Source organism: Uranotaenia lowii, chromosome 1 (assembly GCF_029784155.1).
Source record: "Uranotaenia lowii strain MFRU-FL chromosome 1, ASM2978415v1, whole genome shotgun sequence".
NCBI classification, from domain to species: Eukaryota; Metazoa; Arthropoda; class Insecta; order Diptera; family Culicidae; genus Uranotaenia; species Uranotaenia lowii.
The window spans coordinates 206,135,811-206,279,561 of record NC_073691.1 but is presented as its reverse complement, the minus strand read 5'-3'; the positions used below and the strand labels follow the sequence as shown (position 1 = coordinate 206,279,561).

Below are 143,751 nucleotides of genomic sequence, written 5' to 3'. Positions count from 1 at the left end.
CTGCATCGTGATTTGTTGGCATTCTACAAACGTCATTAGCAAAAAAAAAAAAGAAAACAATTTACCGACCATTTTTCCCCAGGGCATCACACACGAAGAAGACGACGAGTACGAGACAAAGCGGATTTGGGCGTAAAGTTTGTTTCACATCCTAAAGTAAATATGACACCAATCCTAGTTGTGGTGGTCTGAAACAACCGGCTAAATACACCGGGGAATTCAGTCAGCCACGGTGGTAGGTGTAGTTATTTAAAAATGTTTAGCTTGAATGGCCGCATTGAAAGACAATTGTTTGAGTGCAGATAGTTATTAATGTATAAATTGGGTATGATGTAAGGATTTTTTTAGGGAAATTTGATAATGTGAATTTTTCTGTATGAGAACTGATACATATTTCAATAAATCAATCAGGTTAAGCAACTTTCTTGTTTCAATTATTGGTCTTGATTCATCGATTTAGTTGAAATTTGCTAGTGCAGGTAGTTATAAATTATTCCACCTATTGTATTTATTCATGTAATATTGAATTAATCTATTCTAGTGATTTTAAAAGAAGTCATTCTCGCCCTTTAGGCATTTTGTTTATTCGTTGGAAGGGCTCAGGAAAATAATATAGAAATTAACATTTACTAAATTGACATAATACCTACTCTTAACTTTAAAATTTAAATTATGACTTTTGTACATTTTGTCTACAACTAGTCATTTAGTAGATGTAATTCAAAAATCTCATAAAAAGGTGTTTTTTTGTTGGTTTGTATTACAACCAAATGTTTTGTCGAGTAACTATGATCCTTCTACATTCATTTCCACAAACCTTGCGCGGAACCCTTCCATTTGGCGTTTTGTGCGGAATTTTTGAAAATTTACTAGTATTTTACAATAGATACTTTTATTTGAAATGCCTCATTATTTTACTAATTTTTAGTTTCTATTTCATTGTTACTAGTGCTGTTAACTTTTACTAGTAACTATAATGATCCAACATCTGTTTTAACAAATCATACGTTAACCATTTCATTTGACGTTTTTTGCGAAATTTTCGAAGATTGACCAGTTCATAGTACTAGTAAAAGACAAAAAAGTTTGATATCTAGAGTTTATTTTGATTTTCAATTATGCTTTAGAAGTTCAAGAACCAACTACTACTTAATATAAAGCCGCCGCCGTGGCCTAGAGGATAGCCATGAAGGCTTCTAAGCCAAATGTTAGGAAATAGAATCTCGGTCACGGCATACAGAGTACACTTTCTGTGAACTGGTGGTTTAAGCATTTGTAAAATGCTAGCCATCATATTCTTGAAAGATGTACGCCTTAGAGTTAAGTAAAATTAAATATTTTCAAAGAAACTTGAAATTTCCTATGTGTATGTGTTCGTTTTTATGAAGCAAAAAATAAAATAAATTGCAATTTTCTGTGTAACACTCCAGAATTCCATGGTCGAGAAACGTTTTTAGTCCTTACCCAAAAATATGTTAGTTCCCAGTGAACATTTAGTCGGTATATTTCAGTTGTTTCTGAGATATACACACTTTTGTACAAACTGAAAAAGTTGTATAGAATATTCTATATCAGCCTGTACGTACCAAAGTGGAGGCAATATACGGACCAAATTTTGCTCACCTTGAAAATATAAAACTTTGTTTTGCGTTTTCAACAATTTGACAGCAACTTTACTTTGCATAAAATCTTAGGATTGTACAACTTTCACCTTTACATTGCCTGTCTTACAATTTGATTACAATTTCCTTTAGCAGGTAGCCTGAGATTTGTACAACTTTCTTCGCCATTTAATACAATTTATTGTTACTGTATCCTAAAGCAATTATATTTTTCCCTTATTACGATTTTACTATGAATCCCCGTGAACATTAATACTATAGAATATAATGTTTGCTGCAAAAAAAATTGAACCATACACAACTTTATGTGTCTCTTTTCGCTCAGTCTCGAACTCACAACGTTCCGATCCCTCTCCTTCGATACTTCCTCGGCGCCATTTCATGTTGATGCAAACAAGCAAATTTGTTCATGTACAGTTGAGAGTGTCGTTTAAAAATCAGTTGATCGTATAAAATACCACTGACTGCATAATTTCGGACTCCAAATCTATTTATAGATGCCGTTTCTTGATTTGCAACTTTAACCTATCTCATAGACGATTCTTTTACAATCAATAATTGTATTCAGCGCTGTGCGATCTTAGCTAGCTATTTACTGTACTGTTAAACAATTCGACAATCTGCATATTGTTTAAATTTCATTATACGATGTTCTTACAATAACTGTAAGACCTTTCATGGAAATAATATATCATCATAGATCGCAAGCATGAAAGATTGCTTGATTGTACAGTGGAATATAATATTGAGTTTTACACAATTCTACTGCAATTCAAAACAACTTTAGTGATCTTTCTATACGATTAACAAAATATTATCGTTTATAATGAACTGTACAAACCATAAACGATAAAATATAATTTGGTTTAGCTACAACATGATGTTTCTACAATTCCAATCTTAACTGGATGCTTTTACAATCTACAATAAACACTATTTTACGATTTCTGGGTTTCTGGATTCGTTCATCACAGAACCGGATTTTTTTAAGCGTCGCCTGTGTTTTTGCAAACGCCGACTGTATGTGCCACTTTTTTCATTTTTATAATTTTAAAAAAATTAAAACTGCCTTTATTTTTGCATCAAAATTCGTCAAGGATTTCCAATTTTTGCAATTGTTGACATAAGATGATTACGATATTGCTAAGCATAGGAATTGTATTATTAACAATTATTTACAGATTAATTAAATCTCAATAAGCGACTTTGAATGACATGTATGAATAGATTGTTTAAATTCCATTATACGATTTTCTCACAATTACTGTACGACCTTTCATGGAAATAATGGGTGGTATGAAAAAAACTTAGTAATTGCTTTTGCTAAACTGAATCGAGCAGTCGAGCAGTCGCTTAAAGCAATTGCTTCGGTTGTTATGAATGAAGTTTTTCTTGACAGCTGTTTTCTCAGTCAGGAGCTTTTACTTTTAGAACAAGCTAGTTTGGTATGAATAAAGCTCAAATCTGAAGCAATTGCTCGACAAATCTCATAGCAATTGCTTTATTTTCCAAGCATGCTCGGTAGCAGACTTTTCCAATAAAAAAATCTTTAATAACGTCATGAACTTATCAAATTAGCAATATTTCACTTCAAAACAATTCAAAAAGGTATTTTGAAAATGGATAAAGAAAAGTCGAAGTGATAACCCAACTTTTTTCATATTCCTGTCGTTGTATAAAATCATTCGTCTAAGATGACAATAAACAAATCAATTAGTAAATATTTCAAATTAAAAAAATCCGGCTATAGTGGAAGAAGTCCCAATTGGCTCAAAGTAAGAAATAAATTGTAATAATCTAAAACATAATACAGATCTCCCATTTTTATATAATTTTTTATAATCCTAAGATATAAAAAAAAATCTAAATTAAAATGCGCGCTTATTGCCAATTTTTCTTATACATCGGATTATCCCGATCCGAATACATGTGGGAGAGCTTATGATAAATATTAAAGTTAGGCCATTTTTTGTTTGACAATATTCGAATATTTATTCATTTTTCTTTAAACATCAACATACGAACACGCATTAACAAAAAATTCCGGTCGTTCTTACACACACCACCCGCTTCGTCGACTTCAAGGCTACTTTAGCCGTACTTTTCAATTTTCTGATCGTTTTCTTTCATTTTACTTTAGAAAACTTCAGATTCTGCTGGTTGGATAGCTCTATTTTTCGAAGCAAAAGCTATGTTCTAAGACTTTAGTACACATCCGCTAAGCAAATGTTTATTCATACCAAACTAAGCAAATGCTTTGGACTTTTGCTTCGATTGATTTCGAGCTAAGTAAAAGCTACCGAAGCAATTGCTAAACCTTATTCATACCACTAAATATGTCATCATAGATCGCAAGCATGAAAGATTGCTTAATTGTACAGTGGGATTAAATATTGATCTTTACACAATTCTACTGGGATTTAAATAAACTTTATTGATCTTTCTATACGATTAACAAAATGTTATCGTATATAATGAATATAATCGTATATCGTATATAATCGTATATAATAAACGATAAAATATAACTTGGTTTAGCTACAACATGATGTTTATACAACTCCAATTTAAACTGGATGCTTATACAATCTACAATGAACACTGTTTTACGATTTCTGGTTATCTGGGTTAAGTTGATACTATCCCATGGTGAAGAACAAAAAAACCAAACCGCTTTATATTAAGTTTAGCAACAATTTGCCCGTACGCATGCGCCCGGGAAAATTCTGGTTATTTTTATCTGAAAAATGCAGTTATCAATTCAAATAATTCGTAGAATCATTCTTATTCACTTTTACACAGTATTTTTTTTAATGATCTTGTTTTTGTTGAAAAATTCAAGTGGTGCTATTCTTATTTCGCACCCTTTTTTCATATTTTGATCTTCAACGTCAATTGCTACATCCAAAAAAAGTAAACTTATGCTTGATTTGTCCGTTAAGCAATTCAGAACAAACTGTGGAAGAAAATTTTCGTAATTTTCAATCATTCATATTTTAACAAGCAAAACACATGGTGGTGCTATTCTTATTTCGCTCACTGTATCTGAAGTGTAATTTGGTTTAACGCCAATTGATATCTGCCCAGTTCTGATTAACAGTGTAAAGAGAAAACGTCAAATAAATCAATCTTGTTCTTGTTCTGCTCACGTTCGGAAGATTTTTTTTTATTTATTTCTGCGCTTAACCTGAAATGGTTATAGGCCCAGAAAAACGCGTGTTTTTTTTAACTTCGGATTCGTAAAAGTTGTCGATAGTTTCGCTACGGACCTGAAAAAGTTTTCCCGATAGTACGCGAGGGAAGAGGAAGCAAAAACCCTCAGAATCAGGCCGTTTGACGAATAGAGCTTCAATAATTGGAGCTTCCGCACGCAGCAGCTCGAAGTGTTGCAATGTGTGGAACGAGCGGTGGAAGTAGAAGATTTCTGGCACACACGAGAGAAGAGCGAACGAAGAAAGGCAGAAAGCGCGTGTGCAGCAGGACAATAAATGTTTAAGTAAATGCTGTGGCCTACAGCCACCTAGAATATGTGAAAGATAAAATAAGTCCGAAACAAATATGTAATGGTTTGCATAATGCGTTTCAACGTAAAAGCATTACAAATAGGTTTTTGCTAAAGTGACAATTGCTTTCGATGCGGTTTAATGAAAACGAGCGATTGCAAGATCACTTTTTGCGGTTTGATCAACTACTGCGCGAAATTAAGGGTGCTGGTGCTATAGGATGGAAGAAGAAGAAGACGTGATCTGTCATCTGATGTTGACGATGCCAGAGTCTTTTGATGCCATCACCAGTCACCACGGTCATGGAAGCAGTTTCGGAAAATACGATGGGTTTGTTTCGGCAAAAGGACCTCTATGTAGAGGCTTAGCGCGGTGGAAACCGGCTGAAAGTGGAGACGGAAGAGGAGGCTCTTACCGGAAAATCTAAGAATGTACGGACGCAGGATTCCGTTGTTAGTGTCCCACAAATTGGGTCCCAAACGGCTATCGAGTTCCGGGATAGCAGCAGCAACTTTGATCATCAACTTGACCAGCGATGGCGGAGCGAAACAAAAGGCCGAGAACGAAACGAAAATTTTCGGTGGCAAAACACGTCTGATGCTCGCGAGTTAGGTTTATAAGGCTCAATTGTTTCGGTTGTGCTGGGTTTGACCATGAAAGAGCTCAGTGTACTAAAGGGGGATCTAGTGATAGATATAGTGAAACTGCAAAGATCTGCATAAATATCGAAGATGTGCCTATTGTTTATTCTTGAACCGTCGCTGAACCTCCTTTCACTCTAACGATTGGAGAACACTGGTTGTTCTGGATCGTCCCACTTCAACTTTAGTGGACTGTAAAACACTTTCACTTCAGGACGATCAGAACTAAGCGCAACTTAGTGCTAACTTTACATAAGTATGAACACTTACATTAAAGGGGGTAATTAACTTTATTTCCCTTTACTTAAGAATCGGCCGACGGGGGTACAAAATAACTGGAGCCGATGTTCATTCAGTGGTAGTTAGTTCCCGGGAGAGAATCGAACACTCGGTAATGTGGTTAGGGTGGCTTGGCCTTATAGCAGTTCATTATATAATCCAAAACATAGGTAAAAGAATTATTTTCTAGTATGGACATGTGATTGTCGAGGACAAAAACGAAGTGGTTGCTTATGGAAGGCTGATGGGAAACTTTTACTGCATGGATCTTGTCTGTGAAAAAAGAGAAGTGAACGAAAAAGTGCTAATGACTAGAAAAGTGAGCCAGTAGATGCAACTGTGGCTTCACCGGTTCGGCCATCTGAAAACGACGATCTAGTGAAACTTGTGAAGTAGAAGATTATGAATGGCATGTCTGTGGATGACGTGAATAGTGATTCGGTGAAGCAAACGCGAAATCCTTTCGGATCGAGTTCCGAGTAGCGTTCGCGAAGACCTCTCAAGACCGTGCACAGCGATGTGTGTGGTCCCATCACTCCGACGTCATGGAATGAGAACAAATATTTTGTTACATTTATGGACGACTTCACGCACGTTACCGTGGTTTATGTGATGGAAATCGAAGAGTAACGTTAAGGATTGTTTCGCTGAATACGAGGCATTGGCCACTTCGCAATTTGGGGAGAAAATTTCGTGGCTTCGGTGCGATAACGACGCGGCGAGTGTACGAGAGGAGCCATGCAGAGATCCTGCAAGATGCGCGGGATTCGGATGGAGTATACGGTGCCCTACACCCCCTAATAAAATGGTGTTAGTGAAAGACTAAACCGTACGATAGTTGGACAAATGCGCGCGGTGATGGAAACCAATGGTTTGCCTAAGAATATGTGGTTTGAGGCTGTGCAGACCGCAATATACGTACTGAATCTGAATTTCTGAACGGAGTTCTGAACGAGGAGGTGTTTCTGAGGCAACCGTCTTGATTTGAGCGGACAGGATCGCTGGTATGCAGACTGAATAAGGCAATTTATAGTCTGAAGCAGGCCTCACGTAAATGGAATCAGCAGTTTTACGAATTCATGAGTCATCTTCTATTCGTGAGGAGTGAGCACGATTTTTGCCTCTACTCGTCGTCAGCAAACGAAATCTTTGTAGATGATATACTCATCATGGGCAACTCGAAAAAGCGATCGTGAAGTTGAAGTGGCAGATGTCCGAGGTATTCCTCGAGATCTTCTGGAGGTACAAAGTGTTCTCGGCCTGAATATCAAACGTGACCCGAAAGGCGGAAAAATGAGCATCGACCTGAAAACGTATATGCGTGTCCTCGAACGTTTCGGAATGAGTTACTGCAAACCGTTAGCCATTCCAGTGGAGTCGTCTTTGAAGCTCGTGAGGGGGAAAGACGCCAAGGACTTTACCACGAAGCCGTATAGAGAACTTGTTGGCTGTCTCATGTACCTGATGCTGACAACAAGGCCGAATATCTGTGCGGCAGTTAATTACTTCGCTGGATTCCAATGCTGCGCTACAGAGGAGCATTGGGTACATCTTAAGAGAGTGTTGCGTTGTCTGCGTGGGACGATGGATTAACAGCTCGTATGTCGCCGACATCAATGAATAGAAATTCTATTGGCCTATGCAGACGCTGATTGAGGTAACGACCCTAACGGTCGTCGCTCGGTGTCGAGATTCGTCATCAAACTTTACGGATCAACGGTGGCGCGGGCGACCAAAAAGCAGTCTTCTGTAGCTCTCTCAAAAACGGGTGCGGAGCTGGTTGCACTCTGCCTTGCCAGTTGCGAGCTGATGTGGAAGGCAAACCTGCTGAAATCGATCGGACAAACAGTTGAGGAACCGATCACGATACTCGAGGATTACCAACCGTGTATTTCTTTGACTACTGAACCCCGGAAACAGAAGTGGTTGAAACAGATCGAAATTCAGCATTTCTCTGTGAGGGAGCTCGTCGATTCAGGTAGGCTACATCTCCAATATGTTTCTACCGATCAACGTCAAGACCTAAGGATTGGCGTCACCGAAGTTCCGTATTACTCGTGGTCAACTAGGATTATTCAGTTGAAGAAGAATGTTTGAAGTGTAATTTGGTTTAAAGCCAATTGATATCTACCCAGTTCTGATTAACAGTGTAAAGAGAAACGACAAATAAATCCATTTTTCTCGCATTATCTTTTTCTTGAAACATAGATTTGGAATCGCAGTTTAGTCTAACAAAAAAAATCGTTCAATCGGAGAGATTCAAACCAGCGGAAAATGTTCAAAAATTGAAAAAAATAATAATAAAAATTTGGTATCGATCAAAATAGTTCTAGTTTTAGAACTTGTATTGAACTAAATACGACAAGGTATATACTAGGGAAAAAAAATCTCAAAAGATTCTCAAGAAATGTCGCAGTCACAATAAAGTTCTAAACACTTAGACTTTTAAATAATATCTAGGTGTTCTGAAATGAATTCCGAAGGTATCGTTCGGATGGTTCGATTCAATAAGTCACAAAAACATTAGGTGGTATGAAAAAACCCTAGCAATTGCTTTTGCTAAACTAAATCGAGCATTCGAGCAGTCGCAGAAAGCAATTGCTTCGGTTGATATGAATAAAGTTTTTTCTGACAGCTGTTTTCTCAGTCAGGAGCTTTTACTTTTAGAACAAGCTAGTTTGGTATGAATAAAGCCCAAATCTGAAGCAATCGCTCGAGAAATCTTTTAGCAATTACTTTTTTTTCTAAGCATGCTTGATAGCAGACTTTTCCAATAAACAAATTCTTCAACAACGTCATGAATTTATGAAATTAGCAATATTACACTTCAATGCAATTTAAAAAGGCATTTTCAACATAGATAAAGAACAGTCGAAGTGATAACCCAACTTTTTTCATATTCCTGTCGTTGTATGAAATGATTCGTCTAAGGTGAAACAAAACAAATCAATTAGTAAATATTTCAAATTAAAAAAATCTGGCTACAGTGGAAGAAGTCCCAATCGGCTTGAAGTTGGAAGAAAGTTGTAATAATTTAAAACATAATTCTGATCTCCCAAATTTATAAGATTTTTTTATAATTCAAAGATTAAAAAAAAACATCTAAGTTAAGATGCGCGCCTATTGCCTATTTTTTTAATATATCGGTTTATCCCGATCCGAAAACGTGTGGGAGAGCTTATGATAAATGTTAGAAAGCTAGGCCATTTTTTGTTTGACAATATTCAATTTTCTTTAAACATTAACATACGAGCATGTATTGACTTAAATTTTTCCGATCGTTCTTGCACCCACCACCCGCACCGTCAATTTCATGGCTATTTTAGCCGTACTTTTCATTTTTCTGATCGTCTTCTTTCATTTTACTTTAGAAAATTTCAGATTCTGCTGGTTGGATAGCTCTTTTTTTCGAAGCAAAAGCTATGTTCTAAGACTTTAGTACACATCTGCTAAGCAAATGTTTATTCATACCAAACTAAGCAAATGCTTTGGGCTTTTGCTTTGCTTGATTTCGAACAAAGTAAAAGCTACCGAAGCAATTGCTAAACCTTATTCATACCACTAATTGTAAACTCTGAAAATGTGAAAATTTGATTATGATACATGTGGCTGAATTGTATTGAAGGCTATTATCACTATGAAAGACAAAGTAATGAGGAACATTCCTAAGAATATATTTCTCTCCACACCACACACAACAATGAGCGAACCATAACCCTTACAATAGCAACTGTCTATAAGCCATCGAATCGTTTGTTGTAACCTCCCACATTCACTTTCATTTTGAAAACAGGTGTACCGCAAAGGAGAAAAAACCGACAACCTCCAAGGATAGAAAAATAATCTGAGAAGAAACCACGCTGGAACAACTTTCTAAATCGAAGGCAAATGGCGAAAAGCTGCTTCCAGTTGTGCCAGGCAAATTTCTTTATTTCCGCCCTGAGCTACGCAATACATTCTTCAAGAAATGTTCCTATTTCTATTCACTGGACCGACTAGGATGGGTCGATTCTGTTTGTTTCTCAAAAGGCAGCGTCATTATGGGTTGTGTTGAGCGAATTGCCTACACTCAGGGGATAATTCAGTCTGACTAAACTTATTTTAGAACTTGAAACCAAGTACCATCAAGACGCCATTCACCGCCCAGGCACCATTTACCGCCCAAAATCACCCTTTTGTGTGTATTTTGGAAAAACTGGGATGTTTTCTCCAAAAATAAGACCTGTGTTCTGTGTCGGCATCATTGTTCGACCATTTCACTGAAAAAACATCACTTAATTATGCTAACTATAGCCAGAAATAAAATATTTGGTTTTGCGTTTCCGGTCAAATTATTGAATTCGACGCCTGTTAGCGAACTAAGCATTACTGTGCTCCTAGGGCAAAAAGGTTTTTTGTTTACTAGATAGTACCTATTGGACCTAAAATCGACTTGAAACGATAGTTTTATTTTCGTAGAATAGATTTGCATCAAAAAATTTTCAATTTTTTCAATAGTTGTGGTTTTTTGAAGCGCTTAGTGATGGGCGGTAATTGGTGTATAAAAAAAAGTGTGGGTTCCTAATGACCGGTCACGCACAATTTCTTTGTTTTTACGGCATGTATTGTGTCAAATGTGTAAATTGTAAGAAGTATTTAGTTTGATTATGTTCGAAAATGATGTTTTATCGCTGAAAGTAACCGGTTACTTGAGGTTGTTTGCCGGGAATCATCATTTTGTCAGTCATCGCACTTTGTTAAAATTTGTACTAAATTTGCGGAAAAAATTTCCCAAAATGTATTCTCTAAAGAGCCAAAATATGGTTTTGACAGTTCGTTGTATGGAAAATACTAAAAAGAACAGTTTCCGTGTTGTTTAGATAGTTTTTCCTTAAGAAAACATTATCGATACCCGAAAAAGTCGAGTGGGCGGTAATAGGGCCAGTTGAACACCCCAAAGTTTAGTTAATTATTTTGAAAAGCGTACATTTTTCGCATTCCACTATTTTTTTTATTTAAAGTAGAGCAGTTTTGGGATGTATTGGAAAAGAAAGCGAATAAAAATCTGCCGTCGTTTTTTTATTACACATGTTTGAAGTTGAAAAACCGCTTAACTGGGCGGTGAATGGCGTCTTGATGGTACTTACTTTTTGCGTTTTTGGGTAAATTTATTAACGAAAAAATAAAATTGATTTAATTTGCAATGCGAAGGATGCTTTAAGTCGAATCGACACATCTTAGAGACAATCGGTACGCCAGTCTTATTGTGGTTCGAATCAGCTGATGAGAAGTCAACCAACCGATGCAATGTGGAAGTAAGCCCGAAAGACAATTGACTTGGAGTTTTCTGTTATATTTTTTAATTCAATAATATCATAACGGTCTAGGCGTCTAGGTTTTTTTCCATATGTGATAAATTATTTTCTTAAGTCTTTCGTATCGTCATTATTAGAGCAATTTCAGGAACTCCAAATATAGTACTTTAAGCTCATACAGTCTTCCTTTTTTTTGTGGTTCCACCCAACATCACAGATAAACATGTCAATTTTCTCAGGTTTTTGAATCAAAATGAAATTGCAACTGGTGTTTTCTGGAAAAAAAATTAATTGCTCTAACTAGAACATATAGAAAAATCGTCAAGAAATAACATTCCTTGGGAATTTTTCAAATTTTGGTTTCGAAAGTTAGAATGTATATAAAATAAGCTCGAAGAGTTTCAGGGAACCATCCGTCATCGATTATTATCCATCCAACTGTTGTGGTGATAATTTCCAATCCACCCATGGCGTGGAGTGAAACGTAACTTGGCTCGGGGCAGCTGGTCACGTTCTCAGGCCAAGCATCTGTCACCAAAATTGGTAAACCGAAATTCAAGATGCTCGTAGCCGGCGCCCTAGCTCCTTCTAACTGTTTGTGTACAAAACATGGATCAAACTCGTATCCTACGCAATTAATCGTCGAAAAGGGCCTTCTCGAGCCTTAAAAATGACAGATGATGCGTCTGAACGAATGGACAAATTTGATTAAAAAAAAACTAAACAAAATTCAATTTTTCAAAACACATTTAAAATATCAACAACGATCGCAACAAGATGACTATAATAGTCTTGTAAAGAAGCAATTTCAAACAGTGTGTCATATGTGCCATTCCGATATGTGATGGCTGAAAACACCACGTTTTGGCGCTAAATTTCCAAGGTTGTGGCGTAACGTATTGTGTCACTGTTGGCCAACAATTCGTTTTTAATAGATCGGCCAAGACCTAACCTGTGGGAACTCGTACGTCTTCGGTTGAAAATGCACCAGCAATAAGTTCCAGATTCCAGAGAAAACCGATGATGATGTTTTCCCAAGCTAAAATGATTCAACCCTTTCGTTTGGGTTAACATGCGTCAGAGGAAAAATTAGAATTTCATCAATACCGTTCGGGGGGAAATATTCCTCCTCCCTACCTTCGCTTTCTCGCATTGGTAAAATGACAGCAAATTCCGGTTCGTTCCTCCGGTATCGGGATCCAATCTTCGGGAGCACCTATTTGCGAAGGTGGCCTTACCAGAAAAAGGCTACATGATGTTGCCACCTCTATTGTGTGCCGAAACGTAGGAATACCTGCTTGAAACAACCTGACAGCTTCCGAAAGTAGGTGTGGGTGGATGGTTATCTTCATTCAGCCACAATATCGTCTTCGAAACAATTACCCCAAAGGGTGCAACAAAAATGCAGCTGCAGTTCTTACCGATTGAATTTTGCCAATTTCCTCGGAGAAGGTGCAAGCTGGTTAGTTGCTATCGGTTTTAGTGGTTTTTAGTTAGAATCGTTCGGGTGATGATTTATGAGCTGCTTTGGCATGTTGGCAGTAGGTTAACTTTGTGTTGGTAGTAATTAAGGTCAGTCAAACCGGGAAATCAACAAGTTATTAGTTTATTTGATAAGGGTGCAATCAATGTCAGTCAAAAATTTTAACATTTTGTGTTGTTATCTTTGAAATTCTTAACCGTTTTATAATCTGCCAAAAGAAACATAAGAATCTGCTTAACTTTATGTCCTAAAAGTCGCACAATAAGTTTGTTTGTTCTAGTAAAATTTAAAATATTACTCGATTACTTGACATTAACGCATTCATTTCTGGAATTAACATCTTGAATATTTGATACTAAAAACAGCACCTTAGGGTGTGCTAACGCTGGACATTTTCTTTTATTTATGAGAAGCAGATATTATGTTCCTGTATTTAATTTGAGTTTCTTGATAAAAAATTCCTCGATAAAAATTTTGCAATTCAAAACGTTGGATGAAGCACATGAGAAGTGTTATAGTTAATTTGATAAGTCCGAAAAGCCAATCATTGAAATATTATTCCCTGTCTAACAATAAATTGATCAAGAAGCTGACGACTGCAAACGATTTTTTTGTCGAATTGAACGTGCGCATATTTTTTTTGTAAGAATGTGACAAATTGCTTCACCGTCTCTTATGAACATCAAGCCAGCGCGCAGCGCAGCGCGTTCTACATAAAGGGCAAACACGACATTAATGCGACACCGAAAATGTCATGCCAATTTTCAAATAATGTTTAGAATCAAACCAAAACTTTAGGGCTTTTTCATACATATATTTTTTAAATCAAAAGAAAAGTTATTCGATGGAACCTTGAGTGTAAAATTGAATGCATTTTCGCTTGATGCCCTCCATCAAAGTCTTTACAATGTCATCCGGCACCAGTTTTTCAGTTTTTTTTCCATTTTCTTAGCATGTCCTTCTCATCTTTGCTGTCTTCTTGCTCTTCCGAAGTTCCCGCTTCATTATTGCCCAGTACTGCTCCATCGAGCGCAGCTCCGGACAGTTTGGCGGGTTCATGTCCTTTGGAACAAAATGGCCTCATACCAATCCAGGACAGTTTTAGAAAGTGGCATGATGTCAAATCTGGCCAAAATAGCGGAACTTCTTTGTGCTGCTGCAAGAACGACAAAAGACGCTTCTTGAGGCACTCAGATTTGTAGATCTCGCCATTTACTGTGCCCTTTGTCACAAAAGGCTCACTCCTCAGTCCGCAAGAGCAGATGGCCTGCCTTCAACCCCTGAATTTGCTTAAAATCGGCTTTTTTATACGTTTCGTCGTCCATCACATCGCAGCCATATTTTGTCAGCATCTTCTCGTAGAGATTCCGTGCCCGAGTTTTAGCCGTCGATTGTTGCTACTGATCGTGGTTTTGGAAGTTCTGTACCTTGTATGTATGTAGTCCAGCTCTCTTCTTTGCATTCTGGACGTAGCTCTGCGACATGCCGATCTTTTTAACTAAATCACGACTTGATACGTTGGGATTTGCTTTAATCACCCGCTTCACCTTTCCCTTCGTCTTTTTACTCTCCGGACCCGGTTTTCTTCTAAATAGCTCCTTTGCCGTGGCCCAACGTCAACCGCTCCTGGAACCGCTTAAACACTCTAGAGACGGTTGAATGGTGAATGTTCAACATTTTACCCAACTACCGGTGCGACAGGTGAGGAAATTACAGGTGCTTGGAAAGAATTTGTTCTCTCGACTCGTCTTGTTTCACCTCCATTTTCGTTGAATCAAAAAACACGACTTCGAGTTTGACAGCATGTAAACAATGCACATCAATGAGAAAGTGTGCAAAATTTGGTTGATTTTTACCCAATGGTTAAATGTGTCGCGATAATTTCGTGTTTACCCTTTATCCCCACGGCTTCCGTTGTAGAGAGCGTGTTCTACTCGGATACTCCGCGGTGTTGGAGGTATCCTACACACCGTTCGCGACGTACCTAGCAGCTCAGCATACGCAGAAGGTATAAAGTCCCATACGGCTGGGATACGAGTGAAGAGAAGCATCGATAAGTCCCTCCAGTTGAACAAAGCTCCGGGTCCGGATGGTGTGATACCGACTGCGCCATTGTAGCGTCTAGGCCTTGACTGCGGGACTATTTCCCTTCAAACGCTTTTTCACGTTAAAACGTCTTGTACGTACAACATCACTCGTAAAACTGCTTGCTTACTTATGTCCATGCGTTTAAGACGAATCGTCATTTGCTCGTTTAAGATCTCTCGCTCTCACTCAAAATGGCATGTTATTACCCCAGTTTTTTCCAATAATTTTCATTAAATTCACTTTCTTCGTCTACTCTTCTCTACAGATGGCATCCCTAATGTAGCAGTGAAGGCCGCGCTCGTGGAACATCCTGAAATATTCTGGTCGTCACTGCAACACTACGTGGATCATAGGGTTTTCCCAGACGTGTGGAAGCGGCAGCAATTGGAGCTCCTGCAGAAACCGGGCAAGCCTCCAGGTGACCCATCAGCATATCGCTCAATATGTCTCCTGGATACTGCTGGAAAGGTGCTAGAGAAGATGGCCTAGAGCAGGATCCAGCTCTACACCGGTAGTGCGAACCAGTGCTGCAAATAATCAGTGTCAGCTTTCAATTTAAAATTGAATTTACTGCAGTGTACGCTCAGTTCATTTCCATCTGCATTCATCTGATAATGAACAAAAAGCTCAATCCCGAAAACACTCTGCATACTCATTCACGAATCGGCAACATCGGTGCTCAGTATACATTCAGGCTCTTTGCAGGTTCATGAGATTATCCAATCTTCATTTTCAGTATCAAGCAAACATTGCCGAAAGTGAAAAAAGCTCAATTCGATTATCATTAAGTTTAGTTGAATGGTGACAAAGCTTGTTCGATGCGCTAGACTTTCGGAAATTGAATAATTACTGCTGAGATTCCTTTTTTAAGGATTTTGATTAGAAAAAAACGTGATAGTGTGTAGAGGTGGGAAGGTTGAGAAATAAGTGTTCGGGTTGGCGAGAAGAACGCTGGCGAGGGAGCGTGTGGGACGAATGTGGGGGACAAAATTACGACAAAAATGTAACAAAATTATGACACAAATATGACAAAAATTTGGCAATAAAATTACAAAACATGACAAATGTTGTAAAAGTATGACAACAAAAAAGAAACCTGACAAATATGACTTGAATTTTACAATATATTAAAAAAAAGCAACGCAACTCTGTCGAAAATATGACAAATGTGATAAAAATATGACAATTTTTTTACAAAAATGACAAAAAACTGACTAAAATGTAACAACTATAACAAAAATATGACGAAATATTGGCAAAAAAATTCAAAAATAAGACAAGCGTGGAAATAATACGACGAATATATAACAATAAAATGACAATATCATGACACAAAATTGTGATAAAAATAAAACAAATATAAGACATAAATATGACAAATATGACCAATTTATGATTCAAATATAAATAAAAAATTAAATTGAAGGGACTAAAATGTCGTCAAACTATGTAAAATTATGATAAAGTGATATAAATATGGCAAATGTCAAATCTTTCAGATTTTTGTCATTTTTTACCAAATTTGTCATTAGTTTGCCATGTTTTTTTTTTATTTTATTGTTATTTTTTTGTAATGATTTTGTCATATTTACCAGATTTATGTCATAATTTTGTCTTATTTTTAACACATTTGTTAATGTTTTGACTAGGGTTTGTCGTTTTATTGTTAAATCAATGTCATATTTCTGTCTTTATTTTAACATCTTTTTGTCATATTTGTCAGATGTTTGTCATAATTTTGTAATTTTTTTTGTCATTTTTTGTTATTGTATTGTCAAAACTTCGCTATATTTTTGTAATATTTTCCATATTTTTTATCATATTTTTATCACATTTGTCAAATTTTTATCTCATCTGTCAGATTTTTATCATGTTTTTGTTATTTTTTGTCATTTTATAGTTCATTTTTTTGTCATAATTTTGTCATATTTGTCAGATTTTGGTCATACTAAATGTTGTCATAATTTTGACATTTTTTCACCATATTTATTACATTTTGTCATTTTTCGACCACAATTGTCAAATTTTTGTCATATTTGTCAAATATTCGCCATGTCGTCATCAAGAAATTTATATTCATCTCTCTTTCCGTCCCCTCTGAATAATCGTATAGTCTTAGCGAATTTCCAATCGTGTTTTCTTTTCAAATCCCATTTCACAATTTTTGAAAATGACAAAAACAAAGGCCTACTGAAATTATCAGCAACTTTCGCTGACACTGATTGAATGCTAAAGCTACATTCACTGATCGAATGCAGTGAGTGACAGAAACGCCTAAGCGAAAGACGCTTTCGTAGCAGTCGAGTGAAACAAGTTAGTTCGGGTTTGCGAGTGAGCTTTCTACTGACTGAAAGACATACTCGCAAAGCTTGCCGTAAGCACGAAGATGACCGAGCCGATCAGAAGCTTTTATATTCGTTGACTTTTCTATTCCATTCATTTCAGTTCAAGCTTTTTACACTGATAAAAAATCACAGTCAATATCATTCGTGCTTTCAGAAAATTTGCAGCACTGGTGCGAACGGCCTATCCGATAAACAGTTCGGTTTTTGGAAAGGCCGCAGTACGGTGGATGCAACTCGACATGTCATCGAAGGGGCAGACGAAGCCAAACTGAAGAAGAGGAGATGCGACCGGTTTGGCGCAGTGGTCACCTCTGACGTGAAGAACGCCTTCAACAGCGTCAGTTGGGCAGCGATTGCATCGTCGCTCATTCATATGAGGATTCCGGCAAATATCTGTAGGATGGTGGAGTGCTACTTCCGTAACCGCCAACTACAGTATATGACCAGCGAGGGACTGGAAACAGTGAGTGACTCGGCGGGGGTTACACAAGGATCGATAGTTGCCCCGGTATTGTGGATTTTGTCTACGACCACCTGCTGTGATTGGGAGTGAGACTCGTGGGATTCGCCGACAACTTGGATCATCTGGCATCGGGCCCATCAACTGGAGAGGTCCAGCTACTCGCCACAGTAGCGAATGAGAAGGTGAAAAGTTGGATGCGCTCCAAGAGCTTGCGTCTGGCGCACCACAAGGCCGAGATGGTGCTGATCACCAACCTGAGCGGCAATGGCGACAGCAGCCCTCTCATGGGCCATGTCTAATAACTCGGCGATCCGCTGCAGCAGAAGGAGGGTCCTGGGGTGACGGGGGTCATGCTCATCTCGGTCTTGCTGGAGGAAGATATTATCTGCTACGAGCACAGGCACATGCCTGATGTGCGGAAACATACCAGAGAGGCCTCGATGTCCAACTGGCAGCACCAGTAGGGACAGCTCGGAACGCGGCCGGTGGACCTATCGCTTGATCCCTAACGTCGGAATTTAGATGGACCGGAGACATGGAGATTTCTGCATGACACAGTTCTTGAGTGGTCACGGGTGCTTCATGGCCTCGCCATTCTGCCAGCCTGCGGTGACACAATTGAGACACCAGAAAATGTAGTGTTCAACTATCCGAGGTTCGAAAGGGTACGCGCTAAGATGCTTGCCGCCTGCGGACCAGACACGATAGCCGACGAAATCGTGCGGAGGATGTGTGAGGATGCCAATACTTGGCGCGTGGTCAGCGATGGGTTTACCCTGATCATGACTGCCCTACAGAGGAGTTGGAACCAGCACCAGTGAGAGGAGTGTGCGTCCGATTCTGGCAGTAAAGCATATAAAGATAAGACTCTACCTTCAGCGTATGCCGAGTTGCCTGGTACGTCGCGCGTCTGTATGTAGGATACCTCCAACGTTACTATCGCGGAGTATACGAGTCGAACGCGCCCTCTGCGACGGAGGTTGTGGGAATAAGACAAGACTTTCTCCGCAATCAAACTCGTATGGGGAAAAGTATTCACGTCGCGGAGTACTCTCGGGTATAGTGGTCTCACGTCGCCGTCGGATGAGCCACTCGAGTCGGGTAGGATGACATTACCGTCGGGATTCATCTGAGTCGCAAGCGTTAAAGAACCTTACGTGTGCTGTGACAGGCGCGAGTCTAGAATAAGCTACTATCGATTCGGTGGGCAAAAAGCCTAGGGTTGCCAGCTCCAAAGTTGCAAGCCAAAGGAAGAAGGAAGGCCGGACCACGGTCGGAGTAGAATGCAGTTTCGGCGGGGGGCATTCGAGTAGTGTGCGTCTGATCCTATCAGTAAAGCATACAAAGATAAGACTCTATTTTCAGCGTATGCCGAGCTGTTAGATATGTACGTCACGAACGTTTTGTAGGATACCTCCACCTCCGCGGAGTATCTCCGTAAGCTGCGGGGATTAGACTTGACCTTCTTCGCAGTCGAACTCCTAGGGGGAAGAGTATTCACGCTGCGAAATACTCTCGGGTAGGGTGACTTCACGTCGTCGGCGGGTGAGTCACACGAGTCGGCGTAGACGTCTTCGCCGGTGATCATCCGAGTAGTTTTGTAAAGCTCCGGACGTGTTCTGTGACAGGCGCGTGTCCAGGATAAGCTGCTCTTGATTCGGCACACGAACGGGTAAAGAGGAGAGAGCCTCGAGTCAAACCAAGCGGAGCCAAGATCTTGAGTCGTTAGAGGAGAGGTCATCGGTCTCTTGTAGTGGTCTCAAACAGAGGCGGAGCGCGCGATACTCGTGCAAACCAAGGGAACCTCGAGTTACGAGAAAAGTTTATATTGGAACTTTGACTTGCAATTGAGTTAGCCGATGAGCGCTTAAGCGCGGACTTAGCCTCCCATCTCGGGTACAGCCTTCGATGAAAGTCCGGATGGGAATTACGACCAGAGGCTCCAGGTGGACTTTATGGCGTAGAGGTACTTAGTATCATAAGTCGTCTAATAGCACCTATGGACCCAGAGGAGCATACTGGGGGGATGCGGTGGCTCGCCGTGCCTTGGGATGCAATCCGTAAAATGGATTTACCACCTGGGTGATCAAATAATTTTAAAAAAAAATGTTGTGCCCAAGGATAAGAACCCCACCACACCTCCCCCCCTAACACACCAGAACTTCGCACAACCAAAAAATATTGGGCGATAGCATAGCAGAAGCATAAAAAGACTCAAAAAACTGTTAGCAGCGACAAGCAGTTCACAGCAAACTGGCTTTTTGCGGCGAAGAAAGTGGATAAAGGGACTGTACCAAATCTGATGGCAGGCCTCAAACGAAGGGCTCGCCAATTTGGACTAGTTCGACCGGAATCTTGGTTGAGCTTTTTTTCCGTCTTTTATACATATTGAACTTCAAAATAAAAGATACGTTGATTTTTTTTAATAAACAAATAGATACTCGATTTACACTCATTTTAGTCTGACCACTTTTTGATCCGAACACCCTGTAAACCCTTTTGGCTCTGCGGACATCATTTAGCAAACTTCAACTTTAGATAATCCTTTGAATTTGAAGATTTATGAGCGATCCCACGAATTTGCAAAAAAGGGGGTTACAGTTCTCAAAACTCCTGAAAAACTTGTAAATTTGGACGGAAATCTATGAATTTAAAAGAAGCATGTTTAGACTCTCAAGTATCCTGAAGACATTTGTTTCAGTTGTAGGGTCGCTCAGTTTCAACTTCCAAATTCGCAAATTTATCTGAAAACTTTTTTCAACATTTTTTTTTTTTTTAAACTGCGACCCAGAGATGGGTCTTGACTCAAACATTCAGTCAGCGAAACTTTTTTTTTACTAAAAAAAAAAAGAAAAAAAAACTTTTTTCAACATTATCTACATTCATGCTCTGCTGCCGGTCTTTTGCTAAATTGATTATAACAAAATGGTAAAGATTCTACTGTAATTTGTACAAAAGTGACAAGCTTCACCAGAAAACTACACAGAGACAGATTTTCGTTGCTACATAATCATCGGTTAAAATGAAAACCTCGAATAATCCGCCTAAACGAAAACAAATGTCTTGAAGGGCTAACAACATACAACAACAAGGGCATCAACTTGAAGCTTTCCAGCGAACATGAAATCGCATTACAAATGATAGCTCAAACCAATGTTACCTACTGTGAATCGCAATTCCTACCAAACAAGAAAATGATCGTAAACACGGTTACATGAAGTCGGTTTAAGGTGAAAACCACAGCTCCTAACAAGTCGACCACAATTCATGAGCGAATTGACGCCATAATCCTCAAACCCAAATGGTCGCACAGTACTGACGGAAGAAACCATCGGAGAGAGATTCAGGTGCTCGCGTACAAATTCAACAACCCATTTTCACCCAAAAAGCTAGCGAAATCCAGCTGTTGGATTTCAAAACTTTCATCTCAAAATCCGAACAATATCAGGGCAGATGAGGCTAATTATTTCTTATTGAAAGCAAAGAAAAAAGTGAAATATAAATATGTACATGAAAAAAATATTTTTTTTTTGGCATATCAGCGGCGCTTCAATACAAGATTATTATTCTAAAAAAATGTTTGCTAATTTATTTTAATGAAAAAAAATGGTTTTAGCCGAATATATGTTCTGGGTTTAAATTTTACTTAAATTGTGGGTAAATCCTGGCTTCTTTCCATGACATCCGACAACCGAGCTAAACCGTGCTTTTCCAAATGTTTTCTTTGAATATCCGGGCAAATCTGGATAAAATCAAAACATGTGGAATGCTTAGATTAAAACATTCTCGTGCGTGAGGCGATTTTCTAACGATAAGCCATCCTGCGATTGTACAAACTCGTTGAATCACAGAAAGACGCTGTTCTTCTAAAGGAGATAGGGTCTTCTAACGAGGCGTTACAGCTACGCGTGACCTTAGCTAATGAGACAGAGCTTTTTCATAACAAAAATCCAGGGAACTTAGAGAGATAATGTTGTCAAAAGCACTTAGAGACGTCGAGATCCTGACCCAATTTGTCATGGTGATTGGTGAGGATAAATTTACCTCGAAAGTTGAAGGAGCGGATCCAAATCTTGAAACAGACCCGGCGGGAGTGGCTGAGGAGTTCCTTCAACTGGAGAAGTACGTTAAATCGTTGAATAGACAGATATTGAAGATATGTCACACTTACAGTCTATGGAAAAGATGCAATGATAAGGAGGCTGACTATGCAGGATAAGTATTTTAAGCTAAGCCATACAGTAATCACCGGAGGATTTGCATGCTTGCCTGATATCGAGACGAGAAACAAGCAGAGCGTCGAAAGACGAATACGAAGGGGAAACTCCATAATACCTGTTGAACGAGAGCTAGCGAAAGCTAAGAGGATCCTGCGTTCTCTGCGACCTGCAGTGCAACCAGATTACTAAAATCAAACAGTGTATTTGAATGAATTGTCCAATGAGAGAAGTAGCAAATATTGTCACTGTCAACGGTTTGCATGTATTGAGTGCAAAAACAAGCGTTCTCTTACAACATTTCAGTATGTACGAATAAGGTGTCGAATATCGTGCAATTCGTATAGTTCTTATCGCATTACTCAGAAATTAAAAAAATTGTATGGATATTGCCTCCACTTTGGTAGGTAAATACTGTTTTTGTAAGTTTCATTCTATAAAGTATATTGAACGTACAACAAAGTGATTGAGAATTATACATACAAAAATGTTAGCTGGTTGTCGGAAACTTGACTGAACCCTTAACAAATTTGAAAATGATACTGTAGGTGAATAGAACGGTTTCTGTTGAATTGAAAATACGTCAGAAATCCTTTTTAAATTACTCATGCTGGAAATATTTTAAAGGAAAAACAAAACAGACCAAGCTACTCAAAAGATTATTTTTAACTATATCACGTATAGTAAGAATCAACGAAAGCCTTTTCTCCATATTCGATAAAACAACGTGTCCCCTCCATTCAAAACTTCGCCTCCAAAACCACGTGACCGAAAATGTTGCAGCCAACGCGCTAAGTTAACGTTCTAAGTTAAGCAAAAGTAGTAGAGCAAACTCCTGCATGGTTCATATCCCAGCTACACCGTCCGGTGCCAGTTGGCGAAAGAAAAACCTGACTCGAGCTTCGGCTCCACCAAACAGGCAGCAGCAAGCAGCTAACTACCCAAGAAAGATACACACTTTCGTCATACATCAGTGTGTTGTATCTTCTCATTCACCCACCAGCCTGTTGCCACCATTCGAGAGGCCAGATAGAGTTAGCAAGCTTCGTGATAGAGTGCAGAAGCAACAGGAGCAGCGCGCAATCGGGACAGATATGAAAAGCTGAGGTTCATATAAAAGGTTCAACAGTGTCTACTGATACAACCATTTGTTGCTCCAGCGTGCTCCCGGCAGGATCTGGAGTTTAGTTAGTTTCGAAACACGAAAATAATCACAACTTGGCCACAACTGCCCAGAAAGCTAACCCGACCGACCCAGTGAAGTCAGAGTGCGAGTGAGTGAGTGCGTTTGTGTGTCTGTGTTTTGTCGGCGTTGTTGCAATCAAGCAGCGGCACAAAGGATTAACATTCTAGAGCTGCCCGCTTTTTGGTGGCTCCAGAGAGTTTGCACTTCCCTCGGGGTCCAAAATAGAAGAAGCAACCGCCACACCATTCGGTGGTTCCTCGAGCACGATTTATTAAGTTATCATCTCTGGTAAGAACTCGGCTGCCCACGTTGCTGGCTTTAGCAGTTGGTGATAAAGTAGTAAATCAGTGTCCATTATTGGCTTAAGAAGTGGCTTTGATGTACCAGTAGTGGCTAGCGTTCAAGTATTCTGTCGTGCAGTGAAAAACCATCTAGAAAGAAGAGGACAGAACTCAAGGAATACCCTCAGCCCATCAATCGCAACAGCAGCCATTTCAATTATGTATGTAAGTAGAATCGATGATTTTTACTGCTGCTCACAGTTTAAAGTTCCTTGATTAGTTTTGCCCACACCATCCGGGAGAGCATATCATAACTCATAAATCCAATGTCCAGTTAAGCCACCTATTGAAACCAAGGACGAGACGGTCGAAATCCCCCCGTTAGCCATTACTCGTAAGAGGTGTGAATTATTAAACCGACGTTTGCTATCGGAACGTCCGACCGTCGGTTGGGAAACCAAATTAAACTGAGATGTTAAAATTGGCAATCATGCCTGCGGGGAAAGGTGGCGCAAATAGTAGCAATTTAGGAGCATCGTTTGTAAGCTTGTTGTGAAGTTGTTTGGCAAGGTAACAATTTGTTTCAAATAATGTTTGAATTTAAGATGTCAACCGAATTGGGAGTTTAATTTGACTTTTCCCTAAAAAATAAGTTCAAGGTTTATGCTATCGATATTTAGAAACTCGACCACAATCAAACAAAATTCATACTTATTCAAGAAATCTGAAATATGGAATTTATTGTAAATTATGTATGCAACATGCTTCATTAACAAGGGAAACTTAGAGTTTAGCTTAAAAATTCAAAATTCTGAGTTGATTAAATCAAGTTCTGAAAAGAGTGTTTTTTATTTTAATTTGATTCAATTCAATGGAATGGACCCATACATACTTGTCATATTAAAATAACTTGCACGGGTTTTTCCTCCTTTTCACAGCAAATTTCAACTGTCCTATTGAATCTGAAACAAATTTTGAAATGTGAATTCATGTTAGAATCAACCCTAAGAAACTTGAATTTTTACCTTGAAAATTCACAGAAATTGAGATCTATGATTACAAAGAACTTTTTTTCTACATAAATCAAGTAAGTTCATAACTTCAGGGACATGAGAACAAAATTTTCTGTATTAATCTAGTTTTTACACACTTTGACTATTTTCTCTTTCAATGTGAAACATTGATACTGACTCAAAGTTACAGTTTTATATAATTATTGTTGAAATTGCTCCTCAAATAACTGAGATATGTATTTCTACTCATACGAAAAGTAAATATTGTTGAAATCAATACTAATGTTATGAAATCGTTTGGTACATCTTTTTACCTAAAAATTATCACATTTTCGTAGGTGGTGGAAAGAATTGTAGAAACATGAGGTATCAAAGAACGAAAGAACATAAGCCGAAAATATCGTGAATTTTTCGAAAAAGATACAACGGCTCACCGGCAGGACTTGAACCTGCAAACTCCGCTTCAGTACAACGGCGCGGACCTTGAATTTGCGGGTTCAAGTCCTGCCGGTAAGCCATTGTATCTTTTTCGAAAAATTCACGAAATATACGGCTTATGTTTTTTCGCTCTTTGATACTTCATGTTTCTCTAATTCTTTCCATCACCTACGAAAATGTGATAGATATTGTTCATTGTCGTTTTCCCAACTCAACCATAAAACGGAATTTATTTTTAACCTCTTCTACCTGACTTTGACATATTTGTTCCAAAATCAATCCAAAATGGTTGCAACTCTTAGAACGTAGGTCGGCAACCAGCGGCTCGCGAGCCGCATGCGTCTTTTTAATTTAAAGCTGCAGCTCTTTAGTTCACTGCGCTAGTATTATATAAATTTTTGAACGAAATATTGGAAAAAATGTGCTAAAGCGATGATTGAGTCATGTGAACTGGCACACAGATTTTCATAGGTCCATAGGAAAATTTATAAATCTCATCAGCTGCAGGAACAAGCGGCATGACCAAATAGCAAAGTAGCATTTTTCAAAGCCTAATTTTACTTTTTTTTTTTGCTTTTTATGCTTTTGAAGCATCAGCACAGAGATCAATTAATCATCCGTTTCAGTTAAAAATATTGGAAAAACCACCTCAATCTAGTTATTCATATTTGAATAGAAATCGATAATTTTAATGTTATCAGAATATTGATACCTCATAAGCATTCCAGATTGCCCGGTTTACCCAGGGCTTGCCCAGATTTCAAAGAAAAAAATTGGGACAAAAATATCATTTTTCGTGTGTTTGTTTTTCAGCTTTTCTTTTGCCTTTTTATGGAAAATATGTAGTTTGGCTGGATTTGCCCGGCATTAATACTTGTGAAATATCTAGAATGCCTACTCAATAAATGAGGCTGGAACAAATATCAACGGAACAAATATCAGCTGGAACAAATAGCAATGAGAGTAAATGAAAATTTCAATTCAGAAAATCTGTTTGAAAATATAATCCCAGGCTAGATTCTTGTTATCAATTGCAAAATTTAACTTTTCACCCCGAAGCCTTTTTTTATAACTAATTTGTATGTATTGAAATAAAAGCGTAAACCATTGAGTCTTTTAACACATTTTAAATTTCAAGTGTGATGCGTGCAGCCATTATTTAATAAAAGCACACAAATTTTGAACGAAGTTTCAGTAACCGATATAATTTTATCTTCATTTTCAACTAAGAATTAATCACCTTTAATTTTTTGTTTATTCATTTTTGTTATGAAACTTCAAAAGTATCCTTGAACTGATTTTGAGAGTTCAAATGTACTGTTTTTTATTTAGTTACGAATTTTCCATAAAAGCTATAAAATCACATTATTACAGATAGAGATGTACCGAATATTCGGTCGGCCGAATATTCGGCGCCGAATACCGCCGAAAACCGTTTAGCCGAATATTCGGCTCACCGAATAGTTGAGCTAAGTATTCGGCCGAATAGGCTGAATATCTACTACAGACTTGTAAAATTTTTCAAATGACTTTGGATAAATTTAAAATATTCAAAAGAAAAGCTACACAATCATTAAAAATTTATGGTTTCAGCAAAACATCTAAGGTGTATCCGCGTATCTTTCACTGTAGATCGTACCGGAGATGGCTCACAAGTTTCGCTTTAGTTTTTAATTATAAAATATTCCAGATTTTCTGGATACATTCAAGCTTGCCCATAAATCCATTAAATATTTCAGATAAGTCAAATCTGGCCGGGATGTCCAGATATTGTTTTAAACTTCCCGAATTTTGTCAGATTATTTGCTAAAAATCAAATAAAAAACTCAAATTTCTCTTTAAAATCTTTAAGATTTTGTGTTCAACAAAAATTTTTCAAAAATGTCAAAATTAACATAAATTTTGCCTTTTTTAAAATTTTTTTTTCAAAAATCGTCCTGAATGCCTAACCGTGTGGATAAGTGTGGTTGAAAATATGGTATGCTTAAGGTTAAAAATCATCTTTCTTTTCAACAATTCTTTTGAAGAAATCTTGCTCAAATTCGACCTTCATCTAATTCAAATCAAAGAAACAAATTCAAATAGCTTGGCACCTGTTTTGACATGTTTGGTCCCAGATTTCACAGGAACGCAATCTCTTTGGGGATAAACGCCCTACAAACAACTAGTCATCTGATGTCAGTTATTGGTGACATTTTAAAAATCAGAAAGACCCCTACTTAAAAAATATCTCGTAATTTATCATCCGATAATATCATCTGGATGAAAATAATCGACTAACAAACATGAGGGGCATTAATATGGAAGAAATTAAAAGCATTGAAATAATAGCTGAAGTTTTTTTTTCATTAAAAACTCAATAGAATATTCGACCGAATATTCGGCCGAATATTCGTTTGGCCGAATAGTTGAAAAAGTCAGTATTTGGTATTCGGCCGTTCGCCGAATACCACTATTCGGTACATCTCTAATTACAGATTTATACTGGTAACCTAAACCTTAACCTAAAGCAATTTTTTTTACCAATAATCTAAGCTTTAGCAAGAATTGATGAACAATATACAATAATTGTATTATTTCATTCAAGTGGACGGACAATACTGAGCATAATTTTTGAACAATCTAATTTTCGACCTTATAAATTTTGGTTGAATGTTACCTCATACTTCTGGATTTTGGAAAGGATTATCTAAATCTGGGGAATGACTTAAAAATGCTTGATAATAAAAAAAATATATTTTCCTTTACCTTGCTATTTTGAAAACTTTTCGATATCGATATCGATAAACAATCAAAACATGTTAGAAGAGTTGACGATCCAGAAGAAAATCCATGCTTAATGGTAAACAGAAATTAAAAAAAATATTATGAAAGGTTTTTTGGAAGCCTTAAATACGACTTAAAATCTGCTTAGAAATTTTAATGAATAAAAAATGTTTTTTTTTTAGTTTTTTCTTGATTTTGTTAAGAAAGTCCCGGGTTATGACCAAATTTGCCCGAACATTGCCCGAATTTCAATCAAAAATTTCGAAATCAAATTTTGTCAGATTTTTGGATAATATAGCCTCGATTTTTCCTGCCAGGATACGTGCTGGAAATGTTCTACCAACCTTATCTTATATACTTGGACTCTTTTGCCAATAATTTTTAAGACACATTGACGGAATGTTACAGGAGTAAGATGGATCACAAATTTTCCAACATAAAGAATGCTATTTTTTAATCGATAAGGGAAGATTATATTTATAAAAACATATTTGTTGCAAACATTATTCAACTGATCTCAATTTTTTATTGTTGTTGAGTGCATTCCTAAGCTCCAATTTAAAGACCATTTTGTTAAAATCGATCAATATTTGAGTGAGGAATAAAGCAATTATTTAAAACATGATGTTTTTTGAATTGGATTGAAGGATGTTGAACCATACCACTAATCAAGATTTTTTAATTTGCAAACGTTTCCTTGAAATTATGTTATGTATTGTTGAATCTTTTGGTTCGTTTCATGAATCTTTAATGACTTAAATTTCCGTGTATCAATGACTTCAATTTCCGACGGCAGTATTAAATTTACGAGACACGTAGAATAAGTATTTTTCAGGTCTTAATACCTGACGCTTTAATTTATCGAGGAACTATTTCAATTTTTCTCACTGTGCATTGCGTTCAACACACGCGAGTGCGTTGAATGAGAATGAAAAAAATTGACGCAACTCTTTCGTTCTCTATTCACAGGCACATTTGATTGCTAAAAATTATCACGAGAAATTTGCGACTGAAACTCAGAACGGAAAATTTTGGACGGTGTGAATTTCCGCGGTGTGCTCGAGAGCGTGAGGGGTTCGAGAATTGCGTTTGATTTTCTCCAGCCGCTCGCGTGTGTTGAACACAAAGCATCTACAACCCGCCGCTCGCCATTCACCGAAATTTTGCGCAAAGTTTGCGGCAGTTCTCCGAACTTGCACGCTGCTCTCTTTTCCACACCGAGCGGTGCGTGGCGTGTGTTTCGTGTTTGCGGGCCGGTTGAGAAATCCGTGCGAATAATTTGATCAGTAGAATTGGTGTACAGTAGTTTTTCGATTTTATCACTGTTCGATTTTCCAATAATTGCTAAGCTCACGCTCTATTTTATCACGATTATTGTTTCGATTTTATAACGTGGTTTTTGGAAATCATTCAGAAACCATTTGCCGTTTTTCTATTTTAGTTTCAAGTTTCGCCAAATTCACAGTTTTACCATTATCACGGTGAAGTAAGCGTGATAAAATCGAAAAACTACTGTAACGGATTGTAGCACGCAATGGTCTTGGCTAAAGGATTATTGAAATCAATAAAAACTAGAGGTTTAAAGTTTTCTACTAACAACGGTTACCAGCACTAGTATGAAATATACCATGACTAGTAATTTTTATAAAATTTTGCGCAAAACGCCAAATAAAATGAATGTTCGGCCATTTTTACCATCTCAAAAAGTTACCAACTTCTAAAAGTAGGTTACTAGTAAATTTTTAAAAATTCGCGAAAAACAGCAAATATAAGTTCTCTATGCAAGAATTGTTAAAATTAATGTTGGAAGTTTAAAGAAATAGTTACTTGCAACAGTAACTATGAAATAGTTATCATGAACTAGCAAATTTCCAAAAAAAATGAAAAAATACGACAAGAGAAAAAACTTTACGCAAGAAATATTAAAACGAATGTTGGATTGGATTGGATTGGATTGTTTTCTAGGAACTAAATAATAATCATTGAAAGCACTAATAACTATGACATAGTTACCATAAATTTGTGAATTTTCAAAAATTCCACAAAAATGCCAAATTAAAGTGCTTTACACAAGAATTGTTAAAATAAATGTTCGAGTATGCTACTAACCTACTAGTAAATGTTAACAACTATTGCTAGTAGGTTATTATGGAATAGTTATTATGAACTAGTAAATTTTCAAATGTTTCATGAAAAACGCCAAATAAAAGAGTATTATGTAAGGAATGTTAAATTGAATGTTGGAAATTTAAAGTTATAGATACCTGCAAAACGGTATGAGCCGTTTCAAATAAAGATATTATAATAAAAAGATACTTTTATGAAATTAATTTGCGGCTTTATCGGTGAGGGTTAAAGAGTTGAAATGAAAGACGGATAGAATATCAGAAGAAAATTCTAAGGTGGTGAAAAGAGCGAAGAGCATTTGAAATAGAAGCTTGACCACATACTAAATTCTTTGTCCCACACCAATTAACTGTATTGAAGAAGTAGTACCCAATAGAGAAGGCACTACGTTTTTCGATACAGTTAATTATGGATGGTTCGACCGCCATGTGAATGCACATGTGTCGAACGGACAAAAAATTTAGCATGTGGTTGCTCTGTTAAGTCTTCTATTGTGCGTTATCGTTCGATCGATGGCTAGGTAGATTTCTTATTTTCGTTTTGTGCGCAAGTTCCAACCTAGCCATCGATCGAACGATAACGCACAATAGAAGACTTAACAGAGCAACCACATGCTAAATTTTTTGTCCGTTCGACACATGTGCATTCACATGGCGGTCGAACCATCCATAATTAACTGTATCGAAAAACGTAGTGCCTTCTCTATTGGGTACTACTTCTTCAATACAGTTAATTGGTGTGGGACAAAGAATTTAGTATGTGGTCAAGCTTCTATTTCAAATGCTCTTCGCTCTTTTCACCACCTTAGAATTTTCTTCTGATATTCTATCCGTCTTTCATTTCAACTCTTTAACCCTCACCGATAAAGCCGCAAATTAATTTAATAAAACAAATTCACGGTGATTTCTCTTCATAATAATAAAAAGATACCTGCAATTATAACTATGATGTATTCACCATTATCTAGTAAATTTTCTAAAATTTCGCGAAAATTGACCAATGAGCTTTACGTTATAATGAATGTAAACTGATTAAAGTAATAGTTATCTGCACAAGATGTTGGCTTTTTCGCAATTTTTTGGAAAATTTACTAATTTTTTGTGGCTGGTAAACGGTGGATAATGTGCAACACGAGACCCCATAGTGGTCATATCACCTCTTATTCACAACTCCTATCTCTACCTCCCCGCGGTGCCGGCTGGGGTGCGAGTAACCTAAGCGGAGATCGGGTACCCAACCCCGGTGGATGCTTTGGTCGCATGCAGACTGAGAAGGTGGCCGCACGCGTCTGTTCCCCAGGTCAGGGGCGGCGTGCAACAACAACCGAGCGTCTGTTCTCCAGGTCAGGGGCGGCTCAAACAGCGTCTGTCTTGCAGCAAGCGGCTGAATTTATGAAATGCGGCTCCCGCCAGCTAAGTCCAAGATGGCAGCCCCATCGCGGGATAGGGACTTTAGGCTAACAACCTACTGCTCCTGATATCTTGTATTGTTACAGAAACTGAGAGAAGAAATAACCGATTTGGAACTTTGGCAACGACTTTTAGCATGAAAACACGGACTAGAATTGGAACTTGGAATGTTTTGACCCTTGCCCAGCCAGGAAAGCTGGCTCAACTTGCTAGAGAAGCTAGCCGCCTCAAGCTAGAGATATTGGGACTGAGCGAAGTCCGTTGGCCTAACACTGGAGAACACAAGACACAGTTCGGGCAAGTACTGCTTTACTCTGGCATACATGGAGAACATGCTACTCGGGAACGAGGAGTTGGTTTCCTGTTAAGCCCGCAGGCCCATGCGGCCCTCATAAGATGGGAACCGATAAACGAAAGAATAATCGTAGCCAGATTCAGAACACGGGTTAGAGACCTTACAATGGTCCAGTGTTATGCGCCAACTGACGTTGCCGATTTGCAGGAGAAAGAGCAGTTTTACAGTCAATTGAACAGCGTGGTTGAGAGAATTCCGAAGGGTGACATTCAAATCCACTTAGGCGACTTCAACGCAAAGATTGGCTCCGATAATCAGGACCTTGAGCGCATCATGGGGCGCCATGGCCTAGGACAGATGAGCGAAAACGGAGAGCTGTTTGTAGAATTTTGTGGCAACAACAACATGGTGATCGGTGGATCGCTCTTCCCCCATCGACCAGCACATAAGGTCACTTGGGTATCCCGAGATGGCCGAACAGAAAATCAAATTGACCACATCTGCATCAGTCGAAAATGGAGAAGGAGCCTTCTTGATGTCCGCAACAAACGAAGCGCAGACATTGCATCTGACCATCACCTCGTCCTTGGCGAAATACGACTGAGAGTTGCGCGTGTCCAACGGCGCGAGGAGAAAGTCGGGTGTCGATACGACGTCCGCCGGTTGGAGAATCCAGAGGTGAAAAGGGCATACGTTGAACAGCTAGAATCCCGAGCCTCGGAGCTGCCGACAGACGGAACAGTCGAAGAACAGTGGTGTGGGATCAAGAATGCCTTTATCACGACGAGCCATGGTACTCTCGGTAAAGTTTGTGGAAGACGAAGTGAATGGATGTCGGATGAAACCTGGAGGATGATCGATGATCGGAGAAAGGCGAAAGTCGGAATTGAGCAGGCATGTACCGGGTCAGCCAAAGCAGCCGCCCGCTTACGATATGCGGAGCTGGAAAAGGCAGTTAAACGAGCTTGTAGACGAGACAAGAGAGCCTGGACAAACTCCCTAGCCGAAGAGGGAGAAAGAGCAGCCGCCATTGGAGATATCCGATTATTATATGATATTTCTCGCCGACTTAGTGGTGCAAGGACTAATGCAAGAATGCCACTGAAAAACCGAGCAGGTCAGCTGCTGACAGATCGAACAGATCAGCTCAAGCGTTGGACTGAGCATTTTGATCAACTTTTTCGAGTTACAAATAGCAATGGCCAACAGAACCCGCAGCTCGAGGCGCCCACAGTAAGTCGCATTAATGGCGTCAACTCGGAAGCGCCCTCGCTGGCTGAAATAGAAGCGGCAATCAAGGACATGAAATCCAACAAAGCGCCTGGAATCGATTGCATTCCTGCTGAAATGCTCAAAGCCGACCCTGCCCTGTCAGCACAAATGTTGCACCGTCTATTCGCTGACATTTGGGATACTGCAACATTCCCGGCCGACTGGATGCAGGGTATCCTCGTAAAGGTCCCAAAGAAAGGAGACCTAACAGAGTGCGGTAACTGGCGTGGCATAACTTTGATCTGTACAACCCTCAAAGTACTCTGCAAAGTGATCCTGAACAGGATCCAGGAGAAAATCGACGCTACACTCCGACGGCAACAAGCTGGATTCCGATCCGGACGATCATGTGTGGACCACATCACAACGCTACGAATAATACTGGAACAAATCAACGAATTCCAGGACTCTCTTCTGCTGGTGTTCGTTGATTTCGAAAAAGCATTTGACCGACTGAACCACGAAAACATCTGGGCTGCTCTTAGACGACGAGGGGTCCCAGAGAAACTAGTCCATCTCATCGAAGCACAGTACGAGGCATTTTCGTGCAAGGTCTTGCACGACGGTGTCTTGTCCGAACCAATCCCGGTAACTGCTGGAGTGAGACAAGGATGTATTTTGTCACCGCTGCTTTTTCTCATCGTAATGGATGAGATCTTGACTGGATCGATTGACTGTAGACCAAACCGAGGATTGCCGTGGAATCCTTCAACCATGGAGCAACTGAACGACCTTGACCTGGCAGACGATATTGTTTTGCTCGCCCAAAAACAACAAGACATGCAGAGCAAACTCGATGACCTCACCGAAAGCTCCAAGGCAGCAGGTCTCAAAATTAATGTCGGAAAGACCAAGTCGATGGAAATCAATACAGAAAATCGTTCCAATTTCGTGGTAGCTGGACAACAGGTTGAGACAGTGGAGTGCTTCCAGTATCTTGGTAGCCAGATTACGCCTGATGGTGGTACCAAGAAGGACATCGAAACCCGGATCAGAAAAGCCCGATTTGCGTTTGCGAGTCTCCGAAACATCTGGCGGTCACGCCAGATCTCTCTACGAACTAAGATCCGAATCTTCAACTCAAACGTCAAATCCGTATTGCTGTACGGGTGTGAAACTTGGTGCACATATGCGGTGACGACGCGAAAACTGCAAGTTTTTGTGAATCGCTGCCTGCGGAACATCATCCGCGCTTGGTGGCCTGGCAACTGGATCTCAAACGTTGAACTTCATCGCCGGTGTCATCAAAAGGCGCTAGAAATCGAGATTCGAGAACGTAAGTGGAGATGGATTGGGCACACGCTGCGAAGAGATGAAAACGAGATTTGCAGAGAGGCGCTTGACTGGAATCCAGATGGGCATCGAAGAAGAGGCAGGCCCAAAAGCTCGTGGCGGCGAAGTCTAGCCGCTGAAATCCGCACAGTTGACGAGAACCTTGGCTGGCAGCAAGTGAAGACGCTGGCTCCGGATCGCCAGCAGTGGAGATCTTTTATCTCAGCCCTATGCGCCGGTCAATCGGCGCTGGACCCTTAGGTAGGTAGGTACTAATTTTTTCTAGTTACTAGTACTGGTGACTTTTTAGTAAAATTTTAGAAAATTTTCTAGTTCATGGTAAATTTATCATAATAACTAGTGCTGCTTACTATTACTTGTAGCTAGAAATCTCAAATACTTATTTTAACATTTCTTGCACAGTGCCTTTTATTGATATTATTCGGGAAATTTTGAAAAATTTACAATTTCATCGTAACTGTTCCATAGTTACTAATGCTGACAACTATCCAAGTAACCAAAAATAACATAGCCACTTAATCTTGTACGATTAAAGTTCATATTTAGCTGAAAAAAAAGTAATCGAGAGAAACATAAACCGTTTTCAATAAGTGCTTGATTTGGACATCTGAACGAACATAAAAAGTCTAAACAAGTAGCGTTCCAAGTACCTAACAAAATCCGGGCATGAATTTGTCCTATCGTGCTTTGTTACGAACTTTTTAGTTCCTTGCAAAACTTCTTACGGATTTTTTAATTCCGTGCAGATCTTTTTACGAACTTTTTAGCTCCATACGGAACTTCAATAGAACTTCAATGCGAATTGAGTCGATCAAAAATTTTCAAATGGTTTGTTTACATTCTCTTGGAAGCTTTTTTGAAGGCGTTCTTAAATGAAACCAGTAAGGTACCGTAAATTGGGGGAACATTGATCACTTTTTTAATTCATTTTCGAATATTTTGGAAGGGAATGCTTTTTTGTAACACTAATTTTTTTTTTAAATACTTACTGAGGTAAGGCGTATAAAGCATGATCATTGATAGCAGAATATTCAAACGACATTAGTGGCTATAACTAAATGTTTGTTACAAAAACCAGATTTCATGTTTCGGAATAAGTTTGATCACTATGGTTTTAACGTATCTCAACATCTTCAAAATTATTGTTTTGATGCCAATCAGCACGGAAGGCTTAAAACATCAATAACAGCGATTTTTTGTTTGGACTCAATTTTCAACGTTTTCTTTCAAAAACAAATGTACTCAAAAGATGGACAATTTTGCTGCATACATTTAGGGGCAAAAATTATAAAAATTTCTCAATATTTTTTGGCCTCAAACAAATAAAGTTTCACCATCATGCAACTTCCTAGATCCACCCACTGTTCCTTTTTTTTTTTATTGAAACTTAACCATTTGATAGTATTTTTAGATATTTCTTCTATACAGGCTTTCTCATGTCCGTTTTTTAAATATCCTAAAATTATCATATAATGATAATTTTAGGATATTTAAAAAACGGACATGAGAAAGCCCCCATAAAAATAACTCTAAAACTATACCCATACAAAGGAAAAAAGTTGAAGTTTCACATAAAATAACCCATTTGCTTCTAAATGCTATCATTTTGTCAGGAGAGGTGTTTGTTTGTAAGTTTTCGAAAAAAACAGATATTTGAAAACTTTAAAACTACAGTTTTAGTAATATAAAAAATCACCAATTTCAAACCAAATTTAGCCGACTTGAAACTCAATTTATAGGCTTTCAAACGTAGAAAACGGTTTTCAGATATTTTAACTTCATACTTAGTTAATGATGATTCACTGCAAACATTTCATGTTGATCAAAGTTACCCCAGTTTACGGTTTATCAAAAAGTTGTCAGATCGCTGGATTTTTTTTAAAACCATTTTCACAGCTACGATGAATGGTTTTACAAAAATCTAAAATTTTTAAATTTCCGTTAGTGGCACAAAAAAGTATAAGAAGAAAAATAAAAAAGTTGTGTTTGCTTCTTTTCTAACTCGTCCAGAAATTTCTCTTTCCATTTTTAATGGTAAAAACAGTCCGGCAAATCTTCATTGACGGAATGTTTGGAAACAAATCTTGATTACCATTCACTTGGAAGTGCTCCCTTTTTTAAACTAAAATTGGAAACAAAAAGTAAGAAAAATGCATCACAAAAAACGTAAAACTTAAAATAACTCACCTTTGTTTGAAATTCCTCTGGATTCGTTTTGGAAATATTTGATGCATCATGTGGTGAATACAAATGTTAACATTTATTTAATTTAGCCTACATTTCAACGTCAAAGTAAATTTATTTTATATTGATGTTCTAAACATCAACATTCTAAGAGCAAATTCACTGGTGTTGAGAAAAAGTGATAGAAATTTTGTCCCTTTTAGCACATTTTGAAAATTTTGTCATGCAAAAACATATTCAAGATCTGTGGCCTTCAAGTTTTTCAACAACACGTGTTGTAGTTTCGCATGCTGTGATGCAAAAATAGCAATATTTCTATCACATACGGCTGAAATAGAAACAGTGCTGTAAAAAAACACAACGCCCAAAGATCTTGAAAAAGGTTTTGAATGGCAAAATTTTCAAAATGTGACAAAATTTCTACCACTTTTTTCACACCAGTGAACTTTGTCTAAGTATTGCTCATGGTACAGAGGTAGCTTTTTCAGTTCTCACCTCGAAGGTTCAGGTTTTCAAGCATGCAAATATTTCAAAAAATAATAAATTTATTCTCATAGTCAAACAACACCAAAATAAAAGAAAAATTGGGTGTAACATTTTGTAAGGTCTCATGTCAAGGCTGAACAGCCTTCAACTCAGCTTCAACTATGGACTTTGAAAGTATCGATAAGAACTTAAATTTTTATTCGTTAAACAAAGCTTAATAAGCTTTTAAGAGCCTCTTTTATAGAACTTTTGGTTACTTGAGAATGGGACACCCCATACAGTTCATTTTAACTGGTATGGTTTGCAATTCGAAAAAGAGTATTTATATAACTCTAGGTAAGAAAATTCTAAATTTCATGAAAATTTTGGATTAAGGCCTTAAAATCCCGTTTGGAACCTTCAAGTGAATTTGACAGTTGTTTTACTGAGCAGTTTTTCAGACCTCCTGTAATTCCAGATTTTGAAAATACAAGAAATCGTCTCGACCACAGGAGAAAATATTAAGTGTATAAGATAGTAGAATATTTACCCACTGTTGCCTTTTGTCACTAAATTAACTTTAAAGTTAAAATGGATTTTTTTCAAACTGCTTGGTCATTTTCAAATATATTTTCGCATTTTCTGTACACTCATACTTGAATTCATATTGCCATTTAAATGGTTTTACTCAGAGGAAGAATTTCTAAGTAAGCTAAAAATTACCTGTACTAATAAAAACAATTTTGTGTTCATACCTCTGATCTTCATTGTCAGATAACAAATTCGAAAATGCCAGGTAAATTTTGCTTGTTTCGCATCGTAAAAAATTATGTTCAAACGCATTTTGTTTTCCCTCATCTCATCGTCTGACGGTCGTATGGTTTCTAACCAAATCCACGCATCGTTACACCAGGTGAAGGCAAAATAATCGTTAGCACTAAAATTGAAAAAGTTCCGAACTTGTTTTCTTCATTGGTAACTTCATCGCTATTCTAAAGATTTTATTTTATTGTACATATCGAGCTAGCTTATACAAACTCATTAAATTCGTATATCAACTTAGATGAATTAGATGTGCCGTCAAGATTTGTTTACCACAACACTAATTCAATTATTATTATTTCAATATAATGTAATAAAGTTATTATTCAACGATATCAAATAATGATGAAATAATTTCTAATACCGTGAGATAGTTTTTTGAAGTGTTTGATTCTCATAGTAAATTTAAAAAATCGCGCAATAAATGTTCAAATATTTACATTTTTCAATACCGTAGAAAACTTTTCTCAGTATGACGGATTGACTTAATAATATCACCTAAAAACTTTATATTGTATTTTTTATCCTATACAAATACTGTTGGTGCAAAATATTTGTCGGACAGTTACCATTTTTTTTAAATAAAAAAATTTATAATTCAGTCACCAGTCTGGACTAAAACGCATCAAATTTCAAATCAAAGATTCACATTTTTAATCTCTTTTTCATATGCTGGAATATGATTGTTTTGCATCAGGCGTTTGTTAGTTTCAAAATTTCATGCATCCAAACATTAATTTTTATGATTTCAGCTAGTAAAATTTTTGGTTGTATTTTTTACCCCTAAATGTATGCAGCAGCTTTATGATTTTTTCTTTAAAAACATTATTAATAGAAAAAAATGTAAAATTTAATTCGAACAAAACCAAAAATTACTGTAACTGGTGCTTTATGTGTTGCTACAATACAAATTGATCAAAAAATTAATTTTCAAATGTCTTTATTTGATTTTATCCTTAAAAACAACGGTTGTTGCAACTGCCCAAGTTTTTTAGTAGGGTGATGTTTTTGTAAATTTAATAATAACTGTGTAAGCGGTATAATTACAGAAGTTTTTCGATTTTATCGCGGTCAAAAAAAATTCACCATGAATGTGGAGAAACCGTGAATTTGGCGAAACTCAAAATAAAAGTGGAAAAAAGTATTTTTGTTGTCTTTAATCAATAATTTATAATGTTTTCAAAAGTGGAAACGTTTCGTATCAATAAATTTTGATCATAAGATTTGATTATCAAAGATTACTAAACACAAAGGATCAATTTCAGTTCATATTATTCTTCTCTACAGCAATTTTAAGATTTTTTCTTAAAATAAAACCATGTAGAATATCAATTTGATAGTCTACATCTAATTAAAATGAATTATTTAGATTTTCTGGAAATTCAACAGTCGTAATCTCCTTTGTCGATTTTGAAAAAGAGTTCAAAGAAAATGCATCAAAAATTTTCTTCTGCAAATTTCAAATTTCAAATTTCAATATTTGAATCTTCACACCTTTAATTAACTGAAATATTTTGAAATTTGCTCAACTAAGACTTTTAAAGTGTGTTTCTCGAAATTTGCTTCATGGACAGATAGTCCTTTGTTTTTCATAAGAAGGAAAACAGAAATCTTAGTCCTTTTTACATATTTTAAGGCAAAACTAGCAGAACTTCATTTTGATTTTCCAAAATTATCCATTCAGACAATACTAAAGGCTGTCCAACCAGGATTGCGCATTGCCTTTCAAATAAACAAACAAAACAAAAAAAAATCAATGACACTTAACTCTTTTCAGAAACGCTCAAATCTCTTTTCAAATTCACTTACATCTTAATATGATTCGCATAACCAAAAAAGTTTACTCTTTTAGGGCAGCTAACCCAGCACAATTAACAACACTAGCATTAGCGTGACGTTAAAATACATATGTCGATTATTTCAAATGTTTTTAAAATCCAATTAACGATTTTAAACACTATACAGCTAATGTAAGCACTTTAATGGCATTTTCATATTACTGAATACCTATATACCATAACATAAACCATAAAAAATATCATGAACAAAGACGCTCTACGCTTTTGAAAGAAAATTAAGGTTCTGGAAATGGTTTCTGAATGATTTCCAAAAAAGCGTAATAAAATCAAAACATTAACCGTGATAAAATCGAGCGTGAATTTGGCGAGTATTGATAAAATCAAATGGTGATAAAATCGAAAACTACTGTATCTGTGAACATTAATTTTTAAAAAGGAATTGAAGTTGAAAAGTGTTGAATGATTCTTCGGTTGACAGTACTTATTCACAAGAAATTAATTACATTATCATGAAAAGCTTATAAAAAGGTACTTCTTCTTGATAAAAAAAAAAACAAACTTTTGTCTAGTCTCCATTAATCAATAACACTTCTTCAGATTCAATATCATATGTTCCAAAAATATCTTTAAAAAACTTAATGGTTTTCAGTCGTCATCAGCAGCGGTGGCTCCAGATATATTTAGTAGTTTTCGGTGGTTTGTGGTTTTCGCACAGACGGTTAATGTAGCGCTCCTCAATTCGCGTAAGCGCTTAACCTTTCGAAACAAATTAGGTGCCTGATGGGTGCCACTAAATGTGAAGTGTGTGTATGTCTTCCCCGAAGACATACACCTAGTTGTCACCAGTAATTGAAACATAATCTCTGACGAATTCAAAATTCAACCGGGGCGCGCGGTGATGACTTAACCGAAAAATATGAACCTTGTTCCGCGTCATCACGTTACCACACACACACTTAAGAATTCAGGGTTGTTAAAGGATATCATATTCTTACCTTTTTCTTTTTAATTTTTTTTTTTTCAAAAATAGGGTTGGTCTTGATTCAGCTTTGAAAAAAAATGAATTAGGAAAAATCAAATATTCCTCAAAACATTATGGAAAAAATCACATGACGTCAAAAAAATCGCATCCCTGGCCAACGTAACCAACTAACATCGGGAGGAATTACTTACGGGATGATTGAAGCTGTGTTTTTTTTTTTTCAGCTCAAAAGTTTTTTGGCAGTGCGTTTCCTTCTATCGCCTTAGAATGAATAAATAATGCACATGGGGAGACAAGATGCTTTTTGCGGCATTTATCAGCGAAAAGTAACAGTACATGATTCTATTCCCCTTTTTCTTGGCTCGCGTCTGGGGTTTCCCGACCCTGCTTCAGGGACTTCCACTGATCTTCATTGCCCTCATCATTCGTGACGTTTTCGGTATCAATAGGTAGGGAGCTTCCGGTTCGTATTGAGATGCTTAATTCAGAACCAGGACAATTTCTTTCAAAAAGGACTTCAGACAATTGTTCCCGTTTTGTCCGACTGACACGTATTGCAAGATGAAATACAAAAGATAACGACCCACTGGAGGATCCTTCGGAAACTGACCAGGTTGAATGTATGAATTCATAATTTTGAATCAGGACTCCCGTAAAGAAGCAATGAATGGAGTATCCAAACAAGATAAAATCTGATTTATTATGGCAATACTTAAAGTTTGTGGCTGCATACAAACTGTTCTTCTTTAAAAAAAAGATTGCTTTTAACACAGTTGAGAATTTTTCCTCCTCCAAAAATTATCAACTATTTAGGAAATACCGTGAAGAAAGTTCAAAATTACTTTCAATTTCAATATCGAGGTTATTCGATAATTGAGATTATAAATTAACAAAACAAACTTATTGGGAAATATCTTTTTTTAAACTCCAAAGCTGTTCGGGTCAATATGGCACATTTCAAACCTCTTTATCAACTTTGCAATAGACTGAAGAACTGGAAATTTTGACAGACAAATTATGTTCTATGAAAATGATGATTAAATTAACGACAAAAAATTAAAGGTTGAGTTTTGAAAATCTGTTCATTGGAAAATGAAATACAACTAAGAAAAGTAAACATTGGATTTCGTTTTTTAAAAGTGAGATGTTTTTTCTAACGGAAGATCTGAGATAGCGGTCAAAACTTTGATTGGATCCCAACATATCTTTACATTGTCGAATAAATGGATTCTGGACGATTTCAAACATCAATGAAACACTTAAATACAGAATAGCTGTCAGAAGTTACGACTATTTGAAAAATAAAATTGATTTTCCAGAATTTTAACATTCTGAACCAGTTTCTGATAACCTGGTTATACATATCTACTTTATTTTGAAATGTTGAGTAATAAAAATTAATAACCTACACAATGAATATTATATGATCAAAATCGGTTAACATTTACAGCCAGGAGAACTCCATCAAACTACAACTCATATTTCCCCGAAACGGATATTTTGCGAACGGCTTTGGAATGTTAACCTTCATCCCTTCCAGAAATTTTTACCCGTTACAGTCCCTGGAGTGTCAGTTTGATACTCCAGACTAAAACCAATATATCTCTTCTGCTTCTTAACCGATTTTTACAAAATTTATAGTTTTGGAAACTTCATAACGTTACAACTAGACCATTGAATATTAATTGTTATTAAATTTGCTTAACGATGACTAAATATAAATTTATTGCGAAAATCTTGCGTGAATATACCCAAAATCCAGTTCAAAGTTGAATTTAAGTGCAAGAAAATCTGGAAAATTAAAAATTGACTAAAAGTACCAAAAACAGCTACCTTTGAAAATTCCTCAAAAATTCTGTGCTTCGTATTTTGACAATCTAAAAATGCAAAAATGTCCAAAGTTACGTCAACTTTATAATCCTCTTTTCAAAATATATCTAGTGAGACTTAAACAATTTTGACAGTTCATTGATTTAACAGTGCGGTTTGACACTATTTTTTTTTACATTTTATTGTGGTCATAAACTAAAAAAATTCAAAAAAATATATTCTTATGTGCATCATATAGCCTCCAACTTCAGCTTTTTTGGACACAAAGTGAAATTTTTGTTGAGCATTTTATAGCTGATCTATAGTCTTATTTCGGAAGCATATTTTTAGGATTTTTTTGTATAAGACTTTGAATAACGGAAAACTGAAGAGTTGTAGCTGAACATTTTTCATAAAACATATTTAAGTAACGTTACGAGGTTTCTAAAATTAAAAACTTTTTAAAAATCGGTTGAGAAACAGGAGATACATAGCGGTTTTAAGCTAGGAGTGTCAAATTGACATTCAAGGTCTTATTAGGGAATTTTTTTCCTGGGCTTTCAGGGACCGTTCATAAAAAAGTAATGATGCAAAATTAAAGATTTAAAGAATTCATTGAAGGTCCTTGAAGATTTTTTTTATTTGTATGTACCCTCATAAAGTTACAAGTCGCCAAACTTCCAATAGTGTCACATTGACACTGAAGAGCGGATTAGGGTTGAAATGCCCAGGAATGGTTGTCGAATGGTTTAGTTCATAAGGCTACGATAAGAGATTCATGTTTTAAAATTGGCATGGACCGAGACAGATGGCGGACTGCTATTTTATAATGTTCGCGGTAACTTAAGAAAAACTTAAACAAATAATTGAATTTAAGTGAAAAAAATTTGTAGCTATCTAGACCTAAGCAAACAATTGTAAACATACAAAACGAGTTTGCCGTTTCAAATAAAAAAATTACAACAAACAAAATTGAAGCTTTTAATTTTTGTTCACCGCCGAATTGGAGGGAAAAGTGGATAGGCAATCATCAGAGAAACTCACAAACCATTTTAACCGTAGAATAACGAAAGTGCGTTCATTGAAAACTCGCCGCGACCATGGTTTGGAAGATAGCGTTCAAGTCTTCTAAGCCAGAGGTCATGACATCGAATCCAGGTCACTGCATACATAGTACTCCTTCTGTGGTCTGGTGGTTTTAGCGTTTACAAGATGCTAGCCATTATATCCTCGAAACATGAACGCTTTGGTTAAGTTATTAGACCTCTTCAAAGAAACATGAAGTCTCACGAGTGTGTTCATTTTTCCTCAATATTTTTTTAAACGTAAATCGCGCTCTTATATTCGGAGAAATGTTGACGGTGGTGCCTAACTCCAGGGACATAAAAAGGCAGAGAAATAAAAGTAACCTTTAAATTGATTCAATCAACACGGGGAACGTCCTTCTCCTGGGATCAACTTGATAATAATTTTCTTCAGTTTAAAATAATTTTCAACTATATTACCGTTTCTTATGGTATAGAAATTGATAGTACGCGCACAATCGCTGAAGGAAATTAAAGGTCATCTTATGACAATTCATGTATCAATTTGAAAAAAAAATCTCAGTTTTGTAAGAAATATCTCTGTGTTGGTATCTCCCATCGGCCGGCTCACACTGTTTTGAGTCCTGTTATTGATCAGGATTTCCCACCTTAACTTCATCAAACCTGTGTTTTGGGTGGCTGCATACTCCTCCTTTAATTTCTGCTATTTTTCGTCCCAATACTTCTCTTTAAAAAAAAAATGAGTGCAGTTTGGTGGATTCAGCTGTTTTTAAGTTAACGTGACTTGATTATTTTTGTGCCTCTAAAATACGTTTTTCGTTTGAATGTCCGCTGGCTAAATCTGACAAAAACGAAGAAAAATGATTATGAGATTAAACTTCAAATATCATCGGTTAGTTAAGATCGTAGGTTGCGAAATATAGATGGAAGAGTACTTTTTCAAGCTGTTGTTTTGAAAAATGTTGTTTTTTCGACAGGAGTAAAGTCTCTGCAAATCATTCTATTTTTTACAAAACAACTAGCAAATATATAGGGGGAAGTCGTCTATGGCCGGACATCGCCTATGGCCGGACAACATAGATTTTTCGAAAACACAATATCCTAATAATGTTTCAACATCATGAAAATAAAGTAAATAGTAGCCTGTTATGGTGTTAGAAATATGGTAATCCAATCTGAACAGGTAAACCAATGATAGGCATCTAAATCTTTTGCCTAGTAGTACGGAGAGGATCGCCTAAACTTTGCATTTGTATTGTGGTCAGTTTTTTCGGCTTGTAAAATTGAACTGCATATGAACGACATCGTTGATTGGCTATCTTTCGACTACAATAGATAGATATACGATAACAAAAAGGAAGTGCATACGAAATATTAGAAAAATAAAAAAAATGCGATTTTTCGATGACCGGACACCAAATTTTTGTCTATGACCGGACAAGAAAATATTCATAACTATAAATGATTTCAACTTGAAACTTTTTTCATCTCTATTGCACCCTCAAATGGTTAGCAGAAGATTAGAATTCAATAACGAAACTATTTCGGTCTTCTGAGAAATTTTAAATTTTGCTGTCCGGTCATACACAACTTTTTCTTAGTTTTTTCGAAAAAAAAAAGTTTCCTTCTGGTTTGTCAAAAAAACTTTTATGACTGGCTTCATAAAACGTTCAGTATTGGAAAACACATACTCACAAGACCTGTGCCAGTGATTTCAGTCATTTTGCTGCCTTTTTGTGACAACTTAGGTAAAGTAATTCGTAGTGTCCGGCCATAGACAACACTTTTGGAAATGAGTGAAAACTAACATGAAATGATTTCTCTTACTACATGAATGTGTTGTAGATTTTTTTTTCTAATATAGTTAAATGATCATAATATTGATACTCTTCAAATCAGTAGAGGAACCAATAGAACCAAAAATCTATTTTTGAAATTATTGCTTAAAAACCTTAAGTGTCCGGTAGTAGACAACTTCCCCCTACTTCAATCTTTAATTTTTACACTTATTGATATTTCATATTGATATTACTCACTGAGAAATATCAATAAGTATAAAAATTATAACGACAACCGGAGATTAAATTATTTTCATACTTTAATCTGCGAGGCACCTTACCACGATCAGAAATGTTATAGGATTCAACCACTGGAATTTGTTTGAAATAGTTCATATTTATTTTCGTCCATCAGAAATCACCTCTCTCGGTACGAGGCAATAGAGCTTACAAAACTAAGTTGTTTGAGGTTAGCTTTAAAAAGTCATAGCTGGGCAACACTTTTAACTTATCGAAAAATAAAATGCAAGACATTTCAGTAACCTACACTTACTTTTTCGATTAAGGTACATCGGGGTAAGTGTGGACGGTTTTTCATATAGTTCAACTTTGAAAAATCATTAAAAAAAATCAGCAAAGGAGCAATTTTGATAAAATTACATTCAATGTGATGCAGAACATGTTGTTTACAAACGCTGAAGAGATGAGCTTGATACAAGCAAAGTGTGAAAAGTTATCACGTAAATTGTTATGGACTGCTGGTGTCTTCACTTACCCCGCTTTATGGAGTAAGTGTGGACGGAAGATTTTCCCTTTGATTTCTCAGGAAATTTTCAAGAAATTTGTGTTTTCTTGGTTGAATACGTTACTTTATTGCTCGAATCGTCCAAAATTTGGAAAAAAAAATTCATGATACTATTAGTAAGGCATTTTTGGCATTAAGGCATTGATAGGAATGAGAATTCATAAATGGAGGAGAAAATTTGAATAAGAAAACTTTTTGCTAATAAATTTCTGAGAACTTAGCAAACCCACTCCTTTTAAACCCATCACTTTAAAATTTTGTTCAGCAATGAAACACTTACCATGGCTCGCTTTTTATGAGATCACAGCCATCACAGATGAATAATTTAAAATTTAATTTATATTATCTATTATCCTTCAATTTCTCCTTTTCTCTATTTCCATTATGCACATCGAGTACAAACTCTACCGATGATGAAAATAAAACATAAAAACCCCTTCCCATATCGACATTCCAAATTTAAAAAAAATAACTTTCAGTACAACGCGTACACAAGCGATTGCAATTGAGCAAGTCCGATAACCACCTCTCTTCACTGCATGGAAGGTGGGTTAACACACTGTAATTATCATCCTTTATGACAATTTATGCTATTCTGCAGATCAGAGTTATTAATTATCAAGTCTCCTTGTGATTGAAATTTGTATGAGTTGCATTCTATTCACTCTGTTTATTTCAATTTTCATACACACCAAAATCACTGCCAAATTATAAATACAAGTTGATTTGATAAACGACTTGAAAATTTGCAAGCTGCATAAACTACTTTTTCGGAACCCTTTCATACTAATTTTCTCACTCCCACCCCGCATCATTCACTGCATGCACACCAACGTAATAGAATTGCTATGAATGAGTGAGCCATAATAGACGTACCATAGGAATGATAAAGAAGGGTTTACTTATCTAGATAAATTTTCAAACGTAGAACAAATCCAAGCAACCATGGGACGGATTTGAAGCACACACACTAAGCACATTTTTACCCTCCCCCACTTCGCGTCTCCCGATTTTCGACCACCGCGAATAGCAAGAAGTACGCCCTGAAACCAAAATCCACACGAAAATAAATCAAGTTTTTTAAACATTATGGATCGGAACTGTGAAACTTTCATCACTACTCAATGAAAATGTTCATTAAATACTCTTTTACACTATGCACCCGAATATTTTAAGCGGATTAACGATGAAAACGAAAGATTTAAAGCGACGTACAAAAACGCATCTACTACACTCTACCGCTCTCGCCTCTCCCAGGTGGTTAAAAGGTCTGTTATAAATAATAATAATAATTGTTATAATTTTTCGAAATTCCGAAATAATCTGTAGCATCTACATACACGACGAAGCCTGAAGAACAGCGAACCCCGTGATTTTAATGCGAATATTGTCAAAACATTGCACAGAGAAAAAATCGAAGCAGCAGGTTGGAAGACCTAAAGAATTATTTATCTTATGTGAAGTTTTCTCAAAATTTTAAAACTGACATCGAGTTGGACCGGAGACATCTGAGCAAAGCGTTATTCAACAGAAATAAATTCTTGAAACTGAATTGGATCAAAACAGTTTTTCAGCTGAAATGTTGTTGGGAATAATTTCAATGTAATGTGAATGTTTCATGCAGATTGATTAAATGCTACAAGAATTACATTCATTACAAATAAACCGACTTTCATGGCAATGATATATCAAACAATTAACTTTTTGAAAAGATAAATTCTTATTCAAAACTGCATGTCTTGAGCATGAATCAGTCGAAAAATCTAAAACTTTGAGATGTTGAGTGCATTCTATTACTTAAATTTTATTTAGAATTCAATCAACATTCAAGCGAGAAATAAATCAATTATTTGAAATAGAAAATGACATCTTCTCCATATGGGAATTTTCCTATTGTTGACCCTTTTTCCTCCATTTTACGGTACATATTTATTATTTAACTGTTAAAGGGTAATAAACTTTTTACATAGATATAGTTCTGCAATCTTAGACACGAGCGTACATTGTCTCTTGTTTAATTTGAAATTGGATGGAGCAGTAGCAGTTAGTATTCAAATTGGTCTGTTTATGGGGAGAATATTTCTTTTTGCTTTTATGAATGGATTGTCTCTCTTCTTCAAAACAAATTTAAAAAAAAACTGAACCATAATCATCGGAAACAGGATGTAAGTGAAAGCAAAGTGACTAATTGAACACCGGAAATGAGTGTCCCTTCCAAAAAAGACAACCAAACTTCTTGAGCAAGATATCAAAAGTATGCTAATTCGGCAAAAGAAAGTGGTGAGCCATATTCATCCAGATTCAAATAAAACTCAGTTGATTGTATAAATAAATCGTCCCTAATAATTGACTTAAACTTTTTTCTCCCTCTCATTATTTATTTGCAGAGTTCCAGAGATTCTCCCAAAATGCCACACCTGTCCGCCATCTGTTTGAGTTTGGTCGTCGTTTCGGTTTTGGTGCAAGATGCTAATGCAAAACGTAAGTTGAGCTGATAAATGGTCTAACATACTTCCCCAGGAAGAGGGGATGGAGAAGTTTATCCAAATAAAGGCCAAATGGTTGGGAGGGGTTTTAGATTCAATGGACCACCATTCTGAAGCACAGCCAACAATAAGAGGGTAATTGTAATTAGTTTCTAAATTGATTTCAATCGCCATATTGTTAATATTCAAAATTTCCTCAAGGCGCTAATTTTGCTTTGTTGAGTCAATCATTGGGTCAATCTGATTTATTGGTTAAAATTTAATGATTTTTGATTTCCTCTTCCACGGTTCACATCAACCTTCTATCTGAGAGAATAAATACCTGTCATCTCAAAAGACAACTGCATCAACTTAACTGATAAATCTTCAGAAAAAATAACATTAAGAGAAGTGCTCAATTGCTAAATATAGCCTTTTTGGCGCTCATTGAATCTGATTACCGTCAATATGTCTTACAGTACCTTCAAGTATTTTTTTTATTGTCTACCAGCAAGACCAGGTGGTTCGAAGACAAATTGTGGGATGGTTTGTATCTAGCCACAGGTCCTCCTAATAAGTGAGTTTTCTCTCTTCTTCCACCACAAGACAAGTGTGGGAAAGGAAAGCAATTGGGCGTGTCGTGAACTGCTAGAATATTTATCATCAGTTTGAAGCATCAAAATCGGTGATAAAATTTTAGTATTTTAAATTTTGATTTAGGATTCTGAGAAGACATGTGAAAAGGTGATGTTATTTCTCGCTCCCAACTAACAATCCTGCAAAAACGCGTACATAAATGCGTACATACTCAGACTGAAAAGTCTATGTGTTTAGAGTAAGATAGTCAGAATTTTTTCAGCACAGGCTATTTTATCTAGAAACCTGACAAAATCCTGGCATTTGATTTAAATATGTCAACGAAAAATCCAGCGATTCGGGAAAATTAGGCCAAAAGTGCAGGTACTCAACAAAAATCAAGAAAAACAAATTTTTTCTTCAAAACTCGTCAGAAGATTTTCAATCGAATTTTAAACTCCAATAAACGTTTTTTGATTAATTTCTTAATACATGTTATACAAAATTTATACACAATTTGTTTTGTGCAAGGTTTGATTTTGCAAATAAAGTGAATAAATTTGGGTAAAATCCGGGCAACCGGGCCGAACCAAACTTTTCTCAAATTATATATGAAATATCCGAGCAAACCCGGTTAAAACTGTGCAATCTGGGGACTGAAAACCTCTTGAATAAATATTTAGGAATCTATATTTTGAATTCAGATTCGGAATTCAACTTTGAAGTTTAAATTAATAATCTTAAACCATGGAATAAGGGAAACAATAGGTTGATACATATGTATGTATATCAAAAATTCTATACAAGGTTTCTAGGTTCAAAGGTTCAAACCTTTAAGAAAATCTGTTTGAGTTTCAATTGTGTTTAACAAAAAATCGACACGGTGGCGTGTTTCCCATTTTTGCAGAAACCAAAGAAGCACAGCGTAAAATAATGACATCAACAACCTGAAAAACTACTGTTTTCGAGCATCAAAGATCCATGTTTCCTTATTTTCTGATGTAAGCTATATCATTGCGGGTTGCAGCCCGTTGATGATTCATTGGTACCGAACCAACACGAGAAAAATCTCGATTGTTGTGAAGCGTGCTTGCTGTCTGGCAAGAAAGCTGAAATTTCATTTTGCACTAAATTTATGGAGATAATTTTAAAAGTGGTTAGTTGAAACACTTTCGACAGGTTTGACGTTTGACGAGTTTTTGATAATTTTTTTTTTCTTCAATTTTTCAAATTTCTTTTCCCGGAAATAAGAAAAATCGCTACTTATGCTTAAATACATACACATCAAAGCATGTTGGCATATTAGAATCACCTAATTCGTTAGTGCCTATTTAAGATGAGTTTAGATTTGAACTGGTTAACTCAAACTTCATTGAAATGTAAATAACAAAGAAGAATCTGTTAAAAAACTATTCATCAATAAATTTACTTAATTGATGAATTTTCATTCATGTTCATCGAAAAATTCCTTTGCGCCAACTGTGGACAATATCAAAATCATCGGCAAAGAAATGACACTGTTTGAAACAAATGAGCAGTTGTCTGAAAATGTTTGAGATCTGGTGAATAACCTGAAGTATATGTAGGAAAAAAATAAACCAACTTCTTGTTAGGTGAACCCTAGTGCAACCGACCAACGGAAACTTATCTAGAGAAAAAAAAATGAAAAATCGTAGCAGGCTTCAATAATCGTTCAATTTAACGTTAGCCATCTTTGAATAAAGAACCTCTTTTTTCGTTCAGTTCTGCCTATTTTATTAGGTTATAGGCCCAGTGCGGAAGTGAAAAAAAAATTGTAAAAGTTCGTATTTTTCCGGAACCGTGCAAAAATTTACTAGTGCATTGGATATTTAGCAGAGGATCAAATGGCCTACCTAAAGGACAAGGCAACGGCGAAAGACGCTTGGGAGGCTCTAAAAACCCCTTTCGAACGTGTCGGCATCGCAGGGAAGCTGTTCCTCAAAAAACAGTTCCAGGAGCTGTGCTTAAAGGAAGGCGAAAATGTTTAATAGCACCTGTTGCAGTTTTAAAAAGTGCTTCGCGAGATGAAGGCTGTTGGAGTGAAAATCGACGATGAGGATATTGTTTGTCAGCTGCTACCCAAGTCATAAGATGCCTTGATAATGGCATTGGAGACCATGCAAGCGGAACGACTAACCATGCAGTACGTCAAGAAGCGGCTGATGGACGAGTCGACAAAGCGTGCGAATCAAACTGGCCATCCGGAGGGACACTTTAGTGAGTCGGCTTTCGTTGAAAAGAAGACCGGATTCAAGTGTTTCGAGTGTGGCAGATTCGGGCACAAACGTGCTGAATGTCCAGAGCTCCGGTCAAAGGCGAAAATTCAAAGCAGCGTTCACTCCACTTGTGGGGGAGAAATTGCGTTTATCTGAACCAGGGTTTGCGGTGCATTTTCTATGCCTACTGTAATGGCCACAAAACGCCTCGAATGGATCTTGTGTTCCGGTGCGACGGATCATATGGTTCGTGGTAAGCGTCTATTTGAATAGCTGCATCCACTGGAAAAGAAGGTGACGATTTCGGTGGTCAAATCCGGTCATGTGATCGTGGCGGAGTATGCTGGGACAATCCGGGTCGATATGGTGGTCGATGGAAAGAAACAACCGTCAGCGGTGAGGGATGTTTTGTTCGTGCACGAGCTACATTGCAATTCGTTCTCAGGCTGGGGAAAATTGACCATCACGAAAACTGACAAGATCGTGTGCGTGGGACGCTGAAGTAGGCAGTTGTACGCTCTTGACGTTGATCTGGGAGATGATTGGTCTGCGAGTGCCCCAACGGTGAAAAACGACTGATTTGAAATGTGACACCGAAGGTATGTTCACCTGGGTAAGGTCAACATGAAGAACCTGTGGAAGATGGTCGAAACAGCGAAACAGATTCCAGACTGGCCCGACCATAGTATCTGTGAGGTGTGCTTGCCAGGTAACCAAACGAGACCGTCCTTTAACGAAACCAGTGACAGAGGTTTATCGCGACTTTGTTGGATAAATCTCGTTACATGCTGCAAGTTGCTGGTCTGCCAAAATCCATGTGGGACAAGGCCGTTGTAATTACTGCTTACATCCTGAATAGAAGCCCGTCGTCCGAAAGGATAAAATAGTTTGAAATGTGGTACGAGAGAAAGCCTAATATTGACTAGATGCGTGTGTTTTATTCGACCGCTTTCACCTGGCTGCCGGAAGAAAAGCGCAGTAAATTAGATCCAAGAAGCGAATGGTGTACACCACGAATGGATACAGGATTTGAAACCCAAAAAGAAAAGTGATTTTTACATCTCGTGAATTTGTTTACGACGAGAGTAAGAAGAAGAAAAAGAAGAAGCTGAGTTCCGGCTCCTTTAGTATGCCGTGCAAATTGGACGATATGGCGATGGCTTTCGCTTTGAATTCGTTGGCGTTCGTAGAGTACCTACCATCCAGCATCGATGAGCTGAGGAAGAACGGGACCTGGGAGCTGGTTCGAAAAGGAAATCGACTTGTGGACTGCAAGTGTTTTCAACGTGAAACGGGACCAAACCAAGAACTTCGTTCGCTACCAGGCGCGGCTTGTTGCGAAAGGCTGCTCGCAACGGAAGGGGTTTCTTTTCGACGAAATGTACGCCCTTGTAGCGAAGATCACCACAGTTAGAATGCATATGACGGTGGCGAATAAGAAGGGGTACCATGTCCACCAAATCGACGTACGTACGGCTTTCCTCAACGGCCTGCTAAAAGAGGAAATTTATATGCGGCAACAGGAAAACCTCGGTAGGACCAATCTTGACCTCGTTTGCTATTTCAAGAAAGCATTGTACGGCCTGAAGCAATCTGTAAGCGTAGATAACACTTCCATTGAGGTTTTCCAGATTTGAAGCGAGTAAAAGTAGGTTTCAGCATTTATCGCAGTCACTATGACTATGTGCAAAGTTTTTTCGCAAAAAAAGCCTTCAATGCGCCGACAGCACCATACGCCTCCTCACACATCAAGCTTCAGCACTCCACAACCAGAGGGCCAATCGTAGTAGCCGAGGCTGTTGGTAATCAATCTGAACGACAGCGACGCCTCGACGCAAAGACGTGCGCGAAGAGAGCAATGACCTCATTGCTCGGGTCAAAGCCGGTCAAAGGCGGTTTCCTGGTGCTGGCTTACTTCGGTGTTAACCACACCACAAGAACCGAGTTTAGCACCGAGCCGCCATTTTGTCATCGCCAGGGTATGGCCGCTTATGCATCTATTGTTCCACCATAGAATCCCTTGGTTTTCGGCAAAGAACTCCAGAACTACTACGTGGCCGCAGAACAAGACGGACGAAGGTGTTTGGTCGATTCCTATTCCCGTACCCATCGGAACCTCCGCCTTGCGGCAGCATACAATTCAACTGACGTCCTACAAGCCCGTGGTCCACAAGCTTCCAACCAGGCGAAGGCGATTCGGTCGGACCTACTACCTTCGATGAAGCCAACAGCTTACGGCTTCAACAGCAACACAATGGCATTGCCCTCCCGGTTTCGCCTAACGTTCGAGAAGGGAGGTGTGTGCAAATATACATATATATATACAGTTCCATTAGTTCGTGACGAAGCTCGAATTTAAGCGGTTCAACGCGGATAGCTGTATCTACCATGTGAGCAGAAAGGGATTTGTCGACTTCCTGCTACTGTACGTCGACGACTTACTTCTTGTGTCGGATCGACTGGATGTGCTGACCAAACTGAAACCGCAGCTATCTTCACAGTTTGAGATGTCCGATATGGGAAAGCTGAAGCTTTTCCTAGGCATGAAGGTTGATCTTGTTTTCAGCGGAGGGAGCCTGAAAATAAGCCAACCATCACTGATTTGCTGCTAAGATTTGGTATCGTGAACAGCAAACTGATGGCTATTCCGATACAACCAAAACTCAAATTGGAGGAAGAAAAAGATCAGGGAAAGACGAAGGAATGGAGTTAATCGGCTGTTTGACATATTTGTGTCATCAGGTGACCTGAGGTGTTTCGCTAAGTCAAGTCATAAAAAAAAGAAAAAATTATTTTCAAATATTTATTGGTTTTAATGATTGCTAAGTGAATTTTTAAGAAATCAAAATAGATTCAAAAAAGAGAACATAATATCTCAATGAAACTTGATGTTTCTTCGAAAAGATTCCGTTAACTTAACACTAAGCTTACTTCTTTCGAGGGTATGATGGCTAGCATCTTACAAATGCTTAAACCACCAACCCACAGAAAGCAAATGTCGAAAAACAATAAAAATTTTGGAAGCGATTTGTCCATTTTGACAATTTTGACAATTTTGACAATTTCAACAATTTTGACAATTTTGGAAAATTTTGAAAAATTTTGACAATTTTGACAATTTTGACAATTTTGACAATTTTGACAATTTTAACAATTTTGACAATTTTAAAAATTTTGACAATTTTGACAATTTTTATGGGAAAACAAGTTTGTATGGAAGCTAGGACCACACTTCTTAATCGTAACTCGTATCATCCGACAGTCTTCAATTAAAATGTGTGAAATTAGTTCTAAATAAAAGAAAATCAAATTAACAAAGCAATCGATGCAATGTTTGTGCATACAAGTTGACATGTTTATACATGATTTTAATAAACTGGAAAATCTTTGAACCTCATCCATAGGAGGCTGCGCAGCATTCGGTCACGCCTGCTACGGTGGCCATGGAAAACGATCCTCGCTTCCGCTTCCGGCCGGGGGTCTCGCCCTCATCGGTGGTGAAATAGAAGCCGGTGGAGGATCTTCCAACGACAGTCCGGTTCCTCCTCTACCTTACCTTAAGCTGATGGAACGCAGCAAAAGTTTAGATCTTGCGCCGGAGCTGAGAACCTTAGCTGATGACGGTATGCTGGACAATGGGCTCATCATTCGAGAGGAACCGGTGCCATCTTACAACGGCCACGAACAGTTTGAGCAGGGAATGCGATTTGCGATGAATGCCATCTTGAGACAGTTGGTAAGTAGATAGAACCTAGATTAAAATTTTAGTAGAATTTTAAAAACTTTTTATATCATCCCTTCACTTAGATTGGAGAAAAAAGGCAACGGCAACGGCTGGATTTGATCCCAAATTACCAACCCAGTGAACCGGCCATGTCATCCCAGCTGATAGAAAGCGAAACGAAGTAAAACAAGCGAGCCCAAACTTATGAACCTAGAGGATCCAACTGCAATCGTAGTAGGCTGCAAATAACCGAACCGGGAGAGTCATGCTGAAGAATTTTCCGCCCCAATGAAATCCAAACGCAGTTGCAGCCGCAGTTTCCAGGTCGTGTGACTTTCAGGTTCCATTCATCGAAGCAAAACAAAAATAACAAAAAGAACAATCAACTAAAAACCAATGTGACAACGAACAGGGAGTTCATATTGCAATGTAGTCTAATTATTTACCTTTTTAGTTTCCTATTTTCTGCCTCTCACTCAACCTTCGGAAATGTAGAAACCTTACTTGAAATAATATAAAAAAAATTGCATCTTCTTCCGGGCTAGTGAAAAATGCTCGATTGACTGAACGAGGAAAAAATTTCAAATTTTTATTCCGCGAAGCAAACGGAATGGATAATTGTGTTGAATCGTTATCATACAATTATGGTTGTATACAAAACACTAACTTATCTGAAGAAACACAAAAAATACTATGTCAATATGCAATAGCTGTTGTTTACTGTAAATATTAAGAGACGAATCATTACTAGTCGGTAAATTTTAATCGAGAAATCGAAAGAGAAAAAAAAACAAAAAAAAATATTTCACCCATACCAGCATCATGCACCATTCCAACAAAATGTGACTGGAGTAATGAGAAAGAAAATAAATAATGATGATCTAATAGTTTGTAGGAACCCGTCAGGCTGGAACGGTTCTGTCAAACTATTGCAACATGAATTAGTGATTGTTTAAATTTTTGGCTGTTGGACCTTCGAAATTCCCTTTGCAAAAAAAAAAATAATGTCTTATATGTATAGGCATCTCAAAAGAACCATTTCTAAAAACTCAGATCCGATTAATTTCCGTTCCGATTACCATTCGAAACGATATTTCAATTTCAATAATTACAAAAATGACAAAAATGACAAAAATGACAAAAATGACAAAAATGACAAAAATGTCAAAAATGACAAAAATGACAAAAAAGACAAAGATGACAAAAATGGCAAAAATTACAAAAATAAAAAATTTTTTTTAAAAAAATGACAAAAATGACAAAAAAATGACAAAAACGATAAAATGAACAATAATTCGATAAAATGAACAAAGAGTAGACGTGCTTTTTTTCACGAATTCACAATTTGATAATTTTAGTATTTTTAATGTTACAAAGTCTGAAGAAAACGATAAAAGTGATATCAATCGGTGACCGAATGTTTCCAGCGGAAGTAGCCACCGAAAATAGTGCATAAAGATGGAGTTACTAGAGCCAAATGCAAACTAGGACTGCACGAGGGTCAAATTTAATGGAAGAGGAAATTACTTCAATTGTCTAGTCAATGGAAGTTATGTGGATAAGTGTTTTTGATTATGTGAAGAAATTTGAGGTAAGATTTCGAAGTGCAACGTCCGGCCGAATAAGCATGGTATATCCAGAGAATCTTTGCTGACTGATGAAGGTCTCGGTAAATGACGATTTACGGATGAGTATAAATCAAATTCAACAGAAATGGTAAGATTGTCTCATTGATTTTTCTCGAGATAACTGTATGATTTATTAACTATGAAATGTAAAATAGCTTAACTCTATTAAAGGGGATTCGTGGGGGGGGTTGGATAGGTCATCAAGCGAACGAAAGACTGATATACAATGGATTGTGGGTTCAAGCCAGCCGGAGTATCTCGGCAAATATGGAATCATGAGAAGGATACTATGGTTCCTTTTCATAATTCTAAATTTGTTTCGAACAGTTGGAAGAGAGTTTGGTGAGTCAAACCTATCCCAAACCAGTGGTAACGGACCCCTAGGTTGCACTGCAAATATTGTTTGTGAGTTAAGCATGGACATTATTTGAACGTGCGATCGAGACTTCCCGTACCGACTCGGGTCGAAAGACCTATCAGCCACTGGTGGGTTCTCATACATACATACATACAAACAATAATTCGATAAAATGAACAAAAATTACAAACATTACAAAAATTACAAAAATGACAAAAAAACAAAAATTACAAAATAACAAAAACTACATAAATCACTGGCTAGTGAAGTAGACAATGTGCAACTCGAGACCCCATACACCCAACCCTCGGGTAGTGGTCATATCACCTCTTGTCTGCAACTCCGATTCTCTACCTCCCCGTGGTGCTAGCTGGGGTGCGAGCAACCTTAGCGGAGATCGGGTACCCAACCCCGGTGGATGCTTTGGTCGCATGCAGACTGAGTCAGGGGGCTTCGTACGCGTCTGTTCTCCATGTCAGGGGCGACGTGCGGAGTGCAACAACGTCCTGGTGGTGTTCGGGACCCAAAACAGCAACATCACGACGGTCCTCTTGCGAGATAGTGGGGTTAGCTGCGGGCCTTGCGAGCCTGTGACTACTAAAAAACATAAGCAACGAATAACGAACAACAAATTTTGGATGGAAATCGGCAAAGACCCACGCGACGAAAAGGGACTAGCGATTGGAAACTTGGAACATGGAACTGCCGATCTCTAAATTTTGTGGGCAGTACCCACGTGCTCTCCAACGAATTGAAGAGCCGCAAATTCGACATCGTAGCGCTGCAGGAGGTATGCTGGAAGGACTCCACGGTACGAACGTATCCAGATGGTCGTGCCATCAACCAGAGCTGCGGCAACACACACGAGCTTGGAACAGCTTTTATAGTGATGGGAAAGATGCAAAAGCGCGTGATCGGGTGGTGGCCGATCAACTCACGAATGTGCCGGTTGAGAATCAAGGGCCGGTTCTTCAACATCAGCATCATCAACGTGCACAGCCCTCACCTCGGAAGTACCGGTGACGACAAAGACGAATTCTACGCGCAGCTGGAGCGTGAATACGACCGTTGCCCAAAACATGATATCAAGATCGTCATCGGGGATTTCAATGCTCAGGTCGGCCAGGAGGAGGAATTTAAACCGACAATTGGAAGGTTCAGCGCGCACCAGCTGACCAACGAAAACGGCCTCAGACTTATTGACTTCCCCGCCTCCAAACGAATGGCCGTACGTAGTACCTTTTTTCAGCACCGCCTCCCACACGTACACCTGGAGATCACCGTACCAAACGCAATCACAGATCGACCACGTTTTGATCGACAGCCGGCACTTTTCGGACATCATCGACGTCAGATCCTGTCGGGGCGCCAACATCGAGTCGGACCATTGTCTGGTGATGGTGAAGATGCGCCCAAAACTCTCCGTAGTGAACAACAAGCGAAACCGGCGCCCGCCTCGGTTAAACATCGCGCGACTGAAGCAACCTGAGGTCGCGGCAGACTACGCGCAATCGGTCGAAGCAGCGCTGCCGGCAGAGGGCGAGCTTGACGAAGCCCCTCTCGAGGACTGTTGGGATACCATCAAAACAGCCATCAACAGTGCGGCGGAGAACGTCATCGGTTATGTGGAGCGATCTCGACGGAACGACTGGTTCGACGAGGAGTGTAGGAGGGTGATGGACGAAGAAAATGCCGCGCGGGCGGCAGTAGTGCAAAGAGGCACCCGTCGAAATGTGGAAAATCACCGACAGCGGAAGAGGCAGCGAGTCCGACTTTTCCAGGAGAAAAAGCGCCGCCTGGAGGAGGAGGAGCTCCAGGAGCTGGAGCAGCTGCATCGTTCCCAAGAAACACGAAAGTTCTATCAGAAACTCAACGCATCCCGCAAAGGCTTCGTGCCGCAAGCCGAAATGTGCCGGGATAAGGACGGGGGTATCCTGACGGACAATCGTGAGGTGATCAAAAGGTGGAAGCAGCACTTCGATGAACACCTGAACGGCGCACATGCAGAAGATCAAGACGGTGGGGGAAGGTACATCGCCGGCGTAGCCGACGACGAAGACGAGCCACTCCCAACGATGAGTGAAGTTAAGGAAGCCATTCGCCAGCTGAATAGAAACAAGTCGGCTGGGAAGGATGGCATCGCAGCTGAACTCATCAAAATGGGCCCGGACAGGTTGGCCGATTGCCTACATCGGTTGATAGTCCGGATCTGGGACATAGAACAGCTACCGGAGGAGTGGAAGGAGGGGGTAATATGCCCCATCTACAAGAAGGGCGACAAATTGGACTGTGAGAACTACCGAGCGATCACTGTCCTCAATGCCGCCTACAAAGTGTTGTCCCGAATCCTACTCCGCCGCCTAACGCCACAAGCAAACAGATTCGTGGGAAGTCATCAGGCCGGCTTCATGGAGGGACGGTCCACGACGGACCAGATATTCACATTACGGCAAATCCTCCAAAAATGCCGTGAACACCAAGTCCCTACGCATCATCTATTCATCGACTTCAAAGCCGCATACGACACGATCGACCGTAACGAGCTATGGAAAATCATGGACGAGAACGGCTTTTCCGGGAAGCTGATCAGACTGATCAAGGCGACGATGGATGCAACGCAGTGCTGTGTGCGGATTTCGGGTGAATTGTCGAGTTCATTCGAATCGCGCAGGGGGCTTCGACAAGGTGATGGTCTATCCTGCATGATGTTCAACGTGGCGCTAGAAGGTGTTATTCGACGAGCGGTGGGCGAAATGCGGGGCACGATTTTCAACAGATCCAGTCAACTTATCTGCTTTGCCGATGACATTGATATAGTCGGCAGATCATCTGCGGCGGTGGAGGAGATCTACCGCAAACTGAAACGCGAAGCAGGAAGGATTGGGTTGATGATTAATACGTCCAAGACGAAGTACATGCTGGCCTGCGGATCCGAGACCGACCGAACCCGCTTGTCCAGTAATAACAAGGTCACGATCGACGGCGACGAGCTGGAGATAGTCGAAGACTTTGTCTATCTCGGTTCACTGGTGACCGCAGACAATGACACCAGCCGTGAGATCCGGAGGCGAATTATCAGCGGAAGTCGTGCCTACTATGGACTCCACAAGCAACTGCGGTCGAGAAGACTTAGCCCTCGCACGAAGTGTAACCTGCATATGACGCTCATTAGACCGGTTGTTCTCTACGGGCACGAGACATGGATATTGCTCGAGGAGGACCTGCGTACACTCGGAGTATTCGAGCGACGAGTGTTAAGAACCATCTTTGGCGGCGTACAGGAGAACGGAGTGTGGAGGCGAAGGATGAACCACGAGCTCGCGCGCCTCTACGGCGAACCCAGTATCCAGAAGGTGGTGAAGGCTGGCCGGATACGCTGGGCGGGACATGTTGCGAGAATGCCGGACGACTGTCCTGCAAAACAGGTGTTCGCTACGAATCCGGTAGGAACAAGACGAGCGGGGGCGCAACGAGCGAGGTGGTTAGACCAAGTGGAGCGTGATCTGGCGAACGTGGGGTGCCCGAGAAATTGGAGAACGGTTGCCATGGACCGATTGAATTTTAGGAATAATGTTCGTCAAGTTATGTCGTGAGACGGAATACTATGTAAATAAAACATAAATCACAAAAAATTTAAAAAAAATGACAAAAATTACAAAAATGATAAAAATTACGAAAGGTAAAAAAATACAAAAAAGAAAAAAATTACAAAAATGAAAAAACTGAAAAAACTGAAAAAAATTATAAAAAAAGACAAAAATGACATAAATGACAAAAATGACAAAAATGACAAAAATGACAAAAATGACAAAAATGACAAAAATGACAAAAATGACAAAAATGACAAAAATGACAAAAATGACAAAAATGACAAAAATGACAAAAATGACAAAAATGACAAAAATGACAAAAATGACAAAAATGACAAAAATGACAAAAATGACAGAAATGACAAAAATGACAAAAATGACAAAAATGACAAAAATGACAAAAATGACAAAAATGACAAAAATGACAAAAATGACAAAAATGACAAAAATGACAAAAATGACAAAAATGACAAAAATGACAAAAATGACAAAAATGACAAAAATGACAAAAATGACAAAAATGACAAAAATGACAAAAATGACAAAAATGACAAAAATGACAAAAATGACAAAAATGACAAAAATGACAAAAATGACAAAAATGACAAAAATGACAAAAATGACAAAAATGACAAAAATGACAAAAATGACAAAAATGACAAAAATGACAAAAATGACAAAAATGACAAAAATGACAAAAATGACAAAAATGACAAAAATGACAAAAATGACAAAAATGACAAAAATGACAAAAATGACAAAAATGACAAAAATGACAAAAATGACAAAAATGACAAAAATGACAAAAATGACAAAAATGACAAAAATGACAAAAATGACAAAAATGACAAAAATGACGAAAATGACTAAAATGACAAAAATTATAAAAACTACAAAAATTACAAAAATTACAAAAATTACAAAAATTACAAAAATTACAAAAATTACAAAAATTACAATAATGACAAAAATAACAAAAATTACAAAAATTACAAAAATGACAAAAATTACAAAAATTACAAAAATTACAAAAATTACAAAAATTACAAAAATTACAAAAATTACAAAAATTACAAAAATTACAAAAATTACAAAAATTACAAAAATTACAAAAATTACAAAAATTACAAAAATTACAAAAATTACAAAAATTACAAAAATTACAAAAATTACAAAAATTACAAAAATTACAAAAATTACAAAAATTACAAAAATTACAAAAATTACTAAAATTACAAAAATTACAAAAATTATAAAAATTACAAAAATGACAAAAATGACAAAAATGACAAAAATGACAAAAATGACAAAAATGACAAAAATGACAAAAATGACAAAAATGACAAAAATGACAAAAATGACAAAAATGACAAAAATGACAAAAATGACAAAAATGACAAAAATGACAAAAATGACAAAAATGACAAAAATGACAAAAATGACAAAAATGACAAAAATGACAAAAATGACAAAAATGACAAAAATGACAAAAATGACAAAAATGACAAAAATGACAAAAATGACAAAAATGACAAAAATGACAAAAATGACAAAAATGACAAAAATGACAAAAATGACAAAAATGACAAAAATGACAAAAATGACAAAAATGACAAAAATGACAAAAATGACAAAAATGACAAAAATGACAAAAATGACAAAAATGACAAAAATGACAAAAATGACAAAAATGACAAAAATGACAAAAATGACAAAAATGACAAAAATGACAAAAATGACTAAAATGACTAAAATGACAAAAATGACAAAAATGACAAAAATGACAAAAATGACAAAAATGACAAAAATGACAAAAATGACAAAAATGACAAAAATGACAAAAATGACAAAAATGACAAAAATGACAAAAATGACAAAAATTACAAAAATGACAAAAATGACAAAAATGACAAAAATGACAAAAATGACAAAAATGACAAAAATGACAAAAATGACAAAAATGACAAAAATGACAAAAATGACAAAAATGACAAAAATGACAAAAATGACAAAAATGACAGAAATGACAAAAATGACAAAAATGACAAAAATGACAAAAATGACAAAAATGACAAAAATGACAAAAATGACAAAAATGACAAAAATGACAAAAATGACAAAAATGACAAAAACGACCAAAATAACCATAATGACAAAAATGATAAAATTGACAAAATTGACAAAAATGACAAAAATGACAAAAATGACAAAAATGACAAAAATGACAAAAATGACAAAAATGACAAAAATGACAAAAATGACAAAAATGACAAAAATGACAAAAATGACAAAAATGACAAAAATGACAAAAATGACAAAAATGACAAAAATGACAAAAATGACAAAAATGACAAAAATGACAAAAATGACAAAAATGACAAAAATGACAAAAATGACAAAAATGACAAAAATGACAAAAATGACAAAAATGACAAAAATGACAAAAATGACAAAAATGACAAAAATGACAAAAATGACAAAAATGACAAAAATGACAAAAATGACAAAAATGACAAAAATGACAAAAATGACAAAAATGACAAAAGAGACAAATATGACAAAAATGACAAAAATGATAAAAATGACAAAAATGACAAAAATGACAAAAATGACAAAAATGACAAAAATGACAAAAATGACAAACATGGAAAAAATTACAAAAATTACAAAAATTACAAAAATTACAAAAATTAAAAAAATTACAAAAATTACAAAAATTACAAAAATTACAAAAATTACAAAAATTACAAAAATTACAAAAATTACAAAAATTACAAAAATTACAAAAATTACAAAAATTACAAAAATTACAAAAATTACAAAAATTACAAAAATTACAAAAATTACAAAAATTACAAAAATTACAAAAATTACAAAAATTACAAAAATTACAAAAATTACAAAAATTACAAAAATTACAAAAATTACAAAAATTACAAAAATGACAATAATAACAAAAATGACAAAAATGACAAAAAGGACAAAAATGACAAAAATTACAAAAATGACAAAAATGACAAAAATGACAAAAATGATTAAAAAAGACATAAATTTCAAAAATTACTAAGATTTAAATAAATCATAATATTTTAATTCCAAGCAAAAAAAATGTCAACAAATTAGTCAAGTATGATAAACAACCTTTCCCCCACTATCATCCCCAGAGAAGATTACTCATCACCGGACGATGCCATAATGACATATCTTCCGTATGATCCCGTTATATTTATTCAACCAATGAATGAATGAACGTACGGACAACAAATGGTCCAGCCGCAGATAAAAGCCACAAGACTGCTGAAGTGAATGAGATGAAAAAATAGAACAAAAAAAGTTGACCCAAAAATATTAAAAGAACCCACAGTTCTACTCGGTGGCTCATCGAGATCACACATGAGCAGACGGATTCTGTGGTGTTCGGAGTTCATAAAAAAAACAGGTGATAGAAGCTGTCGTCGTCTGATGGATATCAAACTAGTTTCACTATCGTTAGCCAATGTCCAGTGGTTGTTGGTGGCTTTGCTGTGGATATTCTCAGTGATTTATGGGCAACCGACCGGAAGCAACCGACAAGGATCTTCTTCTTCGGGAAAAACGTTTGATGATACACCGGTAAGAGTGAAATGTTTGAAAGTCGTTACACTACTTGACAAGACTACTGCCCATCGTAAGACAAAAGTAATTATACCGCCCGTTATTAACGATTTCAGTAGATTCAAACTCGACCCACGCGAGTTGATACGTTCTATGATGAATGGCAATCAAGCTCCTTGACAGCAGGTGCAGTGACGATCGGAAGCAGAGAACTGAACTGTACCGCATGTAGTAAGTTATTGTCTCAGTACGCAATTTAAATTATGTAGATGTCGTACATTTATTGAAATTACAAATGTGAAAAAGTTAATTCTGAATTAATTTGTGTGCTTTAGAATGTGGAAATAAGGAAACGGGAGCGAAAATTGTCGGTGGCATGACTGCCCCAGAGAATAAGTACTCGTGGATGGCTGCGCTGTACTACAATAACAAATTTATTTGCGGCGGTTCTCTCATCACCGATCGCTATGTCATTACCGCAGCTCACTGTGTTTTTCGGACGGATCCCGCCAGATTCAGGATTCAATTTCTGGTTCACAACCGGACCAACCCTACCTCAAGTTCAGTGGAACGTAGCGTCAAATCGATCAAATCCTTCTTCTACAATATACTGACCAACAACAACGACCTGGCACTGCTAGAGCTGATGTTTCCGGTCAATGTGGGAGATCAGCTGGTTCCGATCTGTCTTCCGCCGGCCAACGATAAGCTGTACGAGGGAAAAATGGCCGTCGTAACCGGATGGGGCAAAACGGCAGTCGGCGGGTTGGCGGCTACCCTTCAGGAACTTCCGGTACCAATTCTTACGAACACGGCTTGCCGAAAGGCGGGCTACTGGGGCTTTCAGATCACCAACAAAATGCTCTGCGCAGGGTACTTGGAAGGGGGTCGCGATTCTTGTCAGGTATGGCTTTGACATATTTAGGAGTAGATGGGTTAAACCACTTTTTCTAAATTCGTTTCAGGGTGACAGTGGTGGACCGCTTCAAATATTCAACAACGATACCCGACGTTACGAATTGGCAGGGGTTGTATCCTGGGGTAGAGCATGTGCCCAGAAAAACTACCCGGGTGTCTATACGAGAATAAGCAAATTCCTGCGCTGGATTGGAAACAAAGTGAAGGACTCCTGCATATGTAACTAAAGCTATTCTGGTCGTGAATAAAAAACTTAATGGAACGAAACAAATTTGTAGACGACACTTTTCGTTGTACTGAGAACTTTGAATTGGATATGACTGCCTGACTTATTTTACTAAATCTTATGGGTTAGACGCCATAACAAGATGTCATCGAACACCACACAATTTTTCATGACTATCAATACATTAGAAAGTGTGATGTGATCTCCAAATGTAACCATTTTCTGCAAAAAAAAATATTGCTTTGGCTGATAAAACGAAAGTTTAGTACAAGATGTATAGCGAAAATCAGTTGAAATCGCTTGCCAAAAGTGATGACGTAAGGAGTCCACGGCACTTTATAGTATAAGGAATAGTAATCCGACAATTGTTTTCATGTCTGTTTTTCCAAAAACAAGCTATTCCAACATTCCAACAAGATGTGAAAAGTCGAGGAACCGAATCGTCTGAATTGTCAGCGGGAGAGTTTGTATGGAAATAATTTTACTTATAGTCAATTGGACTCAGTAGGCTGTGGCCGAGTAAAGAGGACGCGTTTTTGCTGTCAATAAAAGTTGAAACCAATTTCAAAATACAGAAAATTGGGGAACTTTTGAGTGGAAGCGATCCAGCAACGGAAATTTTCGAAACATTGGAACAGAAGATTCGCCCTCAAGATTCAAGCATTCATCCTGGTGGACTACTCCAACATCTAGAATTGGAATCTAGGAACGCTGAACTTATCCTTGGCCGTACAAAACAGGTTGCCGGGGATCTGTTTGAAGTCGGCCTTCACATATGTTTCATCGTCCATTATGCAGCATTCAACTTTCGTCAGCATATTGAGGTTCAACTTCCTGGCACGGGTTTTGTCGGACTTGTTCTGCTTCTCGTTGTTTCGGCCTTCTGGACAAAATTTCGGCTTAGTTGCAGCTTCTTATCCAAATCCCGAACGGAGGCGTTCGAGTTTCGGTTGAAGACCCCAACATCGCACAGTGGGGATTTTTAATCAAAAAAAGGTACCTATTTCTGTGACGATCGCCTAAACTTTTTTTTCAAATTTTGGAAAACTATCATTTCTTATGCAAAAAAACACGAGAATCGAATGGTCTACACCGTTTTCTGATTAAATGACTCTTAACGTCTCATTTTGCACGATTTCCCCTATTTTTTTGGGTGCAAAGTTATAATTCCGATTGTAGCCATCTACCTTGCAACCAAAAAGTCATACAAACCATACTTATTTATTTAAAAATGTCAGCTGAATCGATTGGTGTACTACAATTTTTGTTTGTACTACGACAAGTGGCTCATTGTGCCTCTTTTCCCCTAAATTTAAGATTTTTTTCAAAGAAATGCAGTCAAACAAAGTGTAATCCAACAGTTTTTCATCATGAATGATCATTTTTGGAAAATTTATTCATATTCTAGCTAATCGCGTCACTTTTTTGTACAAGAATGAATATAAATGGCTAAATATCCCCAACCTCCCCTAGATTTTTTAAATTTATGCATAAATTTCACTGTAACAATCGAGCGATTCACATACCAAATGCGAAAACCAAGTGATTTAGTGTAAAATTTGTCGCTGAATCGAGTGGTGTACACCGCTTAGTGCTCAGCTTACGAGAATGGCCGCAATCACCCCGATTTCTCCTAAAATCGAGCGATATGTGGAAAAAAATCATTATAAGTTATAATGATTATAATTTATAACAAATGACAATGTATCATAAATCATGCATGCAAGAAACTGTATAAATTTAGGGGAAATTGTGGTGGTTGTGACTCTTCTCGTCAACTTCACGCTTAGCGGTGTACATCATTTGATTTAGCAATAAGTTTTACACCCGATTCAATGTTTTTTGTATCTGTTAAATTGAATTTTCGTTTGTAACAATGTATTTTTCAAAGAAATTTAATGAATTTAGGGAAATCGTGGTGATTGAGGCTCTTCTCGTCAACTGAACGCTAAGCGGTGTACATCATTCGATTCAGCGATAAGTTTTACACTTGTTTCAATCATTTTTGTGCATTTTATGATACATTGTCATTTGTTATAATGATTTTTTTTCACATATCGCTCGATTTTAGGAGAAATCGGAGTGATTGCGGCCATTCTCGTAAGCTGAGCACTAAGCGGTGTACACCACTCGATTCAGCGGCAAATTTTACACTAAATCACTTGGTTTTCGCATTTGGTATGTGAATCGCTCGATTGTTACAGTGAAATTTATGCATAAATGTAAAAAAGCTAGGGGAGGTTGGGGATATTTAGCCATTTATATTCATTCTTGTACAAAAAAGTGACGCGATTAGCTAGAATATGAAAAAATCTACCAAAAATGATCATTCATGATGAAAAATTGTTGGATTACACTTTGTTTGACTGCATTTCTTTGAAAATATTCTTAAATTTAGGGGAAAAGAGGCACAATGAGCCACTTGTCGTAGTAGAAACAAAAATTGTACACCAATGAGTACACCAATCGATTCAACTGACATTTTTACATAAATACGTATGGTTTGTATGACTTTTTTGTTGCAAGGTAGATGGCTACAATCGGAATTATATCTTTACACCCAAAAAAAGGGGAAATTGGGCAAAATAAGACGTTAAGAGTCATTTAATCAGAAAGCGGTGTAGACCATTCAATTACTCGTGTTTTTTTACATAAAGAATGGTTGTTTTTTCATGCAAGGCGTTCTTGCCTGAATTGGGTACCTTTTTTGGCATCGGTTGTGATTTTTGGTGTTGTACGGAATACTTTTTCCTTCACTTCTGGGCTTCCGATTGGTGGTCAATCATTCCTCAAAACGCTTAATCACTCGCGACACCGTTGAATTCACGATTCCCAACGATTTAGCAATGGAACGATGCAAGAGAGATCCTTGTGCTCGTGATGAATGCGCAAGATTTTATCACGCACGAGCTGTTCTTTCGACTCCATTTCCGCGAGGTTTGATCACAGGACTTTGCAACTTGCATGATGTAAACAATGCACTATGAACTAAATCCACTCAAATTTTCATTAAATTTTACCCAACGGTTAAAAAGTTAGAGCAATTTCATAGCGTGGCAATTTCATCGTAGACACCCTTTAAGTTTATCAAAGATTAATCTTTGATATTTCGATACAAAATTTTATTACTCAAATTTAGCGTTTTATTCATGTTTCTGTTCAGCATATTCAAATTATAAGTTAACTTATAACCATCATGAGCTCAAATCATTAATCAGTTTGAATTTTGAACAACTATAATTTCATTTTTTGTGACATGTTAATTTTAAAATTTTCATTACCCAAATGCGCATAGCATTAAACAAAAACTACACAGAAAAACTACACTGAAAAACATTTCATATTTCATTTTGCATAGTATAGAACATCTTCAGAACTATCTGCTTGTTATTCAGAACAACAATATAATCAAACATAAAAACCAACTTTTTGTGAAAACAACAATGTTATCATTTATATCATCAGAATATTCAAAGATGATTATGCTAAGTATATTAAATTAATTTCAACTCCAAAACTCATAAAAAGATACCTGACATTGTATTGAGATTCATGAAAACATCGAGTATAATTTGCATTAATTGTTTAAAAGAAAATATCATTGAATACCTATTTCTCCTGGCAGGATCGCCAATCTACGAAACCACTATTGTAAAATTAAAAACAGAATCTATTTCACTTCGTTGAAAACACGTTCATCTTCCTTCTGTTCATCAACACACTCAACTCAGAGAACCTGGGTTACTCAATTTGGGATGCCACTGTAGAAAACCCATACATGATTTTTTTGCAGAATTTTTAAGTAACGTTTACATGAGTAAATTTGAACTTTTATGTTTGTATGGAAAAAATGAATATTTTGCACTTAAAAATCAACATAATTTTATTTTCTTCTATGGAAACGAACCTTAGCTTATGGTTTTTGTGCCAATTCTTAAAATCTCAGATGGAAATTTTCCGCTGAACAGCTTTGTCAGATGCCTTAACTTCGTATCTTATTACTCGAAAAAGTTATTAGAATTTAATGGGGACATGTCTTTTGACATTGACAAACAATAAATTCAATTGACTGCTGGTACCTCGCTAAGCATTGCAAAAGTAGTCAGGCAATACCTTACAAGGCACCCAAAAGTGATGTCAATTGAATTTGTTGTTTGTCAATGCCAAAAGACATGTTACTTAAAAAGAGGCCGATTGAGCTGAAATTTGGCAAAGATCAGTTTTTTGGACCAACCTACAAAAATGTATATTAGACTGGTCAAAATCAGGCCAAAAACTATCTAACAGCTTAGAGTACGGTTGCCAGATCGCTCGGTTGCCGGCCCGCTCCGGTTGCCCGGTTTCATTAAAAAATGTCCAGGTTTTGCCCGGATTTTTTCACTTTATTTGGCAAATTAAACACAAAAATTAACCACGAAAGCCTCTAAAACAAAATTTTTTGAGCAAGTTTTCTGAAAATAATCATGAATGGATTTTTGGAAGCCTTAATCACGATTCAAAATCTGTCGATGAGTTTTAATGACAATAATTTTTTTATAATTTTTTTTTCTTGATTTTTGAACTGAAATGTCTGGGGTTTGGGAAATATTGCCCGGATCTATGGTCGTCACTTTTGAAACCAAATGCCCGGATTTTGCCAGGTTTTTATTAAAAAAGAGCTCGGTTTGTCCGGCCCGGATACTTGCTTAATAAATTCTGGCAACTTGAGCTTTGAGTTCCAGTGCAAATTTTGGTGGTTTAAGGATTTGAAATTGTTGGTAGCAAAAATTTTTTAATTTTGTCTTGAAATTAGTATGGAAAAATAACTTTTCGGTTCAAAAATTTCTACGGCCGCGTTACTGCACTGAACTCAAAATCTTCATGCTGCATCTTATTGCTGAAGATTCAAAGAACAACTTTGCTGAAGACCGAGAACCTCTGCGTCTCTCAGATGCGTCGATAAAAAGTTATGACGATTTCAAAATTGAATAATTTAATAATGGCACCCCTCCCCTGCACTAAATGTGGGATAGCCATTATACGTTGGAAACTACCCGACATGATTTTCCATATGCAGAAGTGTTTTCGTGTCATCGATTGGTTCGATCGTTGTGAAGTTGGTATATTTTGGGCCCAAAATTGATTCTGATAAGTTACAAAACCCCTCCCACCTGGGAAAGAGGGTGTCCCATATTAAATCGGCGTACAATATTACACAAGTCGATCATTTTGCAAGGGCTAGAACATTGCAAACGACAAAATAACTGCAGATTTATCTTTACTTTTGTTTATTTCCAACATGTTGATGTACATAGAGATTTTTTATACTTACATCGAATTTTTCACTTTTTTTTAAATCTAAAACGATATCAATTTATCGGGACGGATTTTCAACAGTTACAGTTACAGTGCTCCAAGTCTTCGGATTAAAATGCACCACGCGGACGGAATGATTTTCATTCGACTTTTTTCGTCATACTTTTCGATAAAATGCGATCCTCTTAGGCTTCGCCACACAAGATGAGCTTAACAAGTGTTTAAGTAAGTAACACACAATACGAAATATGGGTATGTATGTAGGTGCTGAGACGTTCTAGAACAAACGTGTTACAATCACAGTCATCACAAGGCCGACCAATCCGATCGAGGAAACCATCGGAACTGGGGCACTTCCTGGGATGTTACGGCACTCGACTGGCGATGGGTTCAGGTTCTTGCACAGTGCAGCGCGGAAGTTCTGGATCGCCAGGTTCTGGTTATCGCTGTCGAAGGTCTAAAATAAAATAAAGAGGATTATTTGTGAGAGGGAAAATCGATAAGCTTGTTCTATTGAAACCTACCTGTTTGAAAGCAATCGTCGGAACGTTCTTGAGGCCACCCTTCAGAAGCTTTTCCGTTTCATCTCCATAGTTTCTGAGCAAGCTGCTTCCCTCGGTTGAGTTGGCGCATGTTTCGATCGTTTCGTAGTTGTGGATCTCGAAGGCATCGGCACAAGCCTTGCCAGGAAAAACGCCATCCTTGAACTGGGCCCGCTCCATCAGACAGTTCACATACTCCAGGACCAGCGCTTCCTTGGTGTTGTTCGGTTGATACGAGTTGCCCTGGATGTGGTACAGAGCACAGGCATGCACCTTATTGCCGTAGCACTCGTTCGGACCATGGTGGCAATCGAACTGCACTTCCGATCCCTGCGTCCGGTAGGTGGACTTGCCGTACGGAATGAACTTGAGGTCCAAGTTGCTGCGGAACTGCTTGGCCACCGGGTACAACTGCTCGTTGATGAACTTGGCACTGTCCGGGCAGAGCGATTCGTAGTAGATGTTTACGGGGACCTGTGGAGAACAGAAGAAGGTTTAGAATAGCTTATAGAGCGAAAACTTTAAATTGCGATGAAAGACAAAAGGTCTCGTTTACTGTAGCTCAATCCATTGGATTTGAGAATAAAACAGAAAGAAATCTGCGTTAAAAGATGATACAATATGGTGCATGGCACACAAAAATATAGGAACTTTTGAATGATTTCTACGTAGACTTGTTTCAATGGCGACAGTCAAACGTTCGCGCGTCGATTTAGCAACAAACACATTTCTCAATTTCCCAGTGTAGATCTAACCGAGCTGTTCTTTGAACGGGCTGAAATGTATAGTTTGCATTCTGCTCAAAAAATGTAAGACATTTTTAACTCAAAATCGATCATTTTTGCACTTACACTGTGTGAAACCGAATGGCCGCGGAGTAACAACGTAAATTCGTAAGAAGTGTTGAAAACGTGAGGTTAAATTGCAATTCGGCTATATTAAATTTTTAGTGGTCAATTTCCTAGTGGATTTCCAGACAGCTCGCCGAATTATCGAAATTGTGACCGAAAACATTGTTCCGAAAAATTTCCGGCAAAATAATGCTTTCTAAAAATGGCGTCTCGTACTAATTCTACACCAAAATCCTTACCTGAGAATATTTGCAATAAGCCTGAGAGCCAAGTAAAACAACATTTAAAACTGTTTGGATACCTAATAAAATGTTTCAACCCAAATTAAGAAGTGCGCTGATTGGTAACGTTGCACTGAAAAATTTCTCGCTTTTAAATTTTAATCCTTAAAAAAGTTATTTCTATCACATGTTAGTGTGGGATATGAGAAATGGAATCATGTGTCAAATGTTAGTTTAGGTCAAACAATACAACTGGCACCAGTATTTGCCAGCATTGTTGATCTGTCATGAACGTCATGAATTATATCTTTCTCGCTCCCATCCTCTCATTCCCTCCAACGGGCATGGTCACAGGCCCGGTCGGCCAGTCAGTCGGTTCGTCTGTCGTGCGCCAGAACAGTCGTGCGCTTTTACCACGCCGCGAACAACCAAAATACGGTGGATCGGACAAAAGAAATCCGGATCGTCGTGCGGGTTCTCCGATGGACTCCGGAGCGGCCCCACATTTTGGCGACCGTGACAGGACGGGACATCACAAGGTTGATTCCCCCTTTTTGTAAAAGTGAAGAGAGTAAACGTCGCCACGCCAACGAAATGTATTTTTCGAAAAATGGCGGTCGGCGAAGTGAACAAAAACAGTGCAAGTGGTGAGATTGCTTTGGCTAGGAAAAACCGGCGGATACCGGTATATAAATTACCACAGTTCGGCGGATACCGACTGTTGGTTCGTAAACCGGCGGATACCGGTATATAAATTTGAAAAATCCGGCGGATACCGGGATATAATTTTTCACAGTTCGGCGGATACCGACTGTAGGTTCGAAAACCGGCGGATACCGGTATATAAATTTGAAAAATCCGGCGGATACCGGTATACAAATTATCACAGTTCGGCGGATACCGACTGTGAGTGCGAAAACCGGCGGATACCGGTATATAAATTCGAAAATCCGGCGGATACCGGTATACAAATTTCCGTAGTTGGCGGATACCGACTATGGACTGTGAAAAAACGGCGGATACCTATAAATAAGACCCGAAAGTTTGGCGGATACCAACTTTGAAAAAAACAGGTAGATACGAGTTAATGAGGCCCAATAGTTCGGCGGATACCGACTTTGGATGAAAAAAATCGGTGGATATCGGTGAATGATTTCTGAATGTTCGGCGGATACCGGCTTTGTATTGGATACACAAAAAATTACTGATGCTTTGAAGTTTGTTGTAATTATTCGGCGGATACCGAAAAAGGATTAAAAAATCCGGTAAACCCTAAATATTGAGTTTTGATAGTTCGGTTTACTCCTACTCAGGGTTATGAAAATCATAGAAGAGTGGAAAAAAAAGGAATCAAATGACAAGTTTCATGATTTACGATCACTTAACGAAAAAATCCTAAGAAGTATAATAAAGAATAAAGAAAGATGAATCAAATGACCAGTTTCGTGATTTACGATCGTATAAAGGAAAAAACTATTTCGAATAGTTCTGAACCAATTGGAAAAGACATGTTGTCTAAGTTAGGACATAGTTGAATACATTGCTTCCCAATAATTGATTTAAAAACTCCACGTACACCGGGTAATCGGTAAGTCGGCGTAGAACAACAGATTTTGAATTCCGGCAGAAACCGGTTGAACAATGTTTTATAAATAAGCTCTGTAAGCTATATGGTGGAAACCGAAAAAAAGAAAAAAATGAAAATGAAAATTTGATAATCAATAGTTCGGTTAGTAACGAATGGATCCTGTTCTGGTCAAATAATTTGACCGCAAAATCTTCAGTTAGTTTATGGATGAACTTCGAAACTGCGATTGGATATGAAAGTTGCTGAAATCAATTCGGGAAAAAGAGATGACGATTTTAAATTGAAATGGTTGAATGTTGATGATGGAATGCTGAATGAAAACCTTTTCATCGAGTTGATTTCAACGTGATACACGTATGAATTGGAATCTTCTTATTTGCCTCGAGAACATTTGTTTGTGAAGAATAATGGAAAAAACCTTAATCATAAATATCATCATTTGTAAGAAATGGTAGATTGTGAATCTGTTGAATGCTCAAAATTTATAGAAAAATAGATGATTTCATGAAATTCCGGGTCTTTCAGACAATGAATGAAGCGCTGTAACATCAGCAGAGTATATATAAATAAAATACTAGTTTGACGTTTAATGGAGTTGAAGTCTTCAAGCTAGAATATATAATCATAAAATTGAGCATGCGGTCGTCTGATGTCTGCATTTAAAATTGCATTCACCCTGAGACTGAGTTAAATTTAGTTTGAGATAGAAACAAGACATTCAAATAAGATACTTGAGAATAATTTCCTCATATAATGTCTAAAATCTGTTATCAAAGAATGAAGTCTGAACTATGAAATTAATCTGATATGGCAGATGCTGTCGAAATCCGAAGTTTTCGCGCTGATGGCCTGCACCCTAGCCAACCAACAGTAAAGGAAAACGTCATATAAATTCAGCAAAACCTCGTCTATCGCATCCTTTTCTGGTGTACTGATTACGACACTTGAGGGATGTTTGAAAAGTCTGGTCAACATGAATGTGAATGTCGTCAGCTTTGATAATGATGAAAATTGCGGTTTGGGAGTTGAGATTTGAGGTAAAAAAAAATGATGAGACGTGTCTAAGGTAAAAACCCGAGTTGTAAACTCTAACCTTCAAAGTGAATGTGAAATAATAGTACACATCTCTTAATAAAAATAAAATAAAATAATGAAAAGAAGAGAGCTACAGGAGAGTCATTCAAAGAATTTGATTACCGATTCAAAAGGTTTAATTACTGTAATAGATGACACACAATGTAATGAAAACACACGCGAGAGCTAATCATTTTAAGATTTTCTCAAATACAGTAATATTCGTTCTAAGTCCTCGTATTTGAAGTTCTATCATCACAATGTTTGTGATAACCTAGATTTCCTGGATTTTCAAAACATTATTGTATATTGAATGCTTTTATCATAATGCAAAATAATTATTTTGTTTGTTTTTTTATGGAGAAGAGGGAAGATGTGGGATATGAGAAATGGAATCATGTGTCAAATGTTAGTTTAGGTCAAACAATACAACTGGCACCAGTATTTGCCAGCATTGTTGATCTGTCATGAACGTCATGAATTATATCTTTCTCGCTCCCATCCTCTCATTCCCTCCAACGGGCATGGTCACAGGCCCGGTCGGCCAGTCAGTCGGTTCGTCTGTCGTGCGCCAGAACAGTCGTGCGCTTTTACCACGCCGCGAACAACCAAAATACGGTGGATCGGACAAAAGAAATCCGGATCGTCGTGCGGGTTCTCCGATGGACTCCGGAGCGGCCCCACAGTTAGTACTTTTCTTTTCAGAACCGCAAGAAAAATGATTTTTGTATGGCACAGCGAACATAACTTAAAAGCGCGGCCATTTGGTCCAGACACGGTACCCCCTTTGGCCTAGAGGGCCAAATTTATTTTCAAGTTGTCCTCTTGACCCGATTGGAATTTTGCTCTCATCAGGCTATCCGCCTGAATTTCCAACTTCATCGAACTTTCCTCTCAACTGATGCTTAATGCATTAAATTGAAGCAAACTAAGATTATCTCGGATTGTACCTATAAGTTTTTAATTGTATTTTTTGTTTTTATAAATGGTCCGAATTTATTACACCTCTATAACGATTCGGGCTAATAGTTTTTTTTTAATATTTCTCACTTCCCCACACAAGTATTGTTGAAAACGCAGGTTTCAGGGGTGGAATAGAGTTAATCTTTTTTCTTTTCGTCGTAAAGCCACTTATAACATAAGCATTAGCTATTTACATTACTACACTAAAGTGATATCCTCACATATCAATGTTCTCAATTATATGTGATATTCTGAGCTAATCACTCAGAATATCTGGCATCACTGCTGTATTACCACGAACCTAACTTAAGTACTTTCGCGCTTCATCGTGTGGTGATATTTATAAACATTTATTAAACACCTGTCACCCGCGGTCATCGATGCTATTGTTTCAATTGCGAATTGACTCTAAGCAGAGGGAACCAAAACAAATGCTGGTGAAATAACGAGTGATGCGAAACGTTTTGCTGCTGGAAACTGTAAGTCTCAACACCTCCCTCAATTCGCAGATTAAGAACGCTGAACACCTTCGCATGCCTCGCATTCGGTTATGTTTTCATGGACACATCAGCTGGCTGGTCCTCAGTAGAGATATGACGCAAAGATAGCTGACCGCTTCTTATGTTGTCTCTGTTGTACGCATACTTAACATCCAAATGCCTCATCCGCTGATGGGTTCGCGCCTCTTCCAGGTAATGGATTAAAGGGATGTTGTCCGCCATGTACGTGAGAGGAATGCTAACCACACCCAATTAACCTAGGAAGTTTGTTAGCCTGATATCTTCGATCATCAGAGTCGTTGGCAAAATCTGTACCAGCAAATCCGATGAGTGGTTTCAATTTCGCGTTTCTGGGGAATACCAACGTCGTATCAGTCTTACCTCAAATATATTGCAGAATACGCTTCTGGATTTGACAGTACCTATCCACCGGGCTGGCTTGGTACTTGCTCAGTGCTCTAACCGCAGCACAGATATCTGACCTCGAAGATGTCGCCAAGTATTGTCATAGACAACCGATAAATTCTTTGAACGGCTTTTCGGTAATAACCTCACCATCGTTCAGCTTCGTCCAGCGAACATTCGTGTTAAGCGGCGTGTTTACGGGTTTACAATCGGCTATACCGGACCCGTAAGCACAAAACCTTCTCGACGTATCCTAATAGCGAAATCTCGATGACGCTATTCCGGAAGTCTCACGTGATGTTCATCCCCAAGAAAGTCTTGATTTCCAGAAGATTCTGAAATAGCATCATCTGAAATAGCATTCCAAGCTCGATCTTGATCCAGATAATCTTGGTGAGTCCTCGTTTACATGCTCGGTTAATATAACAGTCACTTTTCAACGGATAGAAACCAAGCTTTCGTTGTCGAATTGCTGGTTCCAAGCACGACGCCCTTTTTCATTAACTGAACGACATTCCATTTGCCGACGTCATCGTTTGGGAACTGCATGAAGACCTCTTCTAAATTTCCATATAGGAATGCAGTTTTGACGTCCATCTGGTGAATGACCATGTCGAATTCATTCGTCAACGCCAAAATGGAACGGACACTCTCCATATTATTATAATTATTATTCCTTTATTTCATTCTTTCAACGTAAGATTACAATCTTTTTGATTGTTACAATGTGGTAGGTTATTTTCTTGTATTTCCTTAACAACTAATAACTAATCGTTCTTAACTCGTTACGTTTTAAATGCCGTTCTACTCCACGAATTCCTCTAGCAAACATCTTTTGAACTCTGATTTGTTTTGAATTGTGCAACCGGAGCATATGTTTCCCAATAGTCCAATCCTGGTCTTTGGGAACATCCTTTCGCGACAAATCGAGCCTTGTAGCCTTGACATCGTCCTTCACGGTAAACACGCACTTTGACCTGTAACCTGGGGGTAAGCTGACCGTCTAACAAGTCTTGTTCTCCTTCAAGGTTCTCATCTTCTCGTCGATGGCGATCTTCCAGGAATCCCAGTCGTCCCGGCGCTTCAGCTCAGTGATGTTCTGAGCTTCTCCTCTTCAACAACAGCGGCGACGTTCCTCGAGTGCGCTGACTTCGCTTTAGAGCCGGTTCAGGGGTGATTGCATCTTGTTCATCATCGTCATCGTATGGGAATTCCACACTGCTCTCGTAGTCGCTCTCGCCGTGATCGTCAACCACCACAATGTGACACACAGTGTGATCGGGATCAGCAAGCTCAACGACTAGCCGCTCAGATGTGTTTTCAGTGTTGGTACTTCGGCTGACCACTCAATGACTGGCGGCTCGGATGTGGGCTGTTGTTCTGGCTCATAAACACCAACTGATTGCTCAAATGCGATGGCCTTAGGTGGGTCTTCAACGGGCTTCTCGATGCCCCTCTCTGGTACAACCTCGTCTCGCACTGGCTCCAAAACGCTGGTTTCTTCGAAAACCGCGTTGCAGTGAATCTCGATGGAACGGCTGAACCAAGGACTATAAAAATCGCTCACTCTTCGAAACGCACACGAAAATACTTCGCCGCCGGCTCGCTATTTGTTTGTGTTCAATACAATCACGAACAGCAACAAAAACGATTCTACGACGGCGGTTTCTATGCTGCTTGTATTAAAAAAACATTCATGAGCGAGTCTGAGAAACGGGATCACGAGAGACTCGAATTTGTTTCATAGAACTTTGATACCGAGCTCGCTGTCTGTTTAGAGAAGGAAGTACGCCAGTTCAGAAGAAAAAAGTAGGAAGAAAAAAACAGAAAAAGGAATTTTTCGGCTCGTCCTTCTCAGAGACAAACCGTCCGTACCGTCCGGGCACCGATCGTTTAAAGATTGGCTTGGCCTACACAAGTGCACACTGTTGCTGTTGATGTTTTTGATGTTCCTTCAAGCTCGTAGCTTCAAAAAGTGACGCACATTCTTTCGTAGGAAGCAATAATAATAGCACTAGCAACAAGGAAAACAATTCTTTTACCTGAAAAGAATAATAACATCACTAAAATGGATTGGATGTGCCGGCCGTATGCACACTGTTCTTCTAATTTTCCATTCCTTTTGGCCAACGCGTGTTTACAGCCACGGCTTGGCGTCATCTTTGTTGCTGTTAGTGTTTGTTCATTGTTCAAGCTCAAGCTTTGCAAAGGGACGAACATTTTTCATCGGGAAAGAATAATATCATTACTAACACGGCTCATGAGCGGGTTGGTAAAAAGTTTCATGAATCGGCTCGCTGCTACGCAGTCGTCGGGTTGAAGCTAGATTTTGTGTGCGGAGAAGGAAGCAAGGCAAAAATGAATCAGGAGCCTTGTTCATGTTTTCGTTTTGGTCGGGCTTGATTTGTGAGAACAGGAGATTCTTGCTCACACCTCATTCGCGTTCATGGGCATTTTTATGAGCAAAAATCGGAGCGATGCAGGCTTCGTCGCTCGTTTGAATGAGTTTTTCAATCCTTGGGCTGAACCATTCCAAAGACGGTACCCGTTATTTCCGCAACCCACGAATATCAGATGTATCGATTTTGAACCGAGCTTCTGCCGCTTTTACCTTCAGGATTTGTGCATAGGTACGTTGGACAACCGAAAATACGCAGGTTGCTCAGCTTTGGCCTCCGATTGAACCGCATTTCAAAGGCTTCTTGTTAATCGCAAGAACCCGTATTGATGACAGCTCACTGCAATGTATCATCAATGTATCCACGGTCAATGTCGCAGCTTTCTCAACTTCTGTTCGAAGTGTGCTGTTGCCATAGCCGCATACTGATAGAAGCGCTTGAACACCTCGCTTTTGTGCTTCAGGAGGTCGACCATGAAGTGTGTGAAATCGTCGATAAAGGTGACGAAATACGAAAATCCATCGAACATCTACACCTCCATACACCAACACACGTCGGAATGTACGAGCTCAAGTGGTCTACCCGACCGAGTGTCCCTGCCAGATAGCTTTCGCACATAAGCTAGTATTCCATCTTCGCTGGAATATGACTGATACCTTCAACCCTATCATCGCGGACCATCTTCTGTATCGCTCCAAAGCCAAGATGTCCGAGTAGCATATGCCACTAGACTGAGTCGATTTGGGGTCATTTTTGAATTTCACAAACCCTGGGGTTTAAAATGCTTCGTCTTGGTCCAAAACTCAGCCATGATTTTTTGCAGAATTTTCAAGTAAGGTTTACATGAGTAAATTCGAACTATAAGGTTTATATGGGAAAATTAAATATTTTGTACTGAAAAATCAACATCATTTTTGTTTCTTCCGAGCCTGCTTATGGTTTTTGTGCCAATTTATAAATTCTCTAATGGAAAATTACTAGGTGTTGAATGGGAGTATGTTTTTTGGCATAGAAAAATAATAAATGCAATTGACATCACTCCTGGGTGCCTAGCGAGGTATTGCATGACTACACTCAACCGAAAAAGGAACGTTAAATTTTCCTTGATTTTCACGTAGCCACTCGTTACGTAAATTTTTGCTTGGTTTTCGTGAAGCACTTAGGAGTTAATAAAAAATCACTTGATCCTTACGTGAAATTCATATTTTTGAATGCCGTCAAAACAAAGACAAATTCGATTTACGTGACAATCCAGTGATCCGTCAAGTACTGAAGGATTTTGTGCATTCTATGTGATGTTCACGTAAACCTGAATGCCTCATTCACGTAAAATTTGTGTGAAGGAATACCAGTTCTCAATATGGCGCAGATCCGACAGTTGGTGCATAAAGACAAAAAAAAACTGAGTGATGGAGAAGCTGATATTCATTTCGTAAGTTATAAAATTTTGTTTTGTGGATGGTAGTTATTCACATCTTTGATTTTTCCAACAGGATTTGAAATTGAGGTAGCTGAAACGGCCAAGCGACCGCTAAAGAGAAAATACAAACTCCAGTTTTCGACTAATTTTTGTTCAATGAATTGAGTGGAGTTACAAAGAGTCAGTTTAAAAGTGTTATAAATGCAAATATTAAATATGTTATTTGTCGAATAATAAAGTTTACGTTCGAAATCAACACATTTTTATTTGAAATATCCGAAAAAACCTCCCTACGTTGATATTACAATGAAATCTCCGTGAATTACACGTAGCAGAACAAATCCATACCCACATTCGATCTACGTTGAATTCACATACAACTCATATGAAAATTACGTGAATTCTGCTTGCTGCGCGAGCTCCCAGCAAACATTTAATAAGGTATATCGCAGGAACAACAAAGTTATTCAAAGTAGTAGATATACCAGATGAAAAGATTGTATTAAACCTACCAAAATAGCATATAGCTACAAAAGTGGAGGCGATATATCTACAATGACAAGATTAAATCGATTCGATATCCCCACAAAAAAGCAAAATCTACGATTCTAAGTAATTTGAATAAAATGAAAAAAAATTCCCCGACTGAGATTTGAACTTCAGTCCTCCGAGTCCGCCGTCCGATATCTTACCACGATGCCAACACATCAGTTCATATCATCCACGCTCTAGCTCTATAGGTGGGATTTGCTGTCCACGAACCGGTCAAAGGAAGAAAGGGAGAGACCGAAAAGAGTGTCAATTGAAAGACCCCCCATTTATCGTAAATCAGTTCACTCAAATCGTTTATGTCGTATCAGCATATTCTCAACTTTTTGGAGGCATATTTACGAGTTGACTCAACTGCTATTCGATTCAACTTTTTTTGGGCAAAGCTTGTCGTAAATGAATGATAGAAAATCACTCAATACCAACGTGTTTACGATCGTTATTGAAAATGTCTCAATATTCGATTTGGATCATCATTTCTATTACGATTTCATGTTTGCTGGGCTCTGTTTGCTACCTGAAATTCACGTAGGTTTCACGTGATTTTCATGGTGGCAAAAATCTATGAACTTTTTCACGTAGCGTTCATGTGAAGAATTTTTTCGGTGTACTTTTCTTGCTTGCTACTTCGTGAGGCTCCAGCAGTGATGTCAATTCATTTTATTGTTTATCAATGCGAAAAGACATACCCCTGGTAAACAGCTAATAACTTTTTTGCATGATTAGATACGAAGTTACGGTCTTCAACAAAGTTGTTCAAGGGAAGATTTGCGTACCTGAAAATTCTGCAAAAAATCATAGATGAATTTTAGATCAAGACGATGCTTTTAAGAACACAACGTTTGAGAAATTCAAAAATGACCCCAAATCGACTGACTGATTGACTTTCAAGTAAGGCTTCCCGACAGACTTTAGGGCTCCACAACAAATCCACGCAGAACAAGCTGTTCAGGAGTTTTCCTTGGGCGAAAACCTCCCCTGAAAACTCAAATGGCACTTGCTTCCCGAGAAAAGTAACCCTTTTTCCCGTTCTCGCTGCACTTGCTGACCGCAAGTTGATTTTCGTCTAGCTATGGTATCAAAAATAAATTTAACATGATTGGAACAATAGACTTCCTAAACTACACTGCTCTGATGCATTATTCCAGTTCCCTTGGTTTTAAAACATTCGCCAGTCTTTGCTGTGGTGATGATATACGGCTATGCCAGAGTTCTTTCATCAACCAACAGGCTCTGATCTCGAACCATGTGTTGCGGGGCACGAGAATCTAAATACTAAATCTAGATACTAAATCGAACCTTGCGTTGCTTCTGTCGGCTGATATCCTCAGATTGTAAGTGTACCCCAGAAATACAACCTAAAAAATAGATACTTTTCAAGCTTTTGAATAACAGAAAATATTAAAAGAAAAGGAAATAATGAGTTAAATAAGAGCAAACTTTTGTTTTTTTATACCAGAAATTAATAATTTTAAATGTTATTTTGATGAAATGTGAAGCAAACATCTAGAAATTATCCTGGTAACAAAAATTTCTTGTTGTCAAATATTCACATGATAATTGGTGTACCATCCTGCTACATTGTTAAAAAATGTGCTTTTTCCTATATGAACATTTGATTCATTCCTGAAATTCCAAATAACAGCGATGGATTCAGGAAATAATTTTAACGCTTTTTAAGCTAGGCAATCTTTTATACGGTTGATAGATATCAATCATCACGAAATAGGCATCAAATTCAAACTTCAGATGCCGTGCATTCCTAGCCCTCAGAGTGACCCTGACGATCAACCGGTGGGATTTCAATCGATTGTGCAACCGAGGGGTTCCGTTCACGTGATGTCGTTTAACGGTATGGGGGGATGAATAAAGTTATTACAACAGTCAGAATGATGTACCCCTAGCTGATGAGCACCTGTGCGCAGTCCTACAACAAAGGCGGTTGTCTTTCATTTGACGCCCACCCATCATCGGTTCGGCAGCGGTCATTACTCACTCATTACAATAAGTTTACATTATTGAGATGCAATAGCTAAACAACATCGGTGCTGTTAAAATATTCCGTAAAGCACCCCCTTCACAGAGCGCTAAAAATTCATTTCCCTGAACAACCGATTGCAATTGTGTGGTTTCGGAGACTTTCAAGTACACAAAAATCCCGCTGACCTGCCATTAAAGGTTTTTTTTTCTGTCGACGATCTGTCGTCTTGAGACATTGTGGTTTAGTCAATCATTCGAAACTTCGATTGAGTCTTTTGTCAATAAAACTGACTTAAACAATTTCTAAGCAGGTATCACCGAGTACTATTCATCAAAATACAAAGGGAACAGTTCTTCAAACTGTGATAAATTCAATGAGTTGCAAAATTGAATTGGCTGCCTTACGAATGTTAACCAGACAGCCTACATCCGCCCACAAAAACATTCCATTTCTCTCATTTCACACCAGTACCTAACGATGATTAGCGTAAAAAGTGAGACGACGAATAGGGCGGTGAGATAACTTTCAAATATCGGATTGCACATTTTTAAGCTGCCACCAGAAATGTTCCGAGTTTCCGGATGCTGCAACTTCCCATGATTAGCAGCCGAGGTGAGACGAGAAAAAATAATGTTGACTTTTCCCAAGCTTCTTTGCGCGCCGACGACACCCGTAACTAGTTAGCACATAAAGGGTTTAAACTTTTGACGAGGTACCACGTGGTCGATGTCAACACTTGCAGCATCGACCGGTTACATGAAACACAAATCGTCATTACCTAACGAGGGAGGCTCAACGAAAGGGAAATTTGATACCAATATTCGAAAAAATTTCCATTGAAATGAATACCTGATCCAGAGCTGAGCGCAAAAAAGGGATACCATAAGAATACCAGATTTATTTTAAAAATCAGATTATTGAATGAAAATTGTTAAAAAAAAAAGCAGAAGCTATTTGAAAACCTCACGTAGGGCTCCGGTTAATATATAGATATGTATCTTTAAACTGGAGCAAAACAAAGAATGAGCACATATTTTTTCGAAACGTTTCCACTTGAACAATTTAAATTTCTCCGGCAGCGAAACGTGCAGTAATGTCAATGTTTAACTTTATGAGTCTAGCTTCCAGAACTTACTTGAACAATACCTAGAACAATTTTCCATAAATGTCTCATTCCAGGCGACGACATTTGAGCAAATACCACTAAGCTAACGATTGCAGTTGATGATGAATCAGTCACGTTTTAAAACAATTGTTGCGAGAGTGCAGGAACAGTCATTGGTAGGTTCTAAAATTAGGGCTTTTAAATGGCATTTAAGACTTATCAGTGTTTAAGATTCGATTCTCAACCAGTACTAAGAGTCAATTATTCGACTACATTGTCATTTCCTAGTTTCTTAAAAATGAATTTATAATAAATCATTCATAAAAAAAACACTTCCTGGATATTTCGGTGCTAAAAGATGAGAACATCACATCACACATAAGTATAAATAAGTCGAAACAGATAATAGCTTACTGAAAATGTATACTAGAGGTCGAATTTCAGAATCCGACCATAAAAAATTTGTATATTAGCCCAAAAACTGACGGGAGAAAAATTTCAGCTCAATCGGACTTGATTTAGGGGTGCCTCAAGTTTTTTGAGGGGAAATCGGGAAAATCGATATTTCAATTTTGATACCAAATGACTTGAAAATGCATGAAACGTCGAGATTTTGTCTTATCTCGAAATAAAAATTTTTGGCCCAAAATCGACTTAATGAAAAATAGCTGTTTTTTTCTGAAAATTAGCCGTTATTCGGAAAACCACGTCCCAGAAAATCGATTTTTGGCTATTTTTTTCAAGGCATTTGGCATAAGAATTCAAATTTCAATTTTCCCGATTTCTTTTGGTCCCATCTTACGTGATTTTTAAAATGGTGAATTTTTCTTGAGTAAACAGCAGATTCCGATGATTAATGCATTTTCAAATCAGTTGGTATCCAAATTATAATTTTGATTATTCCGATTTCCGTTGGTCCCCCATTGGGAGATTCTTGAGGGTAAAAAAACTGAAACTTTTTCGGTTTTTAAAATTCGACCATTTTCCCATAGATCCATTGCCACCCTAATGTACACAGTTCTGTACTTTGGAAATATTGGGTTATCAATTAATCTGACGTCTCTTTTTCACAGAACTTTGTTACTCACTTCTTGAATTACCGAAATTCGCTATTTTCTATGTAAACGAATCTTTTTTCGGTAAAAAAAAAACACCGAGCATATGGTAACATAATCCGTCAATCAGTGTAGCTGTCAGAGCAACCGTCATGTTCGACTGTCATTTTATTTAGCAGTTTTGTGATTCATTGTTGGCATCTCGCTTGCACTGAAGAAAGTTCTACATAACAAAAGGGTTATTTAAGGTAACATTTCGGCGCGGAAATCGCCATTTTTAGAAAACTTCTCATAAGCCGATTAGCGTATTTTGTTCGGTAAATGTTGAATCACTTATATTTTCACTCACTGATATCAAAGCAGCAATTACATAGTTAAATCACGCAGAAAAAAAGATAGGGATTCGGTTCAACAAAACGTTTTGTTATTTTATTTTGTTCTTTCAATGCATATTTTTCAGCTATTTCAATAAAAAAAATGTATTGAAAATAATGACATAATTTTATTGTTTATACACACTCATCATTTATTACTTGAAAAAAAATTGGTTGATAAATTAGTTCGTTTTTAATCGAAAACCTGGTTATTTTCGATAAGTGTGTAATTGCAAAACAATAGGTTGAAATATGGGAAAAAAGAAAAAAAAAACACCGGCTGGTATAATTTGGGAGGTAAGTTATTTCTACCTTTGGAAATTTCTATTCTGCACTAATCAGCGTTTATTTTATTTCATTTCAGAACATGGGAGAACTTGAGGCCTTTCATTGGATCAGGAAACCATCCACTGCTGCTGACTTCCGTTAATAAACCCAGTGCCATCCTTGGAAGCCGATGGAGATTATCCGGGTTCGGTAATCATGCCATTATCAACAGCAACACCGGTTGGGCTGTTGGCCGGGGGATTTGGAAGAGGTACAGCTGCTGCGGTTGTCTGAGGATGACTCGATTCTGCAGATCGAGGAAGCAGAATTCCAGGTAAATGGTTTGTAGTTTTGGTAGTTCGTGTTCTTATTTCAAAAACGATTTTATTCGCCCCTAGGTTTGTCATTGCCGCCAAACCTCATCGGCAGAAAAAAAAAAGGGCGGAATTTTTTTATTTTATTTATTTATTTATTTTTTTTTTGAGCGAAATTATACTTTCACGTAGCCTGATTTAGCTTGATTTTTATTTCACCAGTTTCCTGATTTTTCAAAAAAAAAAAGTGCCAAACCCTGCTAGCAGGAATAAAATTACAACAACGAAACAACAGAACGAAGCTTAGGCGTACACGAATGCACACGAGCATTCGTTGCCCGACGGATCGAGTAAACATTGCCTCGCACCAGAGATGCTAATGTGCCTGATTTTTCAGGATTTGCCTGATTTTTCGAGGCTGAGCTGACAAGCCATTGAATTTTCCTGATTTTTGGAAATATGCCTGATTTTTGCGAATTTGATGAAAAATGGGTTGTATGGAACTGGATTAGGTACCATTGCTGAAGTGAAAAAGTGGAAATGTGGCTGAATCAAACCAATCGAAAGATTACCTTTAATTTTCATTTAAAAAAGAGAATTAATAGGGAATCTTTCGATTTATCTGATTCAGTAGAATTATTCAACCAAGTAGGCTCACACATAACACATATTAGAGCGAAAATTCACCAGCGATATCGAAGAAAATAACAAAATACCTTTTCTCGATATGACCCTAACAAGAGTAAATGATCTAACGATCACAACAAGTTGGTATCAAAAACTTATTGCCAGTGGAAAATTTTTGGATTTCCTATGAGTCCACGCGCTGCATCAAAAAAACAATGTGGCCAAAAATTTCATCAGTCGAGTGGAACGACTTTCCCCGAAACTAGATGATAAATAAAAAAATTGCCATCATGGATTCTCATTTAAAAATGAATAACTACCCGCCAACACTACGACATAGGTTAATCAGCAGCACAAAATGTTCATTCAAATCTATAACAACCGTTAAAGAACAATGGAAATATAAATCTATCGCATATGTTCCGGGATTAACGGAAAAAATTGGAAAAGTTTTTAAAACGGATTACGCAGATGAACTAGCAACGAAATCAATCGCAAAAATCAAACAAATATTCACCAAAGTGAAAGACCCGGTACCAAAAGACGATTTCTCAAACATCGTTTACATTATTCCCTGCAAAGATTGTGATTCACAACACATCGGAATGACAAACACGCCATAAAACAAACAAAAAAAGCATTGGAAAAGATACGGAATGAAGGATCAGACAAAAACGACACAAGGATGACACAACTGCAAGGACAAACTGCATTTCTTCATCACAGTATTAAAAAGGATCACACTATCAACTTAGAACGGATAAAAATAATAGATTGCCACAGGTACGCCTCTGGTCTTCAAACTCTCGAAATGTGTCACATCGCGAGAAATGGCAACACGGTCAATAAGAAGACTGATACTGAAGGGCTCATCTACGCTGGCATCTTCAACTCCATGAAAAATATACAGCAACGCACCAATACACAGATAGACAATCAAAGCACACAATATTCAACAGTCAGTGATAGTGGCTAACCAAAAAAACAACAAGAAACACCACAAAAATTTTTTTTTTGTTTTTCATCAAATTAAATTTCATTGCACATATAATATTGCATACAAGTTTGAATGCTAAAATTTACAAACATCCACAGACAACCGGACGAGAACATTTTTTTAATATCGGACAGTTTAGTAGATTAGAGAAACATACTGGACAGTTAAAACGACAAATTACTGTAAGTACACCCAATCATAATATTATCCACACATTTACTTTAGCATCCCGACCCAAGTTTATTACATTATACTTGAATTTTTCAATGTTAAACAACAAACAACAAAAAAATGTAATGTCGTTATTGTATACTTTGGTTCCTAGGTTCCTTGAAAAAGGCTAAATAAATTATGCCGAAACGTCGGATATAGTACAAAACCTCGTTTTGACATCTTATGAAGACTGAAAACGCCGAAACAAAAATTTACATCACGATTTTCTTAAGTGTTGGAAAAAGGAAGCAAAACAGTATTTGCGAAATATGCTAATCACCCCTCCGCCCTTCCGTAGCTTGAAATTTGCAAGCCGGCAAAGTTGATTCCGGCACGTTTGGTGACCGGTGCTAGCTAATTCCAAATACAAAAGATGCATGATCCGTGCAGGAAACTGAGCATAAGTAGTCTCATCTGCGCTCTAGAGTTCATGCAAATGCCCTTCATCCCGCAGCGGCATCTTGAATGGATCAACAATGCCCGCTAAAAGCAGGAAAAACGAGTGCAGTTGTTTTTTAAATAATAGTGTTATGTGTCAAAGTTTAATACATGTACCCAAAAATTTAAATTAATTAGATAATGTTTGAAGAAAATGTAAACGTTTTCATTCAAAAAGACAGTCTTGAGAATTGATTTGTAACCAGAAAAAAAAAGAAACCACTTCGGATCTCCAGCAAATCTCGAAAGAAGCCTGTCACGAGCTCACATGAGAATTATAATACTCCCTGCAATTCACAGGAGAAAATCGTTTCGAAGCTTCAGGTTAATTTGACAGATGTTTTCCTGTGCTGTTTTCCTGTCCTGAGATTGTCCTGTTATTTCAGCTGTTGAAAATACAGGGCGAAATAGTCCCGACCACAGGAGAAAAGATTAAGTGTGTAGGTTTACAGTTGAACATTACCAGCTTTTTGGTGAAAAATACAGGCATATAGGTAAACACTGCCGGATTGTTCTGTAATACGACGAGTTGTCACGTTGACAACTTTCAACATTTTGACAGATGTTCTTCAATTTTAAAAACCAAGTTCCGGTATTTTTACCGAAAAGGATCTGTAATATTTGACAGCTGTCAGTTCATTGTCATGAAAAAATTACCGAACGGATAACCGAGTTCCAAATGTTAGGATTTCGGTTCAAAAAATTACCGAGTTCGGTAATGTTCGTTTACTGTGTAGGTATAAAGAACTTTTCAACAAATAATTCTAAATGAAATGTTGTTTGTTTTGTACATAGTTTGTATTGTATAATACTTCACAAAGATTTGAAAGTGAACCTTTGACAATTATTGTTGTAACATTCCAGCCTTATAGGCATACATGTATTAGAAGAGCGTATTAGAAAGATTTCTACGGTATCTTAAAAAGCAATAAAACTTGTAAATAGCTTCTGGAACCGCTTTTAAGCATATTAAACACCCACCTGGTACTCCTCACCAGTTTCAATTCGCATAGCCCTGCATGATGGCTTCAGAACATTTCCGTGTTACATTCACTCAGAATAGCAACGGCCTCAAATTTGAGAGTTTGCTACATAGTTACAGCAATCATTCGGACACCGCCATCAAGGTGAAATTTTTGCGCGCCGACTAAAGGGTACAGAGTTCGGTCATCAAAAGCAAGAAGAATCCAAACCCGAAAGAAAATAGTTTCCTATACCCATAGTAGGTAGCAATTTTGCAAACACGCGAGCTTTCCGGCCAGGTTGATTTATGTAGGACGGTGGCTGTTAGCCATATTTAAGGCATAAATAGTTCAAGGTTGGACGTCGCTATCAATCCTTATGTCAGAGAAAATGGGATAGAGTCAGCTAGGCGGGAAGAGTGTTGACAATGACAACAAGTGATCAGCAATATTATCGATAAAAAATGTCATTCTGGTGATACAAAAATATACGGCTGTTATCAATCATTTAGCGGATAATGTTCAACAATCTGTTTAGCAATTTCAAAATTACAATGAAAACATACAAGAATTCCACACATTTCATCAGAAGGAATTTTCCTTTTATAACCATTTTTTAAAAATAAACTTCGTTGTTCAACGATCATTATTGAAAGCTACTATCAAGTTTACCAAAAACCTCATAACCTTTTTGACGCTCCAGAATTTGTCTTCTGGATCCCACCGAATTCAATCGAGAGAAATTACGCCAAAAATAAACCATCCCGTCGTCTTCCAGATTCTTCAAGTCATAAACCTGAATCGTAAGCGCTTAACCGGTTCTATAAACAGAACACACAAAAAAAAAACGCACAAGTTCCAGCGTACCTTCAACAACGAAAACGATAAAACCAAACGATGCCCAAAAATCTGGACATGGCTCCCGCCAGTTATTCGGTTGAACTTTCGCGTGTAAGTGCATCGCATAGTGGACCGGTTCAGAATATTAATTTTGGTTTTAATTTAACAATCATAGAATTTTTTTCATGAGATTTGTGGATTATTTTTTTATTTTATCTTGAAAACGGACCTGCAAGACATGGCATGCTTAATGAACGCATTTAACCCTCTAGAACATTTTTTTTTAATTCGCTGAATAATTCAAAGAGGCTTACTTTCATGATTACAAACAACTTTTGTTCTAGGAAAAAAATTTCAGATGAGGAAAATTGTTTGACAATTTATTCAAAAATCGCATAAACACAGGAGCTAGGAACTTGATTTTCATTACTTTTTCAGTTGTTGTTTTCCCTGACTTCAACCCTAATTTCATGGCTAGCTCATAGCTATATTTTTATACAATGTTAAAATTGTTCCACGAATATGTGAGGTACTTCAACAAAGTGAATATTGTACAAACTTTAACAACCCCGTCTTTAGACGGAGTTTATGTTTCATCTTTCCTACCTAACTTAACTTAATTTTAATGAATAAAACCACTCGAGGTCTGAACAGAAATTGCTCTACTATTCATTAGTAACATTCACATATCGTCACTCGAGAATTTTGCATCATTGTAGAGCAGATATGTTTGGTTCATTATTTTAGTTTATTGTTTTTTTTACTTATTCTCCTAGCCATTCGAGGCTTGTTTATCAACTTATTTTTATCTTTTCGTTAAACAGTGCCACTCGAGACAATATACACTTGTTTCAAAAAATGTATCCTTTTTTGAGTTTTAATGATTCGAGGATTCAGAGAAATTACTCTTTGCAGCAAATTGCTTTCCTTAAAATTTCTTGTTTTATTTTTTGATAATGTCTCTCGAGGCATTACACCGAAATCAAAACGCTCTTATACTGATTTTACTATTTCTTGCCTTTCCATGATGGGATCATGAATATTCGTGTTGATAGGAAACAAATTTTTGTCCTTTTGTTTATTAATTTTTTTTGAAGTAAGTATTCAAATAATTTGACTTAACTTTATATGATCATCGCTATTCTTAACGCTTTAACAATTAAATAAATTCAAATTATTATTCCTTAAACATTGTCTAGCTTTCTTTTAATTTTATTTTTCTTTCATGTATACATTCAAGGTCATTCACAATTCAATTCCTTTTTTTCCAATGAATGTTCACTATGACACCGATTTATTAAGCTTCAACACTCTATGCCTTTTGCTGGGAAAATCTAAATCCTGTTTTCAAATAAAACTTACGACATAATGGTTTAAGTTTCACTTAGTTCACAATTTAAATTCAAATCACGCACCTGTTTCAAACAACAATTAATTGATTTCCTATTAACTTAATCAATCACTATTTTTCTAATCAACAATAAATATTCTCTGTAGTAGAACTTTATTGCCGGAAAAACGTCTAGAAGGGGAGATAATAAAAAAAATCCAAATTTTCAATAAATTGAAACAAATTGGACGGAAGCTTGCAAGCAAGAAACTTGCATAATTTTGGGGAAATTCGAAGGAGGTGGGGGGCAAGAAATATTGAAATAAGCCATATTGATTTTTGTTTTGACGTCACAAAAACAATCGTATCGTTGTATCGAATTTTTTTACGAGAATGGACGAAATATTAAAGAAAAACATGTTTTAGAACGCAAATGACTTCCGATGTCATTTTGATTATGTTTTTACGGCCTCTTATTGATTATGTTATGAAATTTGTTTGTCTTTTGAAGATTGCATTGTGTATTTTTTCTTATTATTTTATTTGATGCAGTGTCATCTTCAAATTAAAACAACCAAACTGAAAAAACAGGATTTCAAAAAGATCTTGCAGGTAATTTTTGAGTGCTCGACTGATTGGCATGATGTTTAAATCGGTCTATCATATACAATTCTCATGTAGAACATCCATAACATCAATAAATGAATGTTAACTCAGTTTACAAAAATACCATTAGAAGATTTTGGTTTCGTTACTATCAGTCGTTTTTCGATTACTTTTTGTATTAAGGCACTAAAACTGAACTGACTCGAACATTTTCATATATTCATATTTTGCACTAATTCTAAAGTTTGTAAATTTGAGTTGGGAAAATCCAGCATTTTCTCGAACTTTAAGTCCTTTTTATAGAAAAATTAATCGAAAATTCAACTTTTTTGTACCAATCTTTAAGAACAAGAATCATTCTAGAATAACATGCTTACAAAGTGGAAAATTTCCAGCAGATTCTTCGAGTTATCTACAAAAAATGTAAGTTTCCTTGGAAATCAAAAGATTTTTCGTGATTGTGACGTTGCAGTATGTATCAATACTAGAGCAGGGCTTCCTTGGCCCTACCTTCTTTCAATATTCCTTGGGCGGGCGGTTGACAAAAGAAGAATTTGATATTTGTTCCGGCCTAATTACATAAGTTATTATATAAAATGATAACTTTGACACTGAATTTTGACGGCTAAAAACTTAACTAAAATGTTCTGGGGTATCGAGAAGAAAAAAGAAATTAAACCAACATGGAATAAGAAAAATCAAAGCAGTCGTGAAACCACCGCTACTCGTCACTTCCCATCCCCAATTCGCCGCAATTGATCTTGTTAAAATGAGTGATAGTTTTGTGCTATCATGATAACTATCTATTTGGAAAGCTACCAGAGCAAGGCTTGCATTTGAAATTCATTATTTCATTACTTGTTTGTTTTCCAATACTCCTACGAAAACTAACGATTTTTTTTACTGGTTTGCAATTAAAACTAGTGATCTAAAAGAATACTTTCCTCCTTAAATTGACTTTTTCTACAATAAGATCATCAGTCGTCCAATTACTTCGTCGATTCTCTGCTACCTATTACGCCAATTTAGTGATTTTCGTCCAAAATTCGTTTTTTACTATCACTCTCTATGGTTCTAAATATTAAGTTCCTCCCGTTGAATGAAACACTTGTGTTATCGCTGACAAAGTCCCAAATCTGATTTTTATTCTCCAAGCATGATATGACTTGGCAATTTAATTTTCTATCGCAAATTTATTACTATATGTTTTCCTCTTCAGCTTTACTCATTCCCAAGAGCCAGTTTACTGGTGTTGGGAAGTAGTGGAAGAAATGTTGACACTTGTAGCACATTTTGAAAATTTTACCATGTAAAAATGTTTTCAAGATTGTAACCGGTTGGTTACAAATCGTTTGATTTTTGTTTTCATGATCCTTGTCCAGTCTCACAACAAGATAGCACCACAGTAGGCTACATTTTACTGCTGGCTGCTGTCAATTAACAGAGGAGGAAAAGGAGGAAAGAAAAAGAGAAAAATGGAAGGCGGAAAGGAAGCTTGCTTCCGTAAAAATCGCTCTCTTCTGTACCAGGCGTCCGTGAGTGTAGTCAAGTTTCTGTATAGTGTTTGTGAACGTCCACGAAATACACCCAAATACCGGTTTGACCTCTTCACGGTTCGGCCCGCAGATCCCTTGTGGTCTCGCGCCTCACCGTAAAGGACCAGCAACAACGTTCTCGGGGTCTGAGGACCCCTAAATACCAAGGAGAACTTCCCTTCTCGGTCTGTCCGGATACGAGGCACTCTCGTGGGCAGACCGATTAAAAGCCTATGAAGGAAGACGCCTGCAACGACCGAGTCCAGCAACGCCCGCTGGCGCCGACGGTTTCGGCACCCGTCGATACGCCATTACATCGACGGCCCTCCTGATTCCAAAGTCGCGACGCAACAGCAACAGCAGCAGCAAACTCACGGTTAGTGAGAGTTTACACGCCACACAAGACACAGAACATTGTTTACACACACAGACAACACGCCACATAAAAGCAGCAATAAAAATCACAATTGACATGAAATTTCCGGTTTGTTGTATTTTATCCGTAAAGTCCTTGGTTACCCAGTAGCCAGTCGGCCCTGAGGTTCCGTACTCTTAGAGTACCTTGCCTTGGCTGGTCTAGCAGCTGCTTAATTTATCCGTAACAAGATCTTTGGGCGTTGAATTTTTCTACAACACTTTTTCTATTTAAGCCGAATGTGATAGAAACTGAGCTATTTTTGCATCACAACACATGTTGTAAAAAAAAACTTTAAGGCCGCAGATCTTGAAAATGTTTTTGAATGGTAGTGTCAAAGTGTCAAAATATAAGAATTCAATTCAATTCAAGAAAGAAAAAAAAAGGTGGAGTAGGCGTGTGCCGTGAAAGACGTCTGCCAAAATCAAGCTAGCGCTAAGTTTAAACTTAATTGTATTGAACTTGGAGCGAAGGTTGTTTTCCAAAAATTGGTTCTGCGAAGCATGATTTGGACTCCCACGATATGCAGTTTTAAGGCTAGGATTCTGGGCTCAAACAGATTTATGAGGATTTCTGCAATGCAGTTGCTCAGTTCAAGGATAAGTACTCAATCAGTTTTTAGTTTAATACTACGAGGTACATTTGTTTTTTTAACTTATTGTTTCGAAAAGAATTTTGTTCTTCGTTTCTCTGTATAAGAACTTTTTTTTTAAATGCTCAATTCCGTTTTTTGTTTTCAGAAACGCGCTATAGCAATGATTCAACCATCAGTTAGATAAGCAAAAGGAAAACTTAATCCATTAGAATTATTTTAAAACTATTTAAAAAAAAAATTATTCAAGAATTAAATTGATAAACATTGGAAGACAAACTTACGCTGTGTTAAATTCTTTTACTTTGTACATTAAAAATGTTGTTTAGTTTAATAAACCAATGTAAATCAAAGCATCATGTAAATTATTGACACTTAAAATACTGGCCAATCAATATTATTTGAAATTTGTAACTAAAAAAATTCCAAAAAAAACTTTATAATTTTACTTTAATAAAAAAAAATGTGAACCATTCTAATCGAAACGAAACACAGCAAGATTTTGACGATGATAATGCGAATAAATTGAGCAAACAACCACATGAATTCGTCTGTTGGCTTTCAAGATGAAGTTGTCCAACGGCCTTTTAAATTTGAATTTTGTGAGATCGACTTGATCATCATTGCTTTAAGTAACACCAACTTCAAAAGAACTGAGATTTTATTTTTTTTTTAAACTCAATATTAGTTCCACTGTGTAAATTAGTTGTTGGAAATATGTTTTTGTACTTCATAGGTTAAAACTTCCATGAATGACGCTTCTACGCGCAGGTATGCAAATTGTGTCTCCGATTGACTATTGTTCTCGTTGATAAGTATTTGGAACGAACGAAACTGATATCCATAAACAGGTAGGTACTGAGTTGACAATTCCATTAACTGCTGCTGTTCTTACTGCAGCACTTCGTTTGGATTTTGAATCATTTATACATATTTGAATCAATAAAGAAAAAAAGTAACAAACGAAGCGTGACGACCAGAATCAAAAAGTTTTACGACCAGCACGACATTCTTTTGGCCAGCAGATTCAGCCGAAACGGGAAAAGATAAATAAACAGAAGCAGCCCGTAAGAAGAAATTACCGGCCAGCGAGAGGGCCACACCTTAAAAAGCATGATTCTTCAGGTAAGCGCTTTGCACATTTGCCCTAACATATCCACATTAGTATACGACTTACCTTCGACTGTCCATAGCTAGAAGACACAAATAGGCAAGCCACCAGCAGCAAATTCTTGGTCCACATCTCGGAAAGGTTCAACCGGCCAAAAATATCAAGCTCTTTAGGTTACGAAATTGCAATTACACTTAAGGGGACACCCTACCGAGGACCGATCTGTCTGGCAAGAAGCTTATAACTAATTTCAACTTCACTTAAACTTGGGTCACCGAAAAAAAAAAACTTAACACTCGCGTTGAACTGCTGTTGTTGTTGAGCTGAATGCGTGTCAACGGTCGGAGAAGTCGCGTTAGACTGAACCCCACTTGTCATCGGCGAGTGCATTCGAGGGGAGCCAGTCAGCTTGGCCAGCTTGAATCAGACGGAGCAGAGCACACTAACAAAAAACAGCGCTCTAGCTATCATAGTTGTGTGCCTCGTTCGTCGGACGAACGTGCAAAAGTTCACAACACCGCATTGGAACAGCTTTTGCTTCCCCCAAGCTTGAATAAAAAAAAAACACCACAACTACAGAACGAAACAAACAAAAACACATCCAACAGCAGACGAATAATGTGAGGGTCTCCTCGACTCAAAACAGGTTACCTACCAACTGTATGTTTGGAGTCATGTGAGAAAAGCTTCGACGAAGGCTTGACGTTCCCCCTTTCAGGTGCGTCACTTTGGTTGTTTTAGCTTTATAAAAATTTACAAACCATGCTCACTTTATCAATATTTATTTTCTTGTTTTTTATGAACAGTTAAATAATTCTATTTCTAATTTCGTGTAATTTTTGCATCTTAACATTTCTTTTGTTCATTTTCAACTGAAGGATTGATTGAAAAAATTTCGGTGTAGTGTTCTGAATTAAAAAAATTAATAAATCGTGATTTGAAATGTGAATTTTTGATAAGGAAAAAAAATTAAAGGTTTATGTTTTTGCACACAAAAATTCGAAATTGAAAAAATAAACAAACTTATACAAAAAAAATCCTGAAAATTTTAATTCGGTAAATTTATTTTAAGATTGAAAAAAACTGTACTATAAAAATCAGTAAACGGCTTATTCCAAGAACCGTTCAACTGGAGAACCGATTTTCAATATACATTGTTCAAAAATAATTTATACACCATCAAAAAGGTTATTTGTCCAGCTTCAGTTTCCATCAAAAGATATTCAGTTAATTTTTTTTTAAGAATCGTGAGGGTTACCGTTGAAATTTAAAAATTATAGTAAGAAAATAAATTGATTTTAACAGTTATTTTCGTTTGAAATATAATTTTGTCAAAAAATCAGCTATGTCAAAAAAATTATTGCGAAATGATGTTAAAATAGCTAACTTTTAAGCAAGATGCGTGAATCTGCGCACTCTCTTCCAACTTTGAAAATTGATTTCTCTCTCGGTTGATATTTTTCATTAAATTTTTACTCAATTTATTTAAACTATCTAACTAACGTTCTAAAAAAATTGAAGTCTTTAAAATGATTGGAAACAAGTAAAAAAGGGAAATTTGGAATTGCTTCACTAAATTCGTTGTTTCTTTGACATTGAAATCCTTTGAAAAAAAAAATTGAATTTGGTCCAAAGATATAACAATGTTTGGTCTCGTACCTGGCCAAGTTTCATCCAAATTGATTCACGCTCTCAAAAATGATACCGGTTTGAATATTCTTTTTTAAACGGATGTTTGTATGGAAAACATTCTAATCAATGTTTTCTTGGATTTTTCTTTCGCAAAATCAAAATTTATCAAAAAGAATGTTGTAAATTGATAGAAATTTCATTCCTGTTTTGTTTATAATAGAAATTGTTCCAACATAACTGGTATTTAACCACAACACTATGGGGTTTGAGGCGGCAAAAAGTCAAAAACTGAACTTTATCGGATCGCTTTTTTATTTTTAATTGTTAATAACTTAATATTTAACTAAGATATTCCCAGTTTTTCAACTCATTATCTTGAATACTGAACGCACCGCAGACATCAGACTTGGAAAAATTAAAAAAAATCTATGATGAGAAAAAAAAATTAAATAACATATATTTCTATGAAAAACATATTTTTCTTAAATTTAAAGTACACCATATGAAATGTTATATTAAAAGCTATCATTTCAACTATTCAAAAATTTTACACACTAAATTGATGTATGGAAAAATAAGTAAATCCTTATTTTTTCAAAAGTCAAAAACTTTAAAGCCTTGCAAAAAAAAACCCCCGCATTTCCCCATACTCCTTTCACTATCAGAGATTCCAGGCACCTTAAAGCACCGTTTTTGAATTACACCTAGGTTTTTTTTACGCGGTTTTTTTTTACACGGTTTTTTTTACACGGCTTTTTTTACACGGTTTTCGGGAATTAACACGGTTTTTTTTACACGGTTTTCGCGAATTAACACGGTTTTTGAGAGAAAATATTCTAAGTCCTTTTCAAAGGAAAACACTTAGAATCTTTTTGAAGTTGGGAAAATCTTAGCTCTGAGACTAAGAACGTGAAACATGAGACCCCTGAGACCTGAGACATGAGACTTGAGACCTGAGACCTGAGACCTGAGACCTGAGACCTGAGACCTGAGACCTGAGACCTGAGACCTGAGACATTAGACCTGAGACTTGAGACCTGAAATATGAGACCTGAGATCTCAGACACGAGACATAAGACATTAGACCTGAGACATGAGACCTGAGACCTGAGGCTTGAGACATCAGACCTGAGACATGAGACCTGAAATATGAGACCTGAGACCTCAGACACGAGACACGAGACACGAGACATGAGACTTTAGACCTGAGATATGAGACTTTAGACCTGAGACATGAGACATGAGACATGAGACATGAAACCTGAGACCTGAGACATTAGACCTGAGACCTGAGACCTGAGACTTGAGACTTGAGACCTGAGACCTGAGACCTGAGACATGAGACCTGAGACATGAGACCTGAGACATGAGACATTAGACATTAGACTTGAGACATGAGACATTAGACCTGAGACATGAGACATGAGACATTAGACCTGAGACATGAGACATGAGACATGAGACATGAGACATGAGACATGAGACATGAGACATGAGACATGAGACATGAGACATGAGACATGAGACATGAGACATGAGACATGAGACATGAGACATGAGACCTGAGACATTAGACATGAGACATGAGACCTGAGACCTGAGACCTGAGACTTGAGACCTGAGACATGAGACAAGAGACATGAGACATGAGCCATTAGACATTAGACATTAGACATTAGACATTAGACATGAGACATGAGACATGAGACATTGGACATGAGACTTGAGACTTGAAACTTGAGACTTGAGACCTGAGACATTAGACATTAGACATTAGACATTAGACATTAGACATTAGACATTAGACATTAGACATTAGACATTAGACATTAGACATTAGACATTAGACATGAGACATTAGACATTAGATATTAAACATGAGACATGAGACATTAGACCTGAGACATTAGACATGAGACTTGAGACTTGAGACATGAGACATTAGACATAAGATATGAGACATGAGACATGAGGCATGGGTCTCAGGTCTCAAGTCTCCGGTCTCAGGTCTAATGTCTCAGGTCTCATGTCTCATGTCTCATGTCTCATGTCTCATGTCTCATGTCTCAAGTCTCAGGTCTTATGTCTCATGTCTAATGTCTCATGTCTCAGGTCTAATGTCTCAGGTCTCATGTCTCTGGTCTCAGGTCTCATGTCTCATGTCTAATGTCTCAGGTCTCATGTCTCATGTCTCTGGTCTCATGTCCCATGTCTCATGTCTAATGTCTCATGTCTCATGTCTCAGGTCTCAGGTCTAATGTCTCATGTCTCAAGTCTAATGTCTAATGTCTCATGTCTCATGTCTCATGTCTCAGGTCTCAAGTCTCAGGTCTTATGTCTCATGTCTAATGTCTCAGGTCTCATGTCTCATGTCTCAGGTCTCAGGTCTCAGGTCTCAGGTCTAATGTCTCATGTCTCAGGTCTAATGTCTAATGCCTCATGTCTCATGTCTCATGTCTCATGTCTCATGTCTCAGGTCTCATGTCTCATGTCTCATGTCTAATGTCTCATGTCTCAGGTCGCAGGTCTTATGTCTCAGGTCTCATGTCTCAGGTCTCAGGTCTCAGGTCTCAGGTCTCATGTCTCATATCTAATGTCTCATGTCTCATGTCTCATGTCTCATGTCTCATGTCTCATGTCTCATGTCTCATGTCTCATGTCTCATGTCTCATGTCTCATGTCTCATGTCTCATGTCTCATGTCTCATGTCTCATGTCTCATGTCTCATGTCTCTTGTCTCATGTCTAATGTCTCAAGTCTCAAGTCTCATGTCTAATGTTTTAGGTCTAATGTCTCATGTCTCATGTTTCATGTTTAATGTCTAATGTCTAATGTCTAATGTCTAATGTCTAATGTCTAATGTCTAATGTCTAATATCTAATGTCTAATGTCTCAGGTCTCAAGTCTCAAGTCTCATGTCCAATGTCTCATGTCCAATGTCTCATGTCTCATGTCTCATGTCTAATGTCTAATGTCTAATGGCTCATGTCTCATGTCTCTTGCCTCATGTCTCAGGTCTCAAGTCTCAAGTTTCGAGTCTCATATCTCATGTCTCATGTCTCATGTCTCATGTGTAATGTCTAATGTACAATGTCTCATGTCTAATGTCTAATGTCTAATGTCTCATGTCTCATGGCTCATGTCTTATGTCTCATGTCTCATGCCTCATGTCTCAGGTCTCATGTCTCAGGTCTCAGGTCTCATGTCTAATGTCTAAGGTCTCATGTTTTGTGTCTCAGGTCTCAGGTCTAATGTCTTATGTCTCAGGTCTCATGTCTCAGGTCTCAGGTCTCAGGTCTCAGGTCTCAGGTCTCAGGTCTCAGGTCTCAGGTCTCAAGTCTCAGGTTTTAGGTCTCAGGTCTCAGGTCTCAGGTCTCAGGTCTCAATAGTCAGGTTTCAAGTCTAAGGTACCAGTTCGCAAGTCTCAGATCTCAGGTCTCATGTCTTAAGTATAAAATCTCAAGTTTCTGGTCTCAAATCTCATGTCTCAGGTGTCATGTCTAAGGTCTAAAGTGTCTAGTTACATGTCTCATTGTTTCAAGTTTCAAAGCTGCATAAATTTTAAGTTCGTTTTTTACACGGTTTTCCGCAATTAGCACGGTTTTTTTTTACACGGTTTTCGGGAATTAGCACGGTTTTTTTTTACACGGTTTTCGGGAATTAACACGGTTTTTTTTTACACGGTTTTTTTTTTACGCGGTACGTATATCAGTGTAAAAAAAGACCTAGGTGTATAGTCAAACTAGCTGACCCGGTAAACTTCGTTTTACCTTCTAAAGTATAAATCGTAATAAATGTTTAATTTCATCTACACGTCCTTAACTGCATCGTGCTCGCGAATAGATTCTTATGGAAATCGTAACAAATAAAGTTTAATTTGTATTGGGACCCCCTATCATCAAAAGTGAGATTCTTGAAACTATTATACAAACCATCTCTGACCCAAAAAACCCTCGGATACCAAATTTCACTTCATTCCGACCGACCATTCATACGTGATGTTGTTACAAAGAAAATGCCTCCATTTTTATAAATAAGAAGATGAGAAGAGATAATTTTGTATGGTGACCCCCTTTCATAAAAAGTGAGATTCTTGAAACTATTATACAAACCATCTCTGACCCAAAAAACCCTCGGATACCAAATTTCACTTCATTCCGACCGACCATTCATACGTGATGTTATCACAAAGAAAACGCCTCCATTTTTATATATAAGAAGATGTGAAGAGATAATTTTGTATGGGGACCCCCTTTCATAAAAAGTGAGATTCTTGAAACTATTATACAAACCATCTCTGACCCAAAAAACCCTCGGATACCAAATTTCACTTCATTCCGACCGACCATTCATACGTGATGTTATCACAAAGAAAACGCCTCCATTTTTATATATAAGACTAGCAGACCCGGTAAACTTCGTCTTACCATGTTCAACTTGGCGTCCATTTTCCATTTTTCCTAGTTTTCTTTACATTTCCCTTCTTTCTCTTAACTCGAATCTCCTCGCTTAATTCTATCAAAATTAAACCTAAGATTTCAACTCAACGGGTTTTTTAAAATCCAATTTTTGTAATTTGTTCCGTAGATAACTGCATGTTGGTAATATGTATGTTTCATTTGCTGTATTCCATTTAGCAGATTTATTCAGTTTTGTTCGAGTTCACATTAAGGTTGAAATCGAAATAAAATGTTTCTCATTTATGGGAATATATTGCTTATGAATCTTTTTTAAGATAGAATTTTAAATATTGGGACAATTCTTGAAGTGATTGGTGTATATTTTTTAGAGCTGAAGAAATGAAACAAATAAGAAAAGATTTTTTATTAAGCATTTTCAAACAGCTTTTTATTCACCATCCTCATGCTCGAAGCAATTTGAATTAAAATCCTTATTTCACCAAAATCATTTCCAAAAAGTTTCGCCTGATACTTAAGTTATAAACTTTATACATTTCAACTTATAATGTTCACAAACAGCACTTTTTTTATTCAAGCAAAAAATGCAAATTAATTCCTGAATTCCCTAATTTTCTGAAAAAAATAATATTTTCAAAAAATATATAAGTTATGTTGACAAAAAGAAATACCGAAGTATACATTTGTCCCATTTATTGGGGCAAGTGAAAACACATAGGTCTTTTTCAGATGCGTCAGAGAAAAGACTTTAAAATGAATTTAATACTTGTTCTTGTTTGTCTGTTTTATCAACTTTCATTGATATATACTAAGTTTTCCCCGGAATAAGTTAATGCTTGGTACTTCAATTTCACTGAATGCTGTTCAACCAAAAGACCTTGATTTACAATGACCTTAATAATAATTTTGAATATCCGCTTCAGATTCAACACTCGGGATATCCTTTCTGGCCATTTTGGAGATAAAGTTTTTAAATGTAGATGTTTCATTGCTAAATGACGCGTTTTCACTGATTCCACCTAAGAAATTACAGGAATTTACATTACTTTTAACACTTTCAGGTCATATGTAAAGTTCATCATAAAAATCTTCCGCCCCTGGAATATCAATCACAAAAAAAATTTCAACAAAAAAATGAATAAAAAGTCTCTTCTATGTAGCCAAAATATGTTGAACAAAACGATATTTGTCATGTTAAGTTTGTACTTGAATTGTGTGTAAACAAACAGTAAACGTGTAAACAGTTTTTTGATGAATGATTAAAAAAAAAGAGTTGAGTTTATTTATTCGCATAGTTTTTTTGGACTCAACAATTTTTAGATGAAAAAATAATGTATACATTTCTCGTAAAAGTTGAAAGTTTGCACTTGCTCTAGTTTACTTTCCTAATTGAAAATTCTTCAGGAAAATGCATATCCTCACTTTTTTTTATTGAAAAGTAGATTATTTTATTGATAACTTCAACTTACGTTTGCAAAAAATCAAAAATTTCATTCGGCCTTTAAAAACTTCAATGATATCTAATCTATTTCAAAGAACAGACTCTCGTTCAGTTAATGTGTCCAGCGTTCTAGGCTTATCGGATTATACGAAATTGAATGTAAAGCTTCGCCATTACTTATTTTCAAACGTCCGCAAATTGTCATTATTTCATATTTATCATTACCAAATTCATATCTTTTGGACAACAATTTACTACTTAAATTAACACGAATTAAAAATGGTTTTAATATTTGAAATCTTTTATATGATTTGATTCGATCAATAAAATATCAATCCGTGTCACGTCTAGGCGTAATTTATTACCATGTGCAGTGTACAAATAAGCAAGGAAAAAAAACACATCTAGGTTGCATGTCGCCCCCACGTGCGTAAGAAATGTAGGTACTTGGTACGGGCGCCCAATTTTTAAATTTTTCCAGCGATCAATGAACAGTATGCTTTGGTTACTGTTATCTTTTAACGACGTTTGCTAGCGACGCCTCGCCCATGGAGACGAAAAACAAACCCCTCAAAGAAAAGAAAATTTCTAAAAATGGATGCCTGACTTTTCAATTTCAGATTTTGGCAAAATAAAATTTGTATTTGTATTTGTATTGTATTTGTTTTATTCGATCGGCAAAATGTCAATCTGAGTCACATCTAGGCGTCATTCATAACCATGTTCTGTAGAAATGAGCTAGGAATCAAGAAGAAAAAAAATCACATCAATGCTTCATATCGCCACCACTTGCATTGAAAATATGCATGGTTGAGAAATACGCGCCAAAATATTCTCACTGATCAGTATGCTATGCCATGGTTCCTCTCGCGACGTTGGCTCACGACGCCTCGACCATGGAGACGAAAAACAAACCGCACAAAGGAAAGAAAATCTCGAGAAAATGGATGTCATGACTTTTGTTTTATTCAAATTATTACAAATTTAATTAATACGGACAATTGATGCGACTTTTTGTTATTTTTATTCGATATAAACCGATTCGCATGCCTACAGAATATTCTAAAAATAATTTCATTTGAATCCTTTGGGTCATTCTGGAGGAGTAGTACTACAAACACCGTTACAAGAGAATTTTATATAATAGATAAAGCTGAAAATATCATGCAAATGGGAAATTTTTACCCATTAATGAGTATAAATTTAACAAACTTAAGTTGATGTTGGATTGTCAAAAAAAATGTTTCTCATGATTGATCAATCATTTCTAACATTTTTCTCTTGAGTTTCATGAAATGTCTTGATGATATTTATCATTTAATGATCAATTAGTCTAATACCCGGTTTTCAAAAGAAATAAAAATTAGGTTCAAAAATAACACCAAGCATCCTACTTTAAAAGTTGTTTATAAAAAAAAAATTGTATGAATGTATTTTAAATTAGTCAAAATAGTAATTTTCATACAAAATTTTCAAAACTTACAAAAAAGTTCAAAACACCTAATCATACTTTTTGCCGGCTCATTGTATGGAACTGCCCCATAGTACACAAGAGCAAATATAACACTCTTTTTAATTGTGTATCAAATTTGTTTATCAGTATATTTAACAAGCAGGCCATTCCTGAAACTCTGTGCTTCGCATTTTGAACTCTGTGGAAAAATTTTGTTATTCAGATACAAATCACGAATGAAGTTTCTATCAATTTGTATCAATATATATACGTATAGATAAATTTTATTTTGTGGAAGAAATAACCAAGAGAACATTTATTACGATTTTTCCATACAAACATCCGTCCAAAAAAGATTGAAATCGTCTGTTGGGCGATAATGAACCTCATTTTCAAACCGGCACCATTTTTGACAGCATGAATCAACTTTGATGAAACAAAGTGTGCTAATTAATTCTAATTTTCACTATTCATGAAGAGAAGTTGGTTGATACCATAAACGTACGGATTATTAGAGGTATTATCGCGAGTGCAACAAAAAAATGTCGATTGGGGAAGCGACATTTTTTATTAACTAGTGCATCTAGCTGACTAATAAACACGTCCGACTTAATTTCTGCAAAAAAAAAGCCGCCCGTCATATAAACAAACAAAATACGGTGGTCAAATCGTGCTCAAAATATAGGAACCGCTGAACAGTCAGTGGTCCGAAAGGGCTAAAAGTGGAACTTTTTTCCCAGTGCTTTTGTCTTTCATTTTATCTGTTAAGTGTCTTCAGAACATTTGCTCTTTAAACATGTTTCATAATTTGAAAGTATACAAAATGAATCAAAGTCTATCATGAAATAATTGAAAATTTTAACTTTTTTATTTCAATAGATGAAGCTTTACTGTATAGGTACCGTAATCCGGGGTAATATTGATCACTTTTTTCAATATTTTTCGATTATTTTTCCTATTAAGGGGACTGTGGCGTGTTTCATATTTTTAAAACTAGTACTGGACTCCTATGAACGTAAAACATGGCTGCAGAAATTTATTGGACTACTTTGAATTTGAATTAAAAAGGAGAGCCCGAATAGACCAAAACTATGATACAACAATGACTAAACAACGATTTTCATCGTTAACGATGAATTTCAACGTTAATTCTCAATCTTGAGAAATTATTTTGTATTGTGAAATAACCATAATATTCAAACTAACAGTAAAGTTTATGGTTCGCTCATAGTTTTTCATAATATTCGAATTTACCCGGAGCATGGTTTCACAATAACTTTCCAATGAATACCATCGTCACAATGTTGTTCACGGTAAAATTACAATTCAAACGCATATAAATAAATTGGCTTTTGAGTAATGATAATTTTCCGTGTAGATTTTTTTTGACGTGTGCCTCGTGGCAAATGATTTTCCCCCATTTTGGCGAACAATTTTCGGTAAATTTTCTTTATGGCAAGCAGCGCAAAATATCTTGGATGGTGAGTAGCTTTTTAATTTACTTGTGTTTTTCCGAGCTGTATTTTTTAATGTACATATTATTCTAGATGCTTCTCTACGGATCCGGTTACAGGCAGGCTCCCGGTAAAGTTCCCCCGGAGACTTCTAATAGGAATACAGAGTATCAAGTCCGGGAGCATCTGTCGTAAGTATTTTTTCCAGTTTTTCTCATCAGAGTTAGCAAAAATGTTGCGTTATTCGTCCCGTGCTCAAATAAAGCTCAACATTTTTTTTCTGAAAATTGTTTTGATATCTCTGGTTAATTATTTGTTTTCGGTTTTTAGGCTGATGGACTTGCTGTTCCCCAGCCTGCATGAAAAGCGGGTGCTGATTCACCTAGCCGGAAATTCATTTGCAGCAGGTCGGAGCTGTGCGGAAAACATTTAAAACGGGTTCCGAACGCATTGCAGGGAATCATAAAATTGTGAATATTTTTGGAAAGTGTTAAGTGTAAAAAAATTGGTGGAAAGAACAAAGTTTATAAAATTAAAATGATTAACAACAACATAAATTATAAAAATCAAAATTTGTTTTTTGACAAGTGACTCGTAAGAAATCTCAAAACGAGCAAGCTTGCTAAAGTTATTCCTTGTTTCAAGAAATATTATTCCCGATTGATCGTGCTTTGTGATAAACATAAACCAAGTTTTTTAAAAGCACGATCAATTATGAATAAAATTCCTTGAAATGAGTGATAACTTTAACAAACTATTCCAATACATGAAAGTTTAAATTATTGATGGTAAACCATGAAATTGTATGGTAAAACACATATTTCGTACCATCAATTACCCTTGACTTCCATCTTCGTGAAAACATTGAAAATAAACGGATTTTCATGGTTTTACTATGAAAAAGTGGAAGCTGTTATCACAATGAACTTCATATTTTTGAGCTTCCGAATGTATGGGAAATCGCTATTTTTTTCATGGTCACGCTGCATAACAATACCCCTTTTTCATGGTTATTTTCGCCAAAACGATGAAATGTATGGTCGAAAACAATGAACTTCAATGTGTATTCACGGTATCGTGGATCGTAAAAGTCATGGTGTAAACCATCAAATTCATGGTTTTGTGATTATGAACTTGATGGTTTTTTCACGGTGCAAGTCTATTCGGGAGCTGTTTGTTGGCGAGATATTTTAAGATTTTGAAATAGCACTTTTACTAACAGAAAACAATTTCAAATACAAACCAAATTTTGTCTCTTTGATACTCAACTAATAGGCTTTCAAACGTAGAGAAAAGTTTTCAAACATTCAAACTATAGATTAAGTTATTGATGATAATGTGGAAAAATTTATTGATGGCCAAAGTTACCCCGGTGATCAAAGTTACCCCGTTGTACGGTACAACAAAATTATAGAATACGTAAAAATATGAAACTTTGTTGAAAAAACCAAAACTCTATCTTTTTTCAGAGGTTTTGTTTTAAAAGTTATTTGAAAGTTTCTTAAAAGTAGTTTATTAAACTTAACCATAGTTAGATGAAGATTATCACGAATGAAATATTCTGAAAATTTGTTAGGGCCTTCAAATCACACGTTTTGCACTAGATTTCAACATTCCAAGACGTTTTCTGGCCAACTTATTGCAACTTTAAGTTTTATTTTTTCTCAACTTCAATTTTTGAACTAATAAATCACGTTGAAGTTTGAAGTAAGTGCAACAAAATGGTGTTGGTGTCATTTGTCTTCACGCGCTTATTTTTGAACACAACAAGCATATATTTGATGGGTTTTGCGTGTTTCCATTATCTCGTCTGGATGTTCCGGAGATGTCAATACGCAGGAAAATAAAAACTAGTTTCAAAGTAAAGTGCCGTAATTATGCTCTAGCAAGTTAAAGATTGTATTAGAACAATAAATAATACTCACTTTTAAACATGCTAGCGTTGATCTACAGACCTTTTCTGACCAAGAAGCGAATCATTTAAACCAGGCATGTCAAACTGGGGGTTCGCGGGCCGCATGCGACCCGCGGCCTAGGTCAATGCGGCCAGCGTAGCCCCGTCTTAAATTGTCACAAAAAACACCACTGATTTTATGTAAAAATATTACTGCAAAAAAACTAAAGCTGAATGTACCGATTTAACTGATTAAGGCTGCGGCCCTCTACTTTATAGAAAATTTTTAATGTGGCCCGCACACCTAAACGAGTTTGACATGCCTGATTTAAACTGTGAAGTCATTGCACCTGCCGGTTGGGTATCTGTCGACTTTAATAATTTAGAACAGATAAATTCAAAACAAACTCACCAAAAATCCTCCACGTTATTGAGCTGACACAATGTTATCCGTCATTGGATGTTTCAAAGAAAATTTAATCAAAATCAAAGAATTTGTTCATTGCTTCTGGAACAAATAACAACTTTCTTTTGATTTAAAGTACGGTACATTAATTCGAATTTCAGTTACATTAACTTGAAATAAATTTCTTTCGTTTCGATCGAAACATTTTTTGATTCAAAGAAATAATATTTAGATTGGAAAAACGCTAGCACTTTGATTGAGCACGCGAAAGGAAAAAAAATTGAAATTTTTTATGTCTAGCACTTCACGATCTGTGATAGCTGCAAATCAGTCAGTGTTACATAACTATTGGCACAATGGATGACTAAATAAATATACAAAGAAGGTTGTCTTAAAATGTGACCTTTTTCCCTGAATAACACTTCCAAAGTTAATACTAAGTCTTTCTTTATATCTGGAATGGTTCAACTACTCGGAAACAGAGGTGGGGTGGGATGATTAAAAGTTAAAAATGTTGTTTTTCTGTCGAAGGTGGGCAATCTGCTAAAATTGTAATAACCTCAATAAAATTCTAAAGTTTTGTGTAGTTTTGAAAATCAAGCTTCAAAAAACAAAAAAATGATAAAAAAAAGTCTTAATTTGGAAAAAGGTGATTCACAGTATGCGTTATTAGACCGCTGCAAAAAATGACTTTTTGCTCACATATGTTTTTTCGCATCAGTGAAGAATTTAAGATGATTTGGTTGATTCCTGAAGTAGAGCAAAGCGTTTCAATTTGGTAGGGAAATTTGTATGGAAGAATAAATTTCTGCCCTTTAAATCATCCAGAAAATTCCAATATTTAAGCTTGCGATGAAGTTGATCTTTGATTTTTGGTTTTGACTATTCTTGAACTTCATTTTTTACTAACATGAAATGCAGCTAAGCATTTCATGAGAAAAATTATAACCATTTCAAAAAATACTGAATCCATTGAAAAGTGTTGAAAAACGGCTGACTTTGCTTGCTAGAGCTTTTATTGATTTCATGATTCATGAAATGTTTTTGCAAAGTTTATATAAATTAATAAATTCTCGGGCCATGCAAAACAGTTTTTGAGATTTTTTTTATTCCCACCCTACGATTACACAGCTTGGAAATAAGCAGTCAAAACGCCTTAATTAAAAAAAAAAATTTATGCGTTTAAAATTTTGTATAACATCTCATTTCTTTTCTGGGGTACAAGTAAGGTGTGCGCTTTGTTCACATGAATTGTACTGCAAGAATCAAGAAACATTTTTCTTCCAAAGTTATATTTTTAGAAATTTTCATTAAATCTTTGGCGATTTTTTGAATGAAAATTTTTGCTATCCCATACAAATTTCCATAAAAAATTAAAACTCGTTGCGATAGTTCAGAACTGGATGGATATAATAAACAATAAAAAAGGTTGATTTAAATGCAAATTTAAATTCACAATCAAAATAAGTTTCATTTCGTGAACGTCATAAAGTGTCGTAAAATTAAATGTCTCAAGCCTAGGATGATTAAAGACTAAATTCCGCCCAATGGGAGTCAAATTTCTGACTTGCTTGCTAACATTTATTTTTAAACACCTTTTAAGATCATGTAATTTCTCGATATTCCTACTTAAAACAAATCTCCAAAAAATACAAACAAAAATAAAAAAAATACATATTCTAGAGATTTAACAAATTGACCCACGTGTGCGGAGTTGTCATTCAGAATTTGAGAAGATATGTTCAAAATACGACAACAACTTTTTTTTTTTCTAAAAAAGTCGTTTATGGAAAATTGCTGCCATTTCTTCAAATAAGAAAATTACAATGTTCCATCTTATGAAGAACGTTTTAAAAAAGATGTTATAAACGAATTTTGCAAACCGACCATGTATTTTGTAGATTGGCCCAAAAAACTAACCTATGCAAAATTTCAGCTCAATCGGACTTGATTAAGGAGTTTATTAAGCGCTCAAAGTTTCGGTTTTTTTTTAACCTTGTCATAAACTTTTCCCAGTTGTGTGGCTTTACTCGATGCGTTCCCTAAACTTGTGCCAGAAGGTGGTACTTCTTGAACACTCTCAAAAATCTTCGTAGAGAATCCGAATATCCGGAAAATCGACTTTTTCAATTTGATGCCAAATAAGATCTGATCGTTATCTCGTCGAGAACTCAAAACATTTTTGGTCAAAAATCGATTGTCTGGGATTTTATCAGAAAATCGACCAAGTTCCAAAAAGTCTATTTTGGTCCAAAATTCTTTTTCGAGATAACACCAGATCTCAACGTAAAATTTGAGATTGTAACTGCCATTCGACCTGCAATGTTTTTCAACCTGTTATACTGAAAATTTGTTAATGTTTTAGCTTTATGAAAATTATTTTTTTTTTCAATATTGTAATTTCATGCGTCTGTTTTCCTACATCTTTTTGCATTACGAAAACGTATAAGAATTCAAAACCCTCCCTAGTTGAAATTTTTAAAGTTGTAATGTTTACTCCTGCCTGAGACTTCTGTCGAAGTGACTGGAACATGCTGTATCGTAAAATCTGCTTCATCTGCTTCTACAAACCCGAATATTTATCTCATGTATCTATTTGTTCCTTGCAAATATGTAAATAGATTGTACCAAGGCCGTGCGAACGGGGGGGGTTTTAGGGGTTTAACCCCCCCCATGGAGATTTTTTCCAAGTAAAATTTTCAACGTAGTAAAGGAAAATTACTTGATCTTAAAAGATGTTCCATAAGTGTAAACAAAAAAGTCTGAAATTACTCTTAAGTCACTCTAGGCTTGGCACACTCTATTTCATGACACTACATACATATATGCCGTTCACAAATTGAAACTAATTTTTGCATTTCAATCAATCATTTGTTTTGAAACTCAAATCTTGACATACAAAAACTCTACCTCGTCTTTAGAATGAGTTTTTATTAAGAAGTGTAACCAAACAGATTCAGAATTGGAGACCAACCATTTTAACTTCAAAATTAATACGAATACTTAATTTTACATCAACATGTTGGAAGCCATGTATCATATGACCCACGATGGTCATCAGAAATAGCAAAACAAAATCTTGAGCCTAGTATCCTCTTCTTTATTACAAAAAATGTTGATTCTCAAAAAATCGTGCTAATATGACATATTCTTCAAGAAATCAATCCCATTCTCAATATTATTATGTGTTTCTTGTTCTTCTAAATGCTCAACATCACACTCAAAAACGTTTTGAGAAATCGCACTTGGCCCCAAAGTTCACAAAAATTTAAAAGCTGATTTTGATTAATTTAGGTGCCCTTGATCTAAGTATGGAACTTTTCTATCAGTTTTTGTTGTTTAATTAACTTTTGAAAATATTTTACAATCATTTAATAAATTTCTGCATTTTTTTGACAAAACTTTAAAACAAAACAAATATTTCAAAATAAAGGTATTAAATCAAGACTTTAAGTTATTTTGAGTTCTGCGAAAAAAGTTATAGAGGTTTTCTATTTGTTTACATTCCAAGTTAAATTTTAGCTGTTTTAAAGCAAAAATAGAATCGTATTGCAAGTTTGAACAATTTTGTTAAATGGATTAAATTTTTTTTAAGCTTAATTCAGTTGTATCTGAAATACTTTTGATAATACCCTTTTAAAATAAAAAAAAAACTGTGGAACTTAACTTTTTTAGATCTTGCATTATCATCTTTGAAATATCATTTCTTAATTGAATTAAATAGGTATAATGAACAAAATCAAAATCTTTTTTTTTCTTAAACGTAGATTTGTTATTTCATCAGTTATCAATGATTGATGTCACTTAAAACTGATACATAATTAAGCTAATAAACATCAAACGCAAGGTGATAGTCCAAATTTGTTCGAGCTCAGGACGCTTAATTCTACCAAATCAATAATTCATTCTTAGGCACCAATTTGCTGTTCTATTAATACGATTTTGAACTGGTTAGACGAGTTTATTAAAAAAAAATCCTTCTAAAATGTTAAAAAACTTATCTTTTTCATCTTCGTATTTTGTTTTAATTTTCAAATAAATTTATCTAATTTTAAAATCTAACTTTTAAAATTCAATAAAATATTTTTAATAGTTTGTTTTTTTACTCTGAATTTTTGGTTCTGAAACCATAATCTTGGAAGCCTCTAAATCTAAATTTTTTCCATAGTTCCACCATCTTTTCTTTTTTAAAGGACCAAATAATTCAATTGAAAGCGACAAATATTCAGTGCTTGAAATTTTTAACTTTAAAACCTCTGATTGAAAAATTAATAAACGTTTTATTTATTTTCATCGAATAAAATCATGTATTTTAATCGATCATGATTTTTAATTAATCTTTGAAAAGTTCGAAAAATGATTCAAAGGAGCAACTTAAAAGTTAAATTTTAATACGCAATATTTATAATCTTTGTGCTTTAGATTTTTACAACATAACTTGGATTTTTTTTTTTGCTTTTTTTTAAGTTTCTCATTGGTCACTTACCAATCTGTAATTTGCCAGTGTAATCGATAATACATAAAGTTATTATTTTGAACTTCCTAACTTTTTAAGCCTTTTATTTTAATTACTGAAAGAATTTGAATATAGAAAAAGGTTTTATCTGTGACTTTGATCACTCGAACTCTTGAATTATAATTAAATATTTTCTTCTTATTATCAAATAAAATTTAACTATCCAATATTGAATAAATAATTCAAACTTCAAAATAAACTCTTTTCTTAATCGAGAATTCAGACTTTAAATCATGTTTTTTTTTTTAAATTCAAGATATTACATTTTTTATTTAATTCTTCAATTGAAAACTAAGAAAAGAAATGTAAAATAAGGTGATTAATAATAACAATCATTATCTTTTTTCTAACAGTTTTTAAAAATGGCCAATTTTTAACCTGATCTGACATTTATTTGTGAGTTCAGTTTTTTTAATTTAATAATATATTTTATGTATTCTATTTAATATTAATTCATAAGAATCCATTTATTTCCGAAGGTTTGATTTTAAATTTGAAAACTAGACTGCTTGAAATTCATCTTCAAGCTAATTTCTAGTTCAGAATTAGGAACATAATTTTGAATAATTTATCAATGACTTACCGGAAATAGCATTGATTTGAAACAGTCATTTTGAGTTGTTTTGAGAAGTTTGATTTATTTTATCAGTAAAATTCACTATTTTTAAGTTTGTGTAATAATAGTAATAAGTAAGAAAATGGTTTAGCAATCAATTTTCTTATTTATTGTGTGTTTTTGGAATTGTTATCATTTTTGGCTAAATTTGAATTTCGAAAACCCCCCCCCCCATGGATGGGTCCTTCGCACGGGCCTGGATTGTACTGATCATCAGCTAACAGCGGCAGCCGGAAAAAAAACGGAAGAAATTATTAAAATATTGTTTGCTTCACCACTCAAATTATAGCTTCTCATCATGCATGTTAAATGGAAAAAGCCCCTCGGCGGGAAGTCGTCGGTTAGAAAGTCACTTGTTCTAGAGTCGCGAAATTCCAGTGCTTGCGACTTAATAAAAGGTTCTTTGCACACCCATTCCACCCACCTCTCGATCCCATCCGGGAGCCGTTCAAACGACCCGGCCGGCTTCTGGTGGTGTCATCGTTAGACTAGTACTTATGCTTATACATAGTTACATTCTCGCATCGACTGACACCATTTTTATTCACATTAGTCATTTCGATCTGCAGCTACAATGTAAATGTGAGTCAGTAGTTGGTGTGTGAAGTGTACGGCATGTCATCGTCGTTAGTAGAATTGTTAACAATTTTCCACTCCAGAGCTTATGCTGGGGACGACGAAGCGGACGCCACCTTGTTTTTTGCACCTCGCCCTCCCAACCGCTTGAAAAGTGTCACTGTTGGGAATTGAAGTTGTTTTTAAAATCAAACCAAACCAAACGATCACACATATGGGTGTGTTAATCCACACAAGTGCTAATGGAAGGTGTTTATTGGTGGAAACAACAACCGAACTGCGTCGATTGACTAACTGGCACACGAATCGAGAATTCGAACCATCTCCGATGACTGAAAAAAAAAAACCAAATCGAAACCTTCTCCCCGATGACACATATGGGAGGACAAACATTATAAAACCAAACAAATGGGAACCAAACTCACCTCACCTGATCAGAATGCTTGTTAGTCACCTGTTGGCTTTGATGATCAAGCAAGATTGCTTTGAGATGATCGATCCAAACGAATGAATTGATGTTTCAGCTTCGCTGTTGTGTGACTTTAATTTAATTTCTGTAAATGACTTTATTTTAGATCATTAAAGATCGGTTTCAGATAACTTTTGTCAATTTTTCAGCAAGGTTGATAATCAGCTTCAATCACTCGTTGAAATAATTGTACCTTATTGTTTCTTACTTTTTCCCAGAATGTTGTCAAAAGCTAAAGCTAAAACATGCTTAAAACCACGAGAAATCGGGTTATTCTCATTTGGGGCTTGTGATATAGCTCAGTTGGCAAGTCTGTTGTCTCCTGAGCCGATGTCCGCGAGTTCGAGCCCAAGAGTAAACATCGAACACAGTTGTACCGGATAAGTTTTTCAATAACGATCCGCCAACTGTAACGTTGATAAAGTCGCGAATGCCATAAAGATGGTAAAACGACTATAATCGAAAAAAAAATTTCTCATTTGGTAGCCCCAGAAATCCTCGTTCCGCGTGTTCCTCGATCTAAAAAAAGAGCAGGCAGTAAAGGCTAAGAGATACAATCATTATGGATTGATTTTTTGAGAAAAAATATTATAAATAAGGTAAATGTGAACCCCGTTTAAAAAACAACACGAAAAATAACTGCCTGTAAATATACTTTTCGTGTATGTTGAAATATCTTTTTTTAGGTAGAACAATTTTAACAAACACTAAATAAAAATATATGTAACTATGTGTTAATCTTTATATGTTTCAAAATTAAAGAACAACATATAGTTGGAATGTGTAAAAACCTAAACCGAAAAAGAACTGAAAGTCAAGTTTCTTAGCCCCTGTGGTTATGCAATTTAAGGAAAAAATGAATTTTTCCGGATGTATAATGTTGTTGTAATCTAAGCTTCTTTCAGCATTAAACTTGTTCTAGAGGGTTCAATTCTGAGAAAAAAAAACTGGCATTTTATTTGGTTGACATGGACTAAATAAAAAAAAGGCCAAATTTCACTTTTATTAGAATAAGAAAAATCATTTATTATTGTATTAGATGAAACGTGAAGGTTGATTAGTTATCAATGATAACCGAAATTTTTTTCGCGAAAGAATACAGTTAATCAAATTTAGACTGTAATTTTTAATGTTTATTAATTTAATTTAAGTTTGTCTACTCGTCTATAATCTTTCAGTTCTTAAATATTCTTTTTTTAAAGAATATAACATTATAAGTATCGGTGAAATCGATAAAATAATTGTTTGCTTTTAGATTGAGGAACTACATCGCCGGTGTCATCAAAAGGCGCTAGAAATCGAGATTCGGGAACGTAAGTGAAGATGGATTGGGCACACGCTGCGAAGAGATGAAAACGAGATTTGCAGAGAGGCGCTAGATTGGAATCCAGAAGGTCATCGAAGAAGAGGCAGACCCAGAAATTCGTGGCGGCGAAGCCTAGCCGCTGAAATCCGAACTGTCGACGAGAATCTTGACTGGGACCAGGTGAAGACGCTGGCTCCGGATCGTCAACAGTGGAGGTCTTTTACCACGGCCCTATGCACCGGAGGATCGGCGCGGGATCATTAAGGGGGGGGTAGGGTCTAACACTTAAAAAAAATCGATTTTTTTTATTTTTTTATTTTCTTATTGTAAAAAATTTCAAGAATGTTGTGTCAAATTTTCAAGTCAATTGAAGCAAAACTGTAGAAGTTATAGGCCTTTATCTCCTCCTATTTAATACTGCAAGGAAGCAAGAGCAGAAACTTCAAACGCGTTTTTCTCGAAAGCACGTTTTTAAAGTCCGTGGACATCGTCATTTGAAAACTACTTATCCGATTCTTTTCAAATTTGGAACATATTTTCTACATATAAAATACCAGACCCCAACGTTTTTCTTTTTTGTTTTTTTTACTTTGGGGAGATTTTACAGGTGAAAAATGGCGGATTTTTTCGTGAAAAATCGTAGTTTTTACTTCAGACAGCCACAAAAATTTCAAAAAAATTTTTTTAAGTTAAATAAAAACGTTGGGGTCCAGAAAAACATCTATTAAAAATATTTTGTTCGGATTTGTTGACTTCAGATGATTCTGTGCTGAGATACAGTGTCCACCGCAAATCCTGTTTTCTAAAAGGCATCCTCGAAAGTTCTCCGTCATCGGCTCATTTTTCAATATTTTTCTACGAAAAAAATGATAAATGTTCTTTTAACAATGCTTTGTATAATGCAAAAAATTTGAATACATTTGTTTGAAAGATAGCTCTAGAAAAAAATCGTGAAAATGGTGTTTTTTTATACCCGTTAGACCCTACCCCCCCCTTATGTAAGTAAGTAAGTAAGTTTAGATTTTCTTGTTTTCAATTTTGTATTTATATTTTAAAAATTTTCATTTGGGATTTCGATCTTAAGTTTTATTTTATTTTTTTTTTTATTCCTTTTACTATTCGTTCAATTTTCAAACTTTCGATTTCGAACATCTAGTTAATTTTAATTTTCGATGATCTTGACTCTAAGTTTTTAACTTCGTGTTCGATATTTTATTTCCCTGATACGTAGGTCCGTTTTTGTTTTAAGAATTTTGAATTCTGGGTTAGAAGTTTCTACTCCCAATTTAAAATATTGACGTTTTTATTTCGATTTTCATTTTTTTATATTTTTAGAATTTCAACAATTAGATTCCTACAAGTCTTGTGTCTTTAGATTGAGTGTCTATTTTCGATATTTCTCGCGTGAGTTTCATTACGTCTCGTATGAAAATGTTCGGATTTTGAGAAATGTTTAAATTGAACCACAAGAAAAATGATTCGATAGAATTTTTAACATTTATTCAAACTTAACTTACGAGCTACGCACGATCATACAAAGACTAATCACTAAGCGTCATTCCTTTACTCCGAAGATCTGCCTTGGCTTCCTTAATCTGTTCTAGCAGTTCCTTGGCCGCTTCTTCACAATTGTTGAAGGTGAAAGTACGATATAGCACCACAAACGCCGAGTACATCTAAAACACGAAAGAATCCTAATTAAATTAAGCCTTCAGATAGGCATAACAATGAACCTTACCCCAAATAGTAGCACCAAGATCACCGGGGACCACCTGATCTCCAGCATATACTGGTCGAACAAATCATGCTGAACTTGGCGGTAAACAATGGCAAAATAAACGCCGAAAAATGCCGCAGCAGCCGCCAGCCATTCCATTAATTTAGTCATGATGTTGTCTGCTGGCCGATTGGAATGTAGGTAACTAAATTGAATACAAGACAATCTGTTGAACTCGTTACCGGTGAAATTTTAATATCAAAACTTACCAAATTAAATCAAAAGATGCACTTTACTATGTTCGCTTTCAACGACTGATGCACAACGAAAATGTTTGTGTTTTGATTTGCTCATCATCTCACTCGACGATTCCGAAAGTGACGTGGATACGCCAATGCAATATTCGGCGACAGATGAGGCAACTCGGCGAATTCGTATTCGAGGAGCGCCATCTGTCCCATTAACATAACACGAAAAATTATTTAGTGTTTCCTTCATTTCCTCGATGACAAGAATGCTGCTCAATTAAAAAGGGTCAGTATAAATTTAAGACTTTTTACGTAAAATTTGTAATGTTTAAACCAGAGCAATATTAAAATTTGAATAAGAACAAAATTAAAAAAAAAAATTTTTTAACGAGAATCGACACGCTTCAATGTCAGGAAAAAAATGAGCTACTTTTTTGTCGCTGAGTTCCTTTCAAGGTTTGAAGCTTAGGAGAAGGTTTGTATCTGGACTATAACCAATGTTGTAAACAAGTTATGCCTACCCTTTTTCCCTGTGAAAGGTTGCAGACAAGCTTGTTTAAAACTTCGTACGAGAATTTTTTTTTTCGGATATAAGACGGGTTTGAAATTTTTCGGGGCAACTACGAAAATTTAAATTTGAAAAACGGCAGGAGAATTTTTGAATATCTGAATTTTATATTTGAAATCACATTGATCTTCTAAACAAAGGATCATTAAATAGTGTCTTTCGATATGAATTGCTAGCTAGGCAAAATTCTGCACGTTTTTGAGATGATGGATAAGTCTGCCACTTTGAAATCCCATAAAATTGAGCTCGTCGGAATGCTCAAGTTGCATAATTTAGGGCGCTATACAGTTAAACCTTCAAAACGGATATTAAAGGCACAAAATCTTTAAAACGTCTTGGATTGTGTATTCATAATTGAACTACATTTTTTTCAGATCCAGAACGGAATGAAGAAAAACTGATTTTTCATAACAGTTTACTGATTTTTGCGAAAACGAACAAGGTATATAGGACAGGGGTGAGCAACCTTGTGAAGCAACGGGCCACTTTTAATTTGAAATTCTTTCGGCGGTCCGCATTAATAAAAAAATTCAGGTTTGAAGAACTTTACGTAATTTTTCATAACGACAATTTTTTAACAAAAACAAAACTGAAAAAGATTAAAAAAACGAAATAGAATAGGTTCATTAATAAATCTTTATCATTTTTCAACATTTTAAATGTTTTCGTTGATTACGTTGAATCCAAATATTCATTTTTTTTTGTCAGCTCTAGGCTCTAGTTTCTGAGATAACTTTTAGAAATAGGTTAAAAAATTAGTTCTTCAATTTGTTTACTTTTAAATACAAACACTTAAATTGACTCAATGATCAACTTTTCCAAAGACTGCGGGTAATTTTTAATTCTGAGAAAAAAGTCATGGAAGTTTTCTTTTTGTTATTTTCATACCAATCTGCAAAAAACGGGTATTTAAACGAAATTTTAAAGAAAAAATAAACTAATTTAATTAATCTTTGATATTTTTAAATCCGTATGTCAACTCATTACGTCTTCAACAAAGGTGTTGATGTTGATTGAATTAAAATCTTTAATTTCCTTTATAATTATAACTTTTTTTATGATATCAGAGGAAGTTGTAATCTTATTTTGTTGGAGTTTCTATAAATTGTAGAATTAAATTTTTGGAAAACGTTGTTTCTCTGATACAAGAATATCTTGACAATATTTGAATTATTGATTTAATGAAGGGTAGTAAATTGATTGAAAATTAGCTTTTGGTTTTTATGTAGGTTTATTGGTTTATCAGTAATAGATCCATTTAAAATTTTCCCACCGTGAGACTAGAACTAGAACTATTAACAAGTGAGTGATAGCCAAAATCTGTGAAATGTTTTGAATTCAGGACGCCAAAATCGTACAAAAACAGTTATTGAAACATAAGCACCAAAAATGTTCTTTCCCTGTGTTATCATAACAAACTTTTTGGGTTGAATAACAGAATTACAGATATAGTTTTCTGAGTCATGTCGATAAGAAAGCTATGGTCCCAGTCTTTATTATAAAAGTTTCCTTATTTCCGTCATTAACACTAAACATACCGACACTTTGTATATAGGGGAGAGTGGGGATACTTGATCCCCTTTTCTTATTTTCACCATATCTTTTTGGAAAAATTTAGCAACTCGCCGTCTTTGACATTTTCTGACAGCTTGTAACTTCAAGTTTCTATGCTCCAAAAATTAGAACGACACTTGAACCCGTTGATGAACTATAAGCATTTTCGTGGGAGTAAAAAAATTGCGATTTTTCTGAAGTTAGGGGAGTCTTGATCCCCTATTGAAGGACTTGATCTTGCTCTTTTATTCAGGAAGCCCTAATCCTTGTTTAGAAATCAAACAAAACCCCAAGATAGAATGATTATTGACTATTTTGGTAATGTTTGTTCTCATTTCACAATTTATAGCAGACATAATAAGAAAATTCTATAACTTTGTCTCAACGCTAAAAACATTGCATACTTAAAGGCGCTACTTTCTATAATAAAGAGAAAATTAATTATTTTTGCTCTTTTCTTTAGACAATTGTTTGATAAATATTAGTTTTATAATATTAGTAATTTCGTAATCAGCAATCATAACGATCAATTCAGAAGAAGAATATGCCGTTTGGAAGGGGGATCAATTGTACCCAACTCTAGGGGATCAATTGTACCCATAATCAACATTTTAGAAAACTTTTTCTGAAAAAAGTTGAAAGTTTTCCATTGCTTTGAAAATATGGCATTATGAAGTTCATTTTACGCTCGCACGATTGATACATTGGAACAAATATTTTTTTCATAATTTTCCCATGTAAGGAACATTTTAAAGTGATGAAAAAAGATCTTCAAGTTACATTTTGTGAAATTTTTCAAACAAAGCTCAATTACTCAAACAATTATTTTGTTAAAATTTTTTAAACTTCAAGCATTGTTATTTTGCTCATTTTGGCACATTTTTCTAGAACATTTGATCTTTGTAAGACATTCTAGTTTCGAGATATAGCTAAGGAATCAAGTATCCCCAGGGATCAAGTATCCTCATTCTCCCCTACCTATTCATACCGCGAGCGGTCAAATGACGGCAAACACCGTTTTCGCTAAAATTCCCTTGTTTCTAAACCGATTTCTACCAAATTTATAGTTTTGAAAAGCTTATAACTCGACTCAATTATGTTTCTCAGACAATTTTCAGCTACAATCGATAACTTTAAAGTTATTTACAGTACAAGAAAAATTTTATAAAAAAACATGCTTCAGGGAAAAGGTTGTAAATCAGTTATTAAGGGCTCGAAAACAATTTCACTTAGTGCCTGAGAAAGCTGAAGTTAGAAGCTATCTGTTGCACATATGAAACATTTTTTTAAAAAATTTCTAAGATCATGGCCACAAAAAATGTAAAAAAGTTGTGTAAAACCCGTACTTTTCAATTAATCAACCGCCAAAGCTGTTCCTGTTACAGTAGAAAATTTTGAAAAAGTGAATTGAAAAGTATAGACGTAATTTGTCACATTTTGGCATCTTTAGATTTTTAAAATACTAAATACATAATTTTTGACGGCTTTTCAAAGGTAGTTGTTTTGCGAACTTTTTATGAATCTGGTTTTTCTGAGACAATCTCTACACCCAAATTCAGCTTTGCACTGGATTTTGAGTACGTTAACGTATAGTTCAGGTAATAAAACTATATGCAAAAGAAAGCAAATTTCATGCCGGTTCTAGTGATGTAACTGCATTGGCGGTGCAATGCTTTACAAAAATATAATAAATATATTTCTGAAAGTAAAACTAGAAAATTTGAGCTAATGCTTGTTTGTTTTTTCGTTTCTTTTCATCCGTCTTCGTGTGCAAAATAGCTTTGAGATATTACCACCCACTGCGTCCGTCTGCCAAGCAAGAATTTGTGCTGACTTCTCAAAATTCAGAAACTAGTTCACTGTTTTATTTATCATATTTTTTCCAAGGACTGCACCGCCAATGCAGTTACACCACTAGAACTGGTATGAAATAAGCTTTCTTTTGCACATAGTTTTATTGCCTAAACCTTACGTTAACGTACTCAAAATCCAGTGCAAAGCTGAGCTTAGGTGTAGGAATTGTCTCAGAAAATCCAAATTGATAAAAAGTTCGAAAAACAGCTACCTTTGAAAAGTCGTCATAAATTATGTATTTCGTATTTCAAAAATCTAAAGATGCCAAAATGTGACAAATTACGTCTACTTTTCAATTCACTTTTTCAAAATTTTCTACTGTAACAGGAACAGCTTAGGCGGTTGATTGATTGAAAAGTACGGGTTTTACACAACTTTTTTACATTTTTTGTGGCCATGATCTTAGAAAATTAAAAAAAAAATGTTTCATATGTACAACAGATAGCTTCTAACTTCAGCTTTCTCAGGCACTAAGTGAAATTGTTTTTGAGCCCTTAATAACTGATTTACAACCTTTTTCCTGAAGCATGTTTTTTCATAAATTTTTTCTTGTACTGTAAATAACTTTAAAGTTGTTGATTGTAGCTGAAAATTGTCTGAGAAACATATTTGAGTCGAGTTATAAGCTTTTCAAAACTATAAATTTGGTAGAAATCGGTTGAGAAACAAGGGAGTTTTAGCGAAAACAGTGTTTGCCGTCATTTGACCGCTCGCGGTATGAATAGGTATCCCACATGCGTTATTCGAAAACCGTAACACTTAAAAAAAATTAAAGACGCAAAAATACTTGCATTTCAAAAACAAAAATAGTCCTGTCGTTAAATTTGCGAAAAAACAATTATATAAGGCGTAATCATCGTGTAAAGTTCAAAAACCGTCATTTGACCGCCTCCGGTACGTTTAGTGTTAATCAAGAACATAAATATTTCACTTCATCATACAATTTTAACTTAGCTTGAAACGAAAAATAAGAACCTAATTAACCCCTATATTACGTTTTTCCAATAAATAATATTGCAATTATGCCTTTAAAAGCACTCAATAAAAAGCTTAAATCCTACAAAGAAGTTAACAATCTTGGGAAAAATGCAACTGCAAACAAGTGACGTGCATATATGCTCAAGTTATTTATATATCATACTAGCAGACCCGGTGAACTTCGTCTTACCATGTTCAACTTGGCGTCCATTTTCCATTTTTCCTAGTTTTCTTTACATTTCCCTTCTTTCTCTTAACTCGAATCTCCTCGCATAATTCTATCAAAATTAAACCTAAGATTTCAACTCAACGGGTTTTTTAAAATCCAATTTTTGTAATTTGTTCCGTAAATAACTGCATGTTGGTAATATGTATGTTTCATTTGCTGTATTCCATTTAGCAGATTTATTCAGTTTTGTTCGAGTTCACATTAAGGTTGAAATCGAAATAAAATGTTTCTCATTTATGGGAATATATTGCTTATGAATCTTTTTTAAGATAGAATTTTAAATATTGGGACAATTCTTGAAGTGATTGGTGTATATTTTTTAGAGCTGAAGAAATGAAACAAATAAGAAAAGATTTTTTATTAAGCATTTTCAAACAGCTTTTTATTCACCATCCTCATGCTCGAAGCAATTTGAATTAAAATCCTTATTTCACCAAAATCATTTCCAAAAAGTTTCGCCTGATACTTAAGTTATAAACTTTATACATTTCAACTTATAATGTTCACAAACAGCACTTTTTTTATTCAAGCAAAAAATGCAAATTAATTCCTGAATTCCCTCGTTTTCTGAAAAAAATAATATTTTCAAAAAATATATAAGTTATGTTGACAAAAAGAAATACCGAAGTATACATTTGTCCCATTTATTGGGGCAAGTGAAAACACATAGGTCTTTTTCAGATGCGTCAGAGAAAAGACTTTAAAATGAATTTAATACTTGTTCTTGTTTGTCTGTTTTATCAACTTTCATTGATATATACTAAGTTTTCCCCGGAATAAGTTAATGCTTGGTACTTCAATTTCACTGAATGCTGTTCAACCAAAAGACCTTGATTTACAATGACCTTAATAATAATTTTGAATATCCGCTTCAGATTCAACACTCGGGATATCCTTTCTGGCCATTTTGGAGATAAAGTTTTTAAATGTAGATGTTTCATTGCTAAATGACGCGTTTTCACTGATTCCACCTAAGAAATTACAGGAATTTATATTACTTTTAACACTTTCAGGTCATATGTAAAGTTCATCATAAAAATCTTCCGCCCCTGGAATATCAATCACAAAAAAAATTTCAACAAAAAAATGAATAAAAAGTCTCTTCTATGTAGCCAAAATATGTTGAACAAAACGACATTTGTCATGTTAAGTTTGTACTTGAATTGTGTGTAAACAAACAGTAAACGTGTAAACAGTTTTTTGATGAATGATTAAAAAAAAAGAGTTGAGTTTATTTATTCGCATAGTTTTTTTGGACTCAACAATTTTTAGATGAAAAAATAATGTATACATTTCTCGTAAAAGTTGAAAGTTTGCACTTGCTCTAGTTTACTTTCCTAATTGAAAATTCTTCAGGAAAATGCATATCCTCACTTTTTTTTATTGAAAAGTAGATTATTTTATTGATAACTTCAACTTACGTTTGCAAAAAATCAAAAATTTCATTCGGCCTTTAAAAACTTCAATGATATCTAATCTATTTCAAAGAACAGACTCTCGTTCAGTTAATGTGTCCAGCGTTCTAGGCTTATCGGATTATACGAAATTGAATGTAAAGCTTCGCCATTACTTATTTTCAAACGTCCGCAAATTGTCATTATTTCATATTTATCATTACCAAATTCATATCTTTTGGACAACAATTTACTACTTAAATTAACACGAATTAAAAATGGTTTTAATATTTGAAATCTTTTATATGATTTGATTCGATCAATAAAATATCAATCCGTGTCACGTCTAGGCGTAATTTATTACCATGTGCAGTGTACAAATAAGCAAGGAAAAAAAACACATCTAGGTTGCATGTCGCCCCCACGTGCGTAAGAAATGTAGGTACTTGGTACGGGCGCCCAATTTTTAAATTTTTCCAGCGATCAATGAACAGTATGCTTTGGTTACTGTTATCTTGTAACGACGTTTGCTAGCGACGCCTCGCCCATGGAGACGAAAAACAAACCCCTCAAAGAAAAGAAAATTTCTAAAAATGGATGCCTGACTTTTCAATTTCAGATTTTGGCAAAATAAAATTTGTATTTGTATTTGTATTGTATTTGTTTTATTCGATCGGCAAAATGTCAATCTGAGTCACATCTAGGCGTCATTCATAACCATGTTCTGTAGAAATGAGCTAGGAATCAAGAAGAAAAAAAATCACATCAATGCTTCATATCGCCACCACTTGCATTGAAAATATGCATGGTTGAGAAATACGCGCCAAAATATTCTCACTGATCAGTATGCTATGCCATGGTTCCTCTCGCGACGTTGGCTCACGACGCCTCGACCATGGAGACGAAAAACAAACCGCACAAAGGAAAGAAAATCTCGAGAAAATGGATGTCATGACTTTTGTTTTATTCAAATTATTACAAATTTAATTAATACGGACAATTGATGCGACTTTTTGTTATTTTTATTCGATATAAACCGATTCGCATGCCTACAGAATATTCTAAAAATAATTTCATTTGAATCCTTTGGGTCATTCTGGAGGAGTAGTACTACAAACACCGTTACAAGAGAATTTTATATAATAGATTTAAGGTTTAGTAGAGACTGCTGTGAAACATCAGTTTGTATCGACGGGAGAATCACCCAGCGCTAGCGGGAGACACCGACCCGAATGCTATCACTGTTACCAGTGATGCCACATTTAAATCGGTATTTTTGAACCCAAAAAAATCTTTTTTCGGTATGGAAATCCGAAAAATCGGTATAAAAATTGGTATTTCAAGGTCATTAAAAAATTTTCGGTAGTGATTCTGAAGTCTGCTATTTAATACTTTTTCTAATAAATGCCTTATAGTATTTTGTGTGCTCGTTTTTTTTTTTTTTTGATACATTTTTATTCGTTTTTAAGAGTTCTTAGAAGGTTTTTACTGTTCTTTGTTCTCTATTGCAATTTTTATAAACTTTGGATTTTCATAATTACTGCATTGATTAAAAACGCTATTAAGCTGTTGTGTTTGGCATTTTTCCATTCGTTTTTAAATAATTTGTATTTTTCTTCCGAACATAAAGGTATGAAAATAAATTTCTAAAAATCTGAAAAAAATCACGAAATATAGTTTGAAACATTTAAAATCGTTCTTTATTATTAACTCATGGATCATTTGCATGGATTTATATTCTTTTGGCTCTATGGGCCCTGATTAACAAAATCGCACATAAAAAAGTTTTTGTGGAATTCTCTATCAAAAAAAAATCTTGGAGATTCCTTACAATTGTAATATTCTCAATCATAAAATTTCTTCATGTTATCGATTAACACATGATTCCTTATAGGTTTAATCCTTATAGAGTGTTTTACAATTTGTTTATGATTTCAAAATTCTGAAAACTCATACATATTCAACTTTATTAGATTAATTTCCGCTGGCTATCTTGGCGGAATTTTAAATATCATAGAATCTGTTATAGAAAACGATAGTTTCCAATATTCTCAATGGAAAAATTACCTTCAAATTCCAAAGGATAGTAAAAACTTTCGACTATCAAAAACAAAATGCTTTTTTCCTTTAATTTGAGAGTTTTGATTGAAATATTGAAAAACGTGCATTCGCATTCGCATTCGCATTCGCATGAACAGTCGCCTAAAACTTCGGTTGGCGCTACTCTTCAACTCTCCGTTTTATGAAATTACAGTCGCTCAGAATTGCAACTTTCCTTCCAAAAAAGTATTGCATTTCCTGACTTATAATTTCAAAAGAAGCTAGGTCTTCCAATTCGTTGCCTCAGATTGATAAATCTCTAAAAATGAAAAACCAGCCCCCACAGAATGTTGAAGGTGCCCTGGCCGAACCCTGCGGACCGGTGGGGAAAGGGAAAGGTATGTTAGTCAACGTTTACTTACAGATAGATGCAGAGATCTCTACGACCCATCCATAAACGTGGGGAGGTTTTGGAGCATTGTTATTATAAAGTTGGAAAAGGTTAACCCTGGGAGATGCTAGGCCAGCATTGCGGGTGATGATTTTGTCCTACACCTCCTACGCTCCTAAAGTTTCCTACTGAAACTCCTAGCACTGACCATGAGGCTTGAGGAAAACATTCTAAAAAAAATTAAAAATTAATAAAACAACAATTTGCAGTCATGTTAATATTTTAATATCAATAAACAAGAATTATTTACGAATAATTGTAAAAATATCACTTTTTAATGTCAAGATCAAGAGAATATAAGTGTCCTCCGGAAACAAAATCATACAATAACGTACAAGAAAGTTTAATTCGAAATCCTAGCATTGATTCCTGAGATACCAACAAATTTTCAAAACGATAATGATCCGATAGTTGTTTTATAGATAAAGATACATAGTTTGTTATGCTCAAATAACCCTGCATTAAGTTTATCTAGCTAAGCTATACATAGCTCGTTAGGTTCAAATGTTATTCTATAAGCGACACTTAATGAATTTTTGCTTAAATCATTGAAAAATGACTTCGGATTAAGATTGCTGTTTTGAAAAATTGTTGTACAATTTCTAGCTAGCCTCAGAATTATTTTTATAAAAGAAACCAATTATCTTTGATAACTTTGAAATACAAACAAATTGAATCTTTTTGTGGTTTTGGTACGTGAATTTGAAATTTGTAATGAAACAAGCCGTCTAAAAATATCTAGAAGAATAAATAACTCTCAAAAAGATGTAGTTTCTACAAAAGATATGAAGAAATTATGATGTCATACAATTTTAATGTTTTATGTAAGATTTTATTTTATGTTTAACTACGAAAGTTTACTCCAAAAAAAGTTCAGTTTAACAAATTTGAATGATTAATTCTAATAGTTAAGACCATCTTTCTAAATTTTAAAATATGTTATTACGAATAATAGCAATTGAAGTAGGAGTACAACAATTAAGACAATCAAGACAAATTACAAAATAAAAACGTTGAAAAATAACTTAAGATAGAAACAATGATCTCAAAAAATATCGAACATGCTTACAAAAACCGAAATAAAAAAAGAGGCATCTGAATTTAAAGAAAAACAAATGTTAATAAATGGGTCTATGAAAGGATTCCGATAGACCGAACCTGTTTGTAATTTTGAAAAAAAATAATCAAGAAACGTAATTAATTTTAGAATTGCAGACTTTTAGCGACATAAAGCATAGCAGCGGCTAATAGCGGAAACACAATTATCGAAAGCTTCACGTAAACGAAACATTTCATCGAGTCTACTAAGCATACCATTCTTTCATTTTGTTCAAAACGCGGTGGGAAAGAGAAAAAAACAAGTAACGAAAACTAAAAGGTAGAGGTAGTAGAAGTAAGAGGAAAGAGGAATGAAATGGAATTCGCTCACCGGCATTCTTCATCTAGTTGCTGGCTGGGGCCGTTCGCTTGCTGTAATGTCGATTGTCACGTCGTCTAACCAGAAGTAATATAAGTAAAATATATAGTAAAATATTACCAGCGGCTTCGGCGTAGTGGTTAGAGTTCAAGTCATCTACGCCAAAGTTCATGAGATCGAATCCCGGTCATGGCATACATAGTACACTTTCTGTGGTCTGGTGGTTTTAGCATTTGTGAGATGCTAGCCATCATTACTTCGAAAGATGTGCGCTTAGAAAGAGACGAACCAGCCCAAGGCTGAAAGTCTCTATAATAAGAAAAAAAAAAAAAAAAAAAAGTAAAATATTGAAAAACGTGCACTTATCATAAAAGCTTCAAGTGTTTCTTACTTAGCTAACGCCAAATAGTATCATTTGGTCGTCTTCAATTTAACAGAAACCCAATATTTTCGATAGTCTTGCTTATACTGAAATAAATTTTACAATTTGTATCAAAATCTCAAAAATCGGTATGAAATCGGTATGTTTTGCCAAAAATCGGTATTCGGTATATACCGATTCTTGGATAAAAATTTGCCCAAAAATCGGTATGAATACCGGAAAATCGGTAGGTGTGGCATCTATGACTGTTACACACCGAATGGGCGCCGAACGTGAGCGCGCCTAAACACGAGGGTCCTTGTCAACTGACAGTTATTGGCAGTGTTGCCAAATACCCATTTATATCGGCCGCGAGATGCTTTGTCAACTGACAGTCACCTGCAGTGTTGCTCAATATACATTTGCGTCGGCCGCGGCTGCGTCCGACCCCACATCTCACTTCTTCTCCGAAAAAAGATAGGTTTATCGACAAATAATCTTGATTAATGAACAGACCTTTTAATAATAATCTTTCTTTCGATTTCAACGCATTCCACAACAATTAAATATAAGCAACACCAATATTATTGATGCTTAATGAGCTTACTAAAGCACGCAAGAGCTCTCTGGTGATTTGACAAACCTTGAAAAATTCTTATTACAGGAACTCGGTCACTCGACACATAACACAGTGGAGGTAAATTCTCTGAAGCTATGGAACCATGGAACATTTGACCGTTGTATCACTTGTAAACTTTCTAATACAGGTGTTTTGACCACCTCTGAACGTATACTAATGGGACAAATTATGTTGCATTTCTTCAAGCGTTAGTCAGTTCAAAATAAATCTAAAAAGATCTTAAGCATTTTCAGTATCAGACACAAAATAACCCTTTGCCAGTTTCAATAAATTAATTTGCTGACACACACAAATTCAGGCTTCAACATAATACGACCACCTATACGTCAACCAAAATCCAGCTGTACTCAGAAACTTGACTAAATCGATTGATCTTTCTTTAGTTCATTAGAACTCAATATGGGTAGCTTTTAGATGTTGTAGTTCAACTTGTCAACATGTCAACCCTTCTCATTTTTTTTTTAAATATTTTTCTGTCTCTGCCCAACTCCATTATACATATAGCTAAAAGATAAATTTTATAATGATAATACGATAAGTACATCACTACTCAGTAGTTCGTCTCATATGATGACTCTCTTGAAAATCTATTTTGACTCTTTCTGACTGACCAAAATCTTTAAAATTCAACTTGATCAAATTGGTTAGCGAGCTCCAGTTTACACAACAATACTCTATGGATACATACACAACTATTCCGTGGTGGCGCATGATGCCCTTCCTGAATCAGCAATGATTTAACTTAGGCCTTCTCAGTACCACCGTATACCATGATAACTAGGTATACGTTGGACGTCCAGTCCAGCTGAACAACTTACCAATATTACCTAACACTGCAATTATATAAAAACGTATTGGTCGTCTTGACTATATAAAGGCTCTATTGGTCAGATTAGTTCAACCAAAACAAGCTACGTTACAAGTGAATTCGATGTGTGCATATTTGTCATCCTAGCTCAATATTGCAAGTCAAATGAGGCTCAAATACAACATCATCTGCTACATCGTTATCTGATACATAATCTGATACAGCTCCACCTGGCACAACAAGCTCAGATGCAACATCCTCTGACACAATAAGCTTAAGTGAACAACATAACACTTTATCTGATACAACATCATCTGATGTAACATTAATATTTATATACAACAACTAAAATGCAACTTCTGACACAACCTCATCAAATGTAACAATCTCAGATACAACTTCGTCAGAAACAACGAGCACTGATACCATTCATCGATTGCAACTTACTCAGGTATAAAGTCATCTAATATAAGTTCAAGTAACACAACTTTAACAATTATCATCATTTGAAACAGCTTCCTCTCACATAAAAAGCTCAGATACGACTTCATCTGATATAATATCAACTGATACAACTTATTCTGATACAACTGTACACGCACAACACAGATACAACTTCATCTGACCCAACAAAATTAAATACAACATCATCTGATGCATCGTCATCTGGTACAACAATTTCTGCCACAAGATCATCAGATACCCTGAGATCTTCTACATCATCTAATACCACACAATTCAACAAAACTTCATTAGATAAATCATTGTCTAATACTTCCTCATCAGATACAAAAGTTTTTGTACAACATCATCTGAAACGACTGACATATCTTTATCAAATACAAGTACTTCTTACGAAAAAATCTTATATACTACTTTATCATATATTGATTAATCTGATACAACAAGTTCAAATGCAACATTGTACATTGCATGTCAAAATCATCATTACATTATCGTTTCCACTAGAAAGAAATAGTAAAAAAAGTAGAACACCATCATACGATAGAACTTTATCAGATACAGCTATTTTTGTTACTACCTTATGAAAAATGTTTTTGGATTTTCGGATGACCCCTTCTGAAGGGGGTCCTCCATAGAAGACAAATATTGTTTTCGCGATATTGACGTTACTTTTCGTCGGATCGTGTTGAAAAATTTCACATGAGTGTTTTGAAAGACAAGCAATCGATTTTAGGTGTCAAATTTTGTGTAAGGGATGGACCAAAGGGATCGTCCATATTACCTGTTCGCTGTTTATGCGATATTCACGTTATTATACATCGAAAATAAAATGAAAATGAGATGAAAATTGGTACACGATAGTTTTGAGTGACGTGCAATCGATTAAAGGTATCAAATTTAGTGTAAGGGGCCGGCAAAAGGGGTCGTCCATATTAAATTTTCAGTATCTTAGTGATATTGACGTTTTTATACCTCGGATTGGGATGAGAATTTGCACATAGGAGTTTTTAGGGACAAACAACAGATTTCACTTATCCCAACTAAAATTAGGGGACGACCAAAGGGGTCGTTCATATTAACTATTCACTGTTAGTGCGATATTGTCGTTATTTTTTTTTTTTTTTTTTTTTTTTGTAGCGGCCCACCACACTCCCCCACACCAAAAGGCTCAATTGAGCCCCCTGGTAATGGACGCTACTGTTCTCAGCATGTCTGGCAGCAAAATGATAATAAGAGTAAACGCGAGCAAATTTTAATCATGCTGAGAACACAAATATTTATAATGTCGTGCGAGGAAATGTATTATTTAACTAAATTGACTACAATATGAAATCTCAATGGAAAATAATTTCCTTTGAAGAGATTCATTATTCGATATTTACTAATATACTATTTATTTATTGCTAATTTTATTATGTTATGTTCAATAATTTTATAAGATAAAATACAAACTACAAGATTTTTAAGAAAAATAATATTAGATATTAACGCTACAAAAGTACAAAAGGTAAACAAAACAAAGACTGGTTGATGATCGACTGTTTTAATGGTTCAATTTTTCTTTCAAAAGCTGTATCACTTTGGTTTTGAACATGGAACGATTGGTTATGTTTTTAATATCCGTTGGTAAGGTGTTGTATTTAGTAGGTCCAATAAATGAAATTCTTTTTTGCCCTAATGATGTTGTGGATCGGCTTCGTTGCAAGAAATCTGACTGGCGAGTGTTATGAGTTCGCAACCCCGTAGTAAAATGGAGGTTTTGAATATTTTCAATTGAGTGTAGATTATCATAGACATATACAACAGTTTGCAAATCACAGAGTTCAGATATTTGAAGAACGTTATGCGTTCTTAAAGAGTAAAGCTGAAGGGTAGGGAATAACAAAGGGAGCTTTAAGATGTTTTTCAAGCATCTATTCTGGAGCGTTTGAAGTTTCTGTAAGTGGGACAAGGAGGCTCTTCCCCATATCATAATAAGGTAGTTCAATTGAGAGTGGATAAACGCAAAATAAAATTTAAAGAGAACATGTTGTGGAACAAAATTTCTCAGTTTCCAAAGAACACCGCAAAGAGGAGTAATTTTTTTTTCCAAGTGTTCAATGTGACGATTCCATGAGAGAGTTTCATCTAAGTAAATTCCCAAGTATTTAAAATAACTAACTCTCTCAATAGTATTTCCATTCATAGCTGGGTCATTAGTACGAAGTAGCTTTTTATGCGAAGAACGAAACAACATGTATTTTGTTTTAGTATAATTTAGTGAAAGTAGGTTTGAATTGAAATATTTTGAAAGCAGTTTTAGGTCGTCTTCAATGTGCTGAATTATAATATCAGGTGAAGTTTCAGAATAAAAAATTGCTGTATCATCGGCAAATAAACGTGCTGTGCCTTTAAGTTGAAGGTTACATAAATCATTGACATATAAAAGGAAAAGTAATGGCCCGATATTACTCCCTTGTGGTACACCGATATCAATATTTCTTAATTCGCTTCTTGTGTTTTCAATAGCCACAAACTGCTTGCGACCTTCTAAGTAGCTACGAAGGATATTATTTGCTGTTCCTCTTATCCCGTATTTATACAGTTTGGACAATAATATGTCATGATTTAGAGTATCGAAGGCTTTTTTGAGATCCAAAAATAGTGCCCCAACAATATTTTTTGACTCTATTTTACATATGATGGAGTCAACTAATTCTGAGATGGCAATTTGAGTGCTCGAACCTGATCTAAATCCATATTGCAGTTTATAAAGTATATTGTTCTGATTTAGAAAGTCTACAATTCTATTAACAAGAAGCTTCTCGAACACTTTACTAAAAACGCTTAAAGTCGAGATAGGGCGATAGTTATTGACGTCAAGCAAATCGCCAGCCTTAAAAACAGGGATGACTTTCGCAATTTTTAGACAGTTCGGGAAAACTCCTGACTCCAAAATTTTATTAAAGTATTGTGTAAGTATGTGCGAGAATGTTTCGTGGTTATTTTTCAAGACATTAACAGGGAAACCATCTGGTCCATGACCCTTTTTATTTTTAAGTGAAAAAATTACAAGTCGAACCTCGTTTACACTAGCGGGCCGTAAGAATATTGTATTTTCTACCTGTTCGATTTGAGTCAAATGATCATTTTCAGTATTTACTGGAATCTTTTCAGCCAGGTTCTTTCCAATTGTGGAAAAGTGTTTGTTAAATTTCTCACAAATCTGTGTACTATTGGTTATAACACCTCTTTCATCTGAAAGGTTAATTGAGGAAGTCGTTTTAGATTTACCTAAGAGCGTATTAATGTTTCTCCAGAGCTTTGAATGTGGTGAATTATTTAATAAGCGCTCGTAATAGAGCCTTTTACATTCTTGTTTTTTTGAACTCAATTTTTTATTTATGTGAATTAGCATCTCTTTTAAATTGATATCATTTGGATGCTTTTTCGATCGTTTTAAATAATTCTCTTTTATTTTGATGAGTGTCCAGAGGTCAAATGTCATCCACGGACAGCAATTTCCTTTAAGTTTTACCCTTTTATTAAGTGTTCGAGAAGAAATTTTCACAAAGCGATTGTAAGTTGATGTGATTTCTTGTAGGCCTTCATCAACATTTTCTGGTAGTTGAATACTGTTTAAATAATTCACAAATAAGCTGTTTAGTTTAGCGTTATCAACTATCTCTTTCCTAAGAATTGTTACATTTTTATCACATAATAAATTGAATGATGTGAGTATTTGTAAATGGTCACTAACATCAGAAAAGATTGTATCATTTTTCAATCGATCTAAGTCAATTTGCTTCGATATAACGTGATCTAGAATATTCTGAGTTGTTGGCCTAGTAGGAAAGGTGTTTGTACAAGCGTATCCAAAAGATTCTAAGATAGATCTATATTTTGCTACGGTATTCAGGTTAATCAAATTCACAGGAACGTTTAGGTCACCGACAATGAAGCAGGAGTGATTATCAGCAACAGACGTTAGAAGAGATTCAATTTGATCACAAAACATGTTAAACGGGAATGAAGGGGGTCTATATACGCCATGAACACAAATTACTTGACCACTTGTACAAATTTCGACACTAATTCGGTGAAAGCCATCAAAAGTTATATTTTCAGTAGTTTTAAATTTCAAATTTGTCTTTATATACATAGCTAGGCCTCCATATGGTTGGTCGCGGCAAGAGAAAATCGATGTATATCCCGGAATGTTGTAAATACAACAGTTATCTTTACCAAGCCAGGTTTCACAAACAACAATAACATCGATACAAACATTAAAATGATCAATGGTCTGTAATATGCAATCAAATTTATCTAAATTATTCATACTACGTACGTTCCATTGCAAAATTCTAAAGGATCTTGAATCATTATTAAAAGTACTTAAATTAAAATCTTCTACATTTTCATGGTATCTATTCATTAAACTATCCATTGAATAAAATATATTTCAGTTTTAAACATTTGTAGATCTAAGATCTTATTTTGATCGTGGATCAGCATTGTTCCTTTTTCGTTTGGGTGAAGGACTTTCATTTGGAATCGTGGATGTGTTATTTCTTTGCTGAGTGACATGCATGCTCATGAAGCGATTCATTTCAAATTTAGTTTTGATTATATCAGGTTTTGAATTATCTGTTTGTTTGACCAAAATGGCACCATTTCTTCCGGGCCAAATGTATTTGGCTCCAATTAAGTCTTGATATTCGCGCAATTCAGTTAAAATTTCCATGGATAAGGGCGTCAATTCATCCCTTATTGTGACGTTTAGTGGTTTACCATCAACTACTAATGAAGGATCTATTGAAGAAGAGGCAAGTTTCCCAAAAATTCTTTTTTTACTGAAAATTTCTTCTTTTATTACTGTATCTTTTAATAGAACTTTAATTGGTGGAGACTTTTCATTGGGTTTATTGGATGATATTAATCTAACAGCGTTTAAAATGGATTCAGTTTTAAGGTCGTAGCCAAAAGTGCCACATGTTTTGCGTACAAGTTCTTGTGTATTTTCTCTATTATTGTATGGCAATCCGAAGATCAAGAGGTTTTTTGAAACAGCCTCCCGGTTAAATCGGTCGAGGTTTATTTCCAATTTATGGACCTGATTGGTAAGATTTGAATGCTTAGATTTGAGATCAGTTACTTCTTTTTCAGGAGCATCGTTTCGGAATTTTATGTCTTTGAAATCAGTCTGAATTTCATCGAATTTCGTGGACAAAAATTCCTGCGAAGCCTCTATCGCAGTAGTAACTGATCTCATATCCGTTTTGATTGAGGTCAATTCATGTGAAACCACATTATGTACGGTCGTTTCAATTTTAGTATGGATATTTTCGATAATTGTTTCATGATCTTTCCGTAAACTTATTATTTTGGCGTAAATACATGCACAGTTGGCATCGCAAAAGTATTGCTGCGCTTTCATTTTGCGAGCTGCACTTCCAATCAGATTTTTGCAGCGAAGATGAACGCTCTTGAAACAATATGCACAAGTAAGTATTTTATCAAGATTATTTTCAACATTATTACATTCAATACAAATAACTTCATCATCACATTCCATGTTCGCCATCGCCATAATACAACAATTAAAAGCTAAAAAGGAACTAACTCTTTTGATGAAACGCACAACTAAAGCTAGAAATTATTAAAGTTAAGAAATAAAAGACTTATAAGTTTATTTTAACAAACGCACAAACTAAGATTATTTAAGAAAACAATACAAATAAATATTTCAAAGAAAAAGTGTTATGAAAAGAGAAAAAAAAATTAAATTAAAAAAAAAATCATAAGCTATCTTAAATTATTTGTATGTACGGAGATGAGAAATATTTAATTAAAAAGCGTTTTTCAAAAGGGTTCAATGTCAAAATCGCAAAACAAATAAAATTTTAAGGACAAAGACAAACCTAAATTATGTGTGTGTACGGAGATGAAGATAATTCAATTTAAAAGCGTTGAAATAAAAGAAAATTGATTACATATTAAACGCACAATAAAAAAAAAAATCTAATAAAATCGAAAGTTAAAATCATTGCTTTCCAAAAAGAACAATTTTCAAGTTTATGTTGCACTGTGTACGACTATCAAGAATACAAGTGACGAGTCACCATGAAAACCAGCAAACGCATAGTTCCAACAATGTGTGCTACTAACGGAAGCAACAATACTTTCGTACCTACTCATGTGCGCTGGCTGCGTTTGCCTAATCTTCACCGCTAGCGATCGAGATTCACTAACAAGCTAGCAAGTGCAAGAAACACAACCCTTTGAAGTGCGCTAATAACAGAGACACACACTTTCGCACTACTTGCAAGTGCCCCGAGGTTGACCAAATACTACACCGCTCAGCGACGAGATTTACTAACAGCTGAGCAAATGATAGAACCACAAGAAGTTGAACAGCGGCAGTTTTTTTTCACTCAGATAGACCGACAAACGGTGGACGCATGCAGATATGGTTGAGATATATGCATGGTCAACGATTTGCTGCTGTGCAATATACTCTTGAGAATGTTAGTTGTGAAAAGTAATAAGAAAGAAAAGTTCACTTTACTCACCAACCTAGAGAAGTGACTTTCAATACACAGCTCACCACACGAACGCTTGGGGTATGTTTTTTTTTATGTATTTTAGCACAGAGGAAAATTCAATTTTAACACATTTAGGACAATCCAAAGTAGAAAATCATAGTACGGTTTTGCACACTGAACACTAAATAACGCCACTTAAACTCATCACGGATTAAAAAATACGTATTACTACTATAAATTTCAATAAAACTGCGGGACAATAAAACGAGACGGTCGATCAAAAACCAGCGCTGCCAGAAAAGGCATATTAATAAAAAAAATATTATACATCGGATTTAGACGAAAATTGGTACACAAGAGTTTGAGAGACGAGCAATGGATTTCAGGTATTAAATTCAGTGTAAGGGGCCAGCAAAGGGGGTCGTCCATATTAACCTTTCAATATTTTTGCAATATCGTCGTTATTATACATCGGATTGGGATGAAAATTTGCACACGGTAGTTTTCAGGGACGAGCAATCGATTTCAGATGTCAAATGTTTTGCCAGGGGTCGACGGAAGGGGTCGTCCATATAAATTAATTTTTCACTGTTTTTAGCAATATTGACGTTATTATACAATGGATTGCTTTGAAAATTTCCATACGGGAGTTTTAAGGGAAGGGCAATCGATTTCAGATATCAAAGATTGTATAAGAGACCACCGAAAGGGGTTTAGCTTTTTGGCAATAATTGCGTTGTTATGCAACGATTAAGTCGAAATTTATAAGCGGGGCTTTTTGGCACGGTCAATCCAATATCATATCCAATATCGTCCAATATTTTTGCAATTATTACTTAACAATGACTTCTGAAGTAGACTGAGTCGATTTGGGGTCATTTTCGAATTTCTCAAACCCTGGGGTCTCAAAAGCTTCGTTTTGGTCCAAAACTCATCCATGATTTTTTTGCAGAATTTTTAAGTAACGTTTACATGAGTAAATTTGGACTTTTAGGTTTGTATGGGAAAATTGAACATTTTGTACTGAAAAATTAACATCATTTTTGTTTCTTCTGTGCAACCGAGCCAGCTGGTGGTTTTTGTGCCAATTTATAAAATTCCTAAAGGAAATTTTCCGTTGAACAACTTTGTCTAAGACCGTAAATTCGTATTTTATTAGACAAAAAAGTTATTAGCTGTTCAAAAGAGGTATGTCTTTTGGCATTGATAAACAATAAATTCAATAGACACCACTGTGGTGTGCCTTGCGAGGTATTGCATGACTACTTTTCATGCAATACTTCGCGGGGCACAAGCAGTGGTGTCAATTGAATTTATTGTTTATCAATTCCAAAAGACATACCCCTGTTAAACAGCTAATAACTTTTTTGTCTAATAAGATACGAATTTACGGTCTTCGACAAAGTTGTTCAGCGGAAAATTTCCTTTGAAGAATTTATAAATTGGCACAAAACCATTAGTAGGCTCGGTTGCACAGAAGATAAAAAAATGAAGTTTATTTTTCAGTATTCAATTTTCTCATACAAACCTAAAAGTCCAAATTTACTCATGTAAACATTACTTAAAAATTCTGCAAAAAATCATGGATGAGTTTTGGACCAAAACGAAGCTTTTGAGACCCCAGGGTTTGAGAAATTCGAAAATGACCCCAAATCGACTCAGTCTATTCTGAAGTGCATCTGGAAAATGCTTGCAATTGATTTACATACAAAATGTTCATGACATATTCCAAGTTGAAAGCGAAACGGAGTTCGTATGGGATCAGCTAGTTACATTATATGTTGGCCGTCCCAGCTCAACTGTACACTATTACTTGTTGGCCGTCCCAGCTCGACGTAGCACAATTACTTGTTGGCCGTCCCAGCTCAACTTTACACAATGACTTGTTGGTCGCCCCAGCTCAATGTAACATTACTGTTGGCCGTCCCAGCTCAACGTAACACAATTACTTGTTGGGCGTCTCAGCTCAACTCAACACATTGACTTGTTGGCCATCCCTGCTCAACTCAACACAATTACTTGTTGGCCGTCCCAGCTCAACTTTACACACTGACTTGATGGTCGTCCCAGCTCAACGTAACATTACTGTTGGCCGTCCCAGCTCAACGTAACACAATGACTTGTTGGACGTCTCAGCTCAACTGTACACAACGACTTGTTGGCCATCCCAGCTCAACGTAACATAATAACTGTTGGCCGTCTCAGCTCAACTCAACACAATAACTGTTGGCCGTCCCAGCTCAACGTTACACAATAATTGTTGGCCGTCCCAGCTCAACTCAACATCAACACTTATTATATCATATGTTGGCCGTCCCAGCTCAACTGTACGCAATTACTTGTTGGCCGTCCCAGCTCAACGTAACACAATGACTTGGTAACACAATTACTTGTTGGCCGTCCCAGCTCAACTCAACACAATTACTTGTTGGCCGTCCCAGCTAAACGTTACATAATAACTGTTGGCCGTCCCAGCTCAACTGTGCACTATAACTTGTTGGCCGTCCCAGCTCAACTCAACTCAATGACTTGTTGGCCGTCCCAGCTCAACTCAAAATAATGATTTGTTGGCCGTCCCAGCTCAACTCAACACAATAACTGTTGGCCGTCGCAGCTCAACGTAACACAATAATTGTTGGCCGTCCCCGCAACAATGACTTGTTAACACAATTACTTGTTGGCCGTCCCAGCTCAACTCAACACAGTTACTTGTTGGCCGTCTCAGCTCAACTCAACACAATGATTTGTTGGCCGTCCCAGCTCAACTCAACACAATAACTGTTGGCTGTCCCAGCTCAACTCAACATCAACACTTGTTATATTATATGTTGGCCGTTCCAGCTCAACTGAACACAATGACTCTCAACTTAACACGAACTGTCAACTTTTACAACACGTCGTTTAACTCTGCGCATATTGGCCATCCAAACTCAACAAATCGACAACTGTATGATGGACGTCCTGACTAAACTGGGAGTATTCGACAACTTTTCAATCTGGCAATAGTGTTTGAGCATCCCTTGTACTAACTTAATAATCATTAGCAGTACCGCTTTTCTAGATAATTGAAAACTGTAAGCATTGCCCCTAAATCTCAATTACATCAGATGTTTTCATTGACCAATTTTTAGAAATACATTTTTTGTTCAATAAGAAATGATAACTGTAAAGAAATGTTCGATATTGTAGTATTGTTAAGTTAAGTCGATCTCCATTGCGTAAGTTGGCATTTTCATGAAAAACTTTCAGCTCAACTAATTCACAAAGCCCATTTTTTTTTTAAATTGAGAGTTCGATTGAAAAGCATGTTTTGATGATTAATTAATGATAAACTTGCTGCTGAAAGAGAGAAATTCAGCACTGTCTCTGCCACTACAACCAATTTTGTTGAAAATGTTTTTGTAGGAATTCAAAAACAATTTACTTTTAAAAACAGAAGGAAATCCCAAATACAATCATCTAATGCGAACGCCACCGCTACCGTACCATGGTCATCACAAAAACAGTGCCTTTGCTCATCAACTTTTTACCTTTTCGAAGGGGAATACACTTTGCATCTGATGCAGGGAGACAGAATAACAATAAAAACTTACCAGTTACTCAGCAAACGACATCTTTTCCGTTCTTTTTATTTCCATTTAAACTATCTAAGTGGGGATCGATAAATTGGCAAACTGGAAAGAAAATTCTACTTATCTTTTCACCGATCACACAAAGTCAAGTGAAAAAAAAATGTGGGCCCCCGGGCTGAGCTCCACAATCGCGTCTAGTTTCAAGAAAACGATTGCCATTTTCCCGATAATTTCCTCGCATCATGCACTTTCACACATAACACCACAATCACTGATGCACAGCAAACTTCCTGCGCTGGGTGATTCTCATAAATGTTAATGTAGAAATTTAAGCCAAGAGGCATTTCTGTCGACGGTCGCCACTGTGAAACATCAGTTTGTATCGACGGGAGAATCACCCAGCGCTAGCGGGAGACACCGACCCGAATGCTATCACTGTTACACACCGAATGGGCGCCGAACGTGAGCGCGCCTAAACACGAGGGTCCTTGTCAACTGACAGTTATTGGCACAACTGCTATTTTATGATAATGAACTATCTATTTTAAAACAAAACTGTGAAAAAAATTATTTTCAGATAAGCTTCGCAGGCCGCACAAACATGTCCCATCTCATTCGAAAGATCGTGAGCAAAACCTTCTTTGTATGTATTTGACAAAATGTAAATATCCAGTTTATATGACTTAAATTTAACTTAATGTCGGGACATTTTTCAAGAACCGCACTTGAAATTCAAACCCGATCATCTCAGGGTGGGGTGGACCAAATTTAAAAATTCAAGTTGTATTCATTTTTATTAAAATACATTTGTAAAATTTTGTGCGAAAAATTTGCAATGTACTTGAAATATATAAAATAGCTACTTAAATCATGTTTTTGAAGGGGAATCCCAAACTTTTGACCGGCAGTGTAGATGGAATAAATCAACAGTTAAAATCGATCAGATTGTCAGGAGTATTTACAGTTCGTGTGAAAAATGTCGCAAAGGTTTTACTTTCTTTTTTCCATTCATTTAGAAATATTCATGAGTTAATCCAAAGTCTGTAGTCCTGTTGTGTGTTTGTACCTTTTTTTTTTAATTGTGTCTGGATTTTACCGTTTTTTTTTCGGGATTTTAAGTATCTACGGCTTATTCATCCCTATCAAAAATTCTAAAAGAAAGATATCGAATCGAAACAATGATCCCGGTTAACCTCATATTATGCACTCAAATAGTTTATTACCGAAAAGCTGCTCAGCTGCCTCAAGAACGTCAGAATGAATCAATTAATTTGAGAGGAAAATATTGTAACAAGTGCTCAAAACCTGAAAACTATTTAAACATTTAAAAGTTCAAGCTTTAAAAAATGGTTCATGGTGCTTTTCAAACTATAAAATGTGAAACTAAATGGAATAAGTAATGTTCCATAAATCAATTTCACATGTTTTTTTTTTCTTCTGAGACTAAATTCAGGCGCCACATTCCCGAACATCTTCACGCAAAAAAAAAAGGGCAGAAGCCTCGCTCACTTTGACCATAAATAACCACACTAATTAAGGGGGTACAAATAGAGTAACACTTTGTGAATCACTCCGCGCCACCATTAGGCATCCGGTAATAAGCATCGAAATGGACTGAAGTCTGTGGTTGCTGCGATGCATTGGTTCGATTTGAATTTCAATGGCCACCACGATTGCCATTATGCGAATCGCAAACCAGCCAGCCAGAGAGGAGGAACCGATGCATGTTGTGTTGGTCCTATTGGATGTACCTATGCAAATCTGCACAAGTGCTGGGGAAGAATTTTTATTTCAATCCCTTCAAATTAGCTCCCCATTCAGCGCCATCTGGCGGTAGTCGCCCTGTCCGCTGAAACCGACCTGTCCTCCTAGCTTGCACTCCTAGATTGGTCCTAAGAAACAAGATCCACTGCCTTGTATTAGATTCAACTATGAGCCTCAGAAGATGCGCCACCAAACGGACGTCCAAAGGCCCGTGAAACGTGCTGTATTTATTTCCCATTGAATTGTAAATATTTTTTAATTTGAATAAATGACTCTTTGACGGGCGTACAGTCACATATAGACGAGTTCCAATTTCTAAACTTGAGAAGAGGCATGGCGGAAAAGTTCTGTCCAGTTGCGCACCGACCAACAATCCGTTGATCGTCCGCACAGTGTGCTCGGTAAATTGTTGTTGAGGTTTCTTGCCCCAGTTCCTGCCCTTTTGAGGAGCCAAGCTTCGGAGAGAGCATGCATAGGTTTCTTCCAGGCTGGGACCGCCCCGAAGCTGGTCACATTTCCATGCGATCGTTTTTTTTTCTCTTCCGCCAGAAGTACAAGTCAACAACAATGTCCAAGATTTCCCTAGACTGAAGAAGACTTACTGCTAAACCTACTTATGTATGGAAGGGTTCCTTCGTATCGGTCTACGGATTGCGACGGAGTAGGAGGATGGATGAGTTTGTGGTTTTATTTATGCTGATTGAATCAATCTTGGTCTTGTTTGGTCCGAAAGCCGAAATGTTCCGAGAGAACAACCGCAACCGCAAACAAACCTCGGATTGTCGTTCGTTTATCTCTATCGGTTGTTTTAGCTACTGGAACTTTTTGCATTTTATCATAAAGAAATTGAGCAGGAAGAGGTTTTCTATTTTTGGTTTTTAGAAATATTATTATTCATGAATTGAGGTCTCTAGAATGACTTACACTCGACGTTACGATGTTTCAAAATCACTTTTTCAAGGAATAGTCGAGGTGGCGTGCTTTAATTTCTGTTTCTTGATTTGATCGATATTTTTACCACTCAACTTTTCGCTTCAAATGGATCAATGTAGGTATGACACTTAGGAATTGAAATTGAAATTTTTTTATTCTTAAATCGAAATCCAAATTGTAGGATCCAAACAATGAATGAACGAGTAGATGAATTGTATACCGTTAGGAGGAATTTTTTCCCGAAATCTTTGTTCAAACACTTGTCGGATCCATCGTCATGAATGTATGACGGGTACGAGAGGAAAGCGGAAACATCATCTGACAAGGCAGCGGTCCCGTTTTCTCAAAAGCAAAACCTGTATCCGCTGGTGCAGCTGATGCATTTCCTATCCAGGAAGAAGGATTATGCTAATGGCTACAACTGGCGCGATCGTCTTCCTCGTCATCTTCGTCTACGCCATCG

General features: G+C 36.3%; 4 protein-coding genes across 5 annotated transcripts; 2 read left to right on the top strand and 2 right to left on the bottom strand.

The window, feature by feature from the left end:
- The first annotated feature begins 23,092 nt into the window (after window positions 1-23,092).
- Window positions 23,093-55,635, top strand: LOC129745177 (neuropeptide CCHamide-2-like). 2 transcript variants are annotated; one of them, XM_055738111.1, is made up of 4 exons: window positions 23,093-23,623; window positions 48,093-48,186; window positions 54,388-54,719; window positions 54,791-55,635. In XM_055738111.1, exons 2-4 carry the CDS (start codon window positions 48,114-48,116, stop codon window positions 54,890-54,892), a joined length of 507 nt encoding a protein of 168 aa, XP_055594086.1. In that variant the 5' UTR covers window positions 23,093-23,623; window positions 48,093-48,113; the 3' UTR covers window positions 54,893-55,635. The 2 variants fall into 2 exon arrangements, with proteins under 2 accessions (XP_055594086.1, XP_055594079.1); XM_055738104.1 differs by having other exon boundaries at window positions 23,093-23,627.
- Window positions 55,636-63,670: 8,035 nt separating this feature from the next.
- LOC129738322 (plasminogen-like) lies at window positions 63,671-65,022 on the top strand. Its single transcript, XM_055729505.1, has 4 exons — window positions 63,671-63,895; window positions 63,997-64,108; window positions 64,213-64,781; window positions 64,843-65,022. The coding sequence occupies exons 1-4, from the start codon at window positions 63,677-63,679 to the stop codon at window positions 65,020-65,022; spliced, it is 1,080 nt and encodes a 359-aa protein (XP_055585480.1). The 5' UTR covers window positions 63,671-63,676.
- A 5,249-nt stretch (window positions 65,023-70,271) lies between these two features.
- On the bottom strand, window positions 70,272-95,968 carry LOC129739740 (GILT-like protein 1). Its single transcript, XM_055731245.1, has 3 exons — window positions 95,657-95,968; window positions 70,841-71,332; window positions 70,272-70,773 (listed from the first exon to the last, which is right to left on the bottom strand). Exons 1-3 carry the CDS (start codon window positions 95,720-95,722, stop codon window positions 70,594-70,596), a joined length of 738 nt encoding a protein of 245 aa, XP_055587220.1. The 5' UTR covers window positions 95,723-95,968; the 3' UTR covers window positions 70,272-70,593.
- Window positions 95,969-117,246: 21,278 nt separating this feature from the next.
- LOC129740731 (dolichol-phosphate mannosyltransferase subunit 3) lies at window positions 117,247-117,878 on the bottom strand. The gene is made up of 3 exons (XM_055732783.1): window positions 117,758-117,878; window positions 117,510-117,693; window positions 117,247-117,447 (listed from the first exon to the last, which is right to left on the bottom strand). The coding sequence occupies exons 2-3, from the start codon at window positions 117,657-117,659 to the stop codon at window positions 117,313-117,315; spliced, it is 285 nt and encodes a 94-aa protein (XP_055588758.1). The 5' UTR covers window positions 117,660-117,693; window positions 117,758-117,878; the 3' UTR covers window positions 117,247-117,312.
- Between the last annotated feature and the right edge of the window lie 25,873 nt (window positions 117,879-143,751).

Coding starts and splice junctions, on each gene's coding strand:
- LOC129745177 (XM_055738104.1), top strand. Junction 48,187..54,387: donor GCAAGATGCTAATGCAAAAC/GTAAGTTGAGCT, acceptor CCTCATCCATAG/GAGGCTGCGCAGCATTCGGT. Junction 54,720..54,790: donor ATGCCATCTTGAGACAGTTG/GTAAGTAGATAG, acceptor CCCTTCACTTAG/ATTGGAGAAAAAAGGCAACG.
- LOC129738322 (XM_055729505.1), top strand. CDS start 63,677: ATGAGCAGACGGATTCTGTGGTGTTCGGAGTTCATAAAAAAAACAGGT. Junction 64,109..64,212: donor ACTGAACTGTACCGCATGTA/GTAAGTTATTGT, acceptor TGTGTGCTTTAG/AATGTGGAAATAAGGAAACG. Junction 64,782..64,842: donor GGGGTCGCGATTCTTGTCAG/GTATGGCTTTGA, acceptor AATTCGTTTCAG/GGTGACAGTGGTGGACCGCT.
- LOC129739740 (XM_055731245.1), bottom strand. CDS start 95,722: ATGTGGACCAAGAATTTGCTGCTGGTGGCTTGCCTATTTGTGTCTTCT. Junction 71,333..95,656: donor CTAGCTATGGACAGTCGAAG/GTAAGTCGTATA, acceptor TGTTCTCCACAG/GTCCCCGTAAACATCTACTA. Junction 70,774..70,840: donor CGACGATTGCTTTCAAACAG/GTAGGTTTCAAT, acceptor ATTTTATTTTAG/ACCTTCGACAGCGATAACCA.
- LOC129740731 (XM_055732783.1), bottom strand. CDS start 117,659: ATGACTAAATTAATGGAATGGCTGGCGGCTGCTGCGGCATTTTTCGGC. Junction 117,448..117,509: donor TCTTGGTGCTACTATTTGGG/GTAAGGTTCATT, acceptor TTCGTGTTTTAG/ATGTACTCGGCGTTTGTGGT.